This window comes from Eptesicus fuscus, chromosome 6, assembly GCF_027574615.1.
Source record: "Eptesicus fuscus isolate TK198812 chromosome 6, DD_ASM_mEF_20220401, whole genome shotgun sequence".
NCBI lineage: Eukaryota > Metazoa > Chordata > Mammalia > Chiroptera > Vespertilionidae > Eptesicus > Eptesicus fuscus.
In genome coordinates, this window is record NC_072478.1 from 90082755 (window position 1) to 90226933 (window position 144179).

The following is a 144179-nucleotide window of genomic DNA, read 5'->3' on the forward strand; positions in this document are numbered from 1 at the left end:
GATAAAGCAGTGTTGACTGTAACTACAGTTTCTTTGGTCATACAGAAAATAAAATTAAAAACTCACTTGTAGCCCTGGCCAGTGTGGCTCAGTTGGTTGGAACATTGTCCCATACACCGAAAGATCATGCGTTCAATTCCCAGTCAGGGGACATACCTAGGTTGGAGGTTTGGTCCCTGATTGGGGCATGTATGAGAGGCAACCAGTCGATGTTTCTCTCCCACATGCATGTTTATCTTTCTTTCTTTCTCTCTCTCTCTCTCTCTCTCTCTCTCTCTCTCTCTCTCTCTCTCTCTCTCTCTCTCTCTCTCCCTCGCTCTAAAATCAGTAAATATATCCTCGGGAGAGGATTTTTAAAAAACTCACTTGCAATTCAAGGAGCATTTGCAGAAATATTTTTTGCTTTGTTTAGTCATGAGGTTAGAACTACAAATGTGTATCATATGTTAGAGGAAAACTATCCTTAAATCAACAGCACTGTAGAGCAGAGATCTTAGGTGCAAAAAACATCCTCTGGTGGTATATACCCACTCTCGCCTTAGAATTGGGTTGTGGGTATTTAGGTGATTGTTTTTCTTTTTAAAGAAAATGTTTTAAAAGTAATTGCCTGAAAATTCTTGGTATCATCTGAGCATAACCTCAAGGACAAAGAGGAAATCTAAATGCAAAAATGCCTTGGGTAGCATTAATAGCCCTCCGTATCAGGACTGAAGAGCTTTGCTATGCATATGTCCCAGTGGTCTTTGCATTTTAGCTACAGGAACATTTCCTTTAAACAAGTGTCTGTTATAATCAGAAAAATCCTTCAGATACCAATCCCAGGGGAAGATTGAAAAGCAAGGTTGGCCCATCTTGATTGCAAGCACTTGGAGCCTGGAAAGGCATAAACAATGTCTTCCAAAGAGCATCTTACTCCCGCTCTCTGATTCTATTATACCGATAGTCATCTATTAGCAATTTTCTTTTTAAAAGGCTAAAAAATTGAATTCTGATATCAAAGGGAGCCACCATCTTTGTTAGGTTATACAGGAACCTAGGGAATTTGGAAGAAGACATGAAAGTTTTGCCTCAGTCTATGAATGATGAAGGAGTCTGTCCAGAGATGTAATCATCCAGTAAATAGTGCTTTGTCCCACGCTCATGGAAACGATGCTCTAAAAGCTTTCAATTGCAGGCATCTTGTGTCTTCCCCCATCTTCCTTATCACTAACAAGTGGTAAAAATTGTTGTATGTGGTATTTACCTTTGGGTAGAAATCTTGTTATGTTAAAATGCACTTGGCAATTCTATCAGAAATCTGAATGCAAGAAACACAAACAAGGAGGAAGGAAACTAAATTGTGTTCCTGCTGAAAAGCAGTGGGTGGGTGCAGAGATGCCGATCAACTTACCTTCATCCTTCAGTGAGGCTGGGGGAAGGACAGTTTTTCCCATCACCCTCTTGGTTCCCAAATTGTATTAAACATCTTTCTAGCTGTCTGTAATTTCTCCCCCTTACCAGATTTTTTAGTTGCATTAGACAAAATGGATCAAGCCTAGCATACTCTCACATTCTAGAATGATTGTGGCCAGAAATCTATTAGCTTTCTTGTGAAAAAAATTTTCAGGACACAGTTAGGATGCAATATGGTAGTGTGTCATGGTTATCCAAGTGGGTCCTCCCCATACTCCATAGTTTTTGGAGGTACTCTAAAGGGGTGAAAAGAAAACCAGAATGGTAGAACTGCCCATCACTCTTACTTTAATTAGAGCCAGTCCACCCTTATCTGTATGTGTGTGCACACATGTTCATGTATGTATGTATATACATGTGGATATGTATCTATATATGTTTACACACACACACACACACACACACACACTCTAGAGGCCCAGTGCACGAAATTCGTGCACAGGGTGGGGGGTGTCCCTCAGCCCAGCCTGCACCTATCCAATCTGGGACCCCTCGAGGGATGTCCGACTGCCTGTTTAGGCCCGATCCCACTGGGCTCACAATCCAGGACTGTTGGCTCCCAACTGCTCACCTGCCTGCCTTCCTGATTGCCCCTAACCGCTTCTGCCTGCCAGCCTGATCACCCCCTAACCCCTCCCTGCCAGCCTGATTGATACCTAACTGCTCCCCCTGCCAGCCTGATTGCCCCTAACTGCCCTCCCCTGCAGGCCTGGTCACCCCCAACTGCCCTCCCCTGAAGGCCTAGTCCCCCCCAACTGCTCTCCCCTGCAGGCCTGGGTCCCCCCCAACTGCCCTTCCCTGCAGGCCCGGTCGCCCCCAACTTCCCTCCTCTGTTGGCCTGGTCACCCCTAACTTCCCTCCCCTGCAGGCTTTATCGCCCCCAACTGCCCTCCCTTGCAGGCCTGGTCCCTCCCAACTGCCCTCCCCTGCTGGCCATCTTGTGGTGGCCATCTTGTGTCCACATGGGGGCAGCCATCTTGTGGGGGCAGCCATCTTGTGTGTTGAGTGATGGTCAATTTGCATATTACTCTTTTATTAGATAGGATATTACATGATTGATTTTTTAAGTAGTTGCAAACAATAAAAATGCATAAACCATTTATGGAGACAATGAAATAGTAGACTAGAAATCAAAAGATTAAATTCCTATGTGGCCTCAGGCAAGTCACTTCACCTCTCTAAACCATTTTACCCTGATCGGCTAAATGAAAGGGGTAGCTTTTCTGATGTCCAAAGTTCCCTCTAGCTCTGGAAGTTTATGATGCTTTGGTGGTGGAGAGAGCAGACAGAGGGGAGGAATCAAACCATCATGAGCATAAAGAACTCTCCCTGGAAATCAGAGCAATAATAAACCCCTCAGAAGAAATGAATTGCCTCTCCTATATTATATCAAATATAAAACTTGGCCAAAATGCCACTCCAAGTCAAGTCTGAGTTCCCAGACACTTCCTGAGGTAGCTGCAGGGGTAGATAAAACAGTAGTCCACACCTCGCATTAAATGTAATGGCTTTTCTTCCCTGGAGACTCCACTTTGCTTTCATGCCCCCTCCCCTCACTGATGTGTCCAGCACTAGTCTAACTATGTGCAAGAAAACCCCACAGCATCCTGGAACATTCAGAGGGCCATGAGCTGAGATTTGAGACTAATTTATGCCAATCCTCTGGAGAGGGTCAGCCTATCAGCAAATCCTATCTAATAATAGACAAATATGCAAATTGACCGCACCTTCGCTACACCCAAGCCACGCCCACCAGCCAAGCCACGCCCACCAGCCAATCAGGGAAAGTATGCAAATTACCCCAACAAAGATGGCGGCTAATTTGCATATCAAGACAGCGTCAAAAGAAGCCAAGAGCTGCAGAAGGGAGTAAAGCTTCGAAGAAGCAAGCAAGCGGGGGTGGGGGGGGAAGGAGAAGGGAGGAGCGAAGTCAGGGCCGGGGGTGAAGGGAAAAGCAGGCAGGCTGGCGGAGAAGGTGGGGCAGGCGACAAGGGCAGAGCGGAGGCGGGGCCGGGGGCGAAGGGAAAAGCAGGTGGGCTGGAGGAGAAGGCGGGGCGGGCGACAAGGGCGGAGTGGAGGCGGGGCCGGGGGCGAAGGGAAAAGCAGGCGGGCTGGCGGAGAAGGCGGGGCAGGCGACAAGGGCGGAGCGGAGGCGGGGCCGGGGGAGGAGGGAAAAGCAGGTGGGCTGGAGGAGAAGGCGGGGCGGGCGACAAGGGCGGAGCGGAGGCGGGGCCGGGGGCGAAGGGAAAAGCAGGCAGGCTGGCAGAGAAGGCGGGGCAGGCGACAAGGGCGGAGCAGAGGCGGGGTAGAGTGCAGCAGGAAATCCTATTGCAGGATTTTTCCTGCAACGGGAACGCTAGTCATATATAAAGCCAAAGTAACTTGCACCCATCAGCCACACTTTCTGGAACTTTCCCTCTTGAACTCTTCAAGTACAGGGTATCAACTGTGTAATGCTCTGCTAGAAGCCAATGTTACAGAGATGAGTAAACACGGTCCCCACTTTGAGGAGCCCCTGACCTGTGGGTAGGCAAAGAACTCCCACTCATTTATAGTGCTGAGAACTCTATAGGTGACGCAGGGATGTTCTGGGCATAACTTTCTACTCAGTGTCTAGTAAAATGCCTGGTACTCAATAAATAGTAAGTGCTCAATAAAGGTTTGTGAAATGAATAAATGAGCCTATGGGGATATAGAAAAGGGTGCAGTTAGTGTTTACTGGGTTTTGAGTGGAGGAGAGCACAATTGAAACTTCTCTACTTAATCAGAGTGAGACTCTGATAAGGTATGAAATGCCTTATCATTCATCTTATCAGGATGCAGGAAACTTTCAGCCAAATATTAAAATGAGAAGAGTTTCTGAGAGATGCTTTGTTTAGCTTTTTGGGTAGAAAAGAGAACACTGAAATGTTCAGCCTCAGTTCTAATATTTACCCCATGGAGCTACCCTTTTTGCATTTCCCTCACCCCTGCCTTCCAGGAATATGTACCCAAGGTAATCAATGACTTATAAGTTAATGCCCTAAACATACTAGTTTAATTGAGAGGTACCAAAACACTAGATCCTTAAAAAATAAGATTAATATACTTCAAGTTACTCAAAGCTTTTTCTCCAATTATAATTAATGGTGTTGGGATTAGGATTGCCAAATAAAATACCAGACATCCAGTTAAATTATAATTTCAAACAAACAATATATATATATATTTTTAGTATGAGAATGTCTTAAATATAACATGGGACATACATAAAACCACAGACTAGTTAAATCTGGCAACCGTCATTACAGGGAGAATAGTTAAAGTGTACAGGGTGAACGGTGTCCTTAAAAGATACCACTAATTTTGAAGCTCGTGTGCTAAAATTGTTCCATATTTTTCATATGCTCCCATTTCCGTGAAATTCCATTAGTCCTACAAACATTTTTCCTCTTATGGATATTCTTGTGTGATTCTTGATCGACATGGATTGAGTCCAGATACACAGAATACTCTAAGAGAGAAAGCTCAGTAGAGTTTGGTTGGAAAAGACAGCCTATTCTACCCAGCCCAAGGCCAAGCTCATCTAACTATAAATCCCTTCAGAGTATCTGCAAAGCCCCCTAAGGGTACAGCTTGACCCTGCTCCCAAGTCAGTCGCTAGTCCCCTTTCTTTTGGAAATGGGACTGAGAAATTCTAATTCAGTCTAGGTCATTTTCCTTGAATAGAGGAGATACAAATTCAGGAGTTATAATTTCGCATCCCTGTGGTCCAAGAAGAAAGGAAAACTGATTTGGGGGTTATAAAAAAAAGCATAGCAAACTTGAGCAGACATTCAGAAAGAAAAAAAGTCCAGAGACTGAAAAGTCTGTCTTCACTCCAGCCCCTTCCAGCGTTCAGCTGAATCTCTGCCTGTGATTTCCATGAAAAAATAAATAAATCATTTCCTGATTTCACTTAATCTATTTCAAGTCTTTTGTTTTGTTTTGTTTTTTATTGACAGAGTCCCAGCTAATACTGCCATCAATTCATTTTTTAACCTGTCTCTATCTACAAGGGATGTCAGGTACCAATGAACAAAGAATGGATGGTCAGATGGATGGAGGACAGACTCCTTTCTTCCTGAGAGGGCAATAGCAGATGGGAAAAAGAGCTAAACCACTCACACTTTTCTTCCAATGCATCTCTTTATTTTAAAATATATCAGCTACTCAGTTGCAGAATTTTTTGTGGTAGGTGATCAAAGATCCACCTTCCTAGAGCTGTGTGTGTGTGTGTGTACACATACATACACACACACATGCACGCACACACATCCAATATGGCTGTAATCCAGACCTAGATGATGCTAGGGGAGAAAAGGACAGCCAAGTTCAAATACAAAATATGTTTCAAAGGAAGAAACTGAAGATGATGACACACTGAATAAATGGAATGAAAACATAGATAAAAAGGCAATTTCCATGACCATTGTCCAGGAGAATAAAGGTGCCACTTAACAAATTAAGAAATACTCAAACTAATCTGTTATACTCCATATACAATACAACTATTTCTATTGCTCTCTCAAAATTATCAGCCTTCTTCTGTCTTTCAAAAAATCCATATTCTCTCCAAATTTCAAAAAGGTAATTCGAGAACTACCTCCTCAAATATAATCAGAAAAAAGGAAAAGATTCACAGAAATAAACACTGGTAGAATTGACTATCTATACATATATATATATATAAAGGCAGCAACCAGAACACCAGAATGACTGGAATGACCAGTCGCTATGATGACCACTGCAGCCAGCGAACTGGCCTGATCAGGGGGTGGGGCCAGCTGGCCAACCTCCCACAGCCCCTCCCACAGCTAGCCCCGCCCCTGTTCAGCCTCTCCCACCCCAATTGAGGGCAGGGTAGCCGGCCAACCCCCTCTACAGCCCTTCCCCCTGGCCGGCCCCACCCCAATTGGCCCACAGCCTCTCCCCCTGGCTGGCACCACCCCAGATTGGCCCCCCACCCTGATCAGGGGCAGGGCCAGCTGGCCAACCACCCATGGCACCTACTCCCTGCCACTGGCCCCCGAATGGCTCCCATAACCCCATTCAGGGGTAGGGAAGCTGGCTCACCACCCACAGCCCCTCCCCACAGCCAGCCCCACTGCTGATCAGCCCCCATCACCCCAATCAGCCCACAGCCCCTCTCCCCAGCCAGCTCTGCCCCCACTCCAATCAGGGGCAGGGCCAGCTGACCAACCACCCATGGCCCCTCCTCCAGGCCACTGGCCCCTGATCAGCCCCCTCCACCCCATTCAGGGGCAGGGCCTACCTGCCAATCACCCACAGCCCCTCCCCCCAGCTGGCCTAGCCCTGATTGGGGCAGGCCAGCCAGCCAACCTCCTGCCATCTCCTCCTACCGACAGGCCCGGCCCCGATCCACCAATTGTGGGCGGGCCGGCTGTACCAACCCATGCACAAATTCGTGCACTGAGCCTCTAGTTTTATATATATACTAGAGGCCCGATGCATGAATATTCGTGCAAGACTGGGCCTTCCTTCTCCTGTCTGCCTTTCCACTCTGCCTGGAGCCACTTTTCCGCCTTCCCATGCTTCCCAGAGGCCCAGAGCAGCTGGGGTGGTGCGGAATGCCCCCAGCCGCTGGGCGCCTGTGTATGCAAATTAACCCACCATCTTTGTTGGGTTAACTTGCATACTCGCTCCTGATTGGCTGGTGGGCATCGCAAAGGTATGGTCAATTAGCATGTTACTCTTTTATTAGTGTAGATATCCTACCTAATAAAAGCGTAATATGCAAATTGACTGTACCTTCGCTACACCCACAAGCCACGCCTACCAGCCACGCCTACCAGGAAAGCATCCGCCGGAGGCTTTTCCGGCCTTGGGCACGAGCGGGGAGCCTGCGATGGATCGCAGGGAACTGGGGGTCTGCTCCTGCAAGGGGTCTGCTCCTGTGGTGGATTACAGGGAGCTGGGGTCCCCTGCCCAATGGGCGGTGTCTGTGATCACAGGGAGCTGGAGGTCCCCTGCCTAGGCCTAAAGCTTTGGCCAGAGGCTTTAGGCCTGGGCAGGGACTAGCCCGTGATTGGTGTGAACTATAGAGGAAACACCTTTTCTGACTGCACATTGGCTAAGCTTCCTGTATGCCACTGGTAATATTCTTAGTAACTTGGGTACTAAGAATCCAAAAAGGTGATCTAGGGTTTTTCCACCACACTTCTGGAGAAAAATACGAAGGTCCGCTGCTGGAGGGCTAAGAAATGTCATATCCTGCCCTAGCCAGTTTGATTCAGTGGATAGAGCCTCGGCCTGCCAACAGCAGGGTCTGGGTTGATTCTGATCAAGGGCATGTACCTAGGTTGCAGGCTCCTCCCTGGCCAGGGCCCAGATCAGGGCTCATGCAGGAGGCAACCAATCAAAGTGTTCCTCTCACTTTGATGTTTCTCTCTGTCATTCCCTTTCTCTTCCACATTCTCTAAAAGTCAATGGAAACATATCCTTAGGCGAGGATAAAAAAAAAGAAAAAAGAAAGAAAGAAATGCATATCCTATGAAAGACACATCTTGAAAATGCCTAAAGAAAGTTGTCATTTTTTTTCGGTGAAGGGACTGGAGTTGTGTTGGTGAAAACACCTTGGTGGCTGTGGTGACTGGCAGTGGCTGCAGCAGCAGGGTGATGGGGCTGGTGCCTTCCCCTGATCAGCCCGGTTGCTTCCCACAAAGGGAGGCCAGACTGCGGCTTAGGCCCGCTTCCTATGGGGACATCCCCTGAGGACTCCCAGTATGTGAGAGGGGGCAGGTTGGGCTAAGGGACCCCCACCCCCACCCCCAGTGCACGAATTTCATGCACCAGGCCCCTAGTGGAGTTTATAAACAAGGATAAATATCTCAGTGTAAATATCCCAAAAGAAAACCACATATGAACAAAGAAATATAAAGTAGCTAGTTGGTAAATTTAAAGTCTCTTTATCTCTCTAGTAACCAAAAAAAAAAGCAAATAAAAATAAGAAACTTATCTTTCACCTATCAGATTGGCAAAGGTATAAAAGAACAGTAACACTCAGCATTGGTGATACAGCAGGTAACGCACTATAGTGGGCAGAAGTGAGGATTCTTAACACCTCACAGAGGGGGAGGAAATGGGAGACATCTGTAATACTGTCAACAATAAAATAAAAATAAAAACACATCAACTATGCTCACCCTGTGATCCAACAATTTCACTTCTCAGAATTATTCCTCAGGAAATAGGAGGACAGTGACATATAGTTATTACTACAATATATTCACTGAAGATATGTTTAAAATAGAAAAAAATACAAACTTTTCAACTTAACTTTCAATCAGTGAATCTGGGGATTGATCAAATAAACAAGGTATATATCTGTACAATGAAATACTACCCAAATAGCAAAGATGATAAAGTAGGTATATATTACATTTATTGGCATGGAAAATATGTCTACAATCTATTATATATAACAAAGCAGTTGCAAATCAGCATGAAATTTGTAGTCCACTTTTCCTCATTTTTGACATGTAAATCTTTATGTGCATATATGTGATCAGAAGAAAAATTCTAAGGATATTCACTATAACATCAACACTGCTTATTTCTGATGCTTCAATTATGACTGATATATACTGTCTTTTTTTTTAATGTATCTTCATTTTCTAATTTTTAAAAAAGAAAAACCTTATTATCAGAAAAAAATAACCATTAAAATTATTACTATATAAAAAGCTCACTTAATAAGAAAAATACTAATTTCAATAGAAATAATTGGCCAAAAGATATCAGTGAGCAATTCATGAAAATTTAACTAACATACAAACATATGTAAAAATATTCAGCTTCACAAGTAATCAGAGATGAAAATTAAAATATTTACATCTTTCAATTTAGCAAAGTTTTTGCTTGTTTGTTTAGAATACACAGTACAGTCAAGGAATATTTAGACAAATATGATCAAACACTGTTAATAGACATTACAGTGGTACCACACTTTTGGAAAGCAATTTTGCAGTATTTTTCAAAAATCTTAAATTTTTTAATTTATTCATACACTTTGATACAATATATCTACTTTGGGTAGTATTCTGTCTAATAAAGAGGGAATATGCTAATTGACCCTCAAGCCGTTGCAAAGATGGCAGTGCCCACAGCCAATAAGGAGGGAATATGCTAATTGACTGCCCCGCCCTCAAAGATGGCAGCGCCCACAGCCACAAGATAGAGGCACCCAGTCCCCTCAGCCCCGCTGGGGCGGCAGGCATGCAGCTGCCTCTGGAGTCCCCCAGTCCACTCAGTCCCCCAGCTGCCCAGGGCCGGCCTGAGGCGCAGGCAAGCCTCAGCTATCGCCTGCCCAGCCACCCAGGGCTGCCCGAGGCTCAGGTAACCAGGGCCGGCCGAGACTTGCGCTGCCAGCAGTGGCAGCAGCAGAGATGTGATGGGGTGTCACCTTCCCCTAATCACCAGGTCACCTCCCTGAGGGCTCCCGGACTATGAGAGGAGGCAGGCTGGGCTGAGGGAACTCCCTCCAGTGCATGAATTTTCATGCACCAGGCCTCTAGTTCTATTATAAACTGGGCAGCTGCCATCCAAGGCTTGCCTGTGCCTCGGGCCAGCCCTAGGCAGCTTGGCAGCTGACATCTGAGGCTTGCCTGCACCTCGGGCATCAGCTGGGCAGCCGCCATCCAAGGCTTGCCTGTGCCTCGGGCCAGCCCTGGGTGGCTGGGCAGCTGACATCTGAGGCTTGCCTGCACCTCGGTTGTCAGCTGGGCAACCGCCATCTGAGGCTTGCCTGCACCGCGGGCCGCCCTGCATGGTTGTGGGGCTGAGGGGACTGGGGGACTCCAGAGGCAGGGCTGAAGGGACTGGGCGCTACCATCTTGTGGCTGTGGGTGCCGCCATCTTTGAGGGCGTGGCAGCAATTAGCATATTCCCTCCTTATTGGCTGTGGGTGCCTCCATCTTTGAGGGCGGGGCAGTAATTAGCATATTCCCTCCTATTGGCTATGGGTGCCGCCATCTTTGCAATGGTGTGAGGGTCAATTGAGCATATTCCCTCATTATTAGACAGGATAGCAATTTTAAAACAAAATAAATATTAACTGGGGAACGGTTTAGTATATCTTAGAATATCATGAAACAGGTATTATATTTATGCAGTTTATAATAATGCAAAATGCTTACATTTTTAAATATGTAAAGCTGAAGATATATTTATTTTACATATACAAATTATATGCATATATATAAAAGCTAAGTAAAAGGACATAAGAAAACTGTAACACATTCTTTAAAATATCTGTGAGTAGTAGGACTAAGACTAATTTTTTTCTTCTTATACTTTTCTGTATTTTTGAAATGTTAAACCATAAACAAATTATTTTTATAATTGAGGGTTTTTTCTCCAATATTTTTCTTCAGGTTTACTAGCTTTTCTACTCAGCAAGTATTGTTTGCCATATATAGTCATACCCATTTTGTCATGTCATTTCCTTGTCAGAAAAACTTACTCTAGCTGTTCATTGCCTAGGGAACCAGTGCTCATTGATCACTCATCATAATCATCAGGATTACCATCACATTAAGCACCGCCGGCTTTGAGATTCTCATGTGGACCAAATATGTGGCATACATTATCCAGTCCTTCTGACAATGCTGCAAGGTGGGTATATCACCTCCACTTTTTCAGATGGAGAAACGGGGTCTCAAGGTCAGTACTTTTTTAAAAAATATATTTTTATTGATTTTAGAGAGTAAGGGAGAGGGAGAGAGAAATAGAAGCATCAATGATGACTGAGAATCATTGCTTGGCTGACTCCTGTATACCTCACACCAGGGATCGAGCCCGAAACCTGGGCATGTGCCCTGAAAGGGAATCGAAACGTTACCTTCTGGTTCATAGATTGACACTCAACCATTGAGCCATGCTGGCTGGGCTCAAGGTCAGTGCTTTATCCAAGGTTGCATACCTCAAGAGTAGCACAACGAAATGTAGAACCTCTGTCTTCAAAGCCTCTAATCTTTTCACTACCCCATGGGCCTCTCAATAATCCTTTATATCTTCTCTAATCTGTTCAATACCATCTCAATCAAGAAATCCTTCCATGTATCTAACCTAAATCCTTGATGCTGCAGCTTCAGGTTCCTTCCTCCTGTTCTGTTCTTGAAGAAACTGGTTCCCAGGCTTTGAAATAATTGGTCCTCTGCCAAGATTGTTAAATCACCCCTTGACCAGCTTTTAGACTGAACCATTCTAGGTCTTTCCAGGCCTGATTTTGGGGCCATTAATGATTTCCATGCTCTTGTCACAAACACTCTTCTGATTCTCTACAGCCCTCTGAATGCACTATTTTGAAAGGTACTTAAGAATTCCGAGGTTTGTGTCTTCTTTTTAGGTATGACAGTTGGGGGTGGGAAACCTTCTGTCTGTCCAAATAGAATGCCTTGTTTCTGAGGGAAGAGAGATTAAAGCTCAGAGGGCTGGGGCCAAGGAAATAACATAGAGAATGAAAACAGATGAGTTTAAATTAAGATGAATCAGAAACACAGGACTGCATTTCCCTGAGGCCTTCAATCTTACCAGGAAATGTGCTGGATAAAATAGATATGGATTTGATTTACCAATGCAGAATGTTTTCTTCCTTTAAATGAAAAAAAAAAAATGGGCAAGATGCTGCAAGTCCATTCTCAGCCCACTGACTGTCCGATAAGGCAGTATTCCTGAGTAGGAATTGGGTCACAGCTGGGTAACTGCCTGAGTCTCCCTGGAGCAAGCATTTTCAGGCAAGCTGCCTCCCATGTCAACCAGCATATAAGGCAGCAGGGTGTGGGAGTAAGCACCAGGCTGGTAATCAGGAGACCAGAGCTCTAGGCCCACTAACAACTGGATGACCGTGGCAAGTCCCTTTACCTCCCTGGGCCTCAGTTTTCCCAAATTTAAATCCAAGGGCTTCAGACTATAATCTTTTTTTAAAAGTCCTCACCAACAGATATGTTTTTATTGATTTTTATAGAGAGGCAGAGAGAGACATCAGTATGAGAGAGCAACATCCATCTGCTGCCTTCCATACACACCCCGACTGGGGATGGGACCAGCAACCTTTTGATATATGGGATGATACTCCAACTGAGCCACCCAGCCAAGGCTTCAGACTATAATCTTCATCATATAATCTCAAGACTCCTTTCCAGGTCTAATTGTCCATAATCCTTTGGTGTGCCTCTGGAGAGCGCCACCTGGGAGTTGGAGGCTCTGGCACTCTTCATCCTTGGAGCTCACTGGACAGCATGCAGTCAGCCTCAGAATACTCATGAGTTTGCAAAGAGAACCAGTGCTAAGATAGCTTCTGGTGCCAAGTAGATAGCCTACAGATGCTTTCCCACCCCTGAACTTCATCAGTAGAGCGCCCACAACACACTCCCTTTCCCAGGCCTTGAATGCTTCTGGATCAGAATGACTTCTCTCTTTGCTTCCACTTGGGAAAAGCCTAACCTCACTGAGGTACTGTATTAGTCTCCCAGGGTTGTCATAACAAAACAGCACAGGTTGTGTGGCGTAAACAACAGAAAGTTGTTTTCTCACAGTCCTGGAGGCTGGAAGTCCAAGGTCAAGGTGTCATCAGGGCTGGGTTTTGGTGAAGCCTCTTTTAGACCTGCAGATGGGCCGCCTTCTCTGTGTATCTTCACTTGGCCCCTTCTCTATGCCCACACATCCCTGGTGTCTCTTCCTCTTCATACAAGATGCCAGTCCTATCAGATTAGGCCCCACCCTTATCACCATACATTTAACTTTAATTACCTCCTTAAAGGCCCCATTTCCAAATACAGTCACATTGGGGTTAGGGCTTCAACCTACAAGTTTTCAGTCCATAATGAGGGGGAGCGGGGGAGGAGGAGGAAGTCCTCTAATGATTACAGAGAGGGAAGGCAAGAGGTGAGTTTGGAAGTCTAAGAAGCTGAAAGCATCAAAGGAGGAAGAAACAGAACATGTCCTCCAGGGCCTGCGCATTCAAGGACAGTGGTCTACAGGTGTCTCCTGCCCCCGTTGCTGGGCTGGGAGGTGCTAGAAAATCAAAGGGGACACCTTGTGGCACTTCTGGAGAGGCTGTGCCCTGTCCCCATGTGTGACACCCAGGGGTCACCTGCCAGCAAGGTCATGTAGACTTGCACAAGAAGGGTGTCAGCTGTGACTGTGTGGACACAAGGTTCCAGCTGCCCACTAAGTGCACAAGACCTCATTTCCCCCTGCTCAGGGACAAAGAAGAGCCCCAAGGTGACAAATTGAACTCCCTACCACCCAGAACAATCGTGCAGCAGATTCTACTTGTTTTAGAGTACACTTAACACGTTAAGCACCCAGCCTATTTTGTCTTCCGGACAGAAAGTATAGTGTCAGTCACCAGTGACTGACTGGGCACTTAACGTGTTAATACCCGACACTCTGACATTGCTGGCTATGAGTAGGGGTATACTCCACATGGAGCAGAGTGGGAGGCAAGGCCAAGAAGGGCTGTTCCAGGCCCTGGTGAAAACGATTTGAGGGATTCCCAGCAAAGGTGGACCCCCTAACCCTCATTACACAGGATTTGTAATGATAAGTAATATAGTTGTTCCTGACCCCTTCAGGACAACTGGGCCCCAGTAATTGACCCTGGCTTAGCCCCTTTCATTGACTTGGTGGGAGGCATCTTAGTTTCCTGTAATAACAACTTACCACAAACTCAATGGCTGAAAACAGGAATTTATTGTTTAACAATTCTGGAAACCAGAAGTCTTGGGTCAAGGTGTTGGCAGAGTCAGATTCCCTCTAGAGGCTCTAGGAGAGAATTTATCTGATCTTTACCTCTTTCAGCTTCTGGCGGCTGCAGACATTCCTGGCTGGAGGCCACATCACTCCAATCAAGACCTCCTTCTTCATATTGTCTTCTTCTCTTCTGTGCATCTGTCTCAGAACTCCCTCTACCGCTCTTATAAGAATACATGTGATTGCCTTTAGTGTCCACCACATAACCCAGGATGAACACCCTCCTCTCAAGATTCTCAACTTAGCCTTGGCTGGGTGGCTCAGTTGGTTGGAGCATCATCCCATACACTATAAGGTTGCAGGTTCAATTCCTGGTCAGGGAACTTACCAAGTTGTAGGTTCAATCCCAGTCAGGGTGTGTAGAGGAGGTAACTGACAGATATTTCTCTCTCACATTGATATTTCTCTATCTCTCTCTCCCTCCCTCTCTCTCTAAAAATCAATTTAAAAATACATATTCTTGGGTGAGGATTAAAAAACAAAATAATCCTTAACTTAATCACAATATTTGTAAAACAGGGCTCATTTACAGGTTCCAGAGATTAGAAAATTGATATCTTTTGGGAGGCATTTCAACCTTTCACAGGAGGGTCAAGAACTTTGGCAGCTTGACCAAGTATGACCCATCCCACCACCAGCCAGGCCCACACCACAGCTCCTGGCACAAGGCCTGGAACCATGAGCTCTTGAGATTTGTCGAACGGAGAGTTTTAAAGCCAATATGAGAGGTTAAAAGCCAATATGGTAAGAACTAAAACCAGGACTTACCCAGTAGATCCTAAATTTTTTTTATTTTTGTTGACTAGGTAAACTTACAACCAAACACAAACGGGAGGGGGATACACTGAAAGATACCCACTTCCAGATTTTTAGATTGCCGAGTGAGGAGAGTGAAGGAAAATGCCATTTACTTGCATAATCATTTCATAAAAGAAAGAACATTTTAACACCAAAAGGAAGGTCATTGCCTCAGAATAAAGAACAGTCCTTAAAATTAAATAAGCCTATCCTCATTAAAAATTCACTTTACAGTCCTTTCTTTTCCCCTCAGTTTGCCACAGACAAATGAAAATTCCATCACAGACCTACACTAGTTTGCAAATGGACACTTAAAAACAATCCTCATTCCTCGGATTAAGTGGCTGGAAGAGAAAAGCCACTTAATCCTAGGAATGAGGGAATGAGCAGCTGTTGTGCAGAGAGCCTCCCTCTCCCCCAAATGCCATAAACTGGCCATCAGAGTCTATGGCATCTGCCTGTGACTTTCCCTGCCATGAAGCAGTCGCTGAAGCCTCCTGCCAGGACACACTGAGAGTGAACACAGGGAGCTCCTGAGGGATGCTACCTATGACTTTAGGCCTGCTGAGATCAAACCACCTGGGCCCCTCCCTCCAGCCTGTGCCCTCAGATTTCTTCCCTCTCATGACCAATTCAATCTCTGCCCATTTCTGCCTCTCACAAGTGCCCCCCTTCTATACTGCTACAATGTCCCAAAGGCCTTTCCCAATTCAGAGCCTGTTGCTTATCCTCTCCAGCCTCACCAGCTAGGCCTATGGTATGCACGGGCTCCCATGCATACGTGTGCACCCTTCAGAGCATCTTCCCTCATTAAGGAGTCATCCTAGGGCTTTTCCAGCAGCATCTGTGTCCTAAAGACCTAACACGTGTCTGTTCCCCATCACCAGGCCCAGGTGAGGTGAGCTCCAGGAAAGAGGCACATTCTGCCAGATGTTACAGTACCAGAGGATTTCACTGCTGGACTCCATGAAGCTTTCAGGACATCTCGCAGAAAGAAGCCACTGAATCCCTAACTCCAAGCTGGTGACGCCCCTAGAACTAGACAAATAGTCCACTTGAACTCTCCTGTACTGCTAATGGACTTGAAGGACCTGAAATGCACACAATGGTCTGGAGGACAAAACAACAACAACAAGTATCTTAAAAACAAGCCAGACCAGGGCTGGAGGGAGGGGGATATGAATGTGCTGTTCAATGGGTGTAAAATTTCAGTTTTGCAAAATTGTGCCTATAGGTAACAATATTGTATGTACACTTAAAATTTTGTTAAAAGGGTAGATCTCATGTTATCTGCTCTTACCACATAAAAATAAATAAATTAAATACATTTTTTAAAAGTACAGACCCTTTGACCCTATAATCCCACTGCTAGGAATTCTAAGAAAACATCAAAGACCCATCTACATTTTAGGTATAAGAATGTTTTTTTGAGTTATATGTAACAGTAGAACACTGGGAAAATTGGATATATCCACATATCTGGTTCTCTTGCAGCTAATAAAGATTACCCTGTAAAAGAATTCTTAATGGCATTTAAAAAATAGTCACTGTATAATAATAAGTTGAGATATGCGTTGGTGTTTGTTGCCACTGTGAAGAATCGAGGAGAACGAGAACTATTGAGTTTTTAAATCTCCCACTCAAGCCAAGACTGTGCTCACTGGCCTCACAGGAGATTTGTGTTGCAAGGCAACCTCCCTTCTGGGTTCTAGTTATTCTAAATTCATTGGGGAAATTTGCAGGGGGGAGGGAGAAGCTGTTGATGGAGAGAGAAGGGAGAGAGAGAAACCTGCTCCTTTTCCATTCCTATCCCTTTGCTGCTATCTCCCTTCTCCATCCACCCCTTCTCCAGTCCGTGCCACGAGCAGATGGTGGGCCTCAGGGGAATGGTGGCAGCATGCCCTGGGGGGCTCTACCCAAGTTCCAGCACTGTCCTGCCCCATCTTAACAGAGATCCCCTCGCCAAATCTGGCAGAAAACCTGCAACAGCCCCCCCATCAGGGGACCTCACACATTTGACAATGAGTCCACGCCATGCAAAAGACCTGAGACAAGGCTGTCACTATTTCTAGGCCAGTTCTGAGGAGATCAAGGGGTGGACATGGAGAGAGTCCTCCAGTGAGACAGGGTGTATGTACATTTCATTTGAAGAGCTAATGCCCAGATTTATAGGAAAAAATCTATACCAACTATAGGAGCAAAGTAAGAAAAGAAAAACACATATCACCAAATGATGTGGTATGCACTATTCAATGAGGAAGGTAATGCCATTATTCTCATTTCACAGAAACTGAGGCACAAGGATACCAAGTAGCTCCAAGTAGCTACCAAGCATCCATATAACTCAGGTCACTGAACTCTAGAGGGTCCCTCACCACCCACTGCCCCACTGTCCATGTCACACCCATGTAACTGCACCACAACAGAGAAGACCCCCAGAGCATCTGTATATATAAAAGCCTAATATGCAAAGTGTCCCCTCAGGAGTTCAACCAACCGGGAGTTCATTCGCTCGCTATGATGCACACTGACCACCAGGGGGTGGTGCGGAATGAAGGCCAGCAGCTGGCAGCCGCTAGGGACCCTACCCATGCACGAATTTTGTGCATTGGGCCTCTAGTATATACTGAAAAGCTCACAGCATAACCTTGGTAGTAATAATTTTTCTGTGTTCTTGTCCATAGATTCTGTAACGAACTTGCGTTTCTTTCATAATTAGAAAAAAATTAACTTGTATTTATAACAGAATAGAAAGGCCTCTCTCTGTGTTCCCTGGTGGGCGGGGGGGGGGGGGGGGCTGAGAAGTTGTGGAAGCTCAGAACAGCCCCAAGGGAGAGAGATCAAGTCCTCCTTGTAGCACAGCCCCCAGGACTGAGTTCCCAACCTTGCTCCTGACCCAACAGGACTGAGACCAGCTGCCACTATGGAGCCCAGGGGAGGGAACCACATAGACACAGGAGTCAGCTGAGTAGGCTTCCCCCCTCATTCAGAGAGTCTTAAAGGGACCCCAAAAGGCAGCTGTGGGGCTTGTTTCCCACACCCCGGAAGCCCCCATTCTCGGGATCCCCTCGCTCACTGGGTGGCAGGCTCCTGGGGGCTGTCAGGCTACAGAAGGGTTGACTGTTCAGGAGCTGCCCTCTAACTCCTTTCTAACTTGTTCCAAAAGGTTCTCTCTCCTCTCCTCGGTGTGTAGTCTGACTTAAATACTTCATTTCAGGAGTTCCAGGAGCATGAAAGCCCTTGCCTGCCTCAGGGCATTTGCACTTGCTATACCCTTTGAACACCCCTTCTAGGACAAGCTGGGCCTTCAGGTCTCAACTTGGAGTCACTGCCTCTGGAGTCTCCTGACCTCACTAAGTTCCGAGCTCAGCACTCCCAGGCCAAAGGTCAGAGACTCAAAAGAAGAAAACTGGGCCAGTGTAGGTAGCTGAATGGCTATGGTGCTGGACTTCTGGGCTGGACGATGATGGGAAGAATGGGTGCCATGTCCAAAAGGGGAGCCACTGTGCAGCCCCAGTCAGGGTGCTGCCTTGCAAAAATGTTGGCTGTGCTGCTGAATGTCTAGTTTTCCAAGAGAAGCCGGAAACCTGGATTTTCATGCAAACTACTTATATTGTTCATATCACCTTCCAAACACGGCCATAGGCACCAACACGTTGCCAGGTCTCTCCTCGGAGTCCCTGTGGAGGTCCACCCACTGCAGCTTGACCATCTCTTGCCCATCTCCTGGTTCCCCACCCCGACACCGGAACTCAGGCCTTACCCCTCTCATGCCTGTCTTCAGCTCACACCCACCCCCAGGATGTGCCCAGAAGGCAAAGTTGTGACCCTACCACTAACCCAGCAGAAGGAAAGTGTCTGGGCCCCCTCCGCGTTTTTCAAAGGCTTCCAACCTCATGTGAGTGCCCGGCATCCTCCGCTGCCAAATCACCAGGGAACACAGACAAATGCCACCCCCGCCCCTAGAGTTGGTGAGCTATTTTCCACCACATCCTGTCCTCCCACCCACAATCTGCAAACCAGCATGTGTGCCTCCATTTCACTAATTGCTGGCTGACTGATGGCGCTGAAACAGCCTTCTGGCTCCTGATACCAGCAAGCAGGAGCCAGACCTGAGCCTCGGGAAGACAGGCACTGCCTAGACCCAGGTGGGCCGGGACAGGGATCTGACTGCTGCCCAGTTCCATGAGCCTGGGACCCTGACCCTCGCAGTCTGGGACTGATCCCACATGTCTCTAGCTCAGGGCTCAGTTCCCTTCCTCCCAGGAACAGCCTCCTGATCTCCTCAGGTCCCTCCTCCACTAATCCACAGGGAGGGGACCTGAGACCAGGTGTGCTGACACGGCCGGCCGGCCAGGAGATGGTGAGACCCTCCCCAGCTGGTCAGTCAGGCATGGAGATGCCCCATCCCCAATGCCAGCTTCCAGGCTGGAATCATTCACTAGTTCAACACCACCTGTGACCAAACCACTGGCCATGGCTGAGCAGGGCCCCGGCACCAGGGGCTGAGTATATATTAGCTCATTGGTGAGGCTGGTACTACAAATCCTTTACACAGGCCAGGAAACTGAGGCACAGAGTGGTTCAGTAACTTCCCCAAAGTTGCAAGGCTAATAAGCAGCAGAATTGGTATTGAAACCCAGCCAGTGAGACTCCAAAGCCTTAACTGCTGCACAGTTAAGAATCTACTGTGGCTGTTGTAGATGTGTATTTATTCACACGGAAACATGCTCACTATCTATTATGGAGTGGAAAAGGTGTCAAAAGAACACACAGAGTACAATCCCTTTGGGAGAAGAAACATTTAGGAAGATGTAGTTGCAGAGACTGGGACGTGAAAAGCCATGTCACAAGGATGCAGTGGTGGAGGACGTGGTGACCTCAGCGGAACCCAGGCTACTTCACTCCTGACCCACGTGGCTTCCTCCCGAAAGTCACTTACCCTCACACAATCTCAGTTTCCTCATTTGTAAAGGAGAAGCTGTGCCTGACATCATTAGTGTCTGCATTAAACACAGAGACCCCCTAGTGTATTGTTTCATTTACATGAAATGCCCAGAAAAGGCAAAATTTCTCAAGACAGCAGAAGATAGTGGGCACTGGGGGCTGAGGGTTGAGAATAGGGCTTTCCTATAACTGGGCCTGAGGGATTTTATTGGAGAGATGGAAATATTCTAAAACTGGACTATGCTGATGGTTGCACAACTGGGTAAATTTACTGAAAATCTTTGCATTAAGCCCTGGGCAGGCAGCTCAGTTGGTTGTAGCATTGTCCTATTCACCAAAGGGTTGTGGGTTTGATTCCTTATCAGGGCACATACCTAGGTTGTGGGTTTGATCCCCAGTCAGGGCACATACAAGAGGTAACTGATTGGTGTCTCTCTCAAAAAAAAATAAATCAATAAAAACATATCCTTGGTCCATTTGACCCAGTAATCTCACTTCTAGGACTATATCCCAAGAAACCAGAAACACCAGTCAGGAAGGATATATGCACCCCTATGTTCACAGCAGCACAATTCACCATAGCTAAGATTTGGAAACAGCCTAAGTGCCCATCAAGCAGATGAGTGGATTAGAAAACTGTTGTACATCTACATCATGGAATACTACGCTGCTATAAAAAAGAAGGGACTTTTACCATTTGCAACAGCATGGATGGACCTGGAGAGCCTTATGCTAAGCAAAATAAGCCAGTCGGAGAAAGATAAATATTACATGATCTCACTCATATGTGGGATATAATGATCAACATAAACTGATGAACAAAAATGGATCCAGAGACAAGGTGGCACTGAGCAGACTGTCCAATGTTAGGGAGAAGGCAGGGGAGGAAGGGTTAGAGATCAACCAAAGGATTTGTATGCATGCATATTAGCATGACCAATGGACACAGACACTGGGGCGGTGGGGGCTTGCCCTCGGGGGTGGGAGTGGTCAGGGGGAAGGTTAATTGGGGGTGGGGAAGGAGACATGTAATACTTTAAACAATACCGTAAAAGTTGTTGGATTTTGTTGTTTTTTTTTAAATATCCTTGGTGAGGATTTTTAAAAAATATTTGCATTAAAATGATTCATTAATTAAAATGGGTGGATTTTAGCATATGTAAATTATACCTCAATGAAGTTCTTTTAAAATTATGTAAGGCAGCTAGTATATAGCAGGCCCTCAACATATATAGAGGTGGTTATTATCATGGTCATTGTTAATGGGATTGTGGACAGGCTTATGAAATGGTATTTCTAGTGAGCTAAAATGTTTTTGCTTATCTGTACGTTTTACATTTGTACGATAGGTATATATTTCTTGCATAATAAAAAGAAAGGGGAAAACTCAGTTCCATTAAAATACCATTGAAGAAAGGGATGCTATTATCATGGGGATGATTTTGAATTTCTTCCTTTGGCTTATTTTCTATTTTGCAACAGTGACTGCACTGCTTGGATAGAACAGTAGACTGTTATTTTCATCTGCAGTTTATTTTATGTTCATCCTTGTGCTAGACACCGTGAGGCACACAGAGGAACAGAAGAGAGTGTCCCCCAGGGTCCTTCCATCTGGAGTGGAGGCAGGACAGATAAGGACCGACTGATCTGGGAAACTGAAGAACAAGGAGACAGTCTGTGCTGAGAAACCAAATGCGTGCTCCCAGCAGGGCTAGAGGACTCCAAGAATACAGAACACCCACTTGGTAGGGCAGCAAGAGAAGAGGGCCTGAGAAGACAGTCAGAGGAGGGCTACCCATTCCCTCCATAAAAAGTGAGCACCGATTGTGTACTCGGCCATGCTAGGAGCTGGGGACATATGGTGACAGGACTGATAAGTTCCCTGATCCCCAATTCCATACTCCCAGCCACCTCAGCCTGGCTCTGCGCACAGCACCTGCCGATTATACTGTGCCTAGAGAAGGTAGGGGGTGGGGATCCTCCCCCGAAGACTCCCTGTTGCTCAGACCCTCATCTATAGCTTCCTGAGGTCAGGAGTTAGGGAAGGCCCAGAATTTTGAGAAGACCTAGATTCTCATCCCAGCACTACCACTAAATCCCAGGAATACATCCCTTCCTTCTCCAGGCATCTGTTTGCCCAACTACATAAATGAGAGCATAATGGCTATGTGCACAGCTCTGAGGCCAGAAACTTCTAGGTCCAAGCCCCGCTCTGCCACTTAACCAGCTCCTTAACCTCCACCAAGTGCCAGCCTCCTGGAGCGCAGTTTTCCCTTCTGAGCATATGGGTGGAATGACAGCACCTAGTCCAGAGAGGTTTTGTGGGGTAGAGAAAATGAACCAAGGTAATGCATAGAAAGCACTTAAGGGTGCCAAGCATAAACTTGGCAAAGATAAACTATAGTTACAGCTAGCTTCTAAACCATCATCAGATGATGGCTCCAGGGCCGTGGTCGGCAAACTGCGGCTCTCGAGCCACATTTGGCCCCTTGAGTGTGGCTCTTCCACAAAATACCACGGCCTGGGCGAGTCTATTTTGAAAAAAATGGCGTTAGAAGAAGTTTAAGTTTAAAAAATTTGGCTCTCAAAAGAAATTTCAATCGTTGTACTGTTGATATTTGGCTCTGTTGACTAATGAGTTTGCTGACCACTGCTCTAGGGATTTGGAATTCCTGGAGTGTCCGACCTGGAAGATTCTGAGGAACTAAAAAGCACCAGCTCAGCAAATGTAAATCTAACAGCCTAGGATGCCTAGAGAGTGGGAGGAAAAGATGCTGTAAAACCAGTTGAGGAAACAAAAGATTATAGTCCTCCAATTGGCAGCGCCAGCTCCCTACCCACATAATCTAGTCCAGCACTGCCACCTGCTGGCAGGAGAGAAGCTTTGCAAGAAACGACACCTTTCCCTCTGGCTGGGGGATCTGTAACACACCTTTAATTCCAGGGAGAAAAGATGGGGTGAGTCTTAGAAATGGGGATGAGAAGATATGAGGATGATTTCATTGGGAAAGTTAGGTGGAAAGAATTTGAACTGTGGAGCTATGAGATCCGAATTCAAAGCCCAGCTTTTCAATGTTGGATAAACTGCGTAACCTCCCCAGGCCTCAGTTTTCTCATCCATAAAATCGGAATAATAATGTCTCCTTCTCGAGGGATGATCCATTTTAAGTGCCTGACATAGTTGAGGACTCAATAAGAGGTTACTTTTCCCTCTGGACCTCTCCTAAACACCACACCCCTGGGATCTAGAAGGTGAGGGGTCCTCGAGCTCTGTTGCGTGTCATCATTCCTAAGCACTTGTCAAAAACACAGATGCTCAGGCCCCGCTCTCTGGGGATAACCGCCTAGGAGTCTGCATTTTGGGAAGCTCCCATGTGATTCTTATGCCACTCCCTTTTGAGAGTCACCTGTGTAGTGCAAAGAACACCAGGGTAGGAGTTCTAGTCCTGTCGTCCCAGTGTCCACTTCCCCAGGTGAAACACGGCCCAGAGTCCTGCCTGGCGTGTGCTTTGGAGACCAGGATGCCAATGCTGACGTGAGCAGCAGGAGTGGGTCAGAACAGCGGGGCTCTCCCCTCCCAGTTCTCCTCCCTGGAGAATGCGAAGCTTGGGCACAGATGAAGTCACTGAAGTCAGGGTGGGAATGAAGAGTGGTGATGGGGCAGAGGAGGAACAGGTCCAGCTCCCTCAGGCCCCTCCAGCAATGGCCAGAATGCCCAGGGGCTGAATGTGCAGGGCAGTGAGCCCAGCCCTCAACACCAACAGGAGCGCGTCACCCGTAAGCTATGTAACCTGTCCCAGCAGGAAAAACGGAAGGAGAGGGAATTCCGGCTATGGGACCCACAGCAGCTACCGCAATAGGCTGGTCCCTTCTGAGAAGCCAGGGGAGGAGTTGGGGTAGGAATCCTGGTTTGTGCCTAAAGCAGCAGCCCCTCCATTCCTCCGGGGCCCTCCACCCAAGTCCCCTACCTCTCCCCTCTGGCAGCTGCATCCGGGCCAGACTCACAGCCTTCCTGCACCCTGGAAAAGGGTAGGATCTCCATTCTTCAGACAGGAAAATCAAGGCCCAGAGAGGAGAAGGGGCCCCTGGCCCAGCATGTCTTAGTGACTCCTCAGCCCAAGGCTCCCTAAATCCTCCTGCCAATGACAGAGCGGGGTTGGGAGGAAAACTTTTCCCTTCCTCCCTCCCAGGCGCTTTGGCTGGTCTAACAACGTAGTTGGTGAAAGACAGATAAACAGGAGAAAAACAGATTTAATTTCCTACGGGAGCCCCATTAAAAATATGAGACTCAAAAAAAGTGATCAAAGCAGGCAGCATTTGTACCTTTTAGACAACGAAGCCATTTGTGAAGAGCTGACAAGAGGAAGAAGTGTGGGCTCGGGGTAGTAAATGAGTAAGTAACGAGGTTTGTGCAGTGATGGGCAACCTTTTGAGCTTGGTGTGTCAAACTTCGCCAAAAAACTGAGCATAGCTCGGGTAGTGTGTCACTTTGAGGAAAAAACATTATTTCGCAAATGTTTCCTCCTCAGGAGCAGCAAATGTTTCATCCTCGGCATGCAGCCGCCTCAGCGTGTCATCAGAAATGGCTACGCGTGTCAGTGCTGACACGCGTGTCATAGGTTCGCCATCACTGGTACAGCTTTCTCTGCCCTAAATTCCCTGTCTCCCTCCTGGTACAGGGAGGGCACCTGGCACAGGGGAGACCTATTTCCTGCTTTCAGGGGCACAAAGGAGGTCAGGGTGTTCTTAAATAACTTTAACTCAAGATAATCCATACGCCCAGGGGCCTGTTTGCGGCAGCCGGGGCAAGCACGGCAGCAGCCGCCCCCAACCACCCCCCACCACCACCGAGACGAGACGCGGCCCATCGAGTCTGAAACCACCAGCAGTACCGAACCCTTTACAGACTGTTCTTCCGACACACACCTACCTCTGACCAAGAGTAGCTTATACACCAGGCACCGTAAGAGATTAACTACCACTGACATCGGACTATCCTGACAATACACTGCAATAAAAGTTATGTGAATGTGGTCTCTCACAAAACATCGCATTGTACTGTGCTCACCTTTCCACTTACTGGAAGCACGTTAGGCTTCTCTCCGGCACCCCTATCCCCCCGCTTTGGGACCACCATGAGGTACAGGATGGACGGCTGGACCACAAGCCCCGTGAGCGGCACCGAGCGCGCCCACCTGGTCCTCAAAGTGGCCCCCACGTGACTCGTGGTCGCGGGGAGCGTCTACGCGGAGACGCTGGGTCAAGGGATGATTCTCGCGAGACGGTGTGAGATTTCATCACGCTGCTCAGAACGGCAGGCTTTTTAAAACGTAGGAATTGTTTGTTTTGGGAATTGCCCATTTAATATTTTTGGACTGAAGTTGGAGGTTGACTGTGGGGAACTTAAACTACAGGAAACGAAACCGGCGATAAGGGGAAACGACGATATTATTTCCATCACTCGGAGGAAGAAATCCAGGTCAGAGACGACATGTAACTTACCCAAGAACACAGCAGAGTTGAGCCTCAGACCAGGTTCTCTTATTACCAACAAGCCTCGCATTTAAAAAAAAAAAAAAATTATTTTATTGATATTTTGCAGAGAGGAAGGGAGGATAGAATTAGAAACATCGATGAGAGAGAAACCTCCATCAGCTGCCTCCTACACACACACACACACACACACACAGGTACATGCCCTTGACTGGACTCGAACCTGGGACCCATCAGTCCGAGGTTCTATCCACTGAGCCAAACCGGTTAGGGCCAAGTCTCGAATTTTTATTCCCACTACAGATAAGAGTTTGGGCCGATGACCCCCCCACCCCCCTCCCTCTGACTCCAACTCAACCTTTTATGATTCCAGAGCCCCACCCTATTCTTTTAGGTTGATCTCCCTCTGGTTCCCTCAATGAACCAGCAGCTCAAGCTAAGACAGCCTCCTCTCTGTCCCCAAAGCAAACATCCAGACTTCCCACGTGTTTTCTGTTCCAAACTTTTCTCTGCCCCATCCAATCTCATACCCACTCCTGCATTATGGTGAAAATGCTCCAGTTCTTCAAAGCCCAGCTCAGTTCTCACCAGCTCTCAGAAGCCTGCACTAATCCGCCCAGTGAGAACATCAGCTGGGTCTGGAGCAGGGCACTGGGGTCAGAAATGCCAGCCATTCTGTGTAGTGCCAGGCACTGTGCTGTGAAATGCATGTACCTCTATTACATGTATCGTGTGCATATACATTATATACATGCATATACATGCTCTCATTTATCCTCCAACCCTCCCTTTGGGGAAAAGAAAACAATAGTACTCCCATCTTGCAGATGTGAAAACCAAGTCTCAGATCACAGCCACAATACCCTTGAGGTTATCTGAAAGGCTGCCATGCTGAAGAGAAAGGCTCAGGGGAACACTGGAATGCAGTGTGGAGAGGGGGGCGTGTTATAGGGCATCAGGTTTCAAAGGAACATAGAAAAGCATGTGGAAGCAAGAAGGGACCTAAAACCCCTTGAGTCTGTGGTTCAGGGGCCCAGGGTCCAGAAGGCCATGGTGTGGTCATCTTCCTTGTGTGGCAGCAGCTAGTTAACTTGTACGGGATTTTGACAAGACTTATCACACTTAATACAATGATCTTTTTCATTAGATAGGATTACTACGCTATGCAAAAAGAATCAGTGTCTGTGGCGGGACTGGGACCTGAAGCTGGATTTCTGTGTGCTTCCTCATATGTACACGGTTGATATATTATGACGTTACCTAGAAATATATTTATTTATATATTTATACAGAAGGCTCCCTGGGCTCCTGGCCCCGCCCACTGTCACAGCTGGCTGGGCCACCACTCTGAATATCAACACATCTTCTCGAAGCTCATTGGACTCTGACGTCCCAGGACTCTTGCTTCTGTGAAAGTCTGCTTGCGAACCTTCCAGTCTTTTTGCTCTTCCAGAGCTCCATGGGGAAATGAGGCTGCTTCTGGAGTGGCTCACTTCAGCAGATTCACGGGAAGATGCTGAAACCAGGCTCCTGATAACAGGGCAGAAGGGAGAGAAAGGGCTCAGAGGAGGGAGTGGATGTCTGTCCCCTCACTCAGGGAAGGTCTGTGGGACCCTCTGCAGGTGTTGGGGGCAGAGTGAAAAGACAAATGCGGGCCCTGCTCCCTGGAGTCCCTAATATAATGCTTCCTCCCTCCCAAGCTTGCTGGGGGACCACAGGTGAGCACTTCCCACCCTAGGATCAAAGGGGTGGGCACAACCTGGCCCAAGAGTTCCATCTCAGCAGCTGCTTTGGGCTCTACCACTTTCCTCAGTCGGGAGGTGTGAAGGTAGACAGGACACCTATCAGGGGCTAACCTGCTGCTGCTGCTGCTGCTGCCCCCAAGAATTCTATCCTCCTGACAACAAGCTCTACCTGTCACCTCTTACTACCTTCCAAGCCCAGCTCTGGGGGGCTCCTTACCGTGGATGGTCTCCCAGAATCCCACCCCACCACCCCCACCTGGAAGTGAGCTCTCCCTTCTCTCCGGTCCCACAACCCATTGTCTCACCCCTCTCCCTGTGTGTCTATCCCATCCATCCAAACAGACCCCAGGCCAGGCGCAGGTTCTGATTGCCTCAGGGACCCCTCCGTGGAGATGCTAAAAACATTTTCTAAAGCAATGTGTGAATGAGTTAGCAAGCAAGTTCAAGCAAGGGCCTAGAGCAGTGGTCGGCAAACTGCAGCTCTGAGCCACATGCGGCTCTTTGGCCCCTTGAGTGTGCCTCTTCCACAAAATACCACATGCGGGTGCGCACGTACAGTGCGATCGAAACTTCGTGGCCCATGCGCAGAAGTCGGTTTTCGGCTCTCAAAAGAAATTTCAATCGTTGTACTGTTGATATTTGGCTCTGTTGACTAATGAGTTTGCCGACCACGGGCCTCGGGCAAGAAGAGCCCCCTGCTCCATGGTCCTGGGCTGTAGAGGCAGCTGGTTAGTGACAGGGCATCCTGAAGTCCCTGAGAAAGGAAGATGCAGGTGGTCTGGGTCAATCCATCTTGTTGACCTGAGAAACCACTTGGCAGGCAAGCCACCAAATGCAAACAAAGGGCAGCCGGTATGTGTCCACAGGGAGCACTGCAAACACAGTAATTGTAGACAGCAGTGGCTTGGTTATCCCATGGGTTCAGGCAGCTTTTCTCAAGGAGATTTCCATAAAAGTAAGTTGAGAGGAGACCTGTAAGAACAGACTTCTGGTTAATTTGTTCTAGCGACTAGGACACATTTCTCCCAGCATGGTAAGGCTCTGAGAGTCATGCCACAAGACAACAGTTCCACCTAGTACTTCCCACATTTAACTTTTTTTTTTTTAAGTAAAACCTATTTAAAGTCCCAAGGAAGTAGCATTCCATCGAACGGCACTTAGAAAATGGGAATGTTCTGGCTCTCAAGGAGGCCGCTTATGAAGTTCTGGGAGACCTTCCCTTTGCTCTTCCTCAGCTCTCCTCCCCCCAAAAACTATTATAGGAATTGTAGCCTGAAGATAAAAGGAGAAAGTTCCAACAGTGGACCTTCAGGTACTGGGCAGCAAAGTGGGAAAGCGGAGGAATCTGCCATGAAATCTCCTTCACCCTCTGTCACCGACGATAGATGTGACCTTGAGCAAGTGACAACTTTTCTGTGCCCCAGGTTTCTGTTCTGTAAATGGTCATGAGAATCTAATGAGTTACTAGATAATAAGTGCTTAGAACAGCTCCTGGAAAATTCACAGCATCCAAATAACGTTCTATATTATGAATAGCTCTTATTATTTGAAACAATAGGAATTTAGTGATTTCCTTTTCCACTCACAAGGTGTGATGGGCTTATAACTTACATAATAGTTCTTTGGCATCATTATGGAGCCAGATGCACTAAAGGACAAAGAAGACTATAGGCACTAAAAAAGTTTAGAAAGGGAAGGGCTCATGTGTGCTGCAGGGTTATTGGGAAGGCTCCCTGGAGGAGGGGGGCTTGGCCTGAGCAGGGCGGACGGCGGGGTCAGTCCCAGGAAGGGAAGAGCATCAAGTGACCAGCAGCCTGGGGTGCCAGTGAGCTCAGGCTGAGCCTCATTACCTCTGCTCTGGATGGGCAGGAAGTCTGCTCCCAGGAAGACTGCCACTGACAAGAGACCAGCCGACCACTGGGAGCTGGCGGCCCTGCTGATGCTTTCCGAGGAACAGAGTCATCTCCAGGTCCTGGAGGTAATGAGAAGTGACGGAGAAGTGACTGTCGAGCAGAATGGAGCATTTGCTTTCCCAGCGTGCAGTATGTGCTTCAGGATGGATCTGTGAGTGCCCCAGCCCCTCCCAACACCCCTCTGAGGCAGGGTTGGTTGGAAATCACATCTTTGCAAGAGGCAGAAATCCATCACGAAGCTTGCTCAGGTATAAAGGTGGTTGGGGGAAGATTCATGGGTATTTCAGGGAAGGCAAGGGCAGGGAGGCCAGGTGAACCTTTGGAGAAATTGGAAAATACTGAGTGCCAGGACAGCAGCTCTGTCTCTGTCTCTTTTTCTCTTTCATCATTCTCTCTCTCTCTCTCTCTCTCTCTCTCTCTCTCTCTCAGAGATTCCCACATCTGTTCTGTTTCTTTCTGCAGGCCATCTTTCTCTGCCTGCTCCTCAGCAGGACAGACATACGTGGAGAGCTGGAGTAATTAGAAAAGCATCAATGAGGAGGCAGCACTTATCTTCCAGCCCTGAGGGGACCCAAGGTGGCCGTTCACCTAGCCTTCTGGCTTCAGATTCTGGGGCCTCCTGGCAGAGTCTAGGGTGAAACTCGCTTCTCTGGTCCAGAACCTACTTACTTATGGAAGGTGAGTGAGGACAAGTTCAAGGGAGTATGTTGGAATCACTCCCGTTGACCTAGAATCCAGCCATTAAAGCCCGGAGACATAATGGGAGGGGCAGGGGAGCAGTAGTTTGCCATAGTGTCCCCTTCCCTTCTCTGAACATAACATCCATGGCCTCTGGTTTCAATGAGTGAGGCCCAGAGAAGCAGATTGAGGAAGAGACTGAAATAATTCCCTACTTGGGTCTCAAATGCTCAGTGCAGTAAACAGAACTGACCAGAAGATGGAACCAAACACCCTGGGAACGGAACAGTTTTACGCTGTGGGTTTTCATTTCCAGAGCTACAGGCGCAGAACGTGAACCACAAAGGCACTGAGAGATATGCTCAAGGTCTCTCTTCGCTCAGTGGCAGGGCTTGGACCCAGCCCCCATCTCCTGCCCCTAGGACCAGCAAGTATCCTATCCCACTCTCCACTCTGCTATGCCTTTGGATTATGGTCAAGCTGAGTTAGTTCCAAGATGCCCTGACCTAGTTATAGCTCCCATGTGTTTCCCCTGTGGACAGGCAATATTGGTCAGACATATACCCACCCACCACCCCACAGCCATGTTGACTCTGGGCACGCCTCTTATACTCTCCAGGCCTGTTTCTCACCTGCAGTTTAGCATGATGATACTATAGATCTATTGGGTTGTATGGAGGGTTACAATAAACCATTGATAACAGCTCTGAGCACTGTGACTGTGGTATAAATAGGGGCTCGATAAATATTAGGGTTTTGCTGTAGCTAGGACACTATGTCAAAATGACCTAAATGAAAAGATAAGCAAAGATGAACACAGTAAGCTTGACATGTGTAAGTAGTAATTTCACTCTGACATTCCTCCTGCACTCCCTCTCCCGACTGCCCTTTCTCCTGGGCTCCCAAGTCAGCTGATTCCTGCAATTAATTGAAGCTTTTCTTCTTTTTCTTGGTGATCATCTGGTTCTGTGTGACAAGAAGAAAACTCAAACCTTGCCAAGGAGACAAGGCAGAAGGGAAGTGGCAGGGGCTACAGGGCCAAAGCACCTGGGACACCCCAGGGAGGTCATGGTGGTCTCAACCTCTGACCTCAGACTCTACTCCCTCACACCCGGAATTCCTCCAGAATTCAGTTGCCTTTCCTGCTGTTTCCAATGCCCTCTCCACTCTGGGAGAAACACCCTCATCCCTCCATGCCTCTCTCTCCTGCAGATTTCTCAGGACCCAGCCAAGGACTCAGCCTTCCACAGCCACTCCAATCCCTGGCTCCCAGCACAGGCTCTGTGGTGTCTGCTTCGCAAGTACCCATTTCTCCAGAGAGACGCAGAGCTTCCTTCTGCAGACAGAGATGACACTTTCTCCTCCAGCTCAAGGCCAGGAACTCGGTCTGCTGGGGCAGTGGAGGAGACTCTGCTCTGAGGTCTGGCTCTGCTCTGACATGTGTCTGACACTGAGCACTCCCTCCAGACACCCTGGGGTGACAGCAGCCCTTCAGTCAGAGACTCCCCCAAGAGATCATTTCTTCACTGGGATTTAGTAGCCCTGGGATCAATGCCACTCGGCTCTGTCTCTTGGGGTGATCTTTGGCAAGTCCCTTCCCCTCCAGGACTCAGTTTCCCTGGCATTTCAGTGTGCTGGGAGTCCAAGCCCACAGGCTGGAGCCTCTTACTAGCACTTGTGCAGTCTCCTCATCACTGCTGCTGCTGCTTCTGCTGCTTCTGCTGCTGCCATTCGCACTGCCTCTGTCCTCCTGCTAGGAAGATACAACGCGAATGTGGGGGTCCGGGTGCTGGGCCAGGTTCTCCCACGGCGTCTGGTGCCTTCACTGCCCTCAGAGGGCCTCCCTTCTCTTTCAGACCCTCAGCTAGGTGTGGAATATGCCTAGGGTGCCAAACGAGAAGATGAGCCATTACAGGTAGGTGTGCTGAGCAGCAGTGATGGGGAAGAAACACAACCTGGGGCAGCAGAGACTAGTGAACAGAGACACAGGTTTTAGTCCAAATTCTGACACTGGTTTCTCAAAGGCCATAACTTTGAACTATAAATGGTGGATATCAGATTCTTTCCAGAGAGCCTGCAGAAGGTAGGAGGGAGAAAGCCTCCAGGCACCGTGAGGCTACAAGGGGAGGAAGAAGCAACCAGAGGACAATGAGGGGTGGCATCTAAGTGTTCTTACTTGACAACTTCAAGAGCTGCCCAAGGCAGGAGGCAGCTGTATCTATCCATCTGCTGCTGCTTCACAAGCTTCAAAGACAAGTCTGTTTGGAAAGTGAGTTTCCAGGGGTAAAGGAGAATTTTGGGGAGGGTGGGGGGAGAGGGGTGCTGCTGCATTAGACAAAGGACCCTTAGATGGAGCTGGCTGCTCCCCTAATCAGCTAAGGTGAGGCTGCGCAGGGGCTCTGCTCCTCTAACTCACCATTGCCCTGAGGATCCCACAGTCCCTTTTCCCAGGCCTCAGAGCCCTATTCAGTAATTTATGTAGGTGGGGTTTGAATCTATTCATGTGGCCACTTAACATTGATGCATCCATTCATAAAGTAATGAACTACTTTACAGTTAGCCAACAGCTTTATGGTTGCTTCATAGTTAGCTAACAGCTTTTTATCCTCTTAACCCTGAGCAGAGCCACCTCCTCTTCATCCCAGGACATTCCACCTGCCAGAAGCAGCTCAAACCTGGACAGCACGGTTATCCCAGTCTCCACAGGGGCTGGTGGCCACCTCGTTTCCTGACTGTTCTGACCCAGCCGGGATACAGGAGCCTCGCCATCTGCTCTACTTTTCTTCTGCTGCTCCTCATGCTCACAGGCCTACTCTTCAGCCTCCTTTCTCTTTCTGCTGCTCCTTCTCTTTGTCATTATCTTTGCCAAACCCTGGAGGCAGTGGTCGAGAAAAAACAGGCTCAGGTGAGAAGCTGTTTTGATGGTGTGACCTGAAGTTGTCAGAGTCTGCTTCCTCTCAAGTCCACCTCTCTCCTGTCGCCTCCTCCTCTTGAATATGCAGGGTTTTTTTCAGCTTTCTCAACGCACTTTCACATCTATTAATCCATTTAAGCCCCATTGCCATTTTCAGGCATAATTTTGGAAGGAACTATGGACCTATTTTACAGAAAGAGAAACTGAGGTCCAGAGAAGGAAAGTGACATCTCCAATAACACACAAGGAAATTGATGCCACAGTAGGAGTGGAATCTTGGATTGCTTTCTCTCATCCACGGTCCTTCCCAGTCAAGTAGGGCATGACTATGGTTGAGGAAACCTTCCTGCTCCCCCATCAACATTGAGTGGTGGCCCTATAGATTTAGGAACAGGTGAAATTTATAAAGTGCCAGATCCCAGATCCACATAAGCACTTTCCCTGAGGAAAGACCTGGAGTCTGCTAAGCACTGCACATGCTGGGGTCAGCCTTGGGGCTCCTGTGGGCTGCAGGAAGAGATGTGGGGTGCCTGGTGTATGTATTAAGTGAGTGACCAAATGTGATGTATGTGCACATGACATGCATATGCTCATCCATGTGAACTTGAACAACTCACAGATGTAAGTCGCCATTTCTGTTCACAGCTGGCTTGGCCTCTGACCCAAGTATTGTTAGTCTGTGGCCCCAACTTTCCTGATAAACATTTTCTTGCCTGTAAATCCTAATCAGACCTCTGGTGACTCTGGGGAGAGTTTCCTGCTGAGCTGGCTCCTTCTCCCACCATGCCCCAAGTCACAGCCCCCTGAAGGACATGGCCTGAAGAAAAAAGTTCCATGTAAGTAGGAACTCACACTTTAGGACAGAATCCAGCTTGACTGAGTTATCTTCTGTGCACACCAATCTGAGAACAAACAGAACAGCGGCTGGCATCCCAGCACGTTACAGTTTGCTTGTGGACCTCTCATTAGGCATGTGAGGTCCATATTGTTAACCCATTGGACAGATGAAGAAACAGAGGCCCAGACAGGTGACTTTCCCAAGAATCCATATGAAGTCAGTGCTCACAGACTTCACAGACTCTGCCTAAAACATAATTTATCTCCGAACAAAAGGAGAGAGAGACCCAGTTGCAGAATGAGGACCCTTTCACAATCCACAGACCCTCCTTGTTTCCAGGGTCTCCCTCGGCAAGGCCCTGGCCTCAAAGAGCCCAGAAACCTAAAGGGAGGGTGCCTCCAGCCCAGGAAGCACAGGCTCCAGGGCCCAGAGCCCTGAACACTTTGTTTCTGAGCAAGAGCAAAGGCCACTGGTGCCGCCCCTTCCTTTCTTCATGATCCCTCCTGCCCATCAAAGCCTAGAGCGATTGGACTTTCTCTGCATAGACTTAGTGGATAGATTTAGGAACAGGTGAAATTTATAAAGTGCCAGATCCCAGATCCACATAAAGCAGAACTTTCTTCCAGTCAGAGCTCTTCTAAAATGGAAGAGGCAGTCTCCTGGAGTGGTGGGCTTCCCAACACCAGAGGTGACACTAGAGGCAACCTGCTAGGGATATAACAGAACAGACTACCTCAATGTGTAGCCTGAATCAGCATGAATGACATGGGGGTAGGGGGGAGAGTGTTCTTAAAGAGACAGATTCCTGGGGCCCACTCAGGATCCATTGAATCAGACTCTGAGTGTGGGCCCAGGAGTTAACCTTTTCAACAAGCCCCAGGTGATTTTGAGGTAGGATTCTGACTCATAAATGAATGTTTGAGATTTCGGCTCTAGAAGAATAATGTATGGAATTTTATTCCCTGTCATCTCTGCAATTCTTTGGTTCTATCAAGCTATAAAAAAAGTATTTGGGTATTTGGGTATATTAGGGACATCCTAAAGACAAATTACTTTTAATTACTCCATGATGAAAGACAGTTGACAGAGGGGAGATATTTGGGGGCAGACAGACCACAAAGGCAGCTATTAGTCCTACTAGTTCTCCCTGCTCCTCTACCCAATGCTCACCTGAAGTGACAGCCTGTTATCACAATTCCCTGGCTATGTCGTCCCATCCAGTTTCATCACAACTCCCTTGCATCCAAGGCCCAAGTCCTTAGTCATAGCAGGAACCAAGGAAGAGAACCGATCTGGAGCTGAGGGCAAACTGCCATCTGTATGGGGTAGCCAATGCTTTCTGGGACTCTCTCCACAGGTTTATTACTCTCACCCCTTCTGGTTTTCAGCCCTAGAATGGGAAAACTGTTGTCCAAAACATCACAGTCAGATTATGACAAATGTTTTTAGCCAGAGCCTAGGGTTCAATCCCACCCTCACCCCACACCCTTCAAACCCCTTGGTCTCCCTGTCAGCTGCAGGGCACATCTTCCATAAACTGTGGACATGCTAGCCCTAACAATGCTCTCCCCGCAGACCCAGTGATGCAACTTCCAGAAATAATCACTTATATACTCAAAGATGTGTATAAAATGGTATCCACTATAGCATTATCAAAATAATAGAGCCAACAGACTATTTGCTAACACATACATAGTACTTGTTTCACTTCCTAAATACTATTCTTGTATTAACTTATTAAATCCTCACAATGACCCATAAGCCAGGTACTACATTTATCCCATTTAGAACATGTACAGTGCCTTTCAGTAATTGAAAGATAATTGGAAAAAGCCTAAGTGTCTAACAATATGGGATTCATCAAATAAATTATGGAGCTTCCCAAAATAGGATATTATGAAACGCTTATAAATAGAGTTAAAAATATTTAATAAGCCAAAAAATTCTTATAATGTTTGGCAATGTAAAAAGCACAGATAAAACTATATTTCACATGATTAAATTTTGGATGAATATGCATATGAAAGAAAAAAAATACTGTGGAGAGGTCCCTGGTAGGAAAAGCTTTCTGGCATTGAGCCAGGGTTTGGAAACCTATGTAGGGGCAGGCTGGTCCCCAGTGGAAGCTGCGTGAGATGATGCCACTCATAATCCTCAGATTATGAAGCCCAGAGGGGACACTGAACTTGAGACACTTGGCACTGAGAGTCTAGAGATCACTGTTCACTTCTAACTATCACTGACTACAGGGTGAACATAGCCAAGTCTTATCCCCTCTCTGGGCCTCAGTTTCCCCATTTGTACTTAGGTGGTAATGACACTTTCCCTGACGCTCCTATGAGCCAGGCTGGAGATGCAAAGCTCAAATGAGGCTTGAGCTATGGGGTTCCTAAGGTTATCAGTGAGTGAAGTGGGCCTCTCCATTGACCATTACTGAGTCCTTGCCATGGACCGGAGTCTATGCTAATGGTCAAAAGCATATTCCAGGCCAGCTTCATGGGCCTGTGAGCATTACAATCACAACAAGGTGCATGCTTGGAAGGGCCTAAACTTGGGGGTTTAATGTTCTGTAGTGACCAATTTGAAATGCTTAATAATTTTATCTTTGAATTTAGTTCCTATAAGCAGAGTCAGATGTGACAATGAAACACGTGCTGGGGCTTGAAGCCTCAGCTCACCCATGGCTCTGTTCACTTTGTCTCAGGTGGGGCCCCAGGCACCTGTGAGGGTCCCTGTGCCTGAGGTAGCACAGCTGTCAATAGGAATAAAACCCACCATGACAGACAAAGAAAGGGACCACGGAGCAAGGTACAAAACTTTATTCCTGCTTTTTGAACAAGGATCCCACATTCTCATTTTGCACTGAAGCCTGAAAACTAAGTAGCCAACACTGAGTAAGTCCAAAACATCCCTCTTAGGAATGTGCTCATATTATTCCATTTCACAGGCGAGTAAGTTGGGCTTAGAAGGGACACTGGTCAATGTGACTCCAGAGCCTGTGGTCTTACTGCACTGCAGGCAGGGAGGTAACTGCATGAGGGAAGCCCCGCCAGAGCTGTAGACCTGGTGCCCTTCAACCACAGGCAAGGTCGCTGTGACTCACACCAGGGTCAGCCTCTCACCTGGTTGGAGAAGGCAGAGCCCACCCTGGGGGTGCTATTTGTATTCTCTCCTCTCACATTGGATCTTGGGATCTCCATTCTACCTTGGCCTTTAGTGCATCCTATCCTGGTTTCTTCCTAGTTTCTTAACAGCAACAGGTTGTTTTTCCCAGTGGGCTGTATGTGAACCTGAGTGAGCCAGCACACAGACATGTTATCTTCCCACTGCCTGCATTTTAGGTAATCAAAAGAGACAGGTTATAATATGCATTCAACCAACAGGACTCTTTAGAGACCCACTCTGTTGGAGAGAAAGGGCTTATTTTTCACATTCAATCAGGCTTAGAACAGAAAGTTCTAAGTTCAGTCAAGTCCCTTTGAAGGGTGGAAAATCATTTATCTGCCCAGGCTTATCTTTTTCCCTGTAGGGCAAGACTGGCAGTTCTTGAATTATTTCTTTACCGCCCCGTTAAGTTAAGGTCAGAATTAGCTAATTGGCTCAGCATCCATTGGAGCCATGGAAAATCCAAACCCCTTGGCCCAATCTCCTCTTTTCATGGCTGAGAATCAAGAAGTCAGTGCCGTGGTTATGAAAACAAGCAGAGAATCTGTTCCACTACCTCACACTGTATGACCTCAGGCTCATGCCTTAACCAGCAGCAAGTGTCCTCATCTGCAGCTAGAGATAAGAACAGTTCCAACTTTGGGGGGCTGTTGTGAAGATAAACAGAATAATGTATTAAATACCTTCAGCACAAAATAACTGCTCAGTTAATAATATCTATTATCATTACTAAGATTAATAGACTGAAAGTGGCTCTGAATCAATCCTGTGAGTTAGTGGCTGAGCCAGAACTAGAATTCAGGGTAGCTGTCATCAAAACCTATTTATGCAATTTGTAACACTTCCTTCCCCTGTGGCTTTAGTGGTGCTGGAAACAGAATTTTCTACTAAATTAGTGGATTTCAATGAAGAATGATGGATCAGAGTCACCCAGGAAACTTTCTCAAACTCCACCCTACTTTGGAACCTGCTGCCAAAGTACCTTATTAAGAGGAGCCAGTTAGAGCTACACTTGCCACCTCTCCTGCTTCCAAGTGCCTGCCTCTGGACAATCACAGGACCCCTAGATGTTTGTTAAATCCAGGAGGTGGGCAGTTTCTTGACTCTTTAGCTTCTTTATCCCAAAGACCCCCTTCTACCTTTTTTAAAAATAGAAATCATTATTGAGATCTTTGTAAATTCACATGCAAATATAAGAAACAGAGAGATCCTATGTACCCTGTACCCAATTTCCCCAATGGTAACATGTTACAAAACTAAAATAAAATTTCACAACCAGAATATTGACAGCAATACAATCCATATCTCATTCAGAGCCCTGTTTTCCTTGCACTCACGTGTATGTGTATGTGTGTATGTGTGCACCTACACATTCAGTTCTATACACTTTATCTTAAGTAGGTCTGTGTAGCCACCACCCAGCCAAGGTACTCCATTACCACAAAGATCTCTCCAATTGCCCTTTTAAAACCATACCTACCTACCTCCTCCCCCAGCCCCATTCCTAACCTCTGGCAACTATTAATCAGTGCTACATTTCTCTAATTTTGTCATTTCACTGTTATATAAATGGAACTACATATATTTAGGAACTGGATTTATTTCACTCAGCATAATTCCCTTGAGATTCATCCAAGTTCTTGTGTATCAATAGTTTGCTCCTTCTAATTGCTGAGGAGTAATGCATGGCATGTATGTACCACAGTTTAATCATTCACATTTGAAGGACATCTGCATAGTTTTCAGTTTGGGGCCTTTACAACTAAAATTATAAACATTAATGTACTCCTCTCTCCTCTTTTTTTAAAAATATATTTTATTGATTTTTTTACAGAGAGGAAGAGAGAGGGAGAGTTAGAAACATCGATGAGAGAGAAACATCGATCAGCTGCCTCCTGCATACCCCCTACTGGGGATGTGCCCACAACCAAGGTACATGCCCTTGACCAGAATCGAACCTGGGATCTTTCAGTCCGCAGGCCGACGCTCTATCCACTGAGCCAAACCAGTCAGGGATCCTCTCTCCTCTTGATCACTGAGTAATACAGATGCTCTTACTTCACTGAGATCTTTGTTCCTGCTGTTGCAAACGTGACCTGTCACCACACGTCCTTTTTATGCCAACTCCTAATGACTTTGGATAGTCTGCCCAGATGTTCCCCTAGTTATTTATCATCAGACAGGCACCTCCAAGCTTCCCCTAAAAGAAACAAAATATAACAAACATGAGCTTGAGAGTCAGGCAACCTGGGCTCACATTGCAGGGGCTCTGCCATTTACAGTTGTGAAATCTCAGCAAGTCACTTAACTCTCTAAATCTGTTTCATAATCATTATAATAAAGTACTAGTAGCTAAGTCGTTAAGATTTCTTTACTGATAGCTTATAGCAGCAGTGCAATGTAAATGGTAAAAAACAGAAACTCTGGTACCAAACTACCTGGGTTTGGATCCTGACTCTACCCTTTGTTGGGTATGTGACCTCAGGCACATTATTTAACCTCCCTGCCCCTCAGTTTTTCCATCTGTAAATGGGCATGCTTATAGTTTCTATCTCATGATGAGGATTGAATTATTCAAAACCGTGCCTGGCACAATGTTCACTAAACATTATCTGATTATGCTATTTTTCTAAACAGTTTACACAGGTTATTCTTTTTTAATCCCATCAATGACTTCACAATATGGCGTTCTGAGGTCGATTTTTCAGATGACAAAACTGCAATTTAAGGGATTAAGTCACTTGCTCATGATCATTGGGCTGGAAAATGAGGGAGCTGAGATTCTATTTTGAGTCTGTCTTTGCTCGTAACATCTACACCATCCTTCAGTTTCCTAAACTGGGGTGTCACTGTCCATCATCACAGAGCAGTTGAGAAGATTTACAGAAAAAAGTGGATTCCATAGTGCCTAGTATTAAAGCTGTTCCACCTATGTTAGTGCCCTCTTAACTGGTGGTTGATGAGCGATAGATCATTCTGTAGTTCTATGTACAGCAGAAATTGGCCACTTAAGACACAAGCCACCAAAGCAAAATTAACACTTTGTGGGTTTTGTTGGATGCATCTGCAAACATTTGCAATGCTGACCTGCCCCCACAATCACAACCATTTTGGGGACAAGCCCATGCAACTCAGCCACAAGTCATTACAACAGAGAAGCTGCCTCACTTCCTTTTCCAGAGGGCTTTGCATCTCACAGGACAGAAATTGCTCAGACAGTGGCACCAGTGAGAGCTCCTACAGGACAGAGGCCACACTTTCTGCACTGAGTTCCCCAGCCCCCTCTCAGTAAGTGTGTGCAGAATCCTGTCAGGCTCTGGTGTAACAAAGAGAGAGACCGGACCAGGAATCCAGACTTGCGTTCACGCCCCTCCAGAGCCTCCTATCAGCTATGTGACTTCAGGAGAGTCACTTGCTCTCAGGAGGTCTATGTTCCTAGCTGTGAAATGAGGGTTTCAACCTTATATGCCTGAAAGTCCCTTCCAGCTCTATATTCTATACTAGTAGGAAAGCACTAAGCCACCCTTCCCTTCCCTCTCTTTTTCTTCCTTCTCTCAATCAGCCAACACATATTTCTTACCATGTGTCGGACCCTATGCCAGAAGCTGGAAACTCAGGGCAAGGAAAAAAAAAGAGGACTTATGTGTTTACTGATGCTATAAATGTATAAGAATATTGTTCTAATTTGGAAACTTTTGCTTCAACATACACGCTAACTATGCAGTTCTTATTACTCTCAATGATACATGTGGGAAAGGTCAAGGAAGATCCAGTTGGACTAAATAGTTAAGAGAAATCCTTTAATTCTGACATAAACAAATACAATTATTAGGTAGATAATTCAGGCCTAAGCAGGTTTGGCTGAAATCGCCAAGGTCAGTGCACCAGTTATCCAGGTGAGACTGGCTGGTCGAAACTCTGCCACAAACTACACCCATTCCAATTTTAAAATATGCTTTAAAAAAAACTAAGCATACTGGTGCAATAACAATCAGGTTGGGAAAATGACTTCCTCTTTAGAACCAGCTTAAGAGCACAGCAATGGCCAGTGTGTACAGACAGAGATACATGTGGGGCTGACAAGCAGATACAGATGATAATTTCATGCAATATGGATTCTCTGGATATGCCCTTTACAAAAGTTGACCAGTCAGAAACTTAAAGGTCTAGAAAAGGCAACACTGATGTGCAAGGGTGAATGATCAATCACTGTATTCCTCCTCTATCTTTAGCTTAAAGGACAAATGAGTTTCAGAGAATATTCTGATTTTTTTTTCCTGAAGAGTTGATTGGGGAAGCGATAATTAGACATGAGGGCACTTTGGGATTTGGGCAAATGATGAAATAACAAGAAAGAATGTAATAACAAGGGCCACAAGTAAAACAGGGAGGGACCAGTGGACCAGTGCTTGAGGAATATCAGGGTGCATTTGGAAAGTGGCACTAGTGAGGAAGTTTTCAAAATTCTCCTCATGTATTAGCCAGAGATCTGGTGACATGATAATTAACAGGTCTATCTTTAGAACTTCATTTTTCAAATGCTTCAAGTTTTTTTATGAAAATAAGTACATTATGTTGTTAAGGCATAATAAGGGATTCCAATCCTTGACATTTGTGAAATATCATGTTTACTGAGTGCCTACTGTGGGTATAATTTTATTCTGGGTTTTTCCAACATGATGAATATTCTCACTTTTAAAATTCAGAATTCATCTAAAAAATATAGAAAAATGTCTTTCTCAAATGATGACATCAACAGATACTACTTATAAAACATCTCTCCCTCAAACAGGTCTTTAGATAAAAACAAGTACAAAAAGGAGGTCCTCATTCAGGTGGAGGAACCACACGGTCTTGTTTCCTGATTGTAGGACTAAAAACTTCACATTTGTGCATTAGCACTAATTTTGGATTTGTGGAAACACCTATATGAATTATTGTATATTTCAGAGTCCTGTCAATGCGGGTATCTATGCCTAAAAAAAAAAAAAAAAAAATTATCAAAAGTAAGGAAAAAATAGCTTGTCCAATCTGTTTCCAATGTATTGTATAAAGGAATAGAAGCCAGGAATTCGTTCATGGAAGTTTCTATTTCTTTTACATCAAATTAATGAAGTCTCTTTTAATCACAGTCTTTGAAGATCTCAATAGTAGGAAGAGAAGCATTTACTCCAATAATAACTGAACATATTACCTATCAAGTTGTTAACTGGAAAGGGCTAGCACATATTAGGACATAATGGTAAATCTTAAACATCAGAAAATTTAAAGGAAATAGCACCAAAAGAGGAGGTTTCATCAAGAAACTACACCATGTACCAACCTCAAACAGAATAATGAAGCATGTACCATCCAAAACCATCACCATAATCCAATAGGTTCCAAGATGCCCCCTAAATTTACCTATTCACCTATGAATGAATGTTTATGCTCTTACTTCTCTATCCCTACTGAATCAAATAACTTTTTCTTCATTATATTTTAAGTGTTATTCAGAACTCGTCCTTTTGTCATTTCTGGTGGATGGGGGGAAGCTGATGAGAGAAATGAGGGAGAAAGCAAAGAGGCAGCGTGTCACATTTGGCTATTGAAAGGTCCAATCTAAAACTGGTCAAATTCAGGACTCCAATCTGGATAGACACATACAGAGAGTTACTATTCTGCCTCCACATCTATAACCCTCTTCTTGAAAGAAAAACCTTAGACATATTTCTAGATCAAAGAGTAAAAGCTACAAACTTTCAATTTACAAGAGTCTGAACAGGTAGTAGGCACTGTGACCAGTTCTAAACCCTCCTCAAGGAGTACCTTGCTCAAGGGATCCAGGTTCAGACACAGCAATGGAACTTGAGGCAATAAATCAGAACTGGAACACCAACTTTATTAACCACAGAAAAACTTTTTCTGAAAATTCAAAATTTGTCACTTTAGGAAAGATGAAATTTGTCTATATAAAGTAATATTTAAAAAATCTTCTGATCACTTTAGAACAGAATATAAGCAGAGCTACATTTTAGTGTTATTGGTATACTTATTTAGCCAAATCTATTTATTTTCCTCCTTGCTTACAAATAGCCTCTTACCCCAAATAAGGCGATTACATAAAAACAATCTTGACATTGATCTATGTTATGACTTTGCTATTTTTTGGGCCTGAGAAAGCTATTGGGGCTCATGTTTAGACAAAAGTATCAATTGAAAAAATTATTACATTCTATTTAAAGGTTTTAGAAGAAGAGTGGCAGAACTCACAAAAGTTACCTAAATCATTAAAAACCATAAGGTTGAAGAACTTTTTAAAAAAGAGTGAATACCAAAATAACTTTTAGGAAAACAATAGCCTTTCAGTCTCTTAAACTGTCGAAGAGAACAAAAAGAAGGCTGAAGATCTAAAGGATAGTTGTATTTATAAACATGCTAAAGAATACATTAAAACAAAAAGAATGAGGAAAATATACCATGACTAACAGGTTAAATCCTGTGATAATGAACATCATTACTAAGGGACTCCACAATCCACTTCAACAATAGTCAATCAACAAAAAACCCATTACTATAAGCGCTTCACACTCCTTTGGAGCTGGCTATTACCAAATTTATCCTGCATATGAGATATGCATGAAAAACATCTGAAGAGACTCAGAATATCTGCAAACATGGAACTGTTTCTCTAAATGGCACTTATTGGTCTTGAATCCAGTTGAGTAGAGGTCAACAACTTGAAACTTGTCAACTTGGAGTGAGAGAGAAATTGTGGGAGAGCAATCTGAAGCCAAATGACACACTGCTGTAGTTAACTCGTGTGGCTACAAGTATATTTTATAAGTTTCTCCTCAATGCCAACTATCTGCTGAGAATTAAAGAGCAGATAAAAGTTTCTAACCAATTCCAAGAATTTATGTAATAAAGGGTAATCATTATTGAGTTTACATATACACAGCTTCTTAAAGCCATAGATTTTATTAAAGAAAGAAGAAAGTGCATGGCATTAATAGATCAAGCACATCAATTCTAGAATACGAAATTAAATACTTTTTCTCTTGCTTAACAGCCAACTATATCCATGACAAAATTGTTAGTGTTCTGCACCATCAAAGAAAATACCAATATTTTTACCTGAGTATCCCACTAACCTTTATCTAGAGCTATTATTTTTGAACTTTCTTCTAAAAATTTCTTTTCAAATAATTTATTAATTATAACAACTGGGAAGAGCAATGTGAGAACCTGAATACTTCAGCCAAGCAGTGAAGGCAACAAACTTCCTATAAAATTGCTATCCTGCCTGAATTTTTATATACTAAAATAGCCCTTCTCCTTCACTTCTGCAAGAGTACCCAGAATAGAGTGGCATTTCTTGGCCATCACAAGTCTCAGGTCAATCTTCTCTGTTCTTCAATGTTCTGACAAAGGCCTCTGGCCCTGCAATTCATGCCTCTGGTAATTCAGTCTTGTTTTCAATGAGCGAGATCTCCAGCACAGGTAAGAGTAGCTGAAAGGCATCCTGAATATAGGAAGCACTATTCGATGCCTGTCAGGATTGAAAAAAAGGAAAAGAAAATACCACAGTCACTTAAAAGAGAAAATATGCCATAAGACAACAACAACAAAAGACTAATTTATATAAATCTAATAGAATCTGTAGCCTGACAAATAAGGGCAGACTTAATCATTTTAGTAAAGTTACAGGGGAAAGAATGATCTAGCTCTTAAGAAGATATGAAAGCAGCAACAAAGAATGTCAGCATCTTTTGCCCAACTTGCACAGCAAAAATAAGAGGCATTCTTTGGCATCCCGCTCAAATTTGGCATTCAAAGCATTTTGGTCAATTACTCAAAGAGGATTTCAGAAGGCTATGAATCTTACACCAATAAGATTTCCAGTCCATTGTGATAACTGTTCTTCCATGGACTCAACACAATCAGTGAACACAAGATAGGTGCTCAAAATGTGAACAAGGGATACTGCTTTTAAAGATGATTACAGTATAGATATATTTCTATCTGACATGTTCTAACCTTCCAGAAGAATAACAACAGAGAGTTCATTACATTAAGATAAAATGTATAACTTCCAGGACAAGTGTTTCAAATCTGTAAGCAAGAACAACCAACTTAATATAGCAACAGGGAACCTATATCAAGTGAGTTTACCTATTTTGGAGTTACCAATGGCAAGTATTCCTATTTAAACTTCAGTGTGACATTTAATACCGAATTTTCCAGCCAAAAGAGATCTCAGTGACTATCTAGTGAAATCTCTCATTTTGTAAATAAAGATTATGAGATTGCCAAGAAGATAACTGCCGGATATAGGGTCATAAGCAAATCAGGGAAGATCCAGGACAAGACTGGGCTCCTAGCATGCAAACTGATCTCATCTAAACATTGTCATCTACTAAATCACAAACAACTTACGTTTTTTTAAAACAACTGTTTAAGTGATCAGAATAATTTCCCTGACTATTCAAGGAAAATTATGCAGTTAAGGAATTAAAGGCATTTCAATGGTGGTGACTTTAAAGAATTCAAAACTAAAGAAGTAACTAAAATTCCAGGAGCAAAAAACAAAAAATCTTTTTCAATTCATATTAAAAACCTAACCAATTATCAAATATACTAGAGGCCCAATGCACAAAAATTCGTGCACTCGAGGGGATCCCTCAGCCCAGCCTGCGCCCTCTCGCAGTCTGGGACCCCTCGGGGGATGTCCATCTGCTGGCTTAGGCCCACTTCCTGGGGGATCAAGCCTAACCTGGCAGTCAGACATCCCTCTGGCAGCCTGCGAGCCCTTGGGGGATGTCCAATAAGCTGTTAGTTGGACATCCTTAGTGCTGCCATGGAAGTGGGAGAGGCTCCTGCCACCACTGCTGCACTGGCTAGCCATGAGCCGGCTTCTGGCTGAGCAGCACTCCCCCTGTGAAAGCGCACTAACCACCAGAGGGCAGTTCCTGTGTTGAGTGTCTGCCCCCTGGTGGTCAGTGCACGTCATAGCAACCAGTCGTTCCTGGTCATTCTGCCGTTAGGGTCAATTTGCATATAACCCTTTTATTATATAGGATTTTCTCCTCTCCAGATTTTCATAAATGTTTTAAACAGATTATCAAATGTCTAATTGTTCACAAAACTAATTTAAAAGATAGAATTCTTAAAACATGGAATCCAGAAAGCATCATTTATGGGAGCAATATTCCATGATGAGATCCTCTTATACCTCCCTTTTTCATGGATTTAAACAACCCACCTCCTTAAATTTTATGGACTAAGGATTATGTTAACATGACACAACAAAGCAATTTCCTGACAAGGAAATGACAAAATGCTGTGTGTTGTTTCTAACAAATCTCTGCTTAAGCCTTAGTCCTTTAAGAAGCAGTGCTTGCCTGCTTTTAATTTTCAACCCTTCCTGTTTATCTGCTGGTTTCCAGGGGTATTTTGTTATTGAAAATTGTCCATTAACTGTCAAAGGGTAGTACTAAGTAATGACAGCTTCCTACTTCCTGTGCACTTTACCCAGCAGCTTTTTAATATTTTGTAATTAATAAACAGGGAATATGCATCAGATACACACCTTTGGGGTCATATATGCATCAATATGGCTAAACTACCAACCTTGTGGGGGGAAAAAAAAAAGGCCAAAAAATAAAAACTTAAGAAGAGTTAATTAATACAAAATGCCTAAAAGTTAGAGACTTAAAAAAAATTACTACTAACCTCTAGAAATACTGCAGTAATTAATGGATTAAGGACGTCTGCCTTTTCTTTGACCTAAAGTAAAGAATACAGAGTTAAATGCACACAGCAGTTAAAAAAAACAATAAACATGGTACGATCCCACTTTGAAACATACACACAACATACACATACACCCAAACATAAATGTAAGCATAGAAAAAGTCTGGACTGAGAGAGAGCAAAATGTCATATCTGAAGTGCTTTAAATTTTAGCTTTAATTACAACTCTCCTACCGGCTAGCCACAGTCTGCTCCTACAATGTGGATAAACCTCAAAAACATTATGCTAAGTGAAAGAAACCAGACACAAAATACTACAGATTGTATGATCTCATTTGTATTAAATTTCCATAATGGGCAAATCTATAGACAGAAAGTAGATTAATGTTGCTCAGGGATATAAGAGCATAGAGGCAAAGAAATGACTGTTAATAGTAGGAGGTTTTCTGGGAAATAATGAAAATGGTCAAAAATTAGATTATGGTGATTGTTGCACAACTCTATAATATACTATGAAACCAAATGATATGGTATGTAAACTATACCTTAATAAAGCTGTTTTCAAAACAAAACAAAAAAAAACAAAACACATCAGCCCAACAAGACATGAATTCTTACCCCAGCGGTTGTTAGGCAGGTGGTAAACTCTTTAGACAAAGAGGACAACTCTTTACACAACACAACCGTCATCCTAGAGAAGAAGGGAGAAAAGTCAGGATGGTTCCTTCTTTTGTTTTTCTTTCACTCTTTCTTTTAATAGGCTATATTTAACAACTGTCAGGAGAGAACAAATCACTCATGGTACTAAATGTGAAAGGAGAAAGCTTTTAAAGGGAAGAAGTATGCCTGTCAGCTACCCTATGCATTTGGGGACCCATTTGAATAGGCATCCATGCTATAGGAAGAGAGGTTCACTCCTTGGAAAAACATTTTTCTACAAAATCCTCTAGAAAGCAATATACTTATCAGGAAAATCAAAGGAAATAATGAAAAATACATTTTAAGGCAACAATACTTACAAAATCCTATGTTCCATTTAGAAATATAGTTAAAATTCATACACATTAATTTATTCAACAAATATTTTTTAAAGTCTTCTTTGTGCCAGTTTCTAAGCCCTGGGGATATATCAGTAAACAAGCAAAGTCACAGTTTTCATGGATTCTAACTTACTTGCTTATTAAGGGGGGAGACTATATATGTATATATAGATGGACAGATGTATGTACATGTAAGTATCCTATATAATAAAAGGCTAATATGCAAATTGACTCAACAGCAGAACGACTGGTCGCTATGACGTGCACTGACCACCAAGGGGCAGACGCTCAATGCAGGAGCTGCCCCTTGGTGGTCAGTGTGCTCGCACAGGGGGAGCGCCGCTCAGCCAAAAGCTGGGCTCACAGCTAGCGAGTACAGCAGCAGTGGCGGGAGCCTCTCCCACCTCCATGGTAGTGCTAAGGATGTCCGACTGCCAGCTTAGGCCCACTCCCTGCAGGGAGCGGGTCTAAGCCATCAGTTGGACATCCCCTGAGGGCTCCCAGACTGCGAGAGGGCGCAGGCTGGGCTGAGGGACCCCCCCCCCCACTGAGTGCACCAATTTCATGCATCAGGCCTCTAGTATATGTATATGTATACTTATGTACACAGATATATAAACACATACATATATTCATTTTCATCCTATGAAATAAAACCCTAATATGCAAACCAACCGAACGGCGGAACAACCAGTCACTATGATGCGCACTGACCACCAGAGGACAGACGCTCAATGCAGGAGCTGCCCCCTGGTGGTCAGTGCACTCCCACAGGGGGGGGGCACTGCTCAGCCAGAAGCCGGGCTCACGACTGGCAAGTGCAGTGGCAGTAGCAGGAGTCTCTCCTGCCTCCGCGGAAGCATTAAGGAGCAGCGAGCTGAGTCGTAAGGAGCAGCGAGCGGGCAGTAAGGAGCGAGGGGTCCTGGACTGCAAGAGGGACCCCGGACTGCAAGAGGGATCCCGGATTGTGAGAGGGATGTCCTCCAAGGGGTCCCAAACTGCGGGAGGGTGCAGGCCGGGCTGAGGGGATCCCCCCTCCCAGTGCACAAATTTCATGCACTGGGCCTCTAGTATATATAAAAACATATATATACATACGCACACCATATACACTAAATGGTGATATGAGCTAAGAAAATAAAGCAAGTAAAGGATTAGAAAATAGGAGAAGATACTATTTTAGACTGGGTGGTAAAGAAAGCAGCATTTGAATGGAAACTTGAATTCTGTGAGGGAGTGAGTCACGACTGAAAGGGCATTCCAAGCAGTAGAAATAACCATTTTTCCACAGAACAGGCCGGCGTGGAATTCTGAGTCCCCCATCCTAAGGCTGTTAAAGATAAATTCAGGCCCCCCCTATTACAGAGGGGCATCAAAACCATAGGTGAAGAGGAGGTCTGGAGAATATCAAGGGCCCTTCCCAATCCTAGTACACTGGACACTCTCTCACACATTTTTTTCCAATAAGATATTTCTGTATTTACAAATAGGTCTTTTTTTTTCCTCCTGTGACTATCTACATTCTATTATTTTTAAAATTTTTGTTCAAAATCAGCAATAGTGTGAAAGAAGGGCAAATGCAGAAGGCAACCAGTCAATGTGTCTCTCTCATATCGATGTTTCTCTCGCTATCTCTCTCTCCCAACCTCTATCCATTCCTCCCTTTCACTCTCTCTAAAAATCAATGGGGAAAAATATCTCCAGGTGAGGATTAACAAAACAAAACAACAAAAATAACCTGGGTAAATTATTTAACCTCTCTTGAGTCTGCATTTTTTCACTTTTAAAGCTGGAACAATCATTTAGGGTTGTTATAAAAATTAAAAATGATACATGTAAATCCCTTAGCATGATGCCTGGCATTAATTAGCACTCAATAACTTAATTATCCAGAAATGAGATTCTTAGAACTATTTTCTGTTTTTACATATGTAAAATTCTATTCCTAGTAGGACCAATAATCTGAGAACTAGTTTTCAGAGTATAAAGTAGTTAATAAAAGGGCAGAATTATAATGTAGTTTTATGGCAGTGAAAAAGAAACATCACACTTGGCTATCCAACTAACTAAAACCCAAAATGAACAAAACCTTAAGTATGTGAATGGTACAGTGTGAATAGTATCTTGCTGAAAGTTTTTAAAACTTTGGAAATAAGTCCAGAAAACTCTTTCAGTAATATGCATCACTTACAAGGATACTTATTACACTTACTGGGAAAGGGTTCTGCTTCTTTCTATAGCTGTCACTTCCTGCTTCCGGCCATGCAGAACCAGAGCTGCTGTTTTGTGAAACAATTCAATTGAGCAGGCAGTCATTTCGGCTAGACTCCGGATTGCAAATGCATGGATATCCTGGATGAAAAGAAAAAAAAGCACAGGTGTTTTTTTCATCTCAGACGAAATGACGTCACCTTACTTCTCTCACACTGAAGGATTCAATACCTTGAAACCTCTTCTTCCATAGTAGTGATATAACTTTACAGCTGGACTCACTGCTGTAAAAACAGAGGCTGCCCTGAAGTTAGATGTGACCATGTGACTAAGTTTTCAACAAAAGATTTAGATAAAGCGTCTTGTGGCAGCTTCTGGAAACCCTCATAACACCACACATGTACCCTTTATCTCTTTCTTCACTCTTTTCCGTCCTATAGTCTGGAACTAAGATGTTACAACTTAAAACACAAGGTAGAAATTATGGATAAGAGTGCAACAAAATGCAAAGTCCCTGACTGCAATACCCCTGCATCTCAAATCCTTAAAAAAACAAAACAAAAAAGAAAACCTTATTTGCTTTGGTTACCTCTATTGAATTTTTACTGATTTGCTCAGTTTTTTCTCCTTCCAACTGTTTTTCTCCTTCCTTCTCTTCTAATGGCTTCTCCAGAGATGTCCTCATCCATTCATAGGCTGTATTTCTTGCCTAAATAAGAAAAAGATTATTGTCCATCAACCATTCAATTCAGCTTACCAAGATTACTGTGCACTGACCAAGAACATGTTAGCGTCATGGAAGTTGGTGCTTTTGTTCTCATCCGAACATAACACCTAGTTTTTCAGTACTTAACTTACTAGAACTCTCTACGCTACCTAACACTGCTGTCCACTCATGCCTTCTTGAATTCTCTCATCCTTAGTCATTTTAAAAATGAGGTATAACTTACATACAGCAAAGTGCACAAATCTTCAGAGCACAGCTCAAGAAATGTTTACATGTACATATGCCTATGTATCTGTGACCCAGGTCAAGATAAAGAACATTCCCATCAGCCCTAGCCGGTTTGGCTCAGTGGACAGAGCGTCTGCCTCGGACTGAAGAGTGTTGGGTTCGATTTCAATCAAGGGCACATGCCCGGGTTGTGGGCTCCATCCCCAGTAGGGGGTGTGCAGGAAGCAGCTGGTCAATGATTCTCTCATCATTGATGTTTCTCTCTCCCCCTCTCCCTTCCTCTCAGAAATCAATAAAAATATATATATTTTAAAAAATAATAATTTTTAAAAATAAAAAATATTTGAAAAACAAAAGAACATTCCCATCACCCTAGCTGGTCCCCCATACTCCTTCCTAGTCAGTACTGCTCAAAAGGAGTTCCCCTACCCTTACCCAAAGGTAACCATTCTTCTGTCTCACTATAACTTAATTTTACCTGTTCTTAAAATGCATATAAATGGAATCCTAAGTATGTTCTAATTTGTGTCCAGTTTCTTAAGCAAAACATACTGCCTGTTAGATTTATCCACATACCGGTAGTTGCTGTGTGTATCAGCAGTTCATTCTTATTTATTGCTGTGTAGTATTTCATTTTATACATAAACCACAATTTACCAATTCTGATAATGGCCATTTGGGATGTTTCTAATTTTCTTTAACTTTTGTAATACACTATCTTCTGGTTTTCCCCCCACCTTTATCAGCATGTCTCCTTGACCTCCTTTGGCTGCCTCTCGAACATCATTACCTGGCCTTGGCTCTCATGTCTCACCCCCCTCCCTCTCCTCTCCACTCACCCTATTGCAGTGATTTTAAATACTCCCTACCTGCTGCTGACTCCTAAATCCTTATTTTCCAGCACTGACTGCTCTTGAAAACAACATATTCCAACTGCCTGCTGGACATTTGAATCAGAATATTCTATAGGCATATCACATTTAACATGTACAAAATTTGAATTGCCTTTCTCTCCCAAAAATTTTAATCCTTTTATTCCCCAGAGCTTTAGAGGAACAATGATATATCAGTCACCCAAGCCAAAATATGTGGTCACCAAGATGGTCTGATTCTACCCTATTTCTCCAATCAGTCCCTCCTCTTTCTATTACCACCTCTTGATTTCAGATCCACTTTGTGTCTATTGCACTCTGATTGGTCTCCCTGCTTCTGATCTGGCTCATCTTCAATCCATCTTCCATAATGCTACCAGTGAGGTACCTGAGCCCAGAGCTGACCATTCCTCTTCTCTTCACTGGTTCCCCATCAACCAGATCACGCTCTTTCCAATTATTTTAAGAAGTCCCTTTAAGGATCAATACATGGGGTTATCAGCTCTCCCTGACCTGGAAGCAATGTGTACCTGCTGCTAACTGGTCCTGAAATGTTTCTGGAAATTGGGAAAGGAGGGTGAAGAAGCAGCAAGCAGCCCAAGACCCAGTGAATAGTGTCCCATGAGCTGACACTGACATATATGCTATGTGGGTACTGCTATGGGAACCGGCCCTCCCTACCCACTCTGAACTTTGACTAAAGTCTCTCCATGTTCCAGATATGTAAAGACAGCTCAAGTATCACTGCCTAGGCCATGGACTCTCACATTTACACAAGCTAAATGGTCATTATCTTAGTCACTGTGTTCTAGGAAATGGCAACCTCCAGCTTCCTAAGAGCAAAGGCCACATCCCATTATCTCTGAAACATTCAGAGCCCTGTGGACAGCTACAGCCTCATTAGAAGCTAACCCCTTGGTGTCATGAAGGCTGGTGAGCACTGCCGACTTTGGCTGACCAACTCTGTGACCTAATTTAAGTTTTCAGACAATCAAAACATTCCAAATGAAAACAGGTAAGGACGGCAGATGTGTGTGTTCCAGGGGAAGGGGAGGGGATGCAAATATGAGTCCAGCATGATAACCTGTGAAAGCAAGAGGCAGGCAAAAGGTGTGGAACTCAGAATATACCCTCAATCTTGATGGCATCCTTGCCAGGAACTTACAATCTTACCTTCTTTATCCACTAAATCCAGACAAGTTAAAAAAAAAAAATCACCAAGAAGTAGTCACTTACCCTGGCAAGTTTCTCTGGTTTGGAGGAGACATGCAGCTGGGAAAATAGCTCTGTTATCTCTTTGGTAAACTCTTCATCCCCTAAAAAAAAAGTCCCATGTAAAACACTGCAGAAAGACGAGTGAGGATCACAGGGACGGGAAGTGGGGTGCACAAGGAGAACAAGAAAAGGAATGGTAATAGCAGTAGCAGCATCCTATCTAATAAAGAGAGAATACGCTAATTGACCCTCACACTGCCAAAAGATGGCGGTGCCCACAGCCAATAAGGAGGGAATATGTTAACTGACTGCCCCGCCCTCAAAGATGGCAACGCCCACAGCCACAAGATGGCGGCACCCAGTCCCCTCAGCCCCCGAGCCGCCCAGGGTCAGCCCGAGGTGCAGGCAAGCCTTGGATGGAGGCTGCCCAGCCACCCAGGGCCACCCGAGGCTTAGATAACCAGGGCCGGCCAAGGCTTGCGCTGAAGGCAGTGGCAGCAGCAGAGATGGGTTGCCTCCTGCCCCTGAGGGCTCCTAAACTGTGAGAGGGGGCAGGCTGGGCTGAGGGACACCCCCTCCAGTGCATGAATTTTCATGCACCAGGCCTCTAGTGGTGTGTGTGTGTGTGTGTATACATATATGCGCATAAGTATATGTATACATATATATATGTATATATACGAAAGAGGGGTAAAATGAAGTTAGGAAGGTAAGCAGGATCCAGGTAATAAAGGGCCTAATAAACCATGGTGAGTTATTCAAACTTAAACAGAGACATATATGTCCAATTTAAATTTTAGAAAAATCACTTTGGCTCCTGAGGGTGGACAGGGTGAATTGAAAGGGGAACAGGAAGGGAGGCAGGAAGGCTAAGGCAATAATCCGGGATCTGGGTAAAAATTAATGGTGGACAAAAAGAAAGGAAGAAGAAAAGTGATTCCAGAATGCTAGAAGGATGGTAAGGAAGCTGTTGGAAGGGCCTGGCAGGAGATGATAGGGAACATGGAATACTCATACTTGAGAAACATACATGCAAACAGGTGGGTCAAGATTAAAAAACAATCAACACATACAAACAAATGGCAGAAAATGCTCTTTTCCTCTGTACTCATCTAAATCCTACCCACTATCCCCTTGGAAGCCCACCCCAAGGACTCTGTACTACAGAATGCAGAGACAACTCTTGTACATATAGTCTTCTGGCACCAACAATCTGTGTGAGTCTTTCTTAGACAGCATTTCATGCTTCATCAGAGCAAATTATTATTGCTTCATAGCAGCTTTTTCTCCAAAATTCTTAGGAAAAAAATTCTATCTTGGCTTTTCTCTCTCCATCTGTTATTCTTTTGTCCTTCTTTTATCATTCAAGAAAGAGAATTCAAATGCTTTAGTGATCCCAGGTATAATATGGTTTTAGGAAAAGCTGCTCTCATTAAATGATACAACTGTAAATAATGTAAGTCATAAAAACAACTCCTAATCATATCTTACTGTCTAAAAACCTAAAACTTGACTCTTAGGCAGGCATTTTGTTTTCTCAGTTAAAGCTCAAATTTATGTAGGTGAATCATACTGGGATGCATGTACCCCAAGAGGTTCACAAAATAATCCAACAGAAGAGGTGGAACTTTTAATTTATAGACATTTATCTCATTCTTTTTAAAATTCTATTTTAGGGTATACTTTAGAATATAAGTAATATATTATTATAGTAGTATCTATGCATAATTTACAAATATTCAAATATAGATATATTAGGTCTAAGTGCTCAAAAAACTCTTATTGCTAAGAGTTGATCAAAAAGTGTTTGGAGATCACTGTCATGTACTCCCAACAAGTATAAAAAGTAGTTGTTGCATTAGAATAAAAGTATGTAAGGATGGGAAGGAGACAGCTAGTGCTTTGGAGAAACTCAGGAGAAAGAGTAACATTCCCTAAGGAAGAAGTCTCCTTCCAAAGCGGAAGGATCAGTTGTGTTAAGATAGAGTAGAGGGCTAAGGATATTGATAGAAAACAAAAATGGCCAATATCACCAGAACCAGGTAATGTGGTTTTCTCTCCCCTCTGCTACCACCACTTTTTTTTTTTTTTTTTTTTTTACCAACTTCATTGAGATATAATTAAATACCAAGGTCAGTGCTGCAATCTCAACCAAATGGGGAGGGCTATTAGGAAGGAGGGCATGCAGCACTCCACTGATATCATTGTGGAGTCCTGATCCGTGGCAAAGAGGTAGAAGAGAAAAATAACACACTATATCCTTCCCACTCAGATGCTAGGTTTTCATATTACCTTTTTTATCTTCTTCCTCTTCTTCAGAGAACTCTGGTAGGAAAAATGCTTCTTTCAGCTGCTCCAATTCAAATTTTAGAGTCTCTAATTCTTCTCCACTTAGAGAATTAAGAATAGATTTCACCTGAATCAATATAATATAATAAGTTGTGGGAGTATAAAAAAGAAAAACATTCTCAAATGGAGAAGAGACTATAGATTATAGATTAATTAAAATCAAAATTATGAGCTCACCAGCCAACACAATCTATTCCTTAAGAACCTTAACACAACAGAATGGTCATTACAGAAAGGTAGAATGTGTACTTCCAAAAATAATATAAGACAGAAATGTCTGGAAATGAAGCAGTCTTGAATTAAAAGCTAACAGGTAACTGTATCCAAATTGGCAGTTTAAGCCAAAGAAACTTAAAAAAAAAAAAGACCAAGGTGAAGAAAAATAGCAAATGTGCTATTAAGAGTTCTTTGTTAATCTCTCATTTTTTGTTTAATTTAAAAAAAATAACACTTGGCTTATTCTATTTCCAGCAATTAGTTCAAACATTAGTTTTTAGTCTGTTTTGGCCTGGTATTCTCAGAGTCTCAAGCCTCCATCTGAAACACATTTCATCCTCCATCTGTACAAAAAGAAAAGGAACTATGCAGCATTCCTTTGCTTGGCGACTATTCCAGCTGATATTTTGGTTTAGAATTACCTTTACTTCACTTTCTCGGGAAAGCATCTCCAGAGCTTCTAGATGTGAAAGGCCTTGAAATTCATCAAAGAGTACCCCGTAATGCGTTTTCCTATCTGTTTCTATGGTAACCTCATTTTTGGTCCACTGCTCTTCCTTCTCCTTCGCCTCTCTTAAAACCTGAAGAGATAGAGGCATTACATTGCAAGTAATGAGAGCTCAAGGGTGAGATGGGTAACAGTATAGAGCACTGCTCTTTCTTTCTTGGCACTGTGATTCAAATCTGATAGGCTCAGGAGCAGCACAGGGAAATGATCACACATAATTTGATTCCAGACAGGGTAAATAACACCCTAGGAACCAGGTGTTTCTCTGAGAGTAGTTTAAACATTAATCTAATAAACACTCTGAAAGGACTTGGCATCTTACACTGCACTGACAGGAGGCCCCTGCAGAAAGGAAAGAGGAGAAAAAAAGAGCTGGGAAGTTTTCTAAGCATTAGAGCTCTCCCTTCCCTCTTAACCTCCCCGCTCCCCAAGGCTCCCCCGCCCCACGCCATACACACACAAAGATGCCTTAATTTTACAAATCATTAAAAATTCTTCAAAAGGAAATGCTAGCAATGTCCCAAGTTACCACAGGCAAGAATATACAGATGAACAAAGAAATAGGAAACCAACAGGTAAAAGCAGTACCTGAGACAGTGTAGAATTCCGGTGCATCAGACCCTTGGTTCTTTTAAATCCAGGGTCCCCTTCTGCTATTACATCCATTGTCTTTTTCCCAATGAATTCTAAGGCATCCAAACCCCCGCTGATAACCGTCTTTCCCTAGGAAACACATGCAACCTCATTACAATAATACTGAAAAAGACACCTGCATGTTTTGACTACATGAAATAGTGGCTTATACCAAGCATTGGCAAAAATGTAGAGCAACTGAAACAATCATACACCGCTTGTGCGAATATAAATCGGTATAACCACTTTGGGAAACTGTAATTATCTACTACAGCTGAACCTATGAATATCCTATGATCCAGCAATTCCACATATGGTTACATACTTAACAGAAATTTGTACAGATGTTCATCAAAAGACATACAAGAATGCTCACAGCAGCCTTTTCGTAAAAGCTTAAAAACTAGAAACTACCCCAATACTCACCAACCTGTGGAATGAGTAAATGTGACACAGTCACACAATGAAACACAGCAAAGAAAATACAATACTCTACACATACTTTACCATGGATAAATCATACAAACATAATGTTGAGTGAAAGAAGCCAGATACAACAGAGTACATTCTGTATGATTCCATTTATATAAAGTTTAAGAGCAGGCAAAATTTATCTACGATGGTAGATGTTAGGATTGTGATTATCTTGGTAGATAAGAGCAGGAGGCACAGATAACTGGGAAACAGCACGGGGTGACATCTGATGTACCATCATGTTGTTTCTTATTCTGAATGTGTTCACGCTGTGAAAACTCAAACTGAACACTCAGGCCTTCAATTTTCTGTAAATGTGTTATACTTCAATAAAAGTTAAAATTAAAAAGTATTAGCTATCTATATTCACAAAGAAAAGATATTAAGCTTTAATGTTTCTATCCCTGAGCAGTGTGGCTCAGTTAGTTGGGTGTCATCCTGTACACCAAAAGGTTACTGGTTCAATTCCCAGTCAGGGCACATGTCCAGGTTAAGGGTTTGATCCCTGGTAGGGGGCATGCAGGAGACAGCCTACTGATGTATCCCTCTCACACTAATGTTTCTCTCTCCCTTTTCCTTCCTCTCCTCTAAGAATCAATAAAAAAAATCTTTTTAAAAAGTGTTTCTAATCATATAGGTTTACATCATAAATATATTTCTCCTTTGCCTAAAAGATGCAATTATGAGACAAATATTTTCGTAAAGCAGAGTTTTCTAGGGCTACCAAACTAAGAATTCCTATTCCATAAAATGTTACACATACTTCCTCTCTGTTACATTTAACCTCCTGCTCCCACCTTTACTCCTTTAAAGTGAGTTTTCAAGTACCTGTAATTCTACCCTAAGATCAAAGTGATTTGGAATGCCAATTAGTTCCCATGGCTTTTGGAGGACGAGGGAGAAAGACAAGATTCCATTGTAATCTTGGAAGGAAGCAGGCCACCTTTTACTCACTGTGCTCTGAACAGCAGTAGAGATAGTCGAGAATACACCAAGTGCTCCAGTCACCGGGGAGGAGTTTTCATTCTCTTTGGCATTTGTCTCTCCTACAGCAGGTAGAGAAGGGATCCATAAATGGTTTTGCTTTGTTAGCATCCATGTGAATTTTTAAAAAGTTAGACCCTACTTCCCACATGAAAGGTATTAGGGTTTTTTTTTTGTTTTATTAAACTATTTGCCTATTTTAAAATAAAAAGGAAGCTTTTTTTTCTTTTTCATTTAATTTCAAAAATAAAATCCAATCTACTACTATATGATCCCATTTACGGGATCTTCTGGACAAAATAAACTATCAGGTTAGAAAGAGATCAGTGGTTGCCAAGAGCTGAGAGTATGTGTACGCATTAGGGGACTTTGGGGGAAATGATGAAAATACTATTTTATCTTGATTTCCTATATATAGAAAATATTCTCTATCTGTATAATCACAATGGACTGTGTAAACAGGAATGCATGCTTGTCAAAACTATATACCTAAAAAGAGTAAACTTGCCTGGCTGGTGTTGCTCAGTGGTTGAGTGTCGACCCATGAATCAGGAGGTCACGGTTTGACTCCTGGTCAGGGCACATGCCCGGGTTGCAGGCTCAATCCCCAGTAGGGGGCATATAGGAGGCAGCCAATCAATAATTCTCTCTCACTGAAGTTTCTATCCCTCTCTCCCTCTCCCTTCCTCTCTCTGAAATCAATAAATACGTTTTTTAAGAAGACCCCCCCCCATTTTAAAAATCCAAGCACAAAAATACACACCCCCAAAAGTAACACATTAAAATATTTTTTCATACCATGATAGTTTCAAAATCAGCTAACTCTTATTGGACTTTTACTAATTGTGCCAAGCAATATGATGGGCAATTTTCATATTCCATGTTCAAGAACTTATTTATTTAAGGTTTATACAAGTCCTTTGCGATATAAAATATCATCCCATTGCATAGATAAAGTGAAGTGAAGAGACACATGAGTGATGAAAAGACACAGACCTCTGTCAGCCAAAGACTCCAAACTGCCTTTCTCACCAGTCCCATCATGCCCTGAATATCAGAGGCTCAATAATATTCTACTGAAAAAAGAGCTCAACCATTCTATGTTGATCCATAATTCTGTCTTATTGTTTCCATATACTGACCTGCTGCATACTGGACCTCATTTGAAATTTCACTGGGACTAGGGATTCCAAGGGAAGTCTCTGCCTTCTCAATGACATTTGAAATACCTTGTCCTAACGAGAAAAATGATAACATTTTTATATTTAAATATTACTTGCTATTAGTCACCAAAACTGAAGAAACAAACCAAAAATTAAATCCATACATTTTTAATTTCATACAGCTACAGAACATGTTATTTGGATCTTATGTAATCTTTGGGAATGCATCCTTATCAAAAGAGAAAAAATGATTCATTATCACCAAAGAATAGTTTTATATTAACAAATCCTAAACATCAACCTTATAAGGAGGAAATGCTGTAAACTCTAGTGGCTGTGTAAATCAGCCCATCAATACTAATGCATCCTCAAACTTATAAAGTAAACATAAAAATTACTAACTAATCACTTTTAACCCAGATCTTCAGCAAAACACACATAAAAATTAATAAAAATAACTGATGGCCTTACCTACTGTGGCTACTGTAGCTGAGGCTGAGGAAAGTAAGGACTTGCCCCAGCTGCCCCAATAGCCCCATCCAGTCTGGGGTTCATCTTTGGAAACAGTCTCCTAATTTTCCCAGTAGCCAGAAAAACAAAAAGCAAAAGAAATTTTTAAAAATCAGAGGAAAATAATAAGAGTGTATAGACAAGGCATCTAATTTGTAGCCAAAAGTATGGGCAAACGAATACACATTATTTGGCTAAAGAAATGTATTGTTTGACTGACAGAGATGAACATAACCTGCACGTAAGCACCACACCACAAAGACAACTACTCATAAAGGCATTTATAAACCTGAGAAAATGATGTTTTATGCTTATAAAAGGAAATAGGTGCAATTCTAAACTGGCATTGATTCTAAGTTATTTTTAACCCGAACATTTTTTAACCTCAGTTTGTAATAGATACTCTACTTTGCCTGCAGCCTGTGATGCCTGAACAGGAAGAACTTCTGAAGTCTCATGGTCACCGGAAGGTTTGGACTCTGGTCTTTTCCGAGTAGAAACTACAGGTTCTGGTTTACAATCTGGCTTGATACTTTGGTCGACAGACTCAGAATTCTTGGCTGGCTCGGAGTTCTCATCTTCAGGGGCGGGGGTTGCTTCAGTTATCACTGGAGTCTCAATATCATCTTTATCTGACATGATTAGATCATTGCCTGGTAAAATAAAAGCCCAAGAACAAATTAATTATATAGGTTTTTCAGGTATAAGCTATTTGTTTCAGCCTTTTATTTTGAGATTATCAGACTCACATGCAGGTAAGAAATAATACAAAGAAACCTCATTCAGTTTCCCCCAATGGTAACAATTAGTATAACTAGAGTATAATATCACAACCAGGATATTGATAGAAACAATCAACTGACTTTACTCAGATTTCACCCGTTTATATGCACTCATTTGTGCATGTGTAATTAGTTCTATAAAAATTTATCACATGTATAGATTTCTGTGACCATCACCAAGTCAGGATACAGAAACGTTCAATCACAAGGATCACTTGGGTTATTCTTTTTTAGCCACATCCCATCCTCTTCCAATCTCATAGCAACCAATGATCTGTTCATCTCTATAATTTTGTCATTTCAAGATGTGATCGAAATGGAATCACAGACTATGTAAGCTTTTCAGATCAACTTTTTTCACTAGCATAAAACGCTCAAGATTCATCCAAGTTGTTGTATCAATAGCTTCTCCTTTTTATTGCCAAGTAGTATTCCTTAGTAAGGAAGTAACTCAGTTTGTTTCACCATTTAACAGTTGTTTACAGTTTGAGGCTATTACAAATAAAACAGCTATGAACAGTCATGTGCACCTTTTTATGGGAATATAAGCTTTAATTTCTCTAGAATAAATGTCCCAAAGTACAACCATTGGTACTTATTTAATTTTATAAGAAACTATCATACTCTTTTTTTAAAATATATTTTATTGATTTTTTACATAGAGGATGGGAGAGGGATAGAGAGTTAGAAACCTCAATGAGAGAGAAACATCGATCAGCTGCCTCCTGCACACCTCCTAGTGGGGATGTGCCCACGACCAAGGTTACATGCCCTTGACCAAAATCGAGCCTGGGACCTTTCAGTCCGCAGGCCGACGCTCTATGCACTGAGCCAAACCGATTAGGGCTGTCATCCTCTTTTCCAAAATGGCATTCCAACCAGCAATGTATGAGTGATCATGTTTCTCTGCACTCTTACCAGAATTTGCTGGTATTTTTATTTTATTTGAGCCATTCTGATAGGTGTGTGATACTTTAAGTTGCATTCCTCTAATTGATAATGGTATTGAACATCTTTTCTTGTGCTCATTTGCCATCTATATATCCTCTTCAGTGAAATACCTATTTGTATTTTTTGCTCATTTTCTAATTGGATTTTTTTCTTTTACTGTTGAGGTTTGAGAGCTCCTTTTATATTCTAGATTCAAGTCTTTTGTCAGATACATGGTCTGCAAATATTTTAACTCATTTATAGCTTATCTCTTCAACCTATTTCAAAGCAAAACTTTTTCTTTTTTTTTCAATATATATTTTATTGATTTTTTACAGAGAGGAAGGAGAGAGATAGAGAGTTAGAAACATCGATGAGAGAGAAACATCGATCAGCTGCCTCCTGCACACCCCCTACTGGGGATGTGCCCGCAACCAAGGTATATGCCCTTGACCAGAATCGAACCTGGGACCTTTCAGTCCGCAGGCTGACGCTCTATCCACTGAGCCAAACCGGTTTTGGCAAAGCAAAACTTTTTCATTTCAATGAGGGCCAATTTATCAACTTTTCCTTTTACTGACTGTCATTTTTTAAAATGTTAGTCATTAATCATTCCTACCGTAAATTTTCAGAGAAATTATGAAATCCAAGCCATCAGGCAGTATTTACATCAGACTAACTACTGAATGGCAATGTTAACCAATTCAATTCCTTCCAAAAGTATAGCTCTTAGGCAATTAAAACCAAGACATTAGTGTTTTCACAACAAGCAGATGCTGCTAGTTTACAGGATAACCAAATATCACCAGGGAAGATACAAATGTATCCAATATATACATACATATAAACACACACACACACACACACACACACACACACACACACACACGAGACCTTAGGTATGTACAAGCACAGACTTTGTACCAATATATACTAAGTGCAGACCCAATCCAGACCATAAAAATGCTCCTAATGTACTAGAAAAGAAAGACATATTAACAATTAAGACAGCTTGGAAGGCCCTAGCCAGTTTGGCTCAATGGATAGAGCGTTGGCCTGCGGACTGAAGGGTCTGATTCCTGTCAAGGGCACATGCCCAGGTTGTGGGCTCCATCCCCAGTAGGGGGCGTGCAGGAGGCAGCCAATCAATGATTTTCTCTCATCATTCTTGTTTCAATCTATCTCTCCCTCTCCCTTTCTCTCTCTGAAATAAAAAATATATATTTAATTTTTTTTAAAAAAAAGACAGCTTGAAAGGAGCTCTATACTAAAAGAACAGAGAGAACGAAGTTTGCTAGAAACAGAGAATAACATTCATGGACAACATATGAAATAGACATAGAATACTGGCCACAAACTGGGATTTTTGATTGCCAAATACAGTCTACAAATGTTTTTACTTGGCTTGCACAGTGTTTAAACAATTGTTAATATTAATTGCTAACATTTAAAACTTAAAGTTTGTATACAAATAGATTTCTAACTTCCCTTGTCTTGCAACACTGGGCCCACATTCAACCTGGGAATAACTAGCTTATAGCAAATAGTTGCTGGGATATTTTAGACAGGGTCCTGCTCTCTAGTTCTCCACAATCTCCACTGGATTCAATTTGACTGTTTATGTGACCTGATTAACTCCTATAGGCATCTGAGCTTGCAACACCTGCCTGAAAGGGCACTTGGCATTTTGACAGATGAAGATGCCAATGAGAGAATTCAAGGGTATGGAAACAAAACATGGGAAAGCTCAAAGGCCAGAGGTGTGACAGTATGAAATATGCAGTAGTAAATATGGCAGGGAGAAGGTGGGAAGGCATAGGCTAGAAAGGTAGATTTATACAACACTACGGAGTCTAGATAATATGGTTATATTATACTAGAGGCCCGATACATGAAATTCGTGCAAGAGTAGGCCTTCCTTCCCCCAGCTGCCGGCACCGGCTTCCCTCTGGCACCAGGGACCCCAGCTTCCCTCACAGCCCTGGCTTCATCCAGAAGGTCGTCCAGAAGGACATCCAGTCTAATTAGCATATTATGCTTTTATTATTATAGATACTTACATTATACATTCCCAAAACACACAGAAAAAAAAACAATCTAGATACAACTACCCATAGACATACAAACCAAGTTTGAAATATTCATTCATTCATTTACTTGCAAACACTTGTTAAGTACCTACTAGTTACCACGCTCTGGAGATTGAGAAATAAAGATACAATTTCTGCACCCCACTTACTTCAAGGGTCAAATGGGATGACTACACAGTTCTTGCATAAAATTCAACTAATGTTCTGTGTAGTTTAATGTGTACTTTTTAAACTATCTTTTAACTCTCCTTATGCTCTCTCCAAATTGCAACGTATAGTAACAGTAATATATATTTCAAATACAGCACACTATGCATAGTATATATAGTATACATACTACACACAGCATATGTACTACATAATCTATGCAATTTTGCAAAAGACTGGAAGGACATAATCTAAAATACTAGACACTGGCTATCGCTACTCTTTCTATTGTATATCAAAGATTTAATGATATTTGAGCTAGGTGGAAGAGAAGTTTTTGTGATGCTGGCTGTTCGTGTTTTTGTAAGTTTTCCAAGTATTCTGTAGTAAGTGTTCTATTTGCACAATTGGAGGAGAAAGACTCAAAGAACCGGGACATTACAAGCAAAACTAAATGGCTGAGTCATATATTTTGAAAGTAAAAATGTATACAGCATATATATATGTACTTCACATTATCTTGGAGACCTTCCAGCCACACATTTACCAAAATGGAAGAAGTGTGGCTTAGTAACTAAGAGCACGGGCTCTGGAGTTGGAGCGACTTGCTTCCAGCTCCGTACTGCAGTGATTGGGAGAAAGCGAGTTCACCCGTCTGTGTCTCCGTTCCCTCGTCTGTATATGCGGCTGGGAATACCTACTGGTCAGGGATCCTATAAAGATTAAATGACACGGTGTGGGCGAGGGGCTTGGAACAGAGACTGGCCCATAACCGGTCGTGGGTAACATCTTGCTGTTAGCACTTGCGGTGCTGGTTGTTTACACCATTGCAATCGTCATTAACAGGCTGTCTAGACGGACAGACGTGCGCTCTCACTTCCTCCCACAAACAAGATCTCCAAAAGGGAGAACTGGTGTGAGCGCAAGCGCTAAGTTGACGAATTCGTCCACGACGAATTTTCCTCCCACAAACGTAGCGCTTCAGTGACCACAGCGCTTCCACAGCCTCAGCGTCCAGCCGCGAGGTGGCCGCCCCCCAGCCGCAGACCGCCTCCCCCACCCCGACCCCAGCGCCCCGGGCCGCGCGGTCCGACTCGGGGACCCCGCACCCGACCAGATTCCTCCCGGGAAGCCCCGCACCCGGCCGGCTGCCACCCTCACCGCCGCCACAGCTGCCGACGAGCCGCTCCTACTATCCCGGAAGTACTCCTTCAGCCCGGAGGCAGCCTCGCCTTCCCGAGAACACTTCCGGGTCAAGCCGTGCCAGCCGGAAAAAGGCTTGGTGGTGCTCTGGTGAGTGAGGTCTCGGTGGGGGTCGCTGCGGGGAGGGGTGAGGGGGCGCTGCTGGGGTAACCTAGGCTTGGGTCCGAGCCTGAGGGTTGGGGTAGACTGTATCCGCCGGGTTTGTTTTGAAGGCGTGGCCTGAGCCGCAGGAGTTCGGCCATCGTACGTTTGCGGAACGACAACAACACGCCAGGCACTGCCCAGGCGCTAGGGACCGACACGCCCTGCCCTCCAGTAGTTGACATTGTAGTGTGGAAGCCAAATAGGAAACGGGAGGGGGCATTGAGGGATTGGGTGAATAAAGGATTAAGAAGTACAGATTGGTAGTTACAGAACAGTCATGGGGATGTAAAGTACAGCATAGGGAACATAGTAATATTATATTAACTAGGTGTGGTGGCAGGTGGTACTGGAAATATGGGGGTAAGGGGGACAGCACACTTTGTAAAGTATGTGATTGTCTAATCACTACGCTGTACACCTGAAACTAACACAAAATAATATCCAATGTAAACTGTAATTGGAAAAGATTTTAAAATAAAAATTTTAAAATCACACCTCTTTAAGTGGGTAGTGAGTGCTTTAAAGAAAATTAAACAGGATAACATGACGGACAGGAGTGAGAAATAAGCCTTATAAAGATCTGGAGAACAGCATTAGAGGCAGAAGAAATAGCAAGTGCAAAGCCTTCTTCTGGTGGGAGCAAACTTCGAAAGGTCCAGAAAAGGGGAAAAAAAAAAAAAAAGGCTACTGTGACTGAAGCAGAAAAGAGGAAGATGCTGCCAGAGATTTAAACAGGCCAAATCTTGTAGGACAAGCATTTTGAGTTTTATTTGGAAAACAATTGGAGGTTTCTATGCAAAGAAATGAAGTGCTCAAATTTATGACTTTAAGTTTACAACTGACCTCTGGTCAGAAAGATGCATCTCCCAGCAGTGTGAATGTATGAAACCCAGACAGACAACAGAAAGAAAGGCATTACAGACAGCCTCATTATACAGCCCAGAAAAACCAGTCCCAGCTGGTGAAGGGATTTGTCCTTTTCAGAGCCCAAGTCTTTCACTCCATTTAATGCCTTAAGAATCATGGTTTTAATGTCTAAGTGTGTGTGTGTGTGTGTGTGTGTGTGTGTGTGTGTGTGTGTCACTTCCTAAAACCCTTTAGATAGTTTCCTTTGCTTTTCATGATGGTTCTCTAAATTTAGGGGCATCAGTATCATGTGGGAGCTTGTTAAAAATTCCTATTAAAAAAAAACCTGTATAAGTATAAAATAGGTTATTTCCTCTGATTTTTCTATTGTAATGGAAAATGCATAGAATTTGGGATTTAACTATGGAACCTTAGTAAGCTTAACTGTGTCGTAATTTTTAAAACGCTATTGGTAGTAAATATAGCAAAATGTTGTCAAACATTTTGGTCTTGGGCTCCCTTTATACTTTTAAAACTTACTGAGAACGTCCAAGAGTTTTTGTTTGTGTGGGTTATAGCTATCAATATCTACCATTTTTTATATCAAAACAACTTTCAAAAAGTTAATTTATTTAAAATTACAAACTCATTGTATGTTTATATAAATAGCATTTCTATGAAAAATATTTTCCAAAATAAATTTTTGAAAAGAATGGCATTGTTTCACATCTCTACAAGTCTCTTTAATATCTGGCTTAATAGAAGACAGCTAGATTCTCATATCTCCTGTGTTCATTGTCTTATGATTATCACTAATCATGTAGCCTCTGGAACATTGTACCATATTATGTGAGAATGAAAGTGAAAAAGGCAAATAATGTCCTAGTATTATTATGAAAATTATTTTGAAAAATCATGTTTAAAAAGTCTTAGGGACCCTCCCCCCAGGTCCCTGTACCACACTTTGAAAATCACCAAATTATGATTTTGTTATGACAGTCTAAAGAAATATGAACTTGATTTGAAAGTCATTAAAATGCTGATGCTCAGGCCTCACCTTTATAGATGTTAAATTAATAAGTCTGAGTGGAGCTAAAAAATTTGCATCTTTAACAAGCACTACAGATTAATTTCATGTAAGTGGTCCAAGAATATCAGTTGGAGAAAAACAGTTATAGGTCTAATTCTAGGGTGTTCTGCCCACTAAAATTTTTTTTAAAGCAACAGCTGTGTATTCATTTCTTCAAGTCTCTCCATTAACAGTTTTCAGTGCCTGAGACTGGAAAGTCAGTAAGAAATCTGTAGCAAGTACCTTTCTGATTAGCAAGTTGATGAGAGTCTAAATGCAAAATGTTGAATCCAATCCTATGCCAAGGACTGAGATTTTTAACTGTCATCTGTAAGCTTACAGTTTTCTGGACAGATAACTAATAGAAGGAAAGTGATAAGTCTTAGAACCAGGTACTGTACTCTCAGTGAACTAGGGGGACTGACACCGAAAAAAATCCATCTAAAATTAAGAGGGTAGAAGTGAGAGTTTGGTTAAAAGGCGTCTTAAATAAGGTAAAATTTTAGCTGGCTATTGTAAGGAGGGTCAAATTTTCACAGGAAGATGGTGTGGAGGGGCAGGAAGTTTCAAACTAAAGGAACAACTAGAACCAGAACTTTAGACAAGTTATTTGGCGATGATAGAGAGTAAAACAAGTGTAGTTAAGGCTAAGCCATGACAGGAAAGCTGGGGAGATTTTAGGACTTAAAGCAAAGAAAGGAATGATAATGATAATCTCTAGATAAGGAAACTAAGACCACTAGAAATCATAGCTAATTAGTGACAGATGTAACTAAAGACCTGCCTTGACTTCTAAATCCATGTATTCTTTTGGCAAGCAATTATTGCACATGCAGGCACTGCTGGGCTCTGTCTAGCTACTTCTGCCACCTTACTATTTCTGGAGAATTATGGATGCTACACTAGAATTTGAAGCTTATCTCATGGGTCATGGGAAGTCAATAGATTTTGAGATTGCCTTGACTTTTTTGGTTTTGTGTTTAGGACCAATTCTGAGAGGAACAGTGTTTGGGGCATCAAAGGGGTATCCTATCTAATAAAGAGGGAATATGCTAATTGACCATCACTCTGTCACAAAGATGGCTGCACCCACAGCTGAGGCCAAGTTCCCATAAGGAGCCTTAATGAGCAATCAGCAGGGACCTGAGGCTACGCCCTCCCTTGCCCCTGTGGGGCTTGACAGGGGACCTCAGGCTGCGCCCCCCACCCGGAGGGGCTTGACAGGGGACCTCAAGGTGCGCTTCCCATCCTGGTGCTGGGCTAGGGGATCTCAGGCTGCTCCCTCCGCCCCAGCGCCAGGCCGGAGGACCTCAGTCCGCGCCCCCCACCAGGTGGGGCTTGACCGGGGACTTCAAGCCATGCCCCCCACCCCGGCACCAGGCCGGGGGACCTCAGACTGCACCCCCTGCCCGGGTTGGGCTTGACAGGGGACCTCAAGCCGCACCTCCCGCCTTGGCACCAGGCCAGGGGACCTGAGGCCACGCCCCCCGCCCGGCAGGGCTTGATGGTGGACCTCAAGGTGTGCTTCCTATCCTGGTGCTGGGCTAGGTGGCGCCCCCCCACCAGGTGTGGCTTGACAGGGGCTTGTGTGGCTTGACAGGGGACTTCATGCTGCGCCCCTCACCCCGGCACCAGGCCGGGGAACCTCAGGCCGCACCCCCCGTCCCAGCACCAGGCCAGGGGACCTGAGGCTGCACCCCCCTGCCTGGCGGGGCTTGACAGGGGACCTCAGGCCGTGCTCCCCACCCAGAGGGGCTTGACGGGGGACCTCAAGGTGCACCCCAAGGTGCACCCCCCAATGCTGGGTCGGGGGAACTCAGGCCACGCCCCCTGCCCAGCGGGTCTTGACGGGGGACCTCAGGTCATGCCCCCCACCCAGCGGGGCTTGACAGGGGATCTCAGGTCATGCCCCCCACCCAGCGGGGCTTGACAGGGGATCTCAGGCTGTGTCCCCCACCTGGCGGGGCTTGACGGGGGACCTCAAGGCACACGCCCCGCCCTGGTCTGGGCTGGGGGACCTCAGGCCACGCACCCCCATCCTGACGTCTGGCCAAGGGACCTGAGGCTACGTCCCCTGCCCGGTGAAGCTTGACAAGGGTGGGACTGGCTGGGTCTGGATCTAGCCCAATGGGGGGGGGGGGCGCAGATCTGGGTTTCACACGATTTTGAGGTTCATGTGGGTGGGCGGGGACTTGAATCTGGGTCCCGTGGTGTGCCCCAGACTCTGACAGGAGGAAGGTTTTCGTATACATTTTACTAATTTTCTTTTATCTCTGACACTTCCATTATAGAGAAAGGGCAAATAGCAATATTAAATTATTTCCTGTAATTAATCCCCTTTTAATGTGCACGAATTTCATGCACCAGGCCACTAGTAGTTGGTATAATGTGGTATCCACTTAGGTAAAAGGACTATGACTTAGGTTAGGGACATATGACTTAATTGAAAAACACCTAGGAGGTGGAATAATAATAATAGCGTGTATTTGTAATGTACCCACATTAGTTCACCTCATAGGGTAGCTCACAGTTACCCTATGAGGTGGTTACTGTTGATAACCTGACTCAATAGATGTGAAAATTAAGGCCTCTCAAACACACAGCTTCGTCCAGGGATAGGATCAGGCACACTTAACTCCAGTGCTCCTAACCACCAAGTCATGATGATCCTGTAACTTTGATCTTGCAAAACTGGAAGAATTGTATTGTTTAACTATCATTCAAGCTATGTATACGTTGAACAGGTAGATCTGTGGGTGAGAGTGGGGAGTTCCGTTTTAGTTATGCTGAGTTTGAGATACTGAAGTGGGGGGGGGGGGGGGGGGTCAGACTGTAGAGGAAAGGAAATGAATAAGGAGATCATAAATCAAACTTATTACATCAGTGTTTTTGCCATTTGCATCCAGTAGCTTCAGCCGGTGCTTGTGACAAAAAGGGTAAGAATCATAAGTATAACAAATAATCCTGGGTTTAAAACAAAGCTCCAATAAATGCAAAAGGTATTTCTCAGTGTGCCATAAAATATGTTGAAGTTTGAGCTGAGTGCCCAAATGCCAGTTAGGAGGTATGTGATGGCTCCAAGATACTCTTGGGAGCATAGGGGCTATTTTTTTAGAAAATGTCCCTCAAAATGGTGATTTCTTTTTGAATATTACTAACCCTTTTATGATAAAGATTACTATAATAATGCTTCACTATAAGCAAAACCGCTTTATGTTTGTTCTTTGCAAAGGATAGAGTAGTGCTGACAATATGCTAACAAAATTGGATCTTCATTTGCTTTTTCTCCTCTTTGCCAATTCAGAATGCCACTTTGACCATCTGTGTGCCAAGGTTAGGGGGACTTCTTTATTTTTCAAGTGTAACAGTGCGGGCAGAGAAGAGTGAATGAGCTGTAAATACAGCCTAGAACACATTTCATTATGGAGAATGAAGCATTAATATCCCAGTGTACTTGGAGCAAAAGCCAATACCATCTGGGCATCAGTGTTTTCCTCCCTTTGAGTTATCTCAGAACTACTTCTGCAAACAGCAGTTTCCTCAGCCAACTTACTATTGAGCCACGAGAACGGAAATCAGCCACATTACTTCCTTATTTACTTCTGTTGAGAATTGGAACCGAATGCAAATATTTCATAGAAGTTGGCAGGAACAGCAACAAGGCAATCTGTTAGGGATGACAGTTTAGGCACTTTTTTTTTTAAATGATATAATCAATTTTCAGAATGGTTCTGTAGGATAAAATCATCTGCATTTCTGATTATTCATGAGCTTAGAAAAGCTTACATTTTACTACAGCTAAAACATGAAAAATGCATTGGAATAAGCTTGAGTATTACACTTTTCTGTTTTTCTTATTCATGCTGAAGCAAGGTAGTAAAAAAACTTCATCCACGTGCATAACTTATCCCTTTTTAACTTTTTACAGGAAGATGGCACTCTGATTTTCCTTTTTGAACTCTTTCTTCTTACCTCCAAATGTTAGCTGCTGCATTGGGAATAGCAGGCATGATATTATGGGAAGTCCCAAACTTACAAGTGAATTGTATTTCTAAAATTCATGAAGTTCTTTCTTGTTTGCATTCATAGCACAATTATACTTAAGTACATCTCACTGTGTGTGTGTGTGTGTGTGTGTGTGTGTGTGTGTGTGTGTGTGTGTGTGTTTTCTCAGCTGTTTCTGTCTCCAGGCTAGTTTGTAAATTCCTGAGAGCCTGGGACAGTATCCTAGTTCACCTGAGCATCCCTTGCAGCCCCTGATTTAGCTAAGCTGTTTTAAAATCAATCCAGAATGAGTAGAATGGTTTTAGTCAGTGTTGTTTTTGTTGCAAGTAGCAGAAACCAATTCACACTGACTTAAGTAAAAGGAAACTTAATTTGAGGAGATAAGTCCTGATTCCAAGGTTGATTTGTTCCTTTACTCTCTTGTCTGCTTCTGTTACCTTGAACATAGACCTTTGCCAGTGTTTTCTCCCTTAATAGCCTCTTATCTCCAAATGGGTTGTGTCTCTAGTAGCTCATACTAGAAGTCCTTTGTGTTCAGGATGCCTATGGTATGAGAATGAAGTACCCAGAATGAGCCTGTCTTTATTGACTAGACTATAAGGATATTGTGCAACCTATTGTTACTCTCCTGGCATAAATTAGTGTACCAGATTATTTCTGCCACCTTTAACCTAAGAGCAGTTTGAGTATTCATAGTATTTTGTAGATCCTGTCTTATAGATTTCTCTAAACTTCTAGTAGGGGCAATTGGCTATGTCCATACAGAACAGGGAACCTGAAATCTTGACTGCATGGACCGTTTGTGTGTATACCAGTGTCTAAGGAGGAGATGGAGTAGGAGTACAGATACATAATGGGGACTTCCTGGAGCTATAGCACAGTTTAGTCACTTTGGCTAAACTTAATCTTTTTTTCCCCTTTCTAGCTATTTCTCCATTTTCTTTTCTTGTTTGCACATTCAGTCTATATTTTTGTGGTTTTAATTTTGAATAAAGTTGAATAAAGATGCTTGTTTCTTTAGGGGAGAGATAAACAGTCTTATTGGAACCAGGAGGTAGAACTGTGTCAGGAGCCAGAACAGCGGGTGTGAGTCTCTCTTTCTCTTCCTCTCTGCCACCTCTCTTTCCCTTCTCCATCCCTAGTGTCCTTTCTCTCCGCTTCTCTTTGTATGTGGTCCAAACCTAGCTGCCTTAGCCCCCTATACTCCGTCTCTTCCTCAAATAGCCCTAACCCATGATGTCTCAATTCCAAGAACAGATTCTAATTAGATTAGTCAGCCAGTGGGTTGGCTTCCTCCTGGGCGTGAGAAGGCAGGATTCAAGAAAGGGAAACATAGGCTAGGTAGATTGCAGCAAAGGTTCTCTACCACACACTCAGGACACATAAAAGCAATGTTAGCATATTATGGTTGGAGTCCCAGATTAATTTGCAATGCCTGTTTGATCCATATTTTTGCAAAATACTTATTTGCAGTGAGAAAAAGAAAAATGTGAAATTTAAAATTAAAGATTGACATTACATATGGAATTCTGGAATCCCCCTCCCCCAAGATTTTTAAATGGTTGGTGTTATTCTGAGTAAAAATGTTTTCTTTATCTTAACTAATGGTTTTGCTATAAGGTATAGATTTTAGCACAATATCTGAAAGGACTATCAACAGTAATAATAACGAGCTTATTCAGTGATTATTACTATGGCCAGACTCTGTTATATATATATATATATATATATATATATATATATATACTGTCTCATGCAGACCTCACAATAGTCCTATGAGAATACATACTATTATTTTCCCTATATTAAAAATGAGGGGACTGAGGCAGGGAGAGGTTAAGTCATTAACAAAAGTTACAAGGCTAGTTAAAATTAGAGCCAGGATTGGAATCCAGGAAATCTGGCTCCAGAGTCTGTACTTTGAACTTCTCTGCTACCCTGCCTTTATCAGAGGCCTGCAATCATGATATTTCAGGGTAATCGTAATTCAAATGGAATGTGAGTGATAGTTGTCTCATATTGGAAGTGTTCAGTCTGGAGCACAATAAGGCAGGGCTGTTGTAGAGGAAATAAGGATGTATATTAGTGGTCTCTGGGTGCCAGCCCATGGACCCTCTGCCTCAGAATCACTCAGGAGCTAATTTAAAAACATCAGTTCCAAGGTCTGAAGCAAGGGGTTCTTATTCTGGGATGAGATCCAGTAATCTATATTTTAACAAGTTCTCTAGATGATTGTGATATTCAACCTGGTTTGAAAACTCTGGACTTGGTAATCTTTTTATTTCCAAACTCTGGACTGGGTAATCTTTTATTCTAGAACAAGATGGTAAATGAAGACTTTGGGTTGGTTCAAGGACACCTTTAGGCATTATGCCTTTAAGTTTTTTCAAGATTATTAGCATTGTCTCTTTGTGTCAGAGACTATAGTGTAAATTCATGTCAGTTTAACTATTTATGATCCCTATTACATAACATTCTTCAATTTACAAAGATCCATCACATACTTTATCAAATTTAAACTAATCTCCATCAGTAAATAGTTATTGAGCGTGTACTAGTTATGAAGTATAGCAATAAAAAATATAGTCTCTGTGCTTACAGCGCTCATAGGTGAGATGGGGTAGACTGCCTAGCGGTACAGAGCAGCATGTGCTAGAGCCAGGTGAGTAGTATAGTGGTGAGGGTTACAGGGGTCCAGGAAGAGCCGTCCTGTATCCAGGTATACCCTGGATCCATGTGGGAGGAAGAGCCAGGCTTTGAGAGGAGGCTCAGGGAGGCTGCATGAAGAAGGGACTCCACACAACAGTAACTGCCAGGACACTGCTTGCGCCACCCCTCTCATGGGGGACTGTTCATCGCCCAGAAGCTCCTGCATTTCAAGAGCTAGGAGAGAGTCCATTTCTTCTACTCCCAGTGTCTTCTACCCTAACTGCCTTGGTTTTGGGGGGTACATACCATCCCTGCAGATGATTTACCTTACTCTTGAGACTCTCAGTTCTGTGGCCTCTTCGTCTTGAATAAGTTATCATCTTTACTCACTTCAGCCTCACACTCCAGTTCCCTAAGTCCACCTCCAACTTTGCCCAGACTGCTCCCCTCTAGAATCAGGAATCCAACCCAGCACTCCTTGGCCACCACCTCTCCTTACCACAGCTTGTAACTCTTATTCCTGAACACTGCCTAACCAGTGATCCATATGCTTTTTCCCTGTCCCTACCCCTTTACCTAGAACACTTCTCTTCCATTCTCGAATTCTGTTTATCCCTCAGAACCTGTTGCACATCTCCCTTTCTCACAGAGGCTTTCTGCAATGAGGTTAGTTTCCCATGTTGGCTGCTCCTGTAGCACCCTATCCTTTTCCTTAGGTAGCATTTAGTATATTTTGTGTGTATTTAGTTAGTGTCTATGTCCTCTAGCAGACTGAGCTCCATGAAGGCAGAGACCGTGTCTATAGTACAGTAAGTACTATTGAGTACATGAAAAATGTATATCTCTAGCCTAAAATAGATTCTAAACTCAGTGGTGGGCAAGGGTGGGGAGGAAGGAAATGGCAGGATAAGAAATGCGGTGGTATTAGAATAAAGTGAAGTTATGGGGGGTTATTTGTTTTCCCTACAAAGAGCAGGCCTCTAACTCAGAGCCTTCAGCAGATGGCAGTATCTCTGAAAGTTAATAACCTTGCCTTGTTTTTATGGTGTTTATGTGTACAGTTACTTTTATCCACAGATGTGATACAGACTTTCCTTCTAAAATAAATGTATGAAAGTAAAATAATGAGTTGATTTAAAGAAAAAGCATAAATAATAACTTGGTACACGGATATAGCATAAAAATCATGGCAGTATAAGGAATGCATGAAATTTGGGAAATGCTGGTTTGGCTGAAGCCACAGGAACACCTCATCAAAGTCGTGGGGAACACCTGCACCCAAGTGCTTTGTTTCCTTTAGTGTCATTTTAGTTGGGTTTGGGGAGGAAATGAAAATAAGCACATGTGTTCCATCTGTTATAACAAAGTCTGAAGTTTTTTGTTTTACTCTAAATAGTGTGTTCTTAAATTTGAAAGATATAGAAAGATACAGAAATTCATTTTCATTATTCAACCATCCTTTCAAGGGCTAATGAAAATTAAATGACATTTATAGTGTATCATAATTCAGACTTTGAGGAGTTTAATGGCAAAATACAATGATCCATTGCTTTTTATGTTATACTAGAGGCCCGATGCACGAAATTCATGCAAAAATAGGCCTTCCCCCAGCTGCCGGCACCGGCTTCTCTCTGGCACCTGGGACCCAGGCTTTCCTCAGGCCGCACACAGGCACCCAGGACCCGGGCTTCCCTCTGGCCACTGGCAGGCACCTGGACCCGGGTTCCCTCGCAGCCCCAGCTTCGTCCGAAAGGATGTCCGCTTTAATTAGCATATTATGCTTTTATTATTATAGATGATCAAGAAGCCTTCATGAAAGTATAAAAGGGGAGGAAATGTCATTTCCAAAACTAATTCTTTTGGGCCCTTGTAAAAAATAAAGCTAGGTGTTTCATCTCATTTTTTATAGAAATAAGAGTTGAAATTTTTCTTTGGGAGTCAGTGATTTAAAAGAGGAATCACTTTACCAGGACAATGATCATAATCACACACACTCTTAGACTGAGATATCATTTTGCTTATTATTTGTGATACACTTTTCTTTCAAATTTGTTTGGTAAGCTTTCCCTGTAGTTTATATTTGCATTTCTGCCAACTAGTCGTTTAAAATGTCAATTTCTCCCTTAGCTAATTTTAAAGACTTTGAGCTAGAAATTTGGTATTCTTACAAACTTTTAAATGTGTACTGTATTTTGTCTCTTGATATTGAAGAAACTATTAAAGGGAATTATTTTGTCTAACATTCTTGCCCAAGGGTGTTATAGCCTCCCAAGTCAGTACATGTATATTTATGTATATACAGTAGTACATTTTTCTTTCTAATATTAAAACAAAAGAACTACCTCAACTGTCTCTGCATTATTTATATATAATATATCTGTGTACTTGAACTACTCAAATTTTGAGCTCCATGGTTATGATTATGATATACCAGTTGATGTACATTATTAGTATAACAATACATGGTAATGGTACAATTTGGAAAGAAAGACCATTAAGCTAAATATTTTAGCCTTCATTGGTTCCCTGTTGCATAGAATTTGTCAGAAATAGAACCGTAGCATTTCACAACTAGGAGAGTCCTTAAAAATTGTCTTATTTAGTCCCTTATTTGCAGATAAGAAAACAAGCCTAGCTATTTACCAAGGTCAGACAGCTAGTTGGTAGCAAAACTAGGACCAGAATCTAGGTCTGCCGTTTGCCAATTTGGTGCTCTTTCTACCATCCCTATGTGAGATTTTTAGGTGGTGGTCTCTCTATTGCATTCCCAGATGTTGGCACCAGTTATTCTTATCAGGTTTTCATCTATTCATTTAGTATAGAATATAGAGTTTCACCCCACTATGCATCTTTGTTGGTTAAACTTTATATCTGGTTTTCTTTTAGGTTGGTCTTCACTCACATGTTTAACCTTGAAGACTTCAAAATACATTTGGATCTACTACTTTTCTGGAAAACTCCAATACCAAGCAATAAATTACCCACTGTACTCTCATTATAGTATAGAAGCTTTTCACTTCTCCAAATCTAAATAAGATTGTCTCCCCTTTTCCCATGAAGCCACATTGTTGTTTATTCACTTTAGTAGTGAGTGTTACTGTGCCGGCTGCTTTTGTTTTGGAAGATGGAGGCTTCAACCAAATGGACCCACTGGGAGCAAATCATAGTTCTTTCAATGTGTCATTTCTCCCAAGCTTTGAACTCTCAGCAGGCTCCCACTCAGGTGATAATGTTATCATAGCCAAAGAGGGAGCTAGTGTTTCAATCGAGTGTCTTCTCACAGTCAACCACTATGAAGATGTCCATTGGTACAACTCAAAAGGACAGCAACTGGATGACAGAGGCAGAGGTAACTATGCCAGGGTATAATTAATCAAGGTTACTTATTTCCTGTTATTTCTTTCTTCTTGGTTTTATAGCATATTCAACAAGAAATCTCAAAGGTAAGGTTCCAGGGTGAATAGTGAAAACTTTTGAAAGGCCTGGAGTATTATACCTATCAAAAAAAAAATTAATTATAATTACTTAACCAGAAGAAGAAAAAAATAAGGAATAGTTATAAATTTAAAAGGTGTTCATATAATGACTGTGAGCTCATTTCTCTCCTCTTGGTGAGTTGAGTTCCTTTTTTGTTGAAGGTGGGCTTCATCAGGGCTGCTGCATACAGCTGTGCAGGATATGCACTGCACGGGTCCAGTGGGACCATTCATCTAGTGTGATAGTACAGTTTGGTGGCCCTGTGTGAATATAGCAAGAAGGATTTTGACTAGACTTAAGTAAATTTGTCATAAATTAAAAAAAAAATTTGCTCAGAAATGAGTTACTAAAAATGTTAGAGGAAATCCATGGTTGTTGGTTTTGAATGATTATTGATCTGCATAAAACTTTATAAGTGCCTCTGATAATTAGAAGGGCATTGAGGAGGAGCTCTGTACACCCTCTAGTTCTTTTTTTTTTTTTTCTATTCTATACACTTAATTTACTTGAAAACAGGAAAGTTTCTCTTGTAATTTTTGTGTCTCCATCTTAAAAATCACACAAATAATGTGACCAAGCTCTACCTTTTGACAGGTTTTTATTTGATTTTGCTGTTTGTAGACCTGTAAACACATCTTAATCAGAATACTGTTTACTGAACTAGTGTTCTGTTAGGAAGATGTTTTTGAAGACCACAATGGTTAAATCACCTCAAAAAGAAATCACCATGAAAAATCACTGGGATAAAGGTTAAATCCAGGATCCTCAGAAGGTACACTTTCAGAAAAGGCCTCTTATCTTTCTTGCTAGAAAGATGGTCTAATCCCTTGGACTATAAAGGATATTTGGTTATTCACATTAGAGTAGGAAACAGAAAAATAGACAGTGATGTTTCCTTCTAAAGTATATGCTAGACATTTTAACCATCTACACACTGAGTAACTGGCCACTAAGGAATTGAAGTGTTTGAATTATTAGAAAGAAGAGTGTATTTTTAACTAGCTTCTTAAGAATATAGGTCTACTAATCAGAATCTCTGAAGTGGTGCCAGAATGTGTATTTTGAACATGATTCAGGATTCCACATTTGTACTCACTGACCTAGACTCACCTCCTTTGGTCTGTTGGATCCTGACCAAATGCATCTGAGATTTGCATTATTCAATTAATGTGATTAGTACTGACTGACTGCATAAACAAAGCTTAGGTTAAGTTGAGACCAGCCAATTGAAATGCAGTTTTATTTTCCTATTTTGCCTTTACTTTGAAAACCATTAAACTAACATCTATCATTGATACTTTCAACAACAGCTCTAGAAAATTGTATTAAATTTTACGACTCTCAAGTGAGAGGAGTTTAAAGAGCATGCCAGTCTGGTATAAGGTTCATAAGTCTTGAGCTATTATCAGCAAATGAGCTAGAGAGTTTAGATTGTGGTCATAGCTCAGTAGTTGATTATTGGAGTCTATGTACTAGTTCATCAGACCTTGGATTCCTGGGGTAATCTTTTCATAGCCCAAGTTTAGAAGACAGAAGCTTGAGGAATAATGACTATATTTATAGCTACAGACTTTCCTCCTCTTTTTACATTGGTGAAGTGATGGTTCTTAAATATAACTATAGAATTTAGATAAATTTTGATGGTGAAAAACATGTGCACAATCCAAAGTGCCTATTAATTGATGTGCGACTAAACCAGAACCATAGAATCTCGGGGATTAAAGAGATCATGAAGATTAGGATTCAGTTGGTGCTTAAGCAGCCATCCAGCCTCCTCTGGGACTCACACCTACACTCCAGGTTAGCCCATTGATCTCATCTTTGAATGACTGTCACAATTAAAGTACAGAGTACGCTGAGAATTTACTGCAAATGTGAGAATTGTGCAGGCAGAGCCAAGTTATTAAAGGACACTGAATCAAGGTGGGTGGTCAGTGTGCTTTGCTTTTCTGTATATGTGTTTCCTAAATGAAGACACCTTCATATATGGAAGAGAAGTGACATGTTTTAGGTGAAAAACAGAAGCTCAGACATATTAAAGGCAACTTTATTCTCCTGTACCCTGCTCATGTACCCTGACATGTGAGACATATCTTTTGGCTTGTGCTTCAGTTACTCTTGCCAGAAAGTCAAGATATAATCAACAAATCTTTTCTAACAAAACAAATTCACATGTGAAAGGCATGCCACATTAGCCAGCTAGTAATTGAACAAATTCATTAAATTGTCTATTGTTATAGAAGTTCATTATCGGAAATAAGCACAGTTAAATTAAAAGAAGAAAATCAAAATTATTCATAACCCATCATCCAGAAATGACCATTGTTTTATATTGCTGAGGCATATTCTTACAGTATGTGAAAATGTATAGGTAGAAATTGTGATGTAGGTACACATACAGGCACACCTCGTTTCATTGTACTTTGCTTTATTGTGCTTCACATATGTTGCTTTTTTTTTTACAAATTAAAGGCAAGACCACCAGCAAAATAATTAGATTTTCTTTATTCCAATACTCGCTTTATTTAGGTGGTCTGGAACAGAACCTGCAATATCTCCGAGGTATACCTGTATATATATAAACATTTTTTTAAGATTAGTCATGTAGTATTATATAGACCTGTCTCTCTGAAAGGCTTATGACGTTTAGCAGTGAAAAGGTAGCTATGATCATCTTTACTGTCTGCAAGGAAGATCTTTATTCCCTTTTAAGTTCTAGGCTATTTAAATTCTAACCCTGGACGTAACAGTCTGCCCTTTCTTACTGATTTAAACAAATAGCAGAACCTAATAGATGAGTTGAGTTAAAATATTCTCATGAAGAAAAGGAATATTGGTAACCCACTTGGCATATTTAGTGGTAATATTCTTTATGCTGTAATGTTTTTATTTCTGTTGGGTTATCAGGTGGAAAATGGTTGGTTTCTGGTAACTTCCTGAATATCACCAACGTTGCCTTTGATGACCGTGGGCTCTATACATGTTTCGTCACGTCTCCAATTCGTGCCTCCTACTCTGTCACCCTGCGTGTTATCTTCACCTCAGGAGACATGAGTGTCTACTACATGATTGTTTGTCTGATTGCCTTTACGATCACTCTCATCTTGAATGTTACACGGCTCTGCATGATGAGCAGCCATCTTCGTAAGACCGAAAAGGCTATCAATGAATTCTTCAGAACCGAAGGGGCCGAGAAACTTCAGAAGGCCTTTGAGATTGCAAAACGCATCCCCATCATCACCTCGGCTAAGACTCTGGAGCTCGCCAAAGTCACACAGTTTAAGACCATGGAGTTTGCTCGTTACATAGAAGAACTGGCACGAAGCATCCCTCTTCCGCCCCTTATTCTAAACTGCAGGGCATTTGTTGAGGAGATGTTTGAGGCTGTGCGAATGGATGACCCTGATGACTTGGGAGAAAGAATTAAAGAGAGACCTGCCTTGAACGCTCAAGGTGCCATCTATGTCATTAACCCAGAGATGGGACGGAGTAATTCACCAGGAGGAGATTCCGATGATGGTTCTCTGAATGAACCAGGCCAGGAAATAGCAGTTCAGGTTTCTGTTCACCTTCAGTCAGAAACCAAAAGTATTGGTACAGATTCTCAAGACAGCAGTCATTTCAGCCCACCTGACGATATGGGATCTGCAGAGGCCTACTCTAACTACAAAGATGGGCCATTTGAAAACTGCCAGCTGTGAGCTCCCAGTACCTACAAAAACTGCTCTCGGAATAGGAAACCTGTTTAATGCAGGACATAACATTTTTACCAGGAGATGACTGGGGTTTCCCCCTTGTTCAAATTAAGCACATCAGAATATACAGTATTGCCAAAATCTTTGTAAAAATGCAGCATTTTTCCTATCTCATATTTCTCACTCATTTTCCTCAATCTTGAGTAGCTGATAGACATTACGATTTAAAGGAACCTGAGAGGTAAAAGTGATGGGGAAAGTACCACACTAAGAGTTCTGTGGCTTCTCTTCTTCCAGTGGTTAGGGCTGACATATATCTTGAGGCCTCAGTTTTCCTACCAATAAAATGAGGGATTTGCATTAAATAATGTGTTTCTAGCCTATAACTTCTTACCCATCACTTTAATCCACTGAAGTCTTTAGCACATCTCTAAGCCCATCTCTGGACTTTTAGTCCCTTTTTGTGGAAAGGACCAAGTTGAGACTTTATTCTGTAGTTTAGATTTCTACACCAGTGCCATAGTGCACAAAGGTATGGGTGTTTTTTGGACATTTTGCCTTGTGGAGTATGCAATTGTATGTGCTAGGTCGAATCTTTTCAGTGTAGCTCAGGTCTGTGTTGTTACACAGATATCACGGAGCTAACTGCTCCTTAGTAAACTACTTTCCATGAGTAAATTGGTCCTTTGGGGGGATATATCATGTCTTTTTAACGTACTGAGGTGTCATTGAGCTGGCAGTGATTTATCAATTGATTTCTAAAAGTGAACGATTTGTTTCTAAGGAATACCATCTTCAGTGCTTTTAGAATAAGAAACAATGTCAAATCATCTGTCTCTGATAAACAATGGATTTTGATACTTCTGTTAAGAGAATTTCTCAGGCTTTCCCTTTTTAAAGTACTGGACTCGACAAGAGGGTTCTGTGTTTGGGATCCCATTCCCAGGGGAAACCCAGAGCTGGATTCCTCTTCAAATCTCTGTCAACCCTCTTGCCCTCTGTGATCTTAAATATGGTGCTAACAGTCGCATGTCTGCCTCCTTATCTTGTTTGTTTTGTTTATATTTTATTGTCGTTGAGGTTTTTATTTTTGTATACTTCAGATAAAGAATTGAGCTAGGGCTGCTTTTGTGGCCTCTCTGGGATGTACTAACCTGAAATGAGATTAGATAATGGTGTGTGATATATGTTACTATATTAAATATATTAAATAGATATGCATATATAGATAGATGTATATACACATACATACAAGTAATCAAGATATAAAGAAAGAGAAAAATTATGGGTGATTCCACCTGATTCAACTGTGTGTAATAAAAACTTAAGACACTATTTCTTGTCTGGCTGAGATCTGACATAATGGATTGTAAATAATCTTTAGAATAATTTACTTGCTATAGGAAGCTTGGTGTCACATAATTTTAAGAACTTGGCAGTGGAGCTCCATTTGGTACTTTACGTTTTCTTCATTTGGCTTCTGATTATTGAAGCGTTATTGCACTAGCGGGTCCTAAGGGAAATGTTCAGAGGAGGTTTTATCTGGATTTTAATTTAAGGTTTCAAATGGAGAAAGATAGGAAATCCCAACTGTGACCAGATAGAACTCATGCCTCCCTTTGTCTGGGCTTATCGGAAATAATACCTCTGCTCTGGAAGGCACAAATGAATCCATGTGCAGTTGTATCAGATGGCATTAGGGATGAATATGATAATACAGCCTCTCTGTCTCTCTGACTGTTTCCATGGAAACCTTCAGAACCAAACAAAAGCTACCAGTCATTGAGCCAAAGCTTGCCTTGGCTCATCGACCTGTATTTCTTTAAGAAGACTGCTTCCATACATTTGGCTATGAGAACAGGGGCTCTTGAACATACCCTAGGTTATAAAACACTTTTCCCTTCCCAGAATGTTTCTCTTGAAAGATTAAAACTTTTTAAAGTCCCTTGTTTGAGATCTGTCTCCTGAACATTTCTCAGATCTTCAGATAGTACCCCAATTCTGTCCCAAAATAGCATCTCTGGGGGCATTTCTTAGGATGTAGCTTGTCACATTAAAGAGAATGAATTTACCCTTCATGTTCCCATAATGGACATGAGTATTTGGAGCCCTAAAGTAGATATTTAATGATCTATGGAAAACAGGGCTTTGTAAAAATATAGAAAATATTGAAAAAAATATAAGTTTAGACAATACTATAAAATAATTAAGTACAGGCTACTCCAGTGTATCCTGGATAAATTATTTTAGAAGCATAATGGTGACTTAAGTTGGTGGCCAAAGTAACTAGTTTACTTTGAATATTCCAGGTGTCATTGATAAGAAATTAAATTAGGTCAAAATTTAATCAGAGTTAATATTTTTAAAGCTAGTTTTCAAGAGGAAGGGAATCACACTTACTAATATTTTCTGTATCTAATCAAAAGACTCCATATATAATTAATAGTCTCATGTTATCCTCTTATAAAATCTTTAACCTTTTGAACTTAAACTATACTCTAAAAGTTTTTTGATAATAACTGGTGTAATTATCCTTTTGCCTCATTGGATTTTATAGTTAGTGAAAATGCCTCTACTCAATAAAATGTATTTGAAATATTTATCTCATTTATAAATTTTGTCTTATATATAATGAACCTTATTGTCTTTATGAAATAGTGGCTTTATGAAATAAATTCTCTAAAAATAGTCATGTAAGCATTTTTATAGGTTTTTTTTTTATCAGCTGAAATCAGACAGACAGGCATCTTTTGAGCTGATAAGCTGCATCTGTTATGATAGGTTAATTCGTAAGTCAGGCCCAGGGAGCATCTGTATTTCCTACCAACTACCTTGATATAATCATCTTGGGAGTTGCTGACCTGAAATGGTGTGAGAAGGCCCCTGGCTTCTTCTTGGCATCACTTATCATGTATTTTAAAGTCAAAGCACACTGCTTTCCCTTCAGTTCTTCAGCCTCTGTGAAGCCCTTGGTACAGTACTCTCCATGCCCTGCATATGGTCTCACCCTAGATCAGTCTTTGTCTCCTGTGTCCCAGAGTGGCATGGGAGCATGGCATGCCCATTTTCCAGAGTCCAGCCAACCTTGTCTCCACACACCAGCAGTTACAACACAAGTGTATTATGTTTCCCAAATCACCAGTAAGAGAACACAATCTCTTCTCATCTAGGCCAGTAAGGTTGAAAATGCTCAGCCTTATACATAAACTTGTCAGTTCTCAACACTGTCCATAAAAGTAAATGAGTATTATTTGGTACTAGAGGCCTGGTGCACAAATTCGTGCACAGGTGGGGTCCCTTGGCCTGGCTAGTGATCTGGGCTGGCTGGCTGCGGGAGGGACTGCAGGAGGTTGGCCGGCCAGCTGAGGGGAGGGACCGTGGGAGGTTGGCTGGCCACAGGAGGTTGGTTGTGGGAGCGCACTAAACACCATGGAGCAGCTTCTGCGTTGAGCGTCTTCCCCCTGGTGGTCAGTGCACATCATAGCGACCTGTCAGTTGTTCAGTCGTAATGGTCGCTTGGGCTTTTATACGTGTAGATGGTTCAGATGATGTTTAAATGGTCACCATTTCATTGAATATTTACATTATAATTTTGTCCTTTTTTTAAGAAAAAGTCATCCTTGAGTGTAAAATATTAAATGTTTAATGTATTACATTTTATTTGTCAGAAATCTTCTGTAGCATATATATTCATTTTTATGTGTCTTGGAATTTGATGCTAATGATTTTAATTTAAGCAGGAGTGAGTTTGGATTCAAGTTGGATGCCACCGTGGCTACCCATTGTAATTTTACAAATATTTGCTAAGCATTTATCTTTTCGTGCTTTGATACTTATGTGGGTGTCCTGCCCACAGTTACCACGAGGACACAGTTAGCAGACCATCCCACTGGGCCCAAATGCAGCAGTTTCCCATTCTGAAGTAAGGCATTCCTGGCAAAGGCCAGACCTTGAGCACAGACCTACAGAGGACTGGTTCATAAAGTTTAGGATGAGATTTGGCTGTTGAAAGGTAGCTCTGTTAGAAGCAAGCAACTGTAGCCCAATAAGGAGTGAAGGATGATGGTTGAAAAGCACAGGATCTCAGAAAACAAGCAAAGGAAATAGAGGTGTGACTCATTACTTAAATGCCATAGACTCCTTAGAATGAAAACCCAGCCCATATCTCCCTGTGGTAAAAGTTCACTGCTTTGGAGTTTTGATTTCACTAGCCACTACAGGACTTGGCCTCTGGACTTTAGTAAAATGGGGTTGATAACACCTACCTCACAAATTAATATGAAGATTAAATATAGCAACAAAACAGGGTGCTGGCTGTACCATGCCACACAGTGTAGGACCAGTCATCGGTGTCAGCTCTGCTAGCAGCCATGTCCAGCTGAAGACTGGTTGCATATGTACTCAACCCAAAATTTCTCCAGATCTCTCTCAGTTAGAAGTACATTTGACTGCATGCTGTAGGAACCCAATTGTAGTAGTTTACTCAAATAAGAGGTTTGTTTTTCTCCAATAGAAAGTCCAGAGGAATGTAGAACAAGGCCAGTATAGGGGGCTCAAGTCTTAGAACGCAGGCTCCTTCTAGATTCCTCTCCATCCTTAGTAACTGGCTTTCATCTGCATGGTCACAAGATGTCTTAAATTGGGTTCTTCCAAGAGTCCCTGAGAGAAGGATTAATGTGCAAGTAGTTTATCTGGAAAGTGAGCCCAGGCAGATAGGGGAGTGGGGAAGTGAGACAGAAAAGAAGGAAACCAGTACAGGATGCCTTAAGGAGTGGGTTACTGCTATGGGTAGTTGCTGTTCATTCCTACCCAGGACCTCAGGGAGCTCTGTCTGTCGCCAGTGAATGTATCTCATGCTCCCAACCGCTCGCCTGCCTGCCTGCCTGATTGCCCCTAACCGCTTCTGCTTGCCAGCCTGATCACCCCCCTAACCAGCCTGATCACCCCCTGCCAGCCTTATCACCCCCTGATCACCCCCTTCTCCTGCCAGCCTGATCGATGCCTAACTGTTCCCCTGCCAGCCCGATCACCCCCAACTGCCCTCCCCTGCTGGCCCGGTCGCCCCTAACTGCCCTCCCCTGCTAGCCTGGTTGCCCCCAACTGCCCTCCCCTGCTAGCCTGATAGCCCCTAACTGCCCACCCCTGCTGGCCTCATCGCCCACAACTGCCCTCCCCTACCGACCATCTTGTGGCAGCCATCTTGTGATGACATGGGGGCAGCCATCTTGTGCAAGGGTGTGACAGTCAATTTGCATATTACCTCTTTATTATATAGGATTCCCATTTGCATTGAGGGCTGCTCCCAGGGTCACTGACTCTGGCACTTCCAACCTGCAACATGCTGGCTAAGCATGATCCTGTAACCTCCAAAATCCCTCAGGTACAGAGACACAGGAGCTTTTGGTAGGAAGCCTGTGGTGAATACAGGAATGGTGAGTATCAACAGTTTATGGGCAGAGCACCTGCAGCACCTGCTACACAGGATAACTTCACCTCCAGCATCATGTCTGTGTTCCAGGCAGGGAGAAGGGTAGAAGGTCAAAGGACAAAAGACATATAACGGTTGAGTTTTAACAAGAAGGCAATCGCTTTCCTGAAGCCTCACCAGACTCCTGCTGCTCAGCTGCCAGAACTGGATTGCATGGTTACCTGCTACAGCTGTAAGAAAGCCTGGAGAGATGAGTGTGTGTAGTGGGTAAAATTGCAAACCATTGTCCTTGAAGATACTTGCATGAACAAAGTGAGAATCAGAAGCAATAAATCTTCAAGCCGTCAAACTTATATTGTCTCCAATACATGTGACACAAACAGCAGACACAAGTTATGGGGTTCTGCTCGGGCATAATTGGTTTACCTTAGCCTTTTTATTCATTAACATTTACTGTCCACCTGCCAAGAACACACAATGACAAAGTTCTTAGAGGAGACCAAGGTTGGACTTTTGAAGAAAGCGAATAGGCCATATGGCTGGTGTCAGTGGGGCAAAGGGGGAACATCTGTAATACTTTCAATAATAAAGATAAATTTAAAATAAAAAAGAGCCTGGCTGGTGTGGCTCAGTAGTTGAGCATGGACCTATAAACCAGGGATTCACAGACCCAGAATGTGGGCTTAATCCCCAGAATGGAGAGTGCAGGAGGCAGCCAATCGATGATTCTCTGCCATCACTGATGTTTCTATTTCTCTCCCTCTCCCTTCTCTGAAATCAATACATTTCAAAAATATACATTTCAAAGCTCTTTTTTTCTGGCCCCAGAAAAGCATTTCTTAGAAGAAATCCTAGAAGTACCTAATTTGGAAGAGGAGAATTTACATATTTAGGGAAGAAAGTTTGGTCATTCAAATAATATTTGTTTTCTCCTGAAGTCCTCTACAGAAAGAAAAAGAAAAAAAAACAGTTGTGCTAATTTCCTTTAAGGAATTAAACTCCTTCAGAGCCCCTTGGTTTCCAGTCGTGTTCTTGAGTTTTCATGTTTTCTCTGGAACCTATTGGTTAGGAAATATATATGTAAATATACATATGTCCCTCCATCTGCCTAGAAGATCGGTAGCTGCTGCCAACATGCTTATTCTTCCTGACAGTTGGGAACACTCTGCTTTGCCTCCTGCTCAGCTGTGTGAAAGGGAGGACTCGAGGGCCCTAAGTGATGATAAATTAGCTCTAAGAGGCCTCCTTCCCATCAAAGAGCCATGCTCTGGGAAACTGTTCCTAAGCCAGAGTTCATCAGGAGGAACTCCCTTTGTGAGAGTTGTGCTGCGTGAATCTCATTGCTCTTTCAGAAACTTCAGGCAAACAGTTGGACCATGCCAGAGGCTACTTTGCTTAAGCCCTTTAACCTTGAACACCTAAGGCATGCCTGTTCAATTTTTCAACAGATGTTTGTTGCACACAAACTAATTTTGCTCATAGTTGTATTTTGCTCATACAACTATGAGCAAAATTAGGGGTGGTCCCTGCTCTCTGGGAACTTACAGCCCGTGGAAATATATAGCCTATTCAAATAGTCACAGTCAGGTGCATAGTTAAAAATAGAGAAGTGTGCTAGAAAATGATTGTATGAGAGCCTAGAACAAAGGAACCTAATCTAATCAGAGGTCAGAGAATTTCATGAAGAAGTGGCATTTGAAGCAACAGGCATTGCTTGGGGGCTCTTATGTTCCTATCCCTGAGCCAGGGACTATGGGTTTAAGTCTATAAAACCTGCTTAGAAGGAATTTATAGAGCAGTTAAAAAAGTAAGGTGTTCCTACAGTAAATTATCTGAAAGAGACAGTGTGTCATCAAGTGCTAAATGGATCAGCACTAGAGGATAAACACAAACAAAGATGGAAAGTGAGTGGTAGCAGATAGTGGACACCACTTTGTAGATGAGGTGAGGTTTCAGCTAGACACAGGGGGATGACTACATCATGAATGGGCAGCAAAAGGTGTTAATCTGACCATGGAACTCAAATCTTCAATGGTGTCCTGTTATCTAAGCAGGAAAAAATACCCACTTTCTTGGCCCTTCATGAAACACTCCGAAGTGTATCCTTTGAAGAACCCCTCCACATCTTTGAAAATACATTCACATATTTCATATTCTATCTTTTACTCTTTCCTTACCAGTTTGTGAGCAACTTGAGAGATGACATTATATATTAGTCGCCTATCTTTGTAGTCCCTTATTCTTTAGGGTAACACTTTCATATCAAAGAGACCATGGATGTTTGTTTAGTTTAGTGGAATGGGAGGGCTGAAATTGTTGTGTGATGGCATATGACCATGACCACTGGTCTGTGGTGGGTGTAGGGATGAAGGTTGGCTGCCTCTTCTCCTCCAGCACTTTTTTCCTTGTTGACATCACCCACTTTCAAAGTTTTAAATATGATCTTCACACTGGTGACTCCCAAATGGGTATTCACAGCTCTTAAATGCTCTCTTTCCAACTTGTGGAGCCAACACCTCCCTGCATGGCATCTCCACTTGGCCAGGCATCTCGAAAAGGCATCTCATAATTAATATGTCCAAAACAAGTTTTGATTCCCTGCCCTGATATCAAAAGGATACATCAGTGTCTACCCCATCATCCCTTCTTAATAACTGGCACCACCATTTCTCATTTGCTCAAGCCAAAAACCTGCATCATCCTTGATTTATTTGCCTCACTTTCCATATGCAAAAGGTCAGCCAGTCCTGGTGTCTCATTTCAAAAAACAACTCATCTCTACTCTCTACTTCCAGTGGCACTGTCCTAGTCCAAGACAACATCATCTTTTACCTGTTCTATTTAATGGCCCCCCTGAGCTTCTTGCTTCTCCTCTTGCCCCCAGGTCATCCATTCTCCACACTGTAACCGGAATGAACTTTCAAAAGCATAAATCACATTATGTCACCCTCTACTTATATTCTACAGGACTTCCTGTCACTAGAAGACAATTCTAGAGAAAATCTATACTCATGGCCTGCAAGACCCGGCATGAGCCAGCTCCTTCCTGTGTGTCTGAGCTCGTCACCCACCTCTCTTCACCTCATTCATGCCATCCAGCCACCCTGGACTTGCTTTTCCTCAAACACACCTCAAAACCTTTGGCTTTGTTCTTCCTTTTGCCTAGAATAACCTTCCTCCAAATGTTCCCTTCGCTGGCTTCTTGGCATCCAGGTCTCGCTCACTTGCCATCATTTTAGCGAGGCCTCCCTAACCACACACCAGTAGGTGCTCCCAGGGTTGGGGCTAGAGTCAGGGTTAAATAATAACTCTCTAATAATAACTCTTTATTTTTATCATAGTGTTTGTCACTATTTGTCTTCGTCCATTTGGGCTGCTATAACAGAATACCATAGATTGAGTAGATTAAACAATATAAATTTGTTTCTTATGGTTCTGGAGGCTGGGAAGTCCAAGATCAAAGTGCCAGCAGATTTGGTGTCTGGTGAGAACCCGCTTCCTTGTTCCCAGTTGGCTGCCTTCTCGCTGTATCCTTACATGGTAGGAAGGGATCAGAAAGCTCTTTAATAAGGGCTCTCATCTTATTCATGAGGGATCCACCCTCATGACCTAAATACCTCCCAAAGACCCACTCCTAGCACCATCACATTGGAGATTATGTTTCCACATGAATTTTGGGGGACACAAACATTTGGTCTGTAGCACTATTTGATATTATTTTTTATTTATTTATTTACTGGTTTGTTATCTATTTCCCCTATCTAGAACATCAGCCACATGAAAACAAGGACCTTATCTATCTCATTTCCTATTATACTCCCAGCCACAAAAACAAAGTTTGGCACCAAGTTGGCAATCACTAAATATTTGTTGCATCGTTGATATAGATGGATGGGTGAATGCTGATTAAGTGTATGAAGTTAAAGAAACCATTTAGCATATTTGCCTCAATTTACCACTTTCCCTGATGTAGATGGCAGGTAATACACTACTTGTCTCTTTTGGAACACAAAGAAGGCAGTTAAGATATATGGGAAGGCCAAAGGCTTTACCACTTATTGTGAAAAAATATTGGAGTGTATGGGCAAGGAGCCATTTGAAAGTGGCAATGACAGGCTAATGGAGAAAGAAAGTAATTTGTTTTATTACCCGTGAACCTTTGGGGACTGAGTAAGATGGGGGGAAATGAAATGTACCCATTTGTAATATAAAATTTCATAAATCCAGCTTACATTAATTCAAAGTAGAATAACACTTTGTTTATCTGGCACCGATGGATATTTTGCTAAGTGTGTGTGTGTGTGTGTGTGTGTGTGTGTGTGTGTGTGTGTGTATTTAATGCTCCCATTGTAAGAAGATTTTTTTCAATTTGACCATTGTAATGGAAATAGATTTCAAATGAATTTCAGTGCCTCCTCCTTTGGAAGCACACTGAACAGAGCCTTTTGCCAGTAACTCGAGGATATTGTTACAGGCTTATTATATTTGGGTATAAAATAGTGATAAACTCGGAAATCACAGATGTATAGAACCATTACGTTTTCTGAGCGCTCTTATGTGTATTGCATAGGTTCTTCTCTGTTCTTTCATTTATTTAGTCAACAAGTAGGGCACCTGGCACCTGCAGGCTGGCCACTGAGGACAATACCCATTGTGATAAGAAGAATTCGGTCCCTGCCCTCTTGGAGCCTACGATGTGCTGGGGAAGACTACAGTGATCACGTAAGTAACGTGTGGCCAGAACCTCAAAGGCCTACCCTAGGGCTTGGGAGAGGCCTTCCCAAAGAAATGGCCTTTAAGCTGATTCCTGCGAAGGCATTGCTCAGGACAAGAATGTTCCAGGCAGATGGAAAAGCATGTGCAGTGGCTGTGAGAGCCAGGGTGCATTTGAGCAGACAGCATGACTCCTACAATGCTACAGAGCTATTGGGGCCAGATTGCAGGCCCCTCCTCCCTCAGGCCCAGCCTAGGAATCTGAGTCTTCATTCTGCAGACAAATTAAATGCTTTTAACAAAGGGAGCAAGCAGCATTACACTTCAAAATATGTGTTAGAAGAAAATGGAATAACCACTAAATCCGGTGCTTTCATAGATATTGTTGGTCTAGACAAAGGTAAAATAACTGGTACCATAGTAACCCCCCACCCTCAAATTATGGAATTGACAGTGCTGCTCAGGGGCACAGGCATAGTGCAGACATCCAGAAGTGGATATTCAGGTTTGGGAAGTGCTGGTTTCAGAAAGGAACCTCATTATCGGAGGCCTGTTACAGAATTGTCCATGTAAGAGACCAGTTTAATTCAGCTCAACATTGTCTGAAGCACACTATGTACCCGAGGCCTAAAGAAGTGTGTTAGGGTGGATGAACATGCACTGGAAACAGATGCCCGAGTTCCAGACCTGCCTCAGTCACTACCTGTACGCAGGCCTTGAGCAAGCCTCTTCCCCCATGCACTTCAGTTTCCTCTTCTTCAGAATAAGATGATACCCAAGGCCCTCTCCTAACTGGAATGCTGAGATGCACAGGCAGGAGGCTCTAAGCCGGGGAGGGTGGGGGGTGGTAGGGAGCCGGGGAGTGAGGGGGAGGGGGGACAGGTTACTTAACTTCTTTGAACATCAGTTTACCTATTTGTGAAAGCTCTACTCATTAGGTGAATGTGAGGGCTAAAACACCTGGCACAGAGAAAGAAACAAGTCAATATTAAGATCACTCTAATTGAATAGCTTACTAGCTGATGGATCACATATTAATCCACTAAAGCAGGATCAAGAATTTGAAAATGAATGTTCCCTTCAGGAAAAAAAAAAAGAGGCCCCTTATGAATTAAGAACTCTTGCCACATATTCTATTTTTCTGTCTCCTTTTGAGACTTGGTAACATTTTGGGAAGCATCTTGTATCATCCATCTGTCCAACATTTGTGCTTTGGAATATCTTTTCTCTAACAGCTTGGCCAAACGCTGTTTTAAAGGTGTTCAGTTCTGCCCGGATGGTGTGGCTCAGTGGTTGAACATTGACCTATGAACCAGGAGGTCACGGTTCGATTCCCAGTCAGGGCACATGCGGAGGTTGTGGACTTAATTCCCAGTCAGGGGTGTGCGGAGGCAGCCAATCAATGATTCTCTCTCATCATTGATGTTTTTATCTCTCTCCCCCTTTCCCTTCCTCTCTGATATCAATAAAAATATATTTTTAAAAAATATTTAAAGAAGTTAAATCTGAGTCTTTACAAAGGTAAAGTGGGAGAAAAGAAATTGGAGACACAGAGGACAGACAAATCTTCTGCTATCCCTGGTCTATCTGCTCAGAGCATGTTATTAACCTGAACTTGCATGGATCCGTATAAATTCTGCTAAAAGTCAATGTTTTCTTGTTTTTAATATTTTTTAAAATTTTTATTGAGCCATTTATTTAAGAGGAATAGCCAATGAAACAGAGAAGTCCTTTTCAGGTGGTAAAGGAAAACCTACAAAGAATCGTGATTCAATATTAGAAATTTTCTGTGGCTACATCTTCAAGAAGTGTTGACATTTTCAACAACAAAAATCAATCCACACTCAGTAGGTGTCAGTCTGAGCACTTGTAGAAAAGGAAAGGCCAATTTAAACAAAGGAGTGTTGGTTTTGATCTTAGCAGACCATAAGAATATGATTTGAAGGAAGGAAGCCTGAGCTGGAGATCCTTTGGGTTCCATTTACTCTTTCATTCATTCCTCAAATGAGCATCAGGCAGGGTTCCAGGTTACAGAGGATGCAGTGTGAGTCAAACAGATAGGGCACCTGCAATTAAATAGTCATGTTACCATGGACAAGCCTCTTGCCATTCTTGGACTTTGCCTTCCACATCCTTGAAGTAAGCTGGCTGAGCCGCATCATCTCTAAGGGTCCTCCTGCATGTATTATTCTGTGCCTCCTTACTGCGTTCTTGGTGGTGATCACAATGTAGTGCAGCACTAATTGATGGGCATGGCACCTGGAGTACCACAGAACCCTTCCCAGGTGTACTGCCAAGTTCTGACCAATCGGTACTGTATTGACTTCTTTAGGCCGCCAAAACAAATTCTCACGAATGTGGTGGATTAAGACAGCAGGACTTTATTCTCTCACAGTTCTGGAAGCTGTATGTCTGAAATCAAGGTGTCAGTAGGGCCGTGTTCTCTCTGAAGGCTCTATGGAAGGATTCTTCCAGGCTCTTTCCAAATCCTTGCTGCTGCTGGGCTTGTGGCTGCATCACTCCAATCTCTGACTTCGTGGTCACATGGCATTCTCTCTGAGGATCTGTCCACAACTCTGTTTTCTCTTCTTACACAGACAACAGTCATTAGAGTAGAGCCCACCCCCATCCAGTATGACTCATCTGTAACTTTGCTGTTCCACCTGCAAAGACCCCTTGCAAATAAGGTCACATTCTGAGGTTCCAGGTGGACATGAAGCTTGGCGGGCGGTACACAATCCAACCCAGCACAGATGTTATTTCCTTTTGCTTCTACCCAGGATGTGTACTGTTAAGGCAGTGTCTACACTGAGCTCAAGAGGTCAAGCATCCTCGTGCAGAGAGGGGTGCTCTGGGAGGAAGAGCAGGGAGTCATTTCATCCCTTCTAGCTGATCACCCAGAATTCAAGCACTTAAGAGGGTGTCCATATGCAGGAAGCTCGCTGGCCAGGCTTTGCAGAGCTGGGGTCAAGGGCTCTAGCTCTGTGGGCAATTCCAGGGTGGAACCTCTGCTCTCCCATCTCACTGGCTGTGTGTCTTTTGGACATTAATTTATTTCTGAGAGCTCAGGTTCCTTTGTCTATAAATTGGGAACAATAATAGAACCTTCTAATAGGATTGTAGCAAAACGGAGATGTTGTGAGGAAAATTATTCATGTACAACACTAAGCATAGTGCCAGGAGCATGAAAATGTGCTTAATAAATGTTTGTTGCTATTAAAATAGCTACTCATTTTCTCTGTGCTGGATTATCTTTCTCAACAAAGAGAGAAACATGTTATTTCTCTCATATTAAAACAAAACAAACAATAAAAATAAAAACTTTCTTGACCCTATTCTCAACATACTCCCTTTACAGCAAAATTTTTCAGAAAACTTGTCTGTCCTCTGTGTCTCCAATTTCTTTTCTCTCACAAACAGACTTTGCCCCTCCCCATCTCTGCACTGCATTGTCCTCAGTCATTGTGGTCCCCCATGACCTCGATGCTGCTGAATCCAGCAGTTAATTCTCAGTCCTCATCTTACTTGGCCAGTCAGCATCTTGTGACAGTTGACCATTTCCTCCTTCCTGGAACATGTTTCACTTGGGTTCCTGGGACATCACTGGCTCTTGGTTCTCTTCCTACTTCCTGCATTGGAGTGCCCCTCAGGTTCCCTCCAACATCTCTTTTGTATCTACACTCCCTGCCTAAGTGTGATCTCATTGGGCCTGTGGCTTTAAACACCATCGGTCACTGATGGCTCACTCACTTAGGTGTCCAGCCTAGACATTTCCCCTAAACCTCGTCACATCTCCATTTGGATCTCAAATAGGCATCTCAAACGTAACATGTTCAAAATCAAATCCCTGATTCCCCTCCCACCACCTTCCCTGTCACAGCAAATGGGGACCACAGCCTTCCACTCGCTCGGGTAAAGAATCCTAAGCGTCATTCTGACTTTTAACTATCTCTTACACCCTGAATCATATCCATTTTCAAAATCTATCCAGGAAAAAAAATTAAAAAAAAACACCCAAAATCTATCCGTAACCTGACTACTTCTCACCTCCTCCACCACTGCCACTCCGGCCTAACCACCATCATTCCCCGCAGCATTACAGCAGCAGCCTTCCCACTGTGCTCCCGGAGAGTTTTAGAAACTCCAGTGCCCAGCCATATCTCAGACTAGTTAAATTAGAATCTCCAGGGTAGGACCAGGACACAAGTGTGGGTTTTGTTGTTGTTGTTGTTGTTGTTTTGTCAGATTATGACACTCCTCTGCCCCAAAACTTCTGATGCCTTCTCATCTCAGAATAGAAGTCAAAGTCCCCACAGTGGCCTTGCAGGCCTCCCGTCGGTGGTCTTCAGACTGCAGCAGTGTCAGACACACCTGGAGGGCTGTTAAAACAGACTGCCAGGACCCTCTCCCAGAGTTTCTGACTCAGTAGGTCCAGGGCAGAGCCCAATAATGTACATATCTAGCAAGTTCCTAGGTGACTTGATGCTGCTATCTGGGGAAGACAGCTATCAATGCCCAGGCCTTACATCACCTGGCCCCACACCTGGCCCCACAGCCTCTCAGACAGTATCTCCTGCTGCTCTTCCATGACTTGGTCTGTTCCAGCTAGATTGGCTTCCTTGTTGTTCCTAAAACAGGCTAAGTGCCTTCCCGCTTCAAGGCCTTTAATCCTTGCTGTTTCATCTACCTTGCACATCCCTCCCCATTTCTCTCAAGTCCCTCTTAGATGTCACCTCATCAGTGAGGCTTTTCTGACTACCTTATTGAAAAGTGTTACCCTTCTCCCCATTCCTACCCCTCTCTCCTGCTTTTTTTTTTTCATAATTCTTCTGAACATCAATGTATATGTACACATATACTAGTATGTATGTATATTTTCTGTCCCCCCTCATACATACTAAAGTATTTACACTTATGAGTGAAAGAACTTTGTTTTGTTCACTGATATGTTCACAGTGTCTAGAATCGTGGCTGGCACACAGTAGGTCTCAATAAATATAAAGGGAAAGAATGAAGAAAACCCAGAAACTGAGACAAGAATGCCTGTAGTTCTACTCATGGCCACGTGAGGCCGCTGTTGTGTCACAGAATGGACAGGAAGCCCTCAGCTGCTCTTCCTCCCACAGCCAACCTTTTTCATATAGAGTCCTGGGTGGGAATCAACAGGTGGAGGTCACACAGGCCCAGCTGGGACTTGGAAACATTATTATTGCTTCCTAAAGCCTTGTGCCCAATGCCAAGCCAAGCTGCTCCTGGTAATTAGCTGCAGTCCATATCCGATACGCTTTTGGAAAGGGAACACATAAGGGGGAAAGCATTTCAGCAAGTCCACCTCAGGGTTGGTGGACACCAACTCCTGGGGAAAGGCCGAGGGGAAGCAGGGAACCTGGCCTGATCCAGGTAGACACAGACCAGAGTCGTAATTAGATTGGGTGGGGTTGTCACTCTGAGTTCAAGTCCAGAAACCAAATTTCTAAGAATTCCAGAAGGTATAGGTGAGGAGCATAGTTTGAATATGTCCCTTCCTGAATCTAGGATGTTCCAGTGCCCACTCTATACTCTCTTCTCATTATTATAGCCATTTGTCTATCCACATGTGCATACATACATGTATTCATGGGCTCCCAAGGGAACCCATTTTCATTCTCTATGACACAGTAGATAAAAGCTCTGGGCTTTGGAATTAAAGAACTCAAGAGTTGTTTTTACCTCCAGTTGTGTGACTCATCTTTCCTGAAGAAAATGGTCAGCAAATCTGTGTTCCCTACCGCACAGATTAGTTGTGCCGATCAAGACATGAAATCTTATGAAAGCTTCTTGTGATCCATTCAAATGTTGGGTTGGTTTTCTGGTGATGGGAATGACTTCTTAGCTTCCACAAATGGCAGTTGAAATTAGCAGGGATTTATCAGAAGACCCCACCCAGCTGTGGAATTCAGGGGTTTGCATGCAATTTAAGAATAATATCTATAATAATAGAAGCGTAATATGCTAATTAGACCTGACGTCCTTCCCGACTACTTTCTGGACAAAGTCGGGGTTGCAAGGGAAGCCTGGGTCCCGCGTGCCGGAGGAAAGCCTGGGTTCTGGGTGTCAGAGGGAAGCTGGTGCCAGCAGCTGGGGGAAGGAAGGCCTACTCTTGCATGAATTTCATGCATCGGGCCTCTAGTTAATTATAATAAAGTATGAAGCTCTTGCTATGAGCCTGTAAACCTATTCCATGCTTAGTTTCATTTAATCCTCAAAACAAATCTATTTCAAAAAGGGGACTGTTCTAGTCCTCCATTATATAGATAAGGAAATTAAGGTTCTGAGAGGTTCAGTAACTTGCCCCAAGTGACAGGTTAATAAATGAGATTTGGACCCAGGCAGTTTCCTCCTGCACCAGAGCCTGTCGAGTGAGCTAGAGGGACAGTGAAATCTGGCTCCTTCGTAAAATGGTAGCAAGGTGTGGTGGATGGACCAGCCTTGGGCCATGGGGTCAGACAGACCTGGTGTGCATCCCAGCTTGGCTACTTCTGGGCTGTATCAACTTGAGCAAGTGATTTATCTTCTCTAAGCCGTTGTTTCTTCCTCTGTAAAATGAAGATACTATTTTCCTAGAAGGGTTGGTGTGAGGATTACAGGAGGTAACACATAAAGCACCCAGCCAGTTCTTGTCAGAGTAAATGTCCATTAAATGTTAGTTCACCTCTGACTCCTCATTAAAGATGGAAAAAAACCAAAGCACTGGGAAGCTAAATGTCTTAGCTGCCAGTTACCCAGCCTGTTCCTTTATAAGTTTAGATCTTGTGCTCAGTCCTCAGGCCATCTCCAGACCAGATTTTATCCTGACTGCAGTTGGCAGTCAAGGATCTTGACTTTTCTCCTTTCTCTCTTAGTCAATCGCTAATCCCCTCAAGGTGAGACCTGAGAAGTAGGACTACCAGAAGCTCTTGCCCTGCCACCCTCCCCTCTTGCTGGTCCCCCTTCCCTGCCCTTCTCTAGAGATCAAAAAGAAGAAATAAGGGGGGAGGGGAATTAACCAAAGAACTTATATGCATATATGAATAACCCATGGATACGGACATTAGTGTATAGTAGGCTTGGGGGGGGGGTCAATGTGGGGGCAAAGGGGACACCTGTAATACTTTCATCAATAAAGATACATTTTAAAAATGTATTTTAAAAAAGAAGAAATGGGACGGGGAGAAATTAAATTTTCCCTTGGTCAGGAAGAGAATTCAGGAGTGGAGAAGAGTAATGTTGCCCTCCAGTCCAGAGCCTCCCAGCTCTACGTCACCCGCTTCGGCGCAACAAGAGTCACTTAAGTGTGACACCGTCTAGTTTCACACTTGGTCTTAGAGCTGAAAAAGACCTCAAAGATTATTTCATTTTCAGCCAAGCCTCATGCTTGGTAGATGAGGAGTCACGGAGTGGGTAACTTGCCTAGCCTCACATTAGCAGAGCCACCCAGCCCCTAGGGTCCTGGATGCCCAGCCTTTTTGCCTTGTGTGGCTTTGACTCCCATGTCCTCAGAGCCTCTGCAGGTTGTTGTCCGGGAGATCGGCACGGTCAGGGCTGCCATAGTGGCGGGCTTCCCACTCCAGGTGCCACCCTCTCCCCCTGCATTCTTCTTGCTCTGCTGAGGTACCACGTAGGCCCCAAATCTTAGTTTGCTGCCTCCAGTCTGCCAGGGCCCTACGCTTAGGTAAACTCCTTGGGTAAAACCCATGTCCTGAAGCTTTCCCTCTGCCCATTTCTCTATCACAACTTAACCTTTCCTATGTCCCAGCCAACTGCCAAATTCAAAAGGAACTCTGAGATGTAACAAGCTCCACCATGCTTATGATGGATAATGAACTCAAATGGCTCTATGGTTGTTTATTCTTAAAAACGGTCTCCTAGGGTCGTGGTCGGCAAACTGCGGCTCGAGAGCCACATGTGGCTCTTTGGCCCCTTGAGTGTGGCTCTTCCACAAAATACCACGGCCTGGGCGAGTCTATTTTGAAGAAGTGGCGTTAGAAGAAGTTTAAGTTTAAAAAATTTGGCTCTCAAAAGAAATTTCAATCGTTGTACTGTTGATATTTGGCTCTGTTGACTAATGAGTTTGCCGACCACTGTCCTAGGGGAATGAAACCTTTACCCAAGGGGATGAGGCCCTTATGGTAGGATTCTGGGAATTCTGATGCAGAAAATTCTCCCCAGCATACATCCAAGTGTCCCGTGGAGGCAGCCACCCGCATTGCCCCCACATGATACCAGCCTAGAGTCAGAGCTGTACGTGTGGTTTCGAGAATAGCCTGATAATGGCCTGGTCTCTTTTCTGGATCTAAGATATTCCTTAGTGTTATCATACCAGATCTGAAGTCATTATCTCCATTTCCTTGGAGACTCTCTTAATCCATCTCTCAGAGCGTGAAGGAAGTGGGGGGGTTGGTGGGGGATGGTGTCAACTCCTCTTTGCTTCTTGTAGCAACTCCAGAGGCAATTAAGTTCACCCCTTCCTGAAAATCTCAAGCACCAAATCCCAAATGCCTCATTTCCACAGGACTTGACCTCTTTCCTAAGATGCTCCTAAATCAGTGTTGGTTATTATTGTCATGGTGGTGGTGGTGCTGCCGGCTGTAGCAGATTTCCTCTTGTCGTCATGGTTCACAGGGGTCCTGATGGATGGGGGAGGCCCAGTGGTCAAGAGCGGGGGCAACCCTGTTTCTGCCTGCTGTCTTGGCATCATTACTAATAATGCCTTCACTCTCCACACTATCCTGGGTGGGAAGAGGAACTCTATAGTCATCCTATTACGAGCATGGGCTTTGGAGTGAGTTTGACCTGGGTTCAAACCTCAGCCTTGCAGTGCAGTGGCTGAGTGATCCTGGACAAGGTACTGAAGGTCTGTAAACGTCAGTTTTCAAATCTGCAGAAAGAGGATATCATTATCCCTCAGGGTCGTTTGGAAGGACTGGCCTCACCCAGAGAGTGCAAGATGAGTTAGCTCTGATTCCGGAACCCAGAACATCCATGTACATGCTCCTCATTTGTGGACTCACCTTAGGGGGGAATGTAGAATCCTTTGAGGAATAGTGTACACTAGAAAGACCTGGATTTGTACCCAGGCAGACTGTCACTCAAATCCAAGCCTCACAACTTACTAGCCCTGTGACCTGGGGCAATTTCAATGCTCTTTCTGAGCCTCTCTTTGCTCATCTGCACAATGGGTATAAAAATCTCAGGGTTTTTGTTTTTTTTTAGAAAATGAGACAAAGGTATTGGAAAGCACTGCGCCCTCTGTATGAAATCAATACATGCTGCTTCCTCTTAGTTCACTTGGGGAAAGTGAGGTGCAGAGAGGATTTGCCCAGGTACACAACTCAGGGTCACCAGTGAAACACGGAGCAGGTCTGCCCTCCCCCGCCCCTGCACTTTCTACTCTCTCTCCCGACTGACTACATCTCCCTCCTGCTTGAGTCACAATGCCATTAGCATCATTTCCAACTGGAAATTGCTCCCTCTCAAACTCTCCCTCCTTTACCATGGAGATTAGAAACAGGAAAAGGAAGCATCATGATGACATGCAGCTGGCCCCAGGGTATCTGGACCAGAACCAAATTTGGTGTTTGTGGATTTGATGTCAATTTGCTGGCTGTGTGACATTGGGCAATTACTCCTCGCTGCTGAGCTGCAATTTTCTCATGTGTAAAAAGAAAATGATACTCCTTGCAGGATGGGTGGCAAACCCAAGTCATTCCATCTCCCTGGCCCAAGCTTTTAACCTTGATTCTACCTCAAGTTCAGGACCTATTCAGTCCCATGGCCATGTGGGGGACAGTTAAAACGATGGCAGGTAGTAAGAATAGAATCTACACTTCAGACGTGTGAGACTGACTTCAAGAGCTTGGGGTTTGGACTAACGTAGATGTGCTATCTCATGTGAGTACATATTTTATTCAAAATAGTCTATAAAGCATTTGGTTTTATAGATTAAAGTTCTTTTTCATACCTGTAACCCAGGCTACAGCTTGCAGGTGAATCCAGCCTGCCACCTATTTCTGTAAATAGAGTTTTATTGGCTTTGTTTATGCCTATGTGTTTATGTACTGCCCTTGGCCACTTTCTCACTACTATGGCAGAGCTGAACATTTGCAACAGAGATCATAAAACCCACAAAGATTAAAATATTTGCTAGCTGGTCCTTTATACATAAGGTTTGCAATCCTGCCGTAGAGTGTAAGATCATTTAAGTTTTAATAATAATAATTACAGTAATGCCTGATGCTATTACAGTAATACCCGTGTGCTTGCTCCATGCCACATACTGTTCTAAGGGCTTTATATGTGCTATCTAATTTAATACTTACAACAATTCCATGGTACACACACTATTATTCCCACTTTATAAGGGAGAAAACTGAGGCAGAAAGAGGTTAAGTCACTTGCCCAAAGTCTTGTAGCTGGTAAGTGGCACAGTTGGGATTCTAATCTAGGCAGTGTAAAGTATTAGATTTCCTTAGAAACTTTTACATCCATTTTTTCTTTCCTGTCTAACTGAGCCACTCATGATATGGAAGACAATTTTAGGTGGTCCATAGATGTGTTAGAAACATCCTCTCTTAGCATATGAATGCTACTCCATTTTAAGTTATCTTTAACATTATGAATCTCCCTTTTAACATACAGCAGTACCTTGCTAAAATGTAACTGTATTGCTTTGTTTCATAGTATTTATTTTTATAGTTGCCTTCTATTTGTAGCCAATGATCCTTGCTTTCCTTTTATAGCAGCTTCCTTTCAAAACAAATTGATTTAGAAATACAATAGAGTCAATTCAAATGTTAAAGAAACCATATTAATAAAGGTACAGATGGTGTGTAAATATGACAAAAATCATGGCAATGGTGCAGAAATGAGTGACAGAGCCCAGAGCACTGGCCCAGGATGCAGGCGACCGGGCCCTAATCTCAGTTTGGTATGTGGCTGTGGACACATCAGGTGTCCCCTGAGCCTCAGGTTCCTTATCTAGTGAGGGAGGGAGTTGAATTAAATTATCTCTCGCATTCTATGGCATCCTAGTTTATTCTTCTTGGGCTCGGATTCACCGTGCTTTAACTTGAGCCAAGATTAAATTAGACTTGTTAGAGATCCATCCTTTCAAATCCTGTAAAACACAGAGGACTCGGCATCCCTGTGTCTCTCCCTCTTAGGGTGAGCCTATTAATCCCCGTCTAGATTACTGCAGAAAAGGTGGGGAGACAGATGCGTAGGGTGCAGGATTCAATTTGTGCTTCTGGCCTAGAAATTAAACAGGTCCAGGTTGGTCCAAGGCATTTCTCAGGAGAAAGAGAGGGTCTCTGACATTTTCTCATTCATAGTTGTCCCACCTGGCCCCAGCAGGAGTGGCCTGATGGGGTTTCTCTCCCTCCGGAGGCTGTGTCTGTTCACCCAGAGACACTGTGTCATAAACTCATGATGGCTGGGAGGAAAAGAGAAGGATTCTTATTAGAAAATACAAGATGCAGCACTTCATTGGGGCTCCAAGCCTATATGAAAAATAACCTGGCCATTTCTGGCAAGAGTGGGAAGATCCATTCTTATCTTTAAGGAGACAGCGGGTGGAAGAGTGACCGGGAAGCAACCTGTTTACAGCCTATTGATATACTTAGTTCTTAACCCCCCACCCCCACATCAGTTCTGAGAGGGTTCTCAGCAGCATTATTAATTTTTTATACTTTATTATACAGATGAAGAAATTAAGACTCAGAAAGGCTGTAGTTCCCTCTCATTTCAATACAGTCCTAGGAGGGGCAGGTATTATCATTCCCTATTATATATGTAGGAAACTTGAGATTTAGGGAGGTCAGTTTACTCAGCTAGTGACCTGACTCTCTCTAAGTCTTATTTCTGTGCTTCCTCTCATGCAGGCCTTAGCAGGAGAAATGGGGAGGAAAGAGAAGGGAGGGGAGGAGGGAAGGAGGAAGAGAGAGAGAGAGAGAGAAGCTTGATTCCAATGGAGATGATAAGAGAAAACAAGGAGAATTTCCCCCGTCTGTCATCTCTTCATAAGGGCATCACCACTCAACAACATTGTCATTTTTCATTTCTCACTGTGTGTCAAGAATTCCTATGAGGTCAATATGATGCACATTTTTTCCCCCAGCCACCCATGCAGATTTGAAACCATCTGTCAGTCCTTCCCAATGACAGCTGATAGAGGTATCTGTGGCCAAAAGCCACCTGGGTCCCTCCCAGCACTGCCTGCAAGGAACTGGTTAAGAGCCACGTTGTCTGTCTTGATTAAATCCCCACCCCCCACCCCCACCGGCTCATACTTAGGCTCTGTACACAGTTTTCTGAAACCCCTGTCCCCAAGGAGTCTCCACCTGTAGTGGCACCATCTGCGCCGCAACCAGAGCCCCTCAGGTCCCCTCTCCATTTCTGGGGTCCCTCGGACAGCTTTGGTGCTCTGCTCCCAATGGCTCACCCCTGTGGCTTCCTCCAGAGGCTGCCCTTGGCTGCCAGGTCTGCTCTGCCCTCACGGTCAGAGAGCCAGAAGTGCCGGGGAGCCAGTGACTGGCCAGGGCAGGCGTATGAACACCCAGCTCCCTTGCTTCAAGTCAAGGCCAACTCTAAGTTGTCCCTTTAGCTCCAGAGCTGTCCCTGGGATGAGGCTGGGATTGAGCCTGAGATCACACCTTGGCTGGCCTCTTCTCTGTCATGTTTCTACTTGGAGCTCTCCCTTAATAAATCACATGCAGGTCCAGTATCATCTCAGGGTGAGATGATACTGCCCAGATACCATCTCTCATCCACCATCTACCTTCTTTTCCTCCACGTCCACAGACTATTCCCTTCACCTAACATCCCCTCCCCATCATTTCCTGAATCAGTCTCCCTTATGGGAGGTTGTCTTATGGATGTAAACATGGTAAAGGGGAACATCACTGATCAAAGTTATCCACTTTATGGGTCAGCAGATTTCTAGGCAACAATCTGGTATTGTCCATGTCCATCTTATGTGTAAAGCCTTTTGGGTTTCACTACACATAATGGTGATCTATCCCATCCCTTTAACAGAAAAAAGTGAATTATTTAGAGTTCAGTTTCTTCTGGTCCATCTACTTACTAATCTTTGATAAGTGACCTAACCTTTTATTTTTATTTTTATAAAAGCAAAAGGCTTTTGCCAACCTTTTCTTCTATGCAGATATTCTTAAATAATTGTGATATAATTAGGTGTGCCAATCACCTGATTTTCTTCTCCCTGCAGGTAATGGAATAATTATAATTCCTTTCCCCCTTGATAGTACACATGGTCATGTGACTTGATTTGGTCAATGAAATGTGAGCAGTGTATTTAAGAGCTGATGTGTCATTCTCCATGCCCTCTTCCCTTGCAAAGGTGAGCCCTGAAGCTTCAGTTTGAGCTGGTGGCTACTCCATCAGCATGGGAACCTGAAAGTTGTGATAACAGAGCCCCCTGCCAATCCAAAATGGGCATGTAGCACATGCAAGAAATAAACTGTTGTTTTAAGCCAATAGAATTCAGTGCATGTATTAGTTTGCTATGGCTGCTGTAACAAAGCACACCAGAAACTTATCATCTCACAGTTCTGGAAGTTAAAGATCTGGGATCAAGGTGTTGGCATGGCTTGGTCCCTTCTGAGGGTGGTGAAGGAGAATCTGTTCCAGGCCTCTCTGCTAGATGCTGCTGGTTTACTACTCATCCCTTGGCCTGGGGAAGCATCACCCTGACCTGTGCCTTTATCTTCACCTGGCATCCTTCCGTGGTGTGCACGTCTGTGTCCAAACTTCCCCCTTTCAATAAGGACACTAGTCCTATTTGAATAGGGCCCACCCTAACAACCTCATCTATTTAATCATAGATGTAGTGATCCTACTTCCAAATAAGGTTACGGTCTGGTGTCCTGGTGGCTAGGACTTCAACACATGAACTTTCAGAGGACACAGTTGCCCCATAATAGCAGATGTTTGTGACAACAGCATATCTTAGCCTAAACTGACCAATATAAGGACCATCTTCCTCATGCTGCATTGTAACCTCTTGTTTTCACTTTATGAGGATAAAAATGACTTGCCTGTAGGCTCAAAATCAGTAAGAGGGAGAACTAATCCAGGCTTCCTGATTCAGTAAGCTGTGCTTCCAACTAGTCTCCAGAGGGTGGTCCCACACAGTCAAGAGCTTTGCAGTTCACCTCAGTCCCCACCACTCCCTAGTCAGCCCAGACACCGAGGGTAAGTACCCTTATTTATATTCCTTGTTTTCCCCTGTGGACATTGCGTTTACAACCTTGCACTATGCTATACTTCCTCAGTAATAAAGATTAAAAGGGTAAGCCATGCCCTTTGAATTCAACCTCCAGGTCACCAAAAACCTGAGAGTCATTAAGACCATCTGTGCCACTCTCACCCTACACTGCATCTGCCCCCCACTCTCTGTTCCCACCTTCTGAGCACAGACCCATGGACTGGGTCCATCTTGTACTTGTTTTCTGCCAAGCAAATTTCCCCTGAAAGGAATGAGCCAGGGATAAAAATATTGGGCTGATTAAAGCTAATGGGTTGTCAGGAAATGGCAGCTCCCCCCGGGTACATCCTCGACGAAAGTATCTCCCCGTTACAAGGGACGCGATCAAATGGCAACTTTCTCTCATTCCTGACGTTCGCATCTCACAGCACAGATAAAAAAAAGAAACCCCACTTTGTGAAGCTTATGCCCAGGCAAAGACTCAGAAGCTCTTCAATCATTTATTGATTTTTCCCTCTTGCCATTCCTACTGAGCATGATGTCTTTTTTATCCCACACCGAGGGGCTTTGTGTGTGTGCTGCTCCTCGTTAATGTGATCACAGAGGGCAGATCTAAGATGTGATTCGAGTAAATGAAAGCTTCTTCAGAAGCCATCCAGGTAGAGGCATTCTTTTCTAAGCCCTCGCCCGTGCCTTTGAATTCATTAGCTCGGAGCACACGGCACCTCCAGAGAGGCACGTTGGCCGTGTGTACACACCCCTGAGAGCCCGACTCCGCAGACTGGCACCGAGTCACCTTCTCCCAACCTGAGCAGACAAGGCACGCATTGTGTTTACTCCAACTTTCTCATTAATTTTGCTGGCTGCCTGACAGCCTCTGCCTCCTCAGATTAGATTTCTGGAATTAGACTGATCTGAGTGCTGCAAGAAAGCTGCAGACCCAGCGCCCTCCGCCCAGGCAGAAATTCCCGTCCCCATTTTGTAGGTGAAGGCAGCGGAAGCTCTGCCAGGGAGGACCGCTCTGAGGCGGCAGGGCTGAGGAGAGGCCTTCCTGGGCAGGGCCGGTGATCTGCCTCACCAGGAGGCAAACCCCGCCGAAGGGCCGCCGGCCACTGGGCTGTAGCGTACAGCGTTGGCCCAGGATTTCGATGGCGTGTTTTAACATGCAGCACTTACCCTGAAGGATTGCTCTAATAATCCATTAATGCTTTAGTGCAAATGAGCTCGACTAAATTGACTCTAGCCACCTAACAGGGTCAGGAGGGACACAGAGAGACAAATTCTAGCAGAAGAAAGGAATTTTAAAAGGCAGCAGAGGCAGGACCCGGGACCATCAAATGGGCATTGGGCACCAGGTGGGGGATTAAATGGAGCAAGGCCAAGACAGCACAGGGAGACAACTCCTAATCACCCAGCAGTCTTAGGGGGACTCGAGATGACGTCAAACACATTGTTGAATATCTAAGCTGTGTGACCTTGACTGAGACTCTGACCCCTTTGCAATTGTCAAAAGCAAAGAATAATGGCTTATCTCCCCAAAGGCAGAGGGGTGAATCGAAGGATCCCTGGAGAGCCCTTCCTCCAGGAAGTTTCTGTGAAATACAAGGGACTCCAGTCAGTGAAAAAAGCCTCGGGTTTAACCCTTCACAGCCTTAGCGTCATCGTCAAAGCCAGATAGACTTTGTTTTAATGCTGAGCTCTGCCATTGCACAACTCACTGAGCAACCTCGGATGAGTCCCTCAACCTCTCTGGGCCTCAAGTGTCTTGTCTATAAATAAATCATAAAACCTACCTCACTGGGTTGTTGGGAGGTTTCAATAGGACAACGCATGTGAATCATTTAGCACAATGTTGGGCACAAATAAGTGCTTAATAATAATAATTTAGCTACTGTGTATCATCATCATCATCACCACCAGCAGCAGCATGCCACACCTACCAGTGATCTTGTGCAACATCATGGTGAAGGGGATGGGTCCTGGGGTCTGACCATCCTCTCAAGTATGAGTTCTTATGGGGACCAGGCATCTTACCTTGAACAAGTTATTTACTAGTATTCTCAACTTTGGTTTCCTCATCTGTAAATGGGAATGATAAAAATACCTACCTCAAAGGTGAGACCGTGTAAGTGAGTTGCTGAGGGTGGTGCCTGGCACACAGCGAGAGTGTAATACCTGGGAGGTAGGGACCCCAAAACTCCCTTCCCCATCCTCTGTCTTCTGCTTCTGCGTCTCTTTCTTTTGTGACAGATGTGACCGAGTAGGTTTGATGAAATCCAGTTCTGTGGATGATCAGAATAGACGCAGAAACCCTCTCTCAACCAGAGCTATGAAGACCCTGAGAGCCAGCTCAAGGAGCAGCTCTGGTTGAGAGAGGGTTTCACTGTAGTCGTCTAGCTTTTGGGCTGCGGTGCAGAAGGATTGCTTCCCCCAGTGTTGTCCCCATCAGAGTAGAGCTGGGGAAGGTAAGAGTGGCTAAGCGCTCTGAACAGTGGCTAACCTTCTAATTCGCACTGCCGAGAGAAGTGATAATAGAAACCCATTCTCAGCAATAAGTGCTAGGGAACCGCAGGGTCTGATCAATGTTTTCTGGAATCCTACTCAAAGCCACTGGCTCTTACCTTGTTAAATTTGTGTTTTCCTCCTGGAGTGTTACCTTCTGACCCTCTCCTTTGTTGTCTCTCTCTCTCTCTCTCTCTCTCTCTCTCTCTCTCTCTCTCTCTCCCTTTTTCTATCTTCCTGTTCCCTTCTGGCTTTCAGAACTCCCAAACCCCACTCCCAATTCGTCCATGTCTTTCTGTCATTACTGCCCTAATATGGGGAGCATGCAATCATTGGGTGTTCCTTTATTTATGAGACATTTACTGAATGCATACTAGGGGCTGAGGATATAGAAAAGAATCAGACAGCCTCTTGGTTCTCAAGGAGATGGACTAACAAATAGTGGATGTGCTTCCAAACAACTACAATTGCTTCAGCAAGTGCTTCCTGGAAGTGCACATGGAGTGGGTGTGTATAGGAAGTGCCCAGTTCTGGTTGGGTGGGGCAGAGAAAGCTGTTCTGGAGGAGCAGATGCTGGGCCTGAGACTGAGGGATAAGTCTAGGTTTTTAAATAGTCAAATCATTCAGTCAACCGTTGTTTTGAGTCTTCATTCAAACAGCTTTGACTTAGACATGCATTTGTCGAACAAGAACCAACATTCCTAAACTAACCAGGTTGTTTTGACGTTTGTATGACCCTCAGTTTCCCTCCCTGTGCCTCAGTGATCCATCAGGGAAAAAGCTTACCCTCTGGGGCTCCTTAATCCCAGTGGGTGACTAAGGTGGAGCTGAGTGAGGAACTAAACCAGGGAAGTGGCCAGGGAAGTCACTAATAAGGCTCCTCAGTCATATGTGAAGAATGAGGATTTGTGCTTTACCATCTCTAAGGTTTATTCCTTGTGATTAAGCCAAGGTTTTCAAAATAACCCAGTGCCTTCCCTCCCCCCATCTGTCTGCAAGGCCAGAGCTCACAAGTATGAGGAGCCTGGACTTGAAAGCCAGACCTCTTTCTACCCAACCATTGATCTGTCCTCCCTCTCACCAGATCAATGGTGGGAGCAATTTGTGAGTGACAGCTCACAGAGATAGCATGTTACATTTAAGCCATTTGGGGTTTGAAGCCTTTTAAATCCTTCAAAACAATGCCATACCCTGCTGTGTCTCTGGCATAATAACAGGCTGAGCAGGGCAAATCTTGACTCAACTTCCATGTGACCATGTGAATGTGTGGGGATTAAAGGAAAAAGAGAGTTCTTTTATTCTTTTTTTATTAATTCTTAGCAAATACAGGGACCTTTTGGCCCAATTTTCCCTCTGAGTCGATGCCATGCACCCATAAATCTGGATCTGAGAAGGACCTGGTTTATCTTGAAGTGTTGAGGATTTAGTGAATGAAGCAAAGAAACTTTACTCCCAGGGTTTAGAGGAAGCTACATATCCAGTTACCTCTATGAAGGTGGGAACCACATTTGCTCTATTCATTGGTGCATTGCCTGGCTTTGCTTAGTGCCTGATATGTAGTAGATACTCAAGAATATCTGTTGAAGCAATCTATGTTTTTAACAACACCATCTCCCACCCCTATGCCATACAAGCTTTCTCTCCATCACTTCATTCCTGGTAATGTTGTCATTCATGCCACCTCCTTGGGTTTCTAGGGAGCTACTTTGGATGTTCCATTCTCATTGCATCCCTGAGTGGATTTCAGTCTTGCAGCTGAAACCATTCATTTGCCAATTCTATCCTATATAATAAAAGGCTAATATGCAAATCGACCAAACGGAGGAACCACCAGTTGCTATGACGTGCACTGACCACCAGGGGGCAGACGCTCAAGGCAGGAGCTGCCCCCTGGTAGTCAGTGCACTCCCACAGGGGGAGTGCTGCTCAGCCAGAAGCCAGGCTCATGGCTGGCGAGCACAGCGGTGGTGGCGAGAGCCTCTCCCACCTCTGCAGCAGCGCTAAGGATGTCCAACTGACAGCTTAGGCCCGCTCCCCACAGGGGTCCCGGACTGCGAAAGGGTGCAGGCTGGGCTGAAGGACACCCCCCCTAGTACATGAATGTTGTGCACAGTGCCTCTAGTATTTGTATGGAGGGCCTATTTTGGTCAAGCTTCCAATTAGTGACACAAGTACAAAGATAAGAGACATATGTGAGATGCACTTGAGGAGATGCCAGTTTAGGAGAGGAGGCAGGGTGACAGACATCTGAAATCAAGGGCACGAGCCAGGACAGAGATGAGCAAAGATGGACACAGGAAAAAGAGGACTAATTCTCAAGGCAGCCCCATCTGAGTTCAGAGAAATGAGAGGTGTCTAGTTTGTGTGGTTTGGAAGTTCAGAGTGTGGAACAGTGAGAAAATTCTAAAAGGAGTGGCTTTGGATTTGGGTACGTGGGTTGCCTGGCAGCTGGCTGGCTAGAACCAGGATCCCTCCCCATTCACCCAGCCGGAGAGGCAGTACCCAAGCCCAGCTTTCCACAGGACCATGGCTTCCCTCGTTTGGTAAGGAGGACTCTAACTTTCTATGGACCCCCAATGTCAAGTGTGGGCCAACTGGTGTCCCCCAAACTATTCCTATAAGTGGCTGGCACCCCAGGTTTGGACTAATGGCACCAAGTAGCCTGTGTATCCCTCTGTCAAAGCTGTTTTATCACTTTTGTCCTATAAATTAGAGAAGAGCAGGGCCCCTGCTGGAAATCAGTGGCTTCTCTCTATGGGGATGGAAGCACCGACTTTGTAAGGTTTCCCTTCCCCCAGTAAAACCTATCCCTTAACTCGTGCAATTCAACCCAAACTCTGACGCATGACAAGCAGAGACCAGGAAGGTGTCCATGTGACATGGAGATGGGGACATGCAGCAATCGGCAGAAAGAGCATCCCAGAGTGAGCAGAGCATAAACTGGAAGGAACTGGGGGATATCGTGAAGAAGAGGGGACAGTGTATGTTGGGAGTCGTGGGAAATGGCCAGCAGCAATATCTGGAACCTCATCACGCAGGGCCTTTGGGTAGATAGCTGCTGCTTCTCTGGCCTGCTTGCCTTCTTCCCTTTTTCTGGTAACAGTGAATATGTATTGGAGGAACCTGCTTCCCCATACATAGCATGCAGTCCTGTGGACCTGTCAGTCCTGGCCACACACTGGCCAGGAGGGAGCGGATCTGCACCATCAGGATCTCTCAGGGATTTGAATCCTGAGCGGAATGACACAGGGACAGAAAAGCTCAGCACCAGCTCACCAGGGAGTGAGTCTGTTTCTGCCTGGATCCTGGAGCTGCCTCTGCTGGCCCTGCCCATGGTCTCCACTTTTCCTTTGCTTCTGTCAGCCCCACAGACTTCCATTACGCCACCCCCGCCCCACCTGCCCCGCCTTGGGCCTTAGTTAGCCTGAGTCAGTCTGGTGGCTTGCAAACTAAGAACCTTAACACGGTGATTTTCAACCTTTTTCATCTCATGGCACACATAAACTAATTACTAAAATTCTGCGGCACACCCAAAAATATATTTTTTGCTGTTCTGACAAAAAGGTATAATTTTGATTCATTCATAACAGAAAGCTATTGTTGTGTTGGCTATTGTTTTGTTTTTATTGATTTTAGAGAGAAAAGGAGAGGGAGAGAGAGAGAGAAACATCAATGATGAGAGAGAATCATTGATCGGCTGCCTCCTGCACATCCCACACTGGAGATTGAGCCTGCAACCCGGGCATATGCCCTGACCACGGAATCGAACCCGTGACCTCCTGGTGCATAGGTTGATGCTCAACCACTGAGCCACACCAGCCAGGCTGTTGTCGTTTTTTTTATTTGACAGTATAAGAAACAAGAGGTCAGTGCCCCTGTCTAAGTAGTCAGGTATGTAATGTTCTAAAAATTCTAATCGTTGCCTTAACAGGTGGTCTTGAGCACCAGACTGAGGCAAAAGAATGCCAGCCCAGGGCACAAGTAACATCTAAATCCATGCCTTCTGTGTGTACGATGCTGGGCAGTTTCTTCACCTTTGGCACCGTTGGAGCATTTACCCACTCTATAGATACTGAAAATTGGAATTCAGGGAATTGGGGACCTCCCAGCTTACCACGGTGATCTCAGTCTCCTGTGGGGAATGTTCAATTAGAGAGAGATGTGTGTTGGATGTCAGGAGGAATCTTCATCTTCTCCAATCCACCTCTGAAGCCTGATAAAGAAATTAAAGTTTCATGTGCACTATGGATGTGTGTGTATGCCTGGGTGTCCCAAGAAGTCATGAAAAAAAAAAATCATGAAACTTATTCGACAGTGTCATTTGCAGCCATTGCTCTTACTGATAAAATTCACACCCACAGCATCATCCAGAGCCTGGTGACAACCATCCTTCCTGAGCTCTGCCTGGGATCAGGCTCTCCCTGACTCTGCTCTCTGCTTTTCTCAGAGGATCCTGACATGGGGAGATGCCAGGTGTGGCCCTGGGAGGAGGTCTCCCAAGCAGAAGCCCTTAATCTTCAAGTTCACCTGCCTAGAGGCCACAGGCCGCACACGCATGCCCATCCCCTCCCCGGATTTTACTTCCTTGGGTAGAAAGAAGGAAGAAACTACAGGAGATGCTGATTTCAACCCCTTAAGGGAAAGGGCAAACTGGGGGCCCCTGGGTCTCTAACCATCTGATTGCTAAGCCTCTCACTCCTTGATGTTGCACATAATCAGCAACAGGCGACCTGTGCCTTGCCACAGAGGCTTTGGCCATCAAGTATAGTTGTCTTCAAGCCCGGTTTCATTTTCCCAGACATGCTTCTGTGCGATGCATGCTGGGTAAGGAAATTAAGTCTAAATCCAGGCGAGGGAAGACAACTTCGGTCTCTTGCTATTAAATATATGGTCTGATTAATGAGGAACTTCTTAACATCTTAGAATTTCAGAGCCAGAAGCAATTTTAAAGGTCATCTATCTCAAACCTTCAACTAATCCCCTCAAGTTAAAAAACATATATACATAGATATGTGCCTACTGAATGCTTCCAGGCTCTGTGCTAGGTATTCTACATGCATTTCTCTCATGAATAGACTTTGAATCCTTACAGTAGTCACAGGTGTTCTCTCCACCATCCAGACCAGGAACCTGAGGCCAGAGCTTTCTGTCATTCACTGCAGGTCACAAAGCGAGTAGGCAGCAGAACCTCTTCAAAGGTGGTGTCCTGGCAGCTCTTAGCCAAACCTTAGGTGTATACTTTAAAATTTTTCAATGTGTTGTTAGTAGTTTGAAATTGGGAGTTGGACATTAAAAAATAGCCAGATTTCCCGTGTTCCCTGAGAAGTCAGAAGGCCTGGCTGGCCACCCTCGGCCACATGCACATTTCTCCATAGCAAGCATGGGCTGGAGCCGAGTAGTGGTCGCCCCTTTGGAAACAAATCACATCACATTAGCAACCGGCTTCGGCTTTCCAATGGCTCCTAATCACACTTGGAGTAAAATCCAAAGTCCTCACCACATCGCACAGCGCCCACAGGCCTGGCCCCTGCCGTCTGCTCCACCCCCACCTTGTCTGCTCCCTGTGCTCCACACCCTGGGGTTCCCCGCAGTGCTCGGGCTTAAAAGCTCTCCCCTTGGGGGGCTTTTGCCTTTGCTGTTTCATGCACCAAGAAAGCTATTTCTTCTCTTCTCATAACTGACTTGTGCTGAGTCTTTAACTCAAATATTACTTCCTCTGAGTGGCCTTCTTGACCCCTGTTTAACTGTTTTCTGTAAACACTCAAAAAGCCATTAAAATTTTATTTTTATTTTCTAAAGAATAGTTTACTGATGTTTTTAGAAAGAGGAAGGGAGAGGGAGAAAAAGGGAGAAACATGGATGTGAGACTGCAACATCGATCAGCTACCTCCTGCATGCCCCCTACAGGGGATTGAGCCTGCAACTCGGGCAGGTGCCCTTGACTGGAATCAAACCCGCAACCTGCTGGTGCATGGGACCACACCCAACTACCTGAGCCACACCAGCCAGGGCAAACCATTGAAATTTTATATGCTGGGAAGCTGCTGCTCAAAATTACCCGTCTTCAAATGGCAACTGCCTACAGAATAGATTGGCATACAGAGAAGTTAGAGGCAGGAAGATAAGTTAGGACCTTATTTCAAGAATACCTGCCAATAGAGATGGGGGAGAGGTAGTGACGGAGGAGGTGCTGATCAAGGGGGAGTAGGGAGAGGGGCCATGGGAGGGGAACTGGTGCCTTGTGTAAAGACTGGAAAGGTGAGGGTGGAGGGAGCCATCACTGGAACATTAAACCAGTCAAAGGATGGGCTAGATCACTGAAATGGTTAGCCTCTTCCTCTGGTGGAAAGCAATCCTCATGTCCATCTGCTGCTAGAGAACCTTACATCATTTCCCTGCTCCAGAGCAGAAAAGTGGATTTTTACACAGAAATTTACCTGCCAGCTGCACTGAAGCCTTGACATTTTAAGTGGTACCTGCCCTTTTGTGTCACACATGTCCCACAAATAAGAAAGTGACAAGCTTCCCTAATGGGCGTTCAGTGGGGAAGTGTGGTGCCTGCAGAAAACAAAGGGAGCATCAGCAACAAATACATTTTGAGCCATTATCTTCGGCCGTCCCACCCACTGTCTCTGTGCTTAGCCAAGCAAGGTCTTCAGGGGGAAGGCTGAGCAAATTGGTGCCTCCTCCCTGCCTCCTGCTGAGTCAGTGTAGTAAATTGCAGCAGGCACATAGAGCTACCTTGCAATCAGCAGGATCAAGCCCCCCGTGAGCACAAAGTTTGCCTTCTAGATTTGAAAGCAGGTGCAAAAACATGTTGGCTTCAGACTCTCCTAGGAGGAAGAATTGTAAAGGTCACGTGAACTCGTCTCGCTATCCTGTGATGGAAAGAAACCCTTTAAGGTGATTTTGTTGGCATGTACTTCCCTAGCTATGACTCAAGCTTACTTCTGATAGCAGGGAGCTTACCACTAACCTAAGACTACCTGGTCAATCGAGGCCTTAGAGTGAGCCCACTAATTCAGCTGGGGATTTCAAGGCCCAGGTGGAAGAAGTGACTTGCTCTAAGTAACCTATTAAGCTGGAGGCTGACCTTCCTGGGTCTTCTAGACTCCAATCCTGAGCACATTCACTGGGCATAACATGGTGATCTTTAAAGAATGGTCCTGGGGTCAAAACCCAGCCCTTGCCTTGGGTCTAGCCATTTTTTTTTTAAGTTTCAGTTTTCTTGGCTAAAAAAAAAAAAAAAAAAATAGGGACAATAGTAGTACCTAACTTACTGAGTTATTGTAAGGGTTAAATGAAAAAATGGATACCTAGTACTTGGGATTGTGCCTGGCATATAGCAATATGGAATGATTTTAGCTGCTAAATATAGTTAATACTGATTCTTCCAATGTTTACCTACAAGCCTAATTGAACATTAGAGGATCACATATACCTTCCTGACTCTTGACTGCTCATTATTTGCTTCTGTGTGGATCCCAGGATCTCAGAGAAAGCTGAGATAGCTCTGGACTTCCAAAAAGACATGCTGACAGGAAAGGACTCAGAGTGGCCAGGGACATCCCCTCTCTTCCAACCTTTACAGCTATGTGCTCAGACCAGCAACCACCCATCTCCCTGATTACACAAGGCAATCTTTGAGCTGGACCAAAACTTCTCTGAGATTTCTGTAAGAATACCATTTATCAGCACCTTGGACAGCATACAAATGAGTCCAGATATCAGGGAGGTGTCAATTCCTTGACAGTGCCAAATAGGTGGCATCTACACTAATAAAAGAGTATGATGCAAATTGACCGTACCTTCGCAACACCCACCAGCCAATCAGGAGTGAATATGCAAATTAACCCAACAAAGATGGTGGGTTAATTTGCATATGCAGGCACTGAGGGCGGGGGGCGGGGATGCTTGCATCATAGCCATGGCGACAATGCAGGTGTTCCCTACTGCCCCAGCCCCTCAGTCCTCTGGGCAGCCTGGGAAGGCGGAAAGGCGGCTCCCACCAGAGCGAAGGCAGTGCAGGCAGCCAGGGGAAGGAAGGCCCATTTTTGCACGAATTTTCATGCATTGGGCCTCTAGTCTATAGTATTTGGGAAGAAGGGGTACAGCAATCTTATTTCCCTGAGGCAAATTCCAAGGAAAGTTGTATAGTGGAATAAAACAAGCAAACCAAGAATAAAACCTTCTGGATGTATGGCTTTCATTTTCCACTTCCCAGAGAAAGCATCCTCCCTTCCCCCCCTCCCCCACACACACAGACCTCCCCCCGATCATTAAAAGTGTGGGATAGAAATAAATAAATAAATAAAGTTGGTACCCATTCCAAGGAGAGTGATTGGAACAAAGTAGGCACATTTCACAGGGCTGGCTGATTTGCCAGCTCCCGCTCTGCGGCATTGTTACAATTACAGCTATTCTTGGGGATATAATTCATTATGGAACCATTATTCCCAAGAAGCAGAGAAGAGCAAAAATCAAAGGTTTATCATCTGGCTGCTGTGCAGAGAACACAGCAGGCTGCCTACTGGGCACGTCCCGGGTGGCAAACAGAAAGCTCAGAGACAGATATACATTCCACTGAGCTCCTCTATCCGCCTGAATAAAATGATCCTATTTGCATCAAGGAAAGAAGGCTTCTAGCCTCTTGGTTGGCCTTCTGGTTAATTTCCAGTCAGCTGGCCAACAGAGGAGTTCTTGCTGCCTGGAAGAGAGATGAGGGGGCGGGGGAAAGGGCACCATCACTCCCAGTGCTCAGAGGAAGGACAGTTACCAGTTGTGGAGCTCCCGCTATGTGCCAGCATTGTGCTAGACACCTTATGTGTACGGGAGAGATAGCATTAAACCCCATTTAGCAGATGACAAACCTGAGGCTGAGAGAGGTTATTTCAGACCTTTTCAGTGACAGAAACCCAATTCTGACTATCTTAATTTTTTTTATAAAGGGGAAAATATTGGCTCAAGTAACTAAAAAATCTAGGGGTAAGTTGGTCTTCAAGATATCAACTGACTGGAAGGACTCAAAGGTGCCATGGCTAGACATCGCTTATCTTGGCTTTATTCCGTACTGCCACCACCCCCTGACCGGCTTTTCCTCTTGTCACATGGAGACCACAAACTCCTTGCTTCATCCTTCCAGCCTAGCAACCCCAACAGGGAAAGAGAGCTTCTCTTCCTTAGTAGTTCCAGCAGAAGTCTCAGAACTGACACCCATTGGCTTGACATGAGTCATGTGCCCAGCTCCAAAGCAAGCCCTGTGGTCATGGTGATGGAGTACCCTCATTGGCCAAGTCTGAATTGAGGGCTTACAGTTAGAGCTGAAGGAGAACCCACCCCTCAAAAATCACACAGACCGAGAAGCGGAGCAGGAGTAATTCCTTACTAAAATTTGACTTGCAGCACCAAGAGAGGGAGGAAAAGATACAAGCAGGCTACTGACAAGTGGCCACTTTCTTCCCATTACCATGTATGTAAATCTCTCATTACACACCATGTGCTATATCAGGCTGCCACTCCAGAGCCACAGTGCATTGCTAGCAAAGATAATATGTTATGGTCCCACTGGGTTCCAAAGTAGAGGACCAGGAAGTTATGCTAGGTGATCGAACTCCAAACTAACACCTTCTCAAAAATCAGCCATTTCCCTGCTTGGGGTGATTGGATGACAAGGAAGAAAGCCATCAGGGTTCTTCTATGGAGAGGAGAAATTCCTTATCATCTTTCCCAAGGAACCCATAAAAAATATGGGTGTCTACCATATTTAAAGCTTTATGCAATGGACTGAGAACAGAAGTAAATATAAGACATAATAAATAAGGTATAAAGAATCAACTAAGCCATTATTCTTGCCATCAAGAGAGTAAGGAATAATTTTTTTTTAATTTACACAATAGCAATTGTTAAATTTGTACCAAGTGATTTATACATGTGGTTTCATTTACTCTTCACAACAACCCTGTGAGGTGTGTAATAGAAAACAGCCATTTGATCCAGGCTTCGAGATATTAAGGGTCTTGCCAGGTACCAACAGCTAGCAAATGACAAACCCAAGATTTGAAGACAGGCCTCCTGACTTGAAATTAGTGTTCTTGACAGAAATCTATAGGCACCTCCATTCTTGCTAGGAGATGAGGTAACATTTCTTGGAAGCACTTGAGTGGTATATCAGAAATGTTTGGTTATAAACCACAGAGACCACACTCATACTGAGTTAACAGAAATATAGGATATTTTGGTCTTATGCAGTTGAAACACCCAAGGTCTGTCGTTTACTGATCCAGGGGCACATGTAATGTCCAGGACTCGCTCTCTTCTGAGTGAGCTCCCTTCCCAGGCAGTCTCTCCGTCAGGGTGGTAAGATTGCTGCCAGCTGCTCAAGGCCAGCATTCTCCTAGCTCAGCCACCTTGCAGGGGGGAAAAAAAAGAATTTCAACAAAAGTCCCAGATCTGAGGCTTGTTAGACTGTGAATCATGTGCCCAGCCTGACAGCCAGGGATACACTAATTGACTGTCCCTAGAGTCTGAGGAGCAGGTTGTATTAGCTTCAACAGAAACATGTGCATAGACCAAGAATGGGAGGATGTTTATGAATATAAAATCAGGTTGCTCATATTAACAGGAAGGGTAAGAGATACTAGGCTGATAAGAACAATTGATGGCTGCATTTGGTATCTATTGCCTACTCTGTGAACAATATCTGCAAAAGGAAAAAGGTGAAGTTCACACCATTCAAATCCTGGCTGTTGCCATGGAGCCCATCCAGACACCAGCAGGCCAGCAACTCTGGCTGCCTTTGCAATGGAATCCAAGCGGGGGGAATAATCAGCAGGGGAGCAAACTCTTGTTTAAATGCAAATACCTTTGAGAGGAAGCAGTTGAGGGAAAAGAAATGATGAGAATGAAAGAACAGAGTTGGGACTGATAAGCCAGGTTACCCCAGCATGACAGTCTCTGCTCCATCTCCTGCCAAAGTGGGAAACACGTTTCTAGAAGTGATTTGCCGGTGGTACACATCCCAGTCACCCCTCAACAAGGTTCTTAGAATGGAGCAGAGCAAGCTTCCTGATGGGCAGAGTCTGTCCTAGAAGGCAGGCCCTTTATCTGTTTTGCTGGTCATTTTGTCTGCAGTGCCTGGCTCAGCACACAACATAAAGTAGGCGCCAAATAAACATTCATTGAATGAATGAACATCTGACTTCAAAGCACATGCACTAACCACCATGCAAAGTAGAAAAAGCAGATGTTCATAAATGATTGTATCAATGAGGAAATAGATGGAGGAGCGAGCAGCCACAAGACACCAGCTAGGAAACATGGAGGCCCAACAGGCTGCTGGTTCGCTTTTAACAAGTAGGCTTCCTGTTTGGCAATAAAGAAAACGATTTGGTTTCCCACTTTCCCTTTTTAGTAACTGCTGGGAACCCATGGCTGGAGCAGCCATCAACTGCAAATGAAAGAGCAGGCCGGTTCAGACCAGAAATGAGTATTTAGGGACATCGCTATTACATCCTCCCAAGCACTTCACCCATGGCTTCTTGGAAGAGCTCCTCTCCCGGCCCAGCCCCTGAAGTCATGTGGAGGGCAGTCTATGTTTTTCCCCCAAATTGGGTTTTCAAACTTCCACTTAAAGGAAAATGGAGAGTGGGAGGGTATGACCTGAAGTGACAGAAAAATCAATAGCAGGGTTTCAAAGTCATTCTGGATGAAAGGCTCAGAGGCCATATGATAGGAAGGGAGGGGACAGTGGGGGATCTGTTGCAGGCCTTCCGGGTCTTCTCAGAAGACACGCTCCCTTTCCCCTGGGAGTGGGAAGAAATGGGCACATGCAGATGAAGAGTGGCTGGAGAGAACCCAAGCCTAAAGCTTGGATGTAGACGGACCTAAACAAACAGGAACACATGCTCTCCCCGTTCGGGGGCCACAACCTGAAATCAGCGTGTCTGGAGCTGTGCTCCCTCCATGTGCTTCAGGGGAGGGTCCTTCCTGTCCCTTCAGCTTCTGAGGGCTCTGGTCACATCTCTTCAATCTTCATGTGGGCCCTCCTCCATCCTCACGGGACATCTCTCGCATAATCACCTGCCCCTGCCCCACTCTTCACGTGCCCAATTCTGGATGCTCACGAGCCTCGTGTTCACGTGCCCCCCTCTTCACGTGCCCACTTCTGGCTGCTCACTTCTCCCTGCCCCCTTATTCAGGTGTCAATTCCACTGATCATGTGGCCCTGCCCCCTTGGCAGCTGGTGAAGCCACCTGTCAGCTGGGCTGAGTTGAGGGGGAGGTGGGCCAAGGCTAGGGACCTCTCTCTGAGCCTCAGTTTTGGCAACTAGAATCTGGGCACGAAAACCCAGTTGCTGGCTCCTGTCAACCCAGGTGCTTCAGCAAGGGGAGCCCCAGGCTGGACTCATTAGGGGAAAGGCCTGAGAGGTAAGGGCGGGGCTTTGGAGTACCCTTCCGTCACCCTATAGCCTGGGTCTCAGCAAGGGGAGTAGTCCCTGAGTCAAGTTAACTGCACTTCCCACCAAGCAGCCTGCCCTGGGGTGCCCACTGCACTGTCACTGCTGAGGAGCCCCAAAGGGTGGGAGTGGGGGTGTGGGGGGGCAGGAGACAAGGCCAAGGGACAGACACAGGGATGAATCTCCCTGTGAGCCCCTGCTGTCTCCAGAACCCAGTCAAAGCCCCAAAAGGCGGGGCAAGGATGGGTATATTACCTGAGGCTGTTCCTCTGATGAATATAGACTGGCCCAAACAAACAGGAACAGGTACTCTCCCCTTCTGGGGCCAGAATCTGAAATCAGGGTCTCTGGGGCTGTGCTCCCTCCATGGGCTTCAGGGGAGGGTCCTTCCTGCCTCTTCAGCTTCTGGGGGCTTCTGGCCACATCTCTTCAATCTTCATGTATACCCATATGTTTCAGTTTGTGGGTGTGTAGATATGAACAATGTGTATGAACCAGTAAAAGGTGGACATGTGGGTGTGTACATTTATATACATGATGTTATGTCTGATTGTGGGTAAGTTAATGTGTGAGAGGGAGGGAGGAAGGAAGAAAGGAGAAGGAAGGAAAGGCTGAAGAAAGTAAATTAGGAAGAACAAGGGGAAGAGGGAAATGAGACAGCACAAGACGGGATCTTGCTGTTCTTTCTGGAAGCCTCCTCTAGCTCCAGGAAAGCTGGCTGGACTTGCTTCCAACCTCAGGGACTCTCTCTGGAGCCTGTCCATCTGCTGGCTTCTCTGTCCCAGAATCACCTCTCAGCGCTTAGACATTTTCCAGGAGGCTGGGACTGAAGGGGGGCGTAGTCAGAGTGGCAAGGTGCATTTCCTCGGCCTTCCCATGGGTAAGGGACTGCTCAGTCCCTGGATGCTTTGCCCCTGACTACCAGGGCCACCCCCAAAGCCGCCCCCCATCTCTGCTAGCTCCCTATGATTTCCACAGCAGCACTCTTGCTGCCTCCCTTCCTCTGGTCCTCTCCTCCATTCCTCCAGGCCTCCCTGCACACTGCCCCTAGACTTGCATTCATAAGATGTAGGGTGCCATCACCCTCTACCTGAAGGCTGTGCATGGCTCCGGGCCTGGCCTGACCCTCTGATTATCCAAGCTGGGCTCAAATAGCCCCTCCTCAGAGAGGTCTCCTCCGACCTTCCAGTCTACAGCAACACTGTCCTCCTCCCCCAGCTATTCCATTGAAATTTTTACTTCACTTTTAGTTGTGAAAAATAACACACACAGCAAAGTACATAGGACATAGGTGCCAGCATGGTAGATGATTCTAAACCAAACACCCACGTGACCCCCCACCCCCCAAGTAAGAAATCAGATATTGCCTGCACCCTAGAAAGAAGCTCTCCTTCATCCCTAAATGGTTCCTCCCAGGCACACCCTCTCCCTCCTTCCTTCAGGTAACCACTACCTTCCCCTGTTGGTAATCTTGTCTGTGCGGATTAACAAGCTATTGCCTCCCTGCTTCAAGTCCACCGTCGTGATCTCCACATTAGGATGCTGAGGCTGGGACCCTGCAAGCCACTTTTCTCCTCTACCAGCTAGCTTCCTCTTCGGTGCTGCCAAGAGGGACATAGCGAGCCTGGAAGAGTAAGAAAGGACTTGCTTTTCCCTATTTGCTTTCTGTACTTGTCAGTGTCGCCACAGCAAGGCAGTTTGTTCCAGTAGCAGAGGTTGATTCCAATCTGTAGTTTTTCCAGGACTCACAGAAACAATTTCATGGTGCCCCTTCAGAGACATGAGCACCTGCCTGCTGGCCAGCACCCCCTGCTCACAGGTGCCAGTCCCAGCTCTAAGGTTTAATCATTCCAACCTCATTCCTCTGTTCCCCAGAGAGCTGCTTCCTACTATTACCACCTCTGTGAACCGCTTTTGCCTTTTCAGGTCTTGAATACCTGATGCGTGACTTTCAAAACTCTCTGTTAGAATAACTTGTGTGATGGTGTTTCTGCTTCATGAGTAGGCCCTGACTGATATAATTTCTTTGTTTTTAAAAAATATTTTTACTACCTAGGGATGCATCCCTAAACACTAAAATATGGTTCTGTCTAATATTAAACTTGAGCTAAACAGAATCATACAGCATGTACAGCTTTTTTTTTCATTCAACATGTTTGTTGCATGTTTTGTATTGTAGTTTACTCATTTCCATTGCTGTGATATTCTATTGGATGACCATGTCATAATTTGTTTATCCAGTTTTCTCTTGATAGACATTTGGATTTTTCACACTTTCTAGTCTTATTAATAATAAACACTACCACGAATATTCTTATATATATTTATTGGTACAACATTGGACATATATGCGGGAAAGGAATTGTAAGGTCACTGGGAATGTCAATAGAAGTTTTCTAAAGGAGTTGTACCAATTTATACTCTCATTAGCAGCATAGGAGAGGTCTTATTACTCCATATTCTCATTAACTCTTGGTAGTATGAGTCTTTTAAAAAACATTAGCCATTCTCTTGGCTATACAGTGGTATCACATATAGTATATGGTGCTATTGCATTATTGTATTAATTTGCATTATCATGACTGATGAAGTTGAGAAGCTTTTAAAATATTTCTTGGCCATTCACATAACCTCTTTTGTGAGATTCCTGTTCAAGAGTCTTGTCTGATTTTCTATTGAATTGACTTTTATTTGTTGATTTGTAGCAGCTTGTTGGGGAATACAAGAGACTTGGTTGGAAAGTTGTAAGGAGGGCATTCTGAGAAAAAGGAAGTGTGTGGAAGGCTGCCTGCCCTGTTTATCAGAATTCTGACTTAGGGGGGACTTAGGGGAGTGTCGAAGGTGTCGCCCCTGATTATTCCTTGACCTTCCCAAACAAGTCTGTGCATGTGCAGACCCCCGGGTGTTTACTGGAATCCTTATGCTCAATCCCTGGATGCCCTTGCCTAGAGGACAATGTAAACACATGTGTCCTCCCAAGATTACTCACCCTGCTGATTGTACCTAAAAATGCCAATAAAAGCCTAAGGAGGCAGGCAATCGAGGCTGCCTGGCTTCTTCAGCCGGGTGGTCCCTTAGCCTTCTCTTTCACAGTGAAACTGTATCAGAGTAATCTGTTCATCTTTTCTTTGCAGGGATTGCCTTTTTACTTTTTTAATAATATCATATGATGAACAGAGGTTCTGAATTTTAGTGTAGTCAAATTTTTACTTTCCCCCTTTATGATTAGTGCTTTTAAAAGTATTTTTAAATGATTTCTTCCTCAAAGAAAAAAATGTTGTTATCTTTTGAAAACTCTGTTGTTTTGTCTTTCAGATTTATGTCTGTAACCCACCTGTAACTGATTTTTATATATTGGTGATGTATCAGTGGATTCTTATGAATTCTTTCATAGCAAATGTGAATTATATGATTTATGTTTTGTTCTTTCCTTTACATATTTTGTTCTTTTTAGCCCTATGCCTTTAATTTTTTTCTTATCTTACAACTCTGGCCAACATGTTCAGTATAAAGTTGAATAGAAGTGGGGATTGCAAACATCCTTGTCATATGCCACATCTGAAAAGGCAAGTTCTCAGCATTTCATCATAAAGTAAGATGTTTCCAGAAAGGTGTTTTGTTTTGTTTTATATCTTTGATCAAATCAAGTAAATTCCCTTTTATCCCAGGTTTCCTAAAAGTTTTATATTATGACTAGATATTAAATTTTATCACATGCATTTTCTGTATCTACTGGGATTATCATTTGATTTTTCTTCTTCAGTTAACAAGAATAATATAGTGAATAATATATGTTGGCTAATTTTTCAATGTTATACTAACCTTGCATCCAGGAACAAACCCAATTTAGTTAGCATGTAAATCCTAATTATATGTTGTTGGGAATCATTTTCCTAATATTTCAATTAGGGTTTTTGCATTTATGTTCATAAGTGAGATAGGTCTGTAATTTTCCTTTCTTGTATTATCCTTGTCAGGGTTTGGCATCAAAACTATATATCATAAAATGAGTTGAGAAGTATTTTGTCTCAAAAACATGAGTTGAGAAATATTTCCTTTTTTTCTATTCTCTTGGAGAGTTTGTATACTACATTTGATAGAATCTGCCTGTGCAGCCATCTGGGCCTAGAATTTTCTTTGAGAGAGCGTTTTAATTATGAATTATGAATAGCCTTATTCAATTTCTTCTTGCATCTGTTTGGCAAGTTGTGTTTTACAAAAAATGTGTTCATTTTACCTACTTTATTTCAAAGTTATTGATGTATAATAGTTGGTACAGTCATTTTTCAATATTTTAAATTCTGTATATTATGTAATGATATTCCCCTTTTCATTGGTTATTTGTTCCTACTCTCTTTTCTTCTTTGATTAGTCTTTCCAGCAGTTTATCAGTTTTTTCAAGGACCAACTTCTGACTTTTCCTATAAAACAGGAGTGAGCCATTCTCATTGACTGTCCTAAGTATTGAAGTCATGAGCCTAGCACATTACACATGGTAAGTGGTCCTAAAATGGGAACTCCTGTTAGTGCTGTTATTATTGTTGTGAGTAGGTCCAGTTCCCATTGGAGTTCTCCTTTAGGCCCAGTTGCTGGGAGGAAGGAGCAAGCCTCTTGGATCCATAGCCTTTGGGCAGTGAGCTTTGGGTGGTGGGAACAACGACCAGCCTGAGCCATAATCAGAGGCAGATGAGGAAACTGAGAATCAGGAAGAGAGAAAGACTAAGGAACAGAGTGAGTATGGGACAGGAGGCCCAGACAGCTCTCTGCCCTGAGCCTCTGACCACACATTGCCTTTCCAGTATCAGCCACAAATGCTCTCTAAGAAAGTCCCTCCACCCTTTCCTCAACGACCTCCAACATGCTCTCAGCAGGCCTCATTATATTCCATTTACTTGAATTTTATCAGAGTGTCAGTCACTGGTGTTCTTGATCAGCTGCCCTGAAGTCACGCAGAGACCAGTGAGGTCTTGCTTTGTGATCTGTGCCTTCCCAAGTAACCTTGGAAAGTCTGATAACCTCAGAGAGCTTTCCTGAGCCTGCAGAGTCCTGTCAGAGCCCCGTGGAGACTGGCAGAGCAGCATGAGATTGGCAGTCGCCTTAGCAGGGAAAGTGGGTGTACTCCCAGCTTTTTTCCTCTGGGAAGTTTCTGCTGCTGTTCAGACCACAAACAAAGCAGCAGTAAGTGCCCGGGCAAGACTGTACCTTGTGGCAGTTTGATTTGAGTGACTGGCCTGAGCAAGCCTAAGAGCCAGGACTGTGTGGGAAAGTCCAGGTGTGGGCTGTCCCCAAGGGCCAGTGTCATCCAAAGGCCAAGCCGCAGTGGTCACAGGCACCCTCTGCATCTCCAGAGTGCTTATGGATCGATCAGGCCCTGATCACTCAAGCCCTGATCACTCCCGCCTGGAGCACTGCACTGCATTTCCAGGTAGAGGAAATGGCCCATCAATAACAATAATAACTTACTCTCGCAAACAGTTATTTAACCACACGCTGATTTCATCAAGGCCAGATCACAATGATCATCCTAATAACAGTGTGTGCTTCTCTCCGAAGAGGACATGGTTTGAAAGTGCAGCCCTTGTTTGATGGGCTGACGGTTGAGTTGCGAGCTATTAGCTTTGTCATTTGGAGGAGGAAAGAAAAAGGAGTTGGGCAAATGTTGGATTCAAAGGACCATGCCATTATTCTGATACATGAATTAAATCATCTATTTGCCAAATATTTTTTGAGTACCTACCATGTGCCATGCACGACTGGTTAGATGCCAAGGATGTAGCAGCTGAGTGAGATACGCTCAGTGGATTCATCAGCTCTTGCCATGTAACAATATTACCACACATTTAGAAGCTTAAATAACACACATTTGTGATTTCAGAGTGAAACAGGAATTTTTGGGGGTGAAAAAGACAGGTTTTAGGAAATTTTAGAAATTAAGGGGACCATGGAGGAAGCACAGGGCTGCAGAGCAGCAGAAGGTATATTTCCATAGAATAGGGAAGCTGAAAAGCTGCAACAGGTACATTTCCATAGAATGAGGGAGTAGGAACAGCAAAAGTCTATATTTACAGAATAAAGAGAAGGAAGCCCTTCATCCAGAAGGAGAAGAAGAAAGCCAAAGGGAATAGAAAAACAATAAGGAAGGGGGCGGGGCAGGGGGAGAGACTTCACATGTCTCATATGAGGTTCTACCTTTGAGCCTAGAAGTTACAGTAGTAACCAGTCTAGGGGAATAGTGACCAATCAGAGAGGATATCAAGGCACCAGGATCTGCAGCCTTTACTAGTATAAGCCATAGGGAAAAAGAACTCAGTGGGACCCTTTTCCCACTCCCCACGTGTGAGTCCATTCTATGGGACTCTTTCCTTCTCCCCACATGGGAGTCTGTACTTGTTCTTCAATAAATCTCCACCTTTGCTATACTACCCTCTGTCCGTGGATTCCTTCTTTGACTCCAGCAGACAAAGGATCCGGGTTCCTGTCCAAAAATTCCGTTTCAAGAGTTTCTGTGGGTCAGGAGTCCAGGCACAGCTTAGCTAGGTCCTCTACAAGATGTCAATCAAAGTATCAGCCAGGGCTGGGTTCTCATCTGAAAAGTTTGGCTGGAGAAGAATCCATTCCTGAGCTCATGTAGTAGTTAGCGGACCCAAGTGCTTGCAGGCTAAGAGTTAAGAGCCTAAATTCCTAGCTAGTATTTGGCTGGAGGTCGCCCCCAGTTCCTTGCCATGTGGCCATTCCCAACACAGCCACTTGCTTCAATCAAAGCCCGCAAGAGGGGAGGTTTCCTAGCAGGGGCGACATTATGCTTTCATGTAACGTAATCATAGAATTGCCATCCCATCACCTCTGCCATATGGTATAGGTTAGAAAGTTCTAGGTCCTGCCCACACCCTAGGAGATGGGGTAGAGATTTGGTCAAGGTTGCATAGCTACTAGCCGTCAAAGCCAGGCTGATGAGTGGAAAAGGCACTGAGCTAGGAGGTAGGATTTCTGAGCTCTTGCTACTAATAGGTCTCTGTCCCTTTCTCTCTCTCTAGAACTCAGTTTCCCCATCTGTAAAATGACCTCGAGTCCCTTCAAATGCTGACGATGCTCTGATTCTATCTGGCTGAGCAGCAACTCCATACCAGCAGCCAATCTGGGACTGGCATCAGCTGTCTCCACTCTGGGCTGTGCCTCTGAAAGCCTGGAGTCAGTGATGTTGGGGACCGTGGTCAAGACCCTTCTCTGAGTGTGGCTGCCTGGTGAACTGGATATTCCCAAACAAGCCCTTCTGCTGGAGCCAGTTTTGTCTACTGAAGCATGCGGGAGTGCACCCAGCAGGAAGCCGCTCTGGCTGGGTTTAATCTATGGTGTATTTATTAAGATTAGGGTTTTAATTAAAATTGACATTTCAAAGACTACCTCTGAGGGAGCTCTGCTTTAACGAGAAGCACATCACAGTGGCATAGGTAACCCTCCCACATGCCAGGCAGGTGTCTGTGGAATTGATGTAGGGGCACCCAGTCCTCTCCTCCTCTGGCTAAATTAGCTTACGATCCACCCACATGGAGTCATGGTGATGGCGGCAGTGCTGGTCTGACCCTCTGGGGACCAGGACTCCCTTCCAGCTCTTTGGGGCTCAGTTTCTTCACAGGTAAAGTGGGCTGCTTGATTATCCACTTTTTCAGAAAACACCTGCTGAGCACTTCGTCTGGATTAGAACTCCTAGTCCTTCTCTTCAAGGAATTCACAGGTGAGGGGAGCAGAGGCAAGAAAGTCAATGTCGGCCTTGGCTGGGTGGCTCAGTTGGTTGGAGCATTGTCCACCTCAGGTTTGAGTCCCGGTCAGGGCACATGCCAAGGTTGCAGGTTTGACCTCTGGTTGGGGGACATACAGGGAGGCAGCCGATCGATGCTTCTCTCTCTTTCTCCCTTCCTCTCTCTCTAAAAATCAATAAACATATCCCCAGGTGAGGATAAAAAGAAAAGAAAATCCATGTAGGATAAGCCCTTAGCTCACTGCCTGGCACATAAGAAGCTCTTGTGATAATTCTTTGTCTGGGTGCTGTGGGAGCCCAGAGAAGGGCTCTTGAAATCCCACTGGGGAGAATAAGCCATGCTTCCCAGAAGAAGTATGATCATTGTTTGACTCTCCAAATATTTATTAAGCACTGACTACCTGCCAGGTGATAGACACAGGGATAGATGCTGACCTTGTCTTCCAGAGCTTACCTAAGGATTGAGATAACAATACTTACAACATAACAATAAAAGCAATGACTTCTATTTAAAGAGCACTTACCCTGTGCTTAGTGTTTTATTTACATGTCTCATTTCATCTAATCCTCACCAACAACCTTAGCATGTAGTACTATTATTTTCCCTTTTACAGTTGAGGAACCCAAAGCTCATAGAGGGTTGAGGACCTTGCCCAAGTTGCCCAGCTAGGAAACAGCGGAGCTGGGCTTCCTACCATGGGCTGGCTCACTTAGAGCCTGCACACTTTGCCACTATATTATTTGGGTTTAGGACTGAAATTGTGCACAGCTGGTGAAGGGGTTAACCCATTGTAAGAATGAATGTGTGTAAGTGTGGGGGGAGAACGGGGAAGATGGGAGGGAAGGATACAGGGTTGCACCCTTAGACTGGATGGAAAAACCAGGCCCCAGTCCCAAACACTGAGTCAGGAGCCTCTGCAGAGGTGGGACTCATCAGAGAGCCTGAGGTAAAACCCCATCTTCAGGTGGGAGTCTGGTTAGGCCAGCTCTGATAACCACCCCTCACTGTACCCATGAAGAAACCAAAGGATCAAGATGTGAGGTTCCTAACGTTACACTAGCTACCACACCCAGATAAATGAACTGCGGTCAGAGGTCAAACTTGTCCCAGGTCACACAGCTGGTGAGTGGCGGCCCAACTCCAGAGACTACCCTGTTTCTATGGTGCTTGACCCCTGGGAAGTTCTGGAGGTTCTGTTGTGTTGCCAATTGAGAGGAAGGAAAAGGCTCATCAAGAAGCCCAGATGGCCTGGTGACCTTCCTCAGCCTTCAGTGACCTTGCCTGAGAATGACACAGAGCTGAGTTGGGATGAGGCTGAAGGAAGCCACAGGACCTGGACCAGGATGTGAGTGTCCCCAGAATCACAGTTCATGAGTGACAGTCAGGACTGGAACCAAACCCCATCCCCTTCCCCACTCCAGATTCAGGGCTCTTTCCCTTAGTTATAGGCTCCCATGACCCCATAGGAGGTGACCACTTATCAGAAATATTAGAGATACCCAGTGAGACGTGGGGGCTAGGCCTGATGATCACTGAATTTCCCCTCTGAAATTAATTAATCATTTAATGCACTAAACATTTCTTATTCTTCAGATACCCTGCCAAGCATTTTCCCCCAGACATTATTTATTTGATTTACAAATGTGTGCCAGATGCTGCTTATACAGTGGAAAAAGAGACAGACAAGGCCCTCACTGTACAGCCATCCCTACAGCTGGTTATGACTTTTCCCATTTCATAGATAAGAAACTGAGGCCCAACGGATTAATCAGCTAGTAAGTGGTAGAGCTGAGATCTGAACCTGCCTGTCACTTCGGCATTTGGCCTCCCCTTGGAGCCCCCCCAAATTTATTCAGAGAGAGATTTGGTTTGGCTCTTTATTCCCAAAGCCAGACTCCCCCACAGTGTCTGCCCACGTTCCCATTACCAGCCAAATGTCACCTCCTTGCCATCAGTTCTCTTTTTCTCCTGCCAGACTATCTCTGCTTTTCACTCAGGTTGCTATGAAAAGGCGTGATGTCACACCTTTCCACTCTTCCCCTTAGCACCAGTTGCTTCTGCCAAAGTCTCCTTCCCTTCCCTTTCCAGCTTCAGAGTGTCTAGTCATTCTTTAAGACTCTAGTCAGCTGCCCCCTCCTCAGGGAAGCCTCCCTTGATTCTCTGAGGCAGAGTCTGTCCTCTCTGCTCTCCAACCCCTACCCCTTTGGAGCATTTTTCATGGGTGTCTTGGCATAATCACACACGTCTGTCTCTCCCACGTGCCTGTGAGTTCTTTGGGACCAGGACCACCCACGTGGCTCTTATTCCTGCTGTATCCATAGTCCCTGGGACACACTAAGTGCTCAGTAAATGTCTGTGAAATGAATGCGCGAGAACAGCATGGCCTCTGTCTCCCCTGGTCTACGTCCCAGCTACAGTCCAGCTCTGTCCTCACCCTTTATCCCAGCTGCTGACTCTGGGTTTAGGCCTTAGATGCTTCATTAACTAATAATAATGAGTCACTGTACTAGCCTCGGGAGCATTGTAAACGATACAGTGTCAGGAGAAGGCAGTGAGATGTGGAATTTCAATGAGACTGGCATGGTTCTTGGAACAGAGAAAATGCCACGTGCAGCCTTTCTCTCCATGAGAGCTCACACATCAGGCCTCACACACTAACTTAGAATTACTCCTCCAGCTCTAATTCTAGGCTGATTGCAGAAATTGCAAATCGGTGTCATACATATGTCGGGTGAGTAATGGGTCCCCAAAGACCTCCACGTCCTAATCCCCAGGGCCCGTGACTGTTACTTCACATGGCGAAAGGAAAAGGGATTCTCTCCTCAGGGCCTCCAGCAGGAACCAGCCCTGCCCAGTCTTTGGCATCAGCCCAGTGAAACTGACTTCGAGCATCTGACCTCCACAACCATCAGAGGACAAATTTGTGTTGTTTTAGGCCAGATTAAGTAATTGGTTACAGCAGCAAGAGAAAACTAATACATGAGTCTGCACCCTCTTCTGGAGACCCTGATAAAATGCTACCCTAATTTGTGGATGTAGCCTCAGAATCATTCTCGACACAATACATCGGGCAATCGCTAACAACTGATCAAGGGGGAATGGAACCCATATAGTATTGTGTATTTGAACTGGTCCACATACCTCCTTCAGTGGTTTGGGAAATGGAAGCCCAGAGAGATGAAGTCCTTTCCAAGGACATGCAACCCATTAGCGGCAGGACTGCCTTCTGCATGCCCAGTCTTTCCCCGATGTCAGCCCCTTACAAGCCCAGGTTGCTGGCAGAAGCATCAGTGGTGATACAACATTGGCCTGAGCCCTCCTGCAGGAACCGTGCTTCCATTGTGCATTCAGGGCTGGGTAGAGAATGGTCCTGCTCCACTCACTGTCCCCTCCTGGAAGGCTGGGCTCTGCAACACAGGTTCTGGCAAGGACTGGCCTCTCAGGGCTGATTTCTTCATCTAAGCTCTCCAATGAGATTACGGCCACCCCGCTAATGACTTACCTGGGGGATCTTTCTGCTTTGCTCAAATCTCTCCCTCGGGAAACCTAAGCTTGTGAAAGGAGAGTCCTTAGGGGAGATCGCTGTTACCTGAGAAGAAAAGATATCGGGACATTAGCCTCTGCAGCCGGTGGGGGAAGTTACGGCTTCAATGAAAGGATCGCTTCTCTACCCAGATTTATTAGCCGGGTGTCGCCAGGGGTTCGGCTGTGGCTGAGCAGGTCATTTCCTGCTCAAAGACCCGGAGGCTCCCACTGCCTTCCAAACAAAGTTTTGCTCACTGGGACATTCCCAGTTCTCCTGATTGGGCTCCCCCCTTTCTTTCCAGCCTTACCTGCCACGACTCTTCCTCTAATGCTACAGGGAAATTCACTGTTCTCTACGAAGAGCAGTGGGGAAATGGCTTGCCCATTAGTGGCAGTGCTGAGGCCAGAGCGAGAACGCTTAAATCCTGCCATGCTTTCTGTCCTGCCTTCCACCACGCCACGGGGCAGGAGACAAACATGAATGACATACAAAACCAAGTTGTAGTCTTGTGTGTTTTTAAAAAATATATATTTTTATTGATTTCAGAGAGGAAGGAAGAGGAGGAGAGTGATAGAAACATCAATGATGAGAGAATCATTGATTGGCTGCCTCCTGCAAGCCCCCTACTGAGGATCAAGACCACAACCCAGGCATGTGCCCTTGACTGGAATCGAACCCACTGGTGCTCTACCCACTGAGCCAAACCAGCTAGGGCTTGATTTTTATGATTGCAAAATCCCATGTAAACTAGCCTCATAGTTTGGCTTTGTATACACTGTGGAGTAAACGTAGGGAAATGATTTTGCATGTTGAGTTGGGAATCCTGGGCTTTGTTCCTGTTCTTGCCCTAAACAGTGTGACCTTGGGCAGTCCCCAAGGTCTGGACTACATGATCTTGAAGTATCTTCCTGGAAGACATTCCTATTTTCTCCCAACAGCCTGAAAACTCTTTCTGAATGGGTAAGGAGGAATGGCCCCAGGTTGGTGGAAACTGGCCTGGCCTGGGGAGGAAGGACCCATCCAGGAGTTTGGCTCAGCAGCAGGAAGGGATTACTGGCAGGGTTGCAGGACTGCAGGCTGGACTGGAAAGAGAAAGCAGGACGCTGGGTCCTGGCAGAGGGTAAGCTTACGGAGCAGACCGTTCACTCACAAGGTGTCAGGAGCCCTGCTCTGTGCCAGACACTGAGGGAGGTGTGGGGATATAGCAGCCAGCAGCTTTGAAAAGGGTCTTGGTCTCAAATAGTAACTTAGACTCAGTCATGGGGAGTAGGGGAAGACAGGCAGTTAAACAGACAATAACAACACAGAGCTACAGGAACAGGAGGAGGGTCCCATCATGGTGCAGGAGGGCTCAGAGAGGATACCTGGGGAGTGCCACCCTTAACCTGAGATATCTAATCATTTGCAAATGAGGAAGACAGGAAGGATGTTCTAGGCCAAGGTGCAGTACAGGCAGAAAATGCCCAGTCTTGGAGGTCAGAGAATAGCTAGAGTGATGGACAGAGGAGGAGACTACAGAGTGAGGGCTGGAAAACCGTCAGCCGCTTTGTAGCCGGTGGGAGAGAGAGAGCAGCGGAAATGGGCATCCATGTCTGGCCCTATACGGTTTCTCTGTCTGGATGTAGTATAGGCTGTACCCTGCAGCCTGATCAGAGGGCCAAGGCTGAGACAATCCAGGGGTAAGACTGAGGCTGTGTTTCTGTGTAGAGCAAGCATGTCAAACTCATGGCCCGCGGGCCGCATGCGGCCCACAATGAATATTTTGTGGCCCAGCCAATATAACGGTATGTAAGAAAACATTAATTTTATCATTGCTCTTGTTCTATTTTATACTATACTTTTAGAAATAAACCTACGTTTCTATGAAAATTGAAGCTTGTTTTTTTGCGGCCCACATAAACTTAAACCTTGTTTATTTGGCCCGTGTTAGCCTTTGAGTTTGACATACTTGGTATAGAGGAATAATATATGTGTGTGCATGTACTGATTGCTTCAACAAATACGTATTGAGCACCTACCATGTCAGGGATTGCACTAGGCCCCGGGAACCACAGCAAAGAAGATGTGCTAAGTTCCTGCATGCGTGGAGCTTACCGTGTATGTGCATGTGGGGGAGGGTAAGGTGAGGGATGGGGATGGAAGGCACTGGGAGAAGGCACATGCAGATAGGAGCATTCATCCCAACAGAGATGCCTTGCCCTGATTGTTGCTCCCCCAGCTTTGCTTCTTGATTTGTTCCCATAAACCGCCCCCGCCCCCTCCATACTTTTGTGGACCAGAGGGAAAGGCACAGACTCCTGGGAGCTGCTGATGGCTCAGAAGTCCCAGGTGCAGCAGAGGAAGCACTGAGAAGTGCTTTGGCTCATCCTTGCAGGCTGTTCCCTTCTGGTGTGGATCTTTTATCTACTAGCTCAGTGCTGACAATCGATGCTAATTCAGTCTTCTGAGACCAATGAAACAGCCGGCATTTAAAGGGCTGGAGCTCTCTTTTCTGATTACCAAACGACCTACATAATCACTCTCACCCCAGTCTGCCTGGGAGGCACTGTCCTCCACAAAGCCTGACCAGGCTCTCTGTGTTGGGAACTGGCTGATTTCTCTTGGGCTTGCCAAGTGGAGAGGAGACAGGGGAGCAGAAGCCTGGCCAAGGATTCCAGAACCAGTTCTTGCCCCTGCTCTGTCATTCACTTCTTAAGTGACTCTTTGAATTTCTACCCCACCACTCCCATCGTCTGAACCTCAGTTTCCCCGTTTGTAACATGAGGAGGTTAAACCAGAGCATCTCGGAGGTCCCTCCCCACTCTAAGATTCTAAATCAAGATGCGAGATCATACTGCTCCAGCCTTAAACAGTCCCCAGGGACTTCTCTGGAACCATATGACTCATGAAGCACAGTGGTTAGTAGCACAGTGATTTGTGTGTGTGCAGATATATACTGATTTGAACATTTCCAGAACATAGTAAGTGGAAAATCAAGTTGCAGAATGGTTTCTATGGTATGATGCACACACACACACACACACACACACACACACACACGTTACACACATGCTTGTACAAGCCCACACACGCATGGAATATCTGAATATCTCTAGAATGGGTCTGTAACAGCCTTGTAACAGTGGAGGAAGGGAACAGAATGTCTAGGAAGGAGATTTACATTTCACTGTGCCTTTTCATACTTCTGATTATTTTAACCATGTGCATTGCTGCTTTGAAAATTAATAATTTCTGAAATAGAGTATGGACTTTACCATCGATTCATTTATTCACTTAACAAATACGTAGAAAGCATCAATTATGTGTGAGGTACTGATATAGGAAGTGGTGACTGAGTCATTCCTGCCCTCAGGAAGACCACATCTAGACTCTAGACTAATGACATAAAAATCAATAAACATGTAATACTAGAGGGCCGGTGCACGAAATTCATGCACGGGGTGGGGGGGTTCCTTAGCCCAGTCTGCGCCCTCTCACAGTCAGGACCCCTCTCCCCTCACCTCTGCAGAAGGCGTGACACTGGGACCAGGATAGGGCCCTCACCGTGCTGCCGCTGCCATATTCGCGCCTGGACCGTCATGGCTGGCCTGGTGGCACAGGCTCACTGGCCCCACCCCCCACCCACTGGTCGTTCTGGAAGGTTGTTCTGCCACCAGGCCTAATTAGCATATTATCTCTTTATTATATAGGATAATGCCAGGTAGAGTTAAGGTCTGTGAAATACACAAGACAGACATGAAAGTGAAACCTGGCTTTCCAACAAATTGTTTGACCCTAAGTCAATTGTTTTACCTCATCAGTCCTCAGGTTCTTCCTCTATGAAGTGCTAGTAATAATAAGACCTGTTTCATGAAGTTTTTGTGAGAAGCAATGAAATTAATAACAGTACCTAGGATATTATAGATGCTTAATAAATGTCGGTTATTGTTGTGGTTAATATTACTGGGGAAGGAGTCTAGAGGAGAGTGAACAGGCCACAAGTTGTGTAATGCCTGAGGAAGGTGGGGGTGAGCAGACACCTGAGACAGAGAAGGTAGGGGAGCAAGGAAGAGGTAAACAAACTGGGCTGATTAGGGGTATGGAGTAAGATGATATGGAAGAAGATGGGCTTGAGGGACCAAGCCCAGAAGACCGAAGTGGATTTGGAGCCTTAACCAGCAGGGAGCCCCTGCAGCTCCCCCTAAAGGCCAGGTTCAGCCAGGAAATGGGTGGCAGGTGGGAAAGATGGGAAGCCCATCCATGCCATTCTCAGGGCCCAGGGTCACAGCCATGTAAGTGTGTTAGCAGGTCTGGGTCTGACTGAGTGGCAGATATTTCCACGTTATGCTGTCAGCTGGGAGAGTCCATTCAAAGCTTCCATCCCATTCCCTATGATGATGCTACACTTCTTACTATTGGGTGACACTATCTGGGTAACACTCTCTGAAGGTCTTTGTCAAGACTCTAGATGCAACATAGAGAGGGAAGACTTCCCAAGCAGCTGGCCTTTGGACTCCCAGAGATTCCAGGACAGACCTCTGGGCCTTGGTCCCTGATTGCTGGCTCAGTGACACAGGGCAGGGTCTCAGAAATGTCTCTTTGGAGACCACACCGCCATGCCCAACCAATGACAGCTGCTTCTCAGGCACAGAGGGCTGGGAGCTTTTCCTTTGCACCCCAATCAGATCTTACAGTGGGCCAGAGTCCCACTCGGAGATCCATCGACGATAGAAGGAACACAGTCACGTATTCATGGACTTAAAGTTTGCTGGGTGCCCATGCATGTGCATGTATGTGAGTATGCGTGTGCGTGTGTGCGTGTGTGTGTGTGTGTGTGTGTGTGTGTGTGTGTGTGAGAGAGAGATATGTAGGAACAGGGAAAAGAAGGGAGTGCAGGTCTAGGGAAGGGAGAAAGCCAAAGTGAAGTCTTTGCTTCTCAAGAGAAAATGAAATTCAAAGACAAAATCATTGCCCTGGGAGCTCTGTGAATCTCACCTGCATTCAGTGAATCTCATTCAGTGAAGCCTTTTATGCAAATCCACACAAACAAATTCTGGGCCCTGCTGGAGGGCGTCCTGGGAGGGCCGGCTCCCTTGCAGAAGCTGTGGGAGGAGGCGCATCTCCTGAAAGCTGAAGATAAGAGGCTGGCCACGGCCCACAGGACTCATTCGACAGTTCCTGGTGATAGCTTCGTAGCCACACACAAAATATATACCTATGGCTTTCTGACACAAACTCAAAATGTCAAATTTTAAAAAATTCTTTTGAGCAGCAAAATCCCCTTTTGCCCAACGGAGGTTTTAAGTGGAACACTGGTATAGGAAAGATAAAAAGGCAAGAGGCTCTGGTCCCAATATGGAAATGAGGATGGAGTCCAGGGCCCCACCCGCTCAGGTTATGCCCACCCCCCTTCATCAGGCCTCTCCTCGGGCAACAGAGGTCTTTGTGCACATTTAAAACCCTTTTTCTCCATCACACTCTCCACTTCACAGGTGGACAACCTTCGCAGTCCCCTGCTGCTGTGACTACATCCCTTTGTACTCCACAGGGGCCAGCAGGCCATCACCTGGAGCTCAGTGCTATCCTAGGCTGGAGGACCAGTTCATTCTGGAAAAAGGAATCTTAAATAGGCTGTGGCCAGCAGCTTGGGAGATGATTTACTCATTCCTGTTTCTATGATTTTGCCACACTGCCAAGGTCATAGGTTCTGAGGTCATAGGTTCAAATTCTGACTCTGCCGCTGAAAGCTGTGATCTTGGGTAAGTCCCCTAACCTTGCTGAGCCTTTATCTTCTAGTCCCGTGGTCGGCAAACTGCGGCTCTCGAGCCACATGCAGCTCTTTGGCCCTTTGAATGTGGCTCTTCCACAAAATACCACGGCCTGGTCGAGTCTATTATGAAGTGGCATTAGAAGAAGTTTAAAAAAATTTGGCTCTCAAAAGAAATTTCATTCGTTGTACTGTTGATATTTGGCTCTGTTGACTAATGAGTTTGCCGACCACTGTTCTAGCCCATAGTTTTTGCATCATTGCTTTGTGTAAGAAGTGAAGGAGCTGCTCAATGCCAGGGGTAGCAACTGCATATGCCCACATGACCCAGGGAAGTGACAGAGATGAGTGATCATTCCATGGGGGCCAGCAGGGGAGCACAGTCCTAAAGGGGAAGTTGCCATTCAGATTCAGCTTCCCCTGGTTAGTCCCCGTGGGAAGGCAGGCCCAGGGAATGGCATTTCACCAGTTTTCCAGCAAAAACCAGAAATTCAGATTTTATGTAAAAACTCCCAATTTTTTTAGAATTTAGCAACTAATTTTGTTTTTAAAACACTGTGGGTCAAACAAAACACACCTGGAGGGCCAGGAGCTTGTAACCTTGGACGTCAAGTAACAATAACTGGTACCTAGGAGTCACTCACTACTAAGCTCCGCAACGAGCATGCCTCCTCTTCCTTCTCCCCTTTTTCCTCTGTCCCGATCCATCCCATTGCCTGAGTTCTTCCTCTGAGAAGATCAAGAGATCATAAACACACCCAGCTGAGCCTGGGTCTAGAGACTGCAGGTGTCTGTCCTGCCCTCCCTACACTCTGACTCGTTTCCCCTCAGACACTTCCCTCTGGTCCATGGATGCCTTAGCAGCTCTTTGCAGGTGGTTAAAGGCAGCTTGGCAGCTTCAGTGTGTGTGTGTGGGGCGGGGAGGGGGGGGGTGGCCTTCAAAGGTACCATCTCTGCTTCCTGCCTCTTAAAGTAAAGCTGGCCTCTCAAGGAGCTAAGGATCTTTGCTCTGGGAGCCTGAGCCATATTGCAGCAGGATTAACCATCTTTCATTAACCATCCTCTCCGAGAGGAACTCTCCAGGCCTCTGATAATGTCCTTGGAAGATACACATCTGGAATTGGTCCAGCCGCTTTTCATGTTCCTATGCTGGGGACCATGTGTGGGTGTGCGGGGCAGGATTAGGGACACGGAGGGGTTGGTCTTTTATTTTCTTCCTCCCTCCCTCCCTTCCTTCCTTCTTTGCCTCCCCCCCCCTTTTTTAATTTATAAAAGTTACTAGACTTTCATGTAAATGATGCATACTCACTGAAAAAATTTAACTCAGCAAAGTTCAAAGAACAAAGTAAAAAAAGCAAAAATAAAACAAAAACCTTGCTTCTCAGAAAAATCACTGATAACAACCTAGTGAGCATCTTCCCAGATGTCTCTCCATATGTAAGTAAACTGATACAGGAATGAGTGTTTAATTTTACATGGCATGGGCTCATGAAATATCTGCACAGTTGTCTCTCAAACAGCATGTCGGGATGTCTTTTCCTGGCAATGTACTCTGGTCTGCACCATCGCTGTGGCTGCAGAATGTTTCATGGATGCACCATAAGTTATTTATCAGGTCCCTGTTGAGAAGGTGAACAGACTCCCCCTGCCAAGGGCCCCCAGAGCCTCCGTGGATCCAGAACACACCAACCCACCCATAGACACCGGGACAGCTTCCTAGCTCGCCTTCCGGCTTCCAGGCTCCCCCCGACAATCCATGCCTGCACAGCAGCTGGAGCGGGCTTGCAACCATGCCCAATAGTTCTTGTCACTTCTCTTCTCAGAACACTTAAACCTCTTCCCATCACTCAGGATAAATTCCAAACCACTTATCATACCCTATTAAGGCTATCACGTTCATGATCTGGCCCTGCCCACCTGGCTCCCTCTGGCCTCCTCTCTGCTCGTCCACGATCATTCATTCCAGCCTCAACCTCTACTCTCACAATTTCCTCTGCCAGCAATCCTCCCGCTAGGTCTTTGCTAACTAGCTTTTCCACCACTCTGGTCTCAGCTCAGAGAGCTCCTTTCCAATTTACTCTCCACCTCCCTTCAATGCGGATCCCCTTGCTCCTGCCAGTCTTGATGCCATTACTCGGCTTTTTTATTTTCTTCACAACACGCATCACTTGAAATTATCTTGTTCATTTGTTCCCATGTTTATTATTTGCCCATAAGAGTAGGGACCTTGTTGCCAGCACCTGGGCCCCTGCCGGGTACCCAGTGGCACCCAGTAATCCTTTGTTGAATAAAGGAGCCAACCGCCCAGCCTCCACAAACCCCAACATCCCTAAAATCCCTATTCCCTCTTTCCCCTGGGTTTTCCTGCATTTCTTCCTTAAAATAACTCAAAGTGAGCTCAAGTGTCTCTCGGCTCCTTACACCCAAAAGAGTCCAATCCAGAAGCCAGCTCCAGCCTCTTCACAGCTTTATTGCCCACACATCTCACCCAAACCCCACTCTTCAGTCAAATGGGGTTCTTGACCTTGTCCATACACACACCCCGCCCTGCCAGGGAGTCTCCTCGAGCTCCTACTCTCTCTTGCTCTTGCCATCAGACTTGACCCATCCTCAGTCCTGCTCAAACGTCACCACCTCACACGCTGTCCCATTTTTGGCTGCAGCAATGATTTCTTCACTACTCACGTGACACGATCTTTTCCACCACCGAGACATTAGCATTTTACGCCTTCCAATACTGTCATTTGTATCCCTGGCTTCGTCTTGCCTACTAGATTATAAATTCCTTGCAAGCAGAGACTAGGGCTCCTTTACCTTTTAATAAACAGAAAACATGGAGAAAGTGTCTTGCATTCATTATTAGCTTTTTTAATCCTCGCCAGGGCACTTGGAGTAACCTTGTTTTATAGATGAAGAGGCTCTGAACGTTTAAGAAACTTGCCAAAGGTAACACAGCTAAGAAGGGGTGAAGCTCTGATTCGAATCCACAGCCTGAAGCCTTAACCGTGAAGCCAAAGCAGTTCATTTTGGTGCCTATGGCAAAACCCCCTTCCGCTGTTGTTCTCTCTGTGCAGTAGCTGCAGGCCCTCAGCTCTCAAATCCTCGGGCCTTTGAAGTGAAGGACCGGCAGGGATTCTGTTAGTGTTAACACAACAAATCAAAGGCCTGAACTCTCAAGTCCAAGTCTAAGTGTCTGCCTGCGGGGCTCTGCGTCATTACTCACTGATGAGTCAAGAGTCAGGCTTGGGGAGCCAGGCAGCCAAGGGGGGATTTCTGTCACACGGTTGCACTGAAGTGTTTCTCTAAATGATGCCCATGCCTCCACCTCTCCCTCTTCATCCAGCTGGGAATACATCTGGCAACTTCTCTGTTTGTTTCTCCTCTCCTCTTTCCCAAAGTTTACTGCTCAGTGATCTCTCAGTGAAAACCATTCCTGATAAAATGTGTGACCTTGGGCAGGCCTTTACCCTGGGCTCCTCAGCATCCAGTTGTGTCTCTTCTGTAACCGAGGAGGTCAGACCACTGAGGAGGAAGTGGTGGCCCAGAGCGCGGATGGGATCTGCCCCGGGTCACATGGCCAGTGGATTGCTGGCCCTGAACCTACATAAACATACAGGGAGTATTGATGAACCCTCGTGTACCCACCACCCAATCCCAACAATTAGCAATTGGTGGCCAGTCTCGTTTCATGACTCTCACCCACTTCCTCCCCCCAGATTACTTAGAAGGAATGGTTTTCTATGGTGCTCTTGCTTGGGCTTGGCCCTTGAGCAGAATAATAAAAGAAAAGTTGGCCTTGGTGGTGGGGGGTGAGGGGGGGGTCCTCTCACCTTGCTGTGTCTCCCTCCGGGCCACCAAAATCTCACTGCTACCTGGTCCTTTGCTTGTAGTGACCCTTTCCATTCTCCCTGGTCTCCCCCTGAGTCCTTGTCAAGGGACTAGTAACACAAGATATTCTCCCAGATCCCTGAAATGTAGAAATCTCTAGAAAAGCCAAGCCCCTTAGGAAGGGTTTTCAGACCTAGATTGTGACTATTTCATCTTTCATAGAGAACTCCTCAAACCCATACAAAAGTATAATGAGTACTAATGAACTTGCATGCACCTACCACCCAGCCTGAACAATTAGCAACTCATGGCCAATCTTGTTCCATCACCCGCTTCCCCCTCCCCGAATACTTTGGGACTCTCAGAAGTCACACATTGATATATATTGCTATAAATGAGCCAAAGATGGCCTCTGTGTATTGGCTCCTAGATTGTTTATTTCACTGCAGGCTAAACCCATTAGTTTAAAAGCCCATAGACGCCAAACTCAAATTTTTAAACATCCATTTGCTTCAAAAAAAAAAAAAAAAATCCCAAATAAGCAGATTTTTTAGCCACTTGGAGCCTGTCTGCTTTGCACACCCTGGAAACCTCACCCAGCATCTGCTGACCATTGATGAGGTGGAGCCTGTGATTATGAGACCCCAAGCTGCCCTTCTGAGTTCTCTGACCCAGCGATTTTCCACCCTATGGATGAGTGACAGATGTCATCTAGACACCTACGGCCCCTCTGTGATCCCCCCTCTCCTGTGTTCCCTTGCCCCTCCCTGCCCTAAGCTCTGGACAGTCTGATGTTGTGATGAAATTCCCCTCTCACGAAACTATCACCCAATAAAGCTTGTTGTACATTAATGCTTCTCATGGTCATATTTTCTTTGATGTGTCCCCAAATCCCTTGAACCCCTACGATGACTTCATCTATAAAAATTTCAGTATGTATTTCTAAAAATAACTCTTTTAAAAACTACAGTGTATTACCACATGTAAAAATTAATGTTTCCTTATTACTAAAGTTTTAGTCAGTGCTCATATTTCCAATAGTCTCATAAAGTCTTTTTTTCCTCTATTTATTTGGATTATAATCCAAATATGGTCCACATATTTGGTTTGGTTGATATAGCACTTAAACCTCTTCAATATATATAGCCTCTTTCTCTTTCTCTCTCCCTCCCCCCCCCCTCTTTGAATTTTGTTTGTTGAAGAAACCAAGTTGTCCTGTAGAGTATCCCATAGATAAATAAAGTTAATAAGATTGCATCCCCATGATGTTGCCTAACATGTCCCTCTGTCCTCTAAGGCTTGATGAGATTGTTTCAATTTTTTTTCAACACAACTGTTTCATAGATGGCACTGTGTTCTTCCACTAGAAGGTTCACAATATCTGACTGGCTTACCTGGGATGTTAACCACTGTTGCTGCACATTGCCAGAGTAATTAATTCACTGGGGATTGCAAAGTGGTAATATTCTTCAGTTATTATCTAGAATGTTTCCACAAAAAGAAATGTAGGATTTACCATAGAGAATGTATGATAAATGCTTGATTCTTTCTGTTTCTTCACCAATTTTCAATTTTTAAAAGTTGATTTTTTTTCCCATTCTCCATGGTGTCCAATTAGCCTTATTTTGTTTTAATACCATAATGAACCCCTGGACTTAAACATATTGGAAGTGTTTGAAGTTATTCAGTGTTGGAAGTTAGACCATTGAAGTTGTTGTCCTTACGGATGCTCACATTATCCCATTTTTGGCCAATGGGACCCTCTTGTTCAGGTTGATTACTGAGTCCTTTTTGATGTCTTTAGCAGTTGTTGGTAGTCTTCTTGTTACCAAAGTTAAGATGTTCTAGGCTCATCTGGTGTATTTTTAAAAATCTTATCTCTGACCCGATCATACCTATGCGATGAAGCCTCCATAAAAATCCCACAAGTTTGGGGCTCTGAGACCTTCCTGGTTGGTGAACACATTCATGTGCCAGGAGGGTGGCCCACCCAACTCCACAGGGACAGACCTTCATCTGACTATTCGTCCATATCCTTTACAATAAACTAGTCAACATAAGTAAGTGTTTCCTGAATTCTGTGAGCTGTTCTAGCAAATTATTGAATGCAAAGATGAGAGGCACGGGAACTTGATTTATAGCCATTCTCTCAGAAGTACAGGTGACAACCTAGGACTTGTAATTGGCGTCTAAAGTGGGGGAAGCCTTGTGGGACTGAGCCCTTAAGTTGTGGAATCATCTGACACTAACTCCAGGTAGATAGTGTCAGAACCTAATTGAATTGTAGGACACTCAGCAGGTATCGAAGAATTGGCCGACTTAGGGAAAACCCACGTTTCTTGTGTCAGAAATATTGTGAGTGTAGGGGTAAAGGAAAACACGGTTGTCCCTAGACACCATCTGTAATCCCCCACCCCCAACTCAAAGCAGCCACTGCTCTGATATGTTTCAGCATGGGTCATTTGCCTGTGGAATCCTATATAATAAAAGCATAGTATGCAAATTGTCCCCTTAACCGAGAGTTGTCCGGGAGTTTGACCAGGGGGCAGGGCCAGCCAGGGGAAGGGAGGGGGCCAGCTGCCAAGGGGGCGGGGCCACATGATCAGGCGGAAGTGGGCATGTGTACAAGGGGGTAGGGGCAAGTGAGAAGCCGGAAGTGGGCATGTGAACAGGGGTAGGGGCTTGTGATAATTTATTTTTTCTGCTTATGGTCTCCTTTTCTTTTTTCTTCACATGTTTAATAACTTTTGCTTGTATGATGGACATTGTGAATGCTCTGTTGTTGCGACTGAGTCTTTAAAGAATTTTGAATTTTTTTCTCCCAGGCAATTAATTTGCTAGCGGATGAGCTTGGTCATTTAAGGCCAAAACTGAGGCTCAGAGATGGGGATCAGAGATCCCTGGTCTTGGCTCACCCCCCAGTCAACTCAGCTCAGCTGACAGGCGGCTCGACCAGCTGACAAGGGAGCGGGGCCACATGATCAGGTGGAAGTGGGCACCTGAACAAGGGGGGGAGGTGCATGTGAATGAGGGGGCGAGGCTTGTGATCAGCCAGAAGTGGGTACAGCCAAAAGTGGGCACGTGAACAAGGGGGCGGAGGGACGTGATTATGCTAGAGATGTTCTGTGAGGGTGCAGGAGGGCCCACATAAAGATTGAAGAGATATCCCAGGAGACCCCAGAGGCTGAAGAGGCAAGGAGGACCCTCACCTGAAGCCCATGGAGGGAGCACAGCCCCAGAGACCCTGATTTCAGATTCTGGCCCCAGAAGGGGAGAGCACATGTTCCTGTTTGTTTGGGCCAGTCTATATTCATCAGAGGAACAGCCTCAGGTAATATACCCA

The 144179-nt window shown here is 44.3% G+C and overlaps 2 protein-coding genes across 6 annotated transcripts; one reads left to right on the forward strand and one right to left on the reverse strand.

The window, feature by feature from the left end:
* Positions 1-38555: 38555 nt before the first annotated feature.
* On the reverse strand, positions 38556-64750 carry FAM114A2 (family with sequence similarity 114 member A2). 5 transcript variants are annotated; one of them, XM_054718069.1, is made up of 14 exons: positions 64067-64086; positions 60012-60256; positions 59565-59664; positions 59073-59165; positions 57901-57992; positions 56428-56562; positions 55754-55912; positions 55059-55182; positions 52788-52867; positions 50314-50433; positions 49726-49865; positions 47092-47164; positions 46453-46506; positions 38556-38938 (listed from the first exon to the last, which is right to left on the reverse strand). In XM_054718069.1, exons 2-14 carry the CDS (start codon positions 60240-60242, stop codon positions 38900-38902), a joined length of 1440 nt encoding a protein of 479 aa, XP_054574044.1. In that variant the 5' UTR covers positions 60243-60256; positions 64067-64086; the 3' UTR covers positions 38556-38899. The 5 variants fall into 5 exon arrangements, with proteins under 5 accessions (XP_054574044.1, XP_028017425.2, XP_054574046.1 ...); XM_028161624.2 differs by lacking the exons at positions 38556-38938; positions 64067-64086 and adding exons at positions 42599-44269; positions 64714-64750; XM_054718071.1 differs by lacking the exons at positions 38556-38938; positions 64067-64086 and adding exons at positions 42599-44269; positions 64100-64165.
* A 59-nt stretch (positions 64751-64809) lies between these two features.
* Positions 64810-81975, forward strand: MFAP3 (microfibril associated protein 3). The gene is made up of 3 exons (XM_008152251.3): positions 64810-64845; positions 76355-76817; positions 79853-81975. Exons 2-3 carry the CDS (start codon positions 76523-76525, stop codon positions 80644-80646), a joined length of 1089 nt encoding a protein of 362 aa, XP_008150473.2. The 5' UTR covers positions 64810-64845; positions 76355-76522; the 3' UTR covers positions 80647-81975.
* Positions 81976-144179: the final 62204 nt, after the last annotated feature.

What these genes read in the sequence shown, in the direction of transcription:
- FAM114A2 (XM_028161624.2), bottom strand. Translation starts at nt 60,242, where the DNA reads ATGTCAGATAAAGATGATATTGAGACTCCAGTGATAACTGAAGCAACC. An exon ending in AGAGGAAGAAGATAAAAAAG is followed by an intron (nt 52,868 to 55,058) that starts GTAATATGAAAA and finishes CTTTTTTTTTAG; the next exon opens with GGGATGAAGAGTTTACCAAA. An exon ending in AACCAGAGAAACTTGCCAGG is followed by an intron (nt 50,434 to 52,787) that starts GTAAGTGACTAC and finishes TTTCTTATTTAG; the next exon opens with GCAAGAAATACAGCCTATGA.
- MFAP3 (XM_008152251.3), top strand. Translation starts at nt 76,523, where the DNA reads ATGAAGCCACATTGTTGTTTATTCACTTTAGTAGTGAGTGTTACTGTG. An exon ending in ACTGGATGACAGAGGCAGAG is followed by an intron (nt 76,818 to 79,852) that starts GTAACTATGCCA and finishes TTGGGTTATCAG; the next exon opens with GTGGAAAATGGTTGGTTTCT.